Source organism: Callithrix jacchus, chromosome 16 (genome assembly GCF_049354715.1).
Source record: "Callithrix jacchus isolate 240 chromosome 16, calJac240_pri, whole genome shotgun sequence".
NCBI lineage: Eukaryota > Metazoa > Chordata > Mammalia > Primates > Cebidae > Callithrix > Callithrix jacchus.
The window spans coordinates 54,990,924-55,112,819 of record NC_133517.1 but is presented as its reverse complement, the minus strand read 5'-3'; the positions used below and the strand labels follow the sequence as shown (position 1 = coordinate 55,112,819).

Below are 121,896 nucleotides of genomic sequence, written 5' to 3'. Positions count from 1 at the left end.
TCCTGCCCATCCCCCACCCAGTCCGCCCTCACCTCCACCCATGCATGGTCCTTGCCCCTGCACAGCCCCTAGCCAAGCAGCCCTCCACAAGGTGCCGCCCATCCACTTACCCACCTATCCTGTGCATCCTTGCGGGGCTCTTCCCTCCATCCTTCCACCCCACCCGTCCTCAGCCAGTCTCCCCAGTCATCTGTCCATCCATCCGTACACCCCACTTCCATCTACACCCACCTACCTCATCCGTCCACCGACCATCCACCCACGCACCTGCATTGTCTAGGCACAGCCCCTAACTTCCTTCCCTCCATTCATCTGTGTCCGTACTGCCGTCCACCCTCCGTCATCCAGCCAGCCAGTGGGGCCACTCCCCTGCTCCTGGAGGAGGCCGAGAGCAGGGACCCAACTCTTGGCTTGTCTGCTGCACGGGGCAGGCGCCGGGCTCTCCTAGGTGTGCGCGCGTGTGTGCATTTATCCGCCCCCCACCTTATCTCGCTCCCCTCCCCCCGCGCCCCCGCCCCCCGCTCGCGCTCCCCCTCTAATGTGTGATCTGGAAGCTCTATAAAGCCTGATGTAATCCGTAATGCAGTCTCTGGCTCCCGATTCGGGATCCAGTTTCAGAGAGCGAGAGATTGGGGAGCGCCGGCAGCCGGGTGGGGGGAAGCAGCTCTCGCCTCTCTCCTCCTCCTTCTCCTCGTCCTCGGCCTCCTCCTCCTCCCCGCGCCGCCCCGCCCCCGGCTCGGCTCGGCTCGCCCCCCCCCCCCCAGGAAGGGGAAAAAAGGCGAGAAGAGCCGGGCAGGCGAGAGGAGCGGAGCGGCAGCGGCGGCGGCCGGAGAGGGAGCGGTGGCGGCGGGCGCGGCGTTGGCGGCGGCCCCGGCGGAGCGAGCGCGGAGCCGGTGAGCCCGGAGCACAGGCGGCAGCGCAGCGTCCTGGCCCGGCTCGGGCCCGCGCGCCCAGCGTCGTCCGCAGCGTCGACATCCCGACCCTCCGGGCGCCCGGGGGGCTCCTGCAGCGGGGAGGAAGGGGAGGCTGCCTGCGTGCGCCGGCGGGTGCGCTCCAGGGGGCGTCCCGGCGAGGCCCGGAGCCGGCCGGGGGCGGCGGCGGCTGGAGGAGCCCCCCCTCCGGTCGGGCGCCCGGCTCGGCCGCGGGCGACGCGAGGCACTCGCGGGGATTTGCAACTCGCCGGATCGAGTCCTCGCCGGCGGGCGGCTGCTGCTGGGGAAGGTAAGGAAGGCTCCGGCGGGGGGCTGGGGGCGCGGCGAGTAGGGGCGCAGCGAGGGTGGAAGGGGGCCGGGGGAGGGGCGGGCGCCCCGACTTCCTAACTTCGCCGTCTGGGGCTTCGCAGCTCCGAGGTTCTGCGCTCAGAGCTCGGGAGTTTGGACCCCCACCCCCTACCCGCTCAGCCCCTGCCTCCTCCAGCTGCGGGGATGGGATGTGGCAGGTCCCCGCGCGCCCGCATTGGGCAGGCTGAGGAGGGGGCGACCCTGGACGCAGGAGAGGCTCCTCGGCGCTGCTCACCTCCTCCCCATCCACACAACACGGCCTGGCATCCCTCCTCATCACATGCATAGGGCAGGCTAGGGAGGGCGTTCCCGCTGTACCCCCTGCACACACAGACGCTGGCGGGGGTCTAAGGGAGTCCCCCGTGGCCCCAACAGTCACACATAGACCCAGCAAGCTCGGGAGAGGCCCCCGAGCGTGTCCCTCTCCACCTAATCACGTCCAGAGCTCCCTACAGACACTGTAGGGGCCCTAGACGTCCTCCCCCCACGCACAGAGCCCGGAGCAGGCAGGAGAAACCCCCAGACTCCTTCAGGAAGCCCTCTCCGGGAGACCTGGCACTGCTGGTGGAGACTCCCGGAGGTTCTCTCTCCCCCACTTCGGGCGGAGGGCTATTTTTGCGCCCCCCACCCCCACGCGAACGCCCTCGCTCTTCCCTCGGTGTCTACCTTTCCACTGGGGTCGGACAGGCCGTGCGGATAAGCCGCTCTGAACTTTGGGCCGGCCCTTTGCCCTCTCCGCTCCCAGGCCAAGCACTCCCGGGCGCCGAGCACTCCCGGGTCGGCGTCCCCGGTGAGCAGAGGCCGCCCGCTCTCCGCCGGCGCCCCGCTACCTAGGAGCCGCGCAGAGCTGCCTCGAGGAACCAGCCCGGCCCCCGCCCCCTCCTGGGGGAGGCCTGGGGGCTCTGGACCCGGCCAGGAGCCCTCTCCCCTGGTCCCCGCGGCCCCCTGGGCAGGGTAGAGAGCGTCTCCGGCTTCGGGAGGGGGCGGCGGAGCTGAGAATCGCAGCTAAGTGATGCGGCCGGGAGGGCTTGTCGGAGGCTGCGGCTCCGAGCCCGGGTCCCTCCTCTTGGCCGCGGCGGCTCCGGCTTGGCCACTCCCCGGCAGCCTGGAGAAAGCGCCTAGCCTGGCACCCCAGCCCCAGGCCGCTGGGCACCTTACCTCTTTACACTTTTATTTTGGGCTTCTAAGTTTCTTGGAGCGCAGGCACCCAGGCCGGGGCTCGAAAAGCCCTAAGCCAGCCCTCAATTAGCACCCGTCCCCGCCGCGACCTCCCCATTCTTCCTCCGGGTCCGGGGCGCAGATTCCCGGCTGCTACTCTGGAATAGTTGAAAGGCAGGAAGGCGTGTGGGTGGGGTGGGGAGGGGGCCTGCACTCCCGCCCTGGGAGACCGCTTGGCCTTTGTGTGGCGAGGGGCTGGGAGGTCGGCTCTCCGGCTCCACCTTGGGAATCCTAGGAGACCCTCAGTGCTCTCCCCGATCCCCAGAAACAAACACACGCCCCCTCGTAGCGAGAGCCGCGGCAGGGAACAGCAGAGGCCGCGCAGGCGGAGGCGGGGGAACCGCGAGCTGGGTCCCTTTTTGTATCTGGGAGAGAGGTGGTGTACGGTGTGTGCGGTCTGGGGAGGCGACCATCACTTCTCCTAGAGCCCTCATGCCTTCCATCTCTGTGACCCCGGCTGCCGAGGAGGCAACGAGGGAGGTCGAGCCGCTGCCTCCCGTGGGCGGCAGCGAAACTCCTCACCCGCAAGCCGGGGTGCCGCCGAGTCTGGCTTTGAGTACCCAGCAAGGTCAAGCAGGCGAAGCAGGGTACGGGGGTTCCTGGGCGCGCCCCCGTCCGCGCACGGTCCGGGCCTTGGAAGGGGGTGTGGGAAGCCCGCCGAGTCAGTCCCGCGTGCCCGCCGCCCGCGCCCGGTCCCCGGAGGCGGACGTTGCGCGCGTTCCGGGATCCCGGAGCGCCAGGCGCCCCACGCCCTCCCTCTCGGCTAGCTAGCAGCTCCGCGGCGCTGCTTTCAGACTTGTTGCGCCTGGCAGAAGCCTTCTGGGGGGCAGAAGGCTGGCGCGGGAGCCCGGGCGGCTGGGGTCCGGCCCGGAAGCCCAGGGATGCGCCAGAGAGGCGCGCGGCTCCGCGGGCGAGCGCTGCGCTGGGAGATCCAGCCCGGAGTTTGCCGCCTCCTATCCCAGGGAAGGGCGCTTGATCCTGCCTGGGTCCCGCGCGGGGGCGGAGAGGGGGCGATCCGTCGCCTAGGCGCCAGGCACGCTTCTACGGATCTTGGGCTAAAGAGGGGGTGCAGCCAAGTTGAGGCGCCCTCAGGGCCCTTCCCTTGCCCAGCGGCTCCAGCCCCTCTCGGACCTCGGCGGCCGCGTCCGTGAAATGGGGGCGCGGGCTCTACTCTCGGATCCCTCCCAGCCCCGACCCTCCGCTCCAGCGTGCTGGATCCGCGGCGTCTGGGCGACCCGAGTCCCGAACCTTCCGCGCCTGCAGACACAGCCGCGGGGCCGGGCGGGAATAGCCCGGGCAGGGTCCAGAGAGCGCCCGGGGTCCGGGCAGCCTCCCGCCGCACCCTCCGCCCCTGGCCGGCCCGGCTCCGCGTCTGGGAGTGGGTCGTGGGGCCCGGAGCCCGTCCTCCCGGGGCGCCTTGGGGATCCAGGCCCAGGCGGCCGGCGCGGGGCCGCAGTGGCGGAGGGCGGAGGGCGGAGGGCCTGCGCGCTGCCGCTGGCTACCGGGAGAGGGCGCCCGCACCGCGCTCGCGCGGCCCTACCCGCCCCTTCCGTCTCCTCGGCGCCCGGCCCGCGGCTCCGGCCCCATCTTGGGCCGCCCCATCTTGGGCCGCCCCGGCCGCCCCCGCCCGCCTGGCCGCGCGCAGTTCGCTCCCGCCGCCGGGTCCCGTGACGCTCGCGTTTCGTCCAGAGCCCCCCTCGCCGGCCCGGCCAGTCCCCGCGCGCGGTGCGCTGGCGCGAGCGCGCGTGTGCGTGCATGTTCCCTGTGCGCCGCGCATGCACGTGCGCGCCCGTCCGGGAGGCTGGGGCACGTGTGTACAGGCATGCAGATCGCACATGTGTGTGCGTGGCCCGGGTGGCAGGATTCCCTCAGACTCCGTATTACCGTCGGCTCTGGCTCGGGGCTGCCCCCGAGTCCGCGCTGTGTGCCAGGGACCGACCCCTGGGCGGAAAGCTCCAACACCCGACTCCCAGCAAAGACCCCGAACCTGGCGGGTATTGTAACCCCTCCGGGCCCGCCAGCCCACGCCCTCCCTTTGTCTTCTGGAAGCCTCTGGCCTCCCTGGCTGCAGCTGCGCCATCGGCAGAGCTGTGACTTCTGGGTAAACACGCACAGGCCCGGGATCCCCCTGTGACAGCCCACGTGCACACGGGAAGAAGAGCTCACTAGACAACCCAAGTGCACACGGGAAGAAGCGCTCACTAGACAGCCCAAGTGCACACGGGAAGAAGCGCTCACTAGACAGCCCAAGTGCACACGGAAAGAAGCGCTCACTAGACAGCCCAAGTGCACACGGGAAGAAGCACTCACTAGACAGCCCACGTGCACACCCTCGCACTGGGAGCAGGACAGTCAGCAAGGGGGAGGACGTGGTCCCAGACAATCCCCTCCCAAGTGTTAAGGCGGGAACATGCAGGAAAGAACCCCAGACAAGCTCTGCCAGGGAGGCTCTGGGGAGTGCAAGAAGGCAGCCTGCAGATGCCCAGAATGGGGCTCACCTAGGAGGCGTCCCACGGAACGGCAGGTGGGTGGGTGATAAAGGGGTCAGAGGTCCGGGCAGAGGGAAGTGCCGGCTGTGCAAAGGCCCTGGGGCAGGGCATAGTGCAGGTGTTGAGAAATAGACCAGAGCTGGAGAGGAGGGTGGAGGCAGGACAGGGGCTGCACAGGGGTTGGGGGCAGACCTGAGCTGGTCCACGTCCTGGGAGCTGCTTTCAGGAGCTACAGGAGAGTCTTGAGCAGGATTGGTGGCTTGGCCTGATGGGGATGCCAAAGAGATGACGTGCCCTGGTGGGCCATAAGTCACAGGCCTTCAGGAGGCTGAGTGCACAGCCTGCTGAATGCCACTGCCATGCCCACCGCCGCACTGCACAAGATGCACGCCACATCCGTCTCAGCAGGCGGCAGCCAGCCCTGACACCACCCAAGACCAGCACACATCCCGCTGTGAGGCACGGGCAGACACCCAGAGCTGGCACGCGTGTCCCCACAAAGGCAAGAGACATGGAACGCTGGGGTGCCACCACCTGAAAACCTGTGCCCAGTTGAGAGCTCACGAGGACGCGGGTCAGCACAAGCACACTATGGTGCACACGGCACCTGCCCTGTGATGTTCACCTGTCCACATGTGCAGAGAGGAAGGAGGGGAGGCTTAGACCTACAGGCTGCATGATCTGGGGGATGCAGCCCGGATGTTCATGTCCAGGGATGGGCAGGAGGCCCCCTGCAGACTGGAACTGGCAGGAGGACCCAGGGGGTGCTGGCTCTGCATTCTGCTCCGTGACCTTCATCAGGCCCCAGCCTTCTTCCTCATCTGTGCCCCACGGGGTTAAGGCGAGTATCTCCCCTGCCCTGCAGACAGAGCACACGCCACTGAGGAGGGGCTCTGGACATCTCCACTCCTGCCCCACCCTCCCTCTCTCTTCTTTTTTCATATTAACTCATGTCTTTTAATTGCAGAAGCAACCAAAATGAGGATCAGTGCCAAAGGACTAGCCCCCTTCCTCCACAGAGCCCTGGCCCCTGGCCCCCAGCACCCCTGTTACTGGTTCTGTTGTCCAGGGCTGCCCTGCCTGGATGGACCTGTGGGGACCTCTGCCCCTCCTCCCTCCTTCCCTGCAGGGGTTTCACAAACACGCACATACCCAGCCCTCCTGCGCCTAGTCTGCTCATTCGCAGCCGCAGTTCCCTCAGTTTGACGGCAGCACCCCGACTGCCCCTACCATCTCACCTCACCCCGTCACCCCCACAACCATTGCCTCCCAGGCCCCCTCAGCTGCACCCTGCCACCAGCACTGCACTGTGTCTGACCCCACCTCCATCCCAGCAACAGCACCCTCCCCCATCACCCCACCCTCCTCAGCAGCACCTCGGCACCCCTCATAGCCACCTCCCTCAGCACAATCACTGTCGCCTTGGCCCCTACCTTAGGCTCCTGAGTCCTTCACTGGCCCCCACGGCGGTCCTCCTGCTCCTGGTGTTCTGCTCCGTCTCAGGCGTCCCTCTTGGGCTTGGTTCAGAGGGGCACGGGGGAAGTCCTGTCAGGCCCCAGCCACTTGCGTTCCTGGGAGAGGAGCATGCAGCAGGCCGGTCCCCACAGCGCACCAGTCCACTGAGCTGTCCCGGCCCAGTGCAGCTGAGGTCAGGAGGACTCGGGGATTACTGGGAGCTCAGATGGGTGGACCTTGAGATGAGACAGTCCCTGTGTCCTAGTGCCTGTCCCCCACTCCTCACTCATTCCTGGGCCAGTTTTTTGGGTGCCGATTCTTGAGTGAGATTCGGGGTTGAGAGGTCCTTGAAGTGAAAAACACAGAGGAGTGGCCAGGAGGCTGGGAACATAGCACTGGCCTGGGTGCCAGGTGGAGAGGGAGCCTTGCAAAGCCCACACCCCACTACTGACACCATGAATCCTGGCCCACCCTCCCGGGCCCTGGCAGCACACCGTTGGAATTGCACTCCTGCCTACTGGCAGGCCAACTCTGGGCCAGCACCTCTCTGAGGCTATGCTGGCATCTCTGTGACAGGAGGGTGGGGGGGCCCTACCTGCCTGTCCTGGAGAGTGCCAGATCATCCAGGGTGGCGCCGGTGAGGTGCCAGGGAGTGGTAGGTAGGACCATCCAGGCAAGTCTTGGTGAGACCCCATTTCCACCGTGGGGTGTTGGCTGCCCCAGAGGAATGCATTTAAATGGGATTTCAGAGCCACAGGGAAAAGGAACAGGATTCAGGGAGGAAGAAGGGCCCCTGCAGTCTGCACCCCATCTCTGTTCCCCTGCCCCAGAGGCCTGTCCCTGTGCCCCACCGAGACCTCAAGGAGCTCCTCCGGGAAGACTTCCTCTCCACCATGGCGCACCCAGATGCTTCACCTCTCGCAAAACTGCAAGATGTGTGCAGACCCGCATGCTGGCAGTTCACTCTGCACACAGTTGCTCACACACGCCTGCACACATGCATGTGCACAGCCCTGGAATGGTGCGTTGCAACACACTTGTCGCTCACAAAAGGAACATGCACACACCCTGCACCTGCACACACTTCCTTACACACACGCCTGCCAGCACACATGCCACATGTGCACACAGATGGAACACACTGTTCCCACACTCACACACCACTCACACCCACACACCTTCCACTCGCACTCACCACAAGCACACACGCATACATATGTGCTGCATGCTCAGCCACCCATGTGTCCTCCAGCCCGTTCTCGAGATGCAGCTGCTCACCTGCAGGACACACTACTTACTCTCTCCTAGAAGCTGGCCCTGGCTGCAGCTGTTCCTCCCCACTGCCAAACTGCCTGCCCACTATGGCGAGGTGGAGGCCTGGGTTGGGGCCTGCTCCCAGGGTACAACCTCCGCTCAGGGGTCCTCAAGCCGGGAGACCAGCCAGTGTGGAGTCCAGGCTGCATGCAGCCTCCTCCTCAGGTCCCCATGCTGCTGCTGGGGGCTCCCACTGCTGCCCATGCATGTGTGTGCCTGTCCCCGGAGGGCACCTGGAGACCGCCTGGCTGGGCAGCCCTGCCCTCGGGGGCCCCTTCTGTGCAAAGCAGCCCTCCTCACTCTGGCCTTGACCTGCCCCAGGATGTGCCTGGGGCTCAGTGCCGCAGGGCAGGGACAGAGGCCCAGGAGCTTTAGGATAGGGAGCATTGTTAAGGCCTGCAGGTGGCTTGGGGTGCGGAGCCCTAGAGTAGGGCAGGTGCAGTGGGGCCTGGAACCCAAGGGCTGATGGAAAGCTGGCCACCAACACTGGCTCAGGGTGTTCCGGGATGGTGTGCTGGGACAAGAGCTAACAGCTCCTGCCATGCCCGGACTCGCTAGCGGTCGGTCGGTGCCTCCGGACCTGTATCCAGGTCTGCTCAACTGCAGGCTGTGATCACCCTGCCCTCTGCCAGTGGTGGGGGTGTCGAATGAAGGTCTGTGCCAGGGCAGAGCATAGGGCTGGCCTGAGCAGAGCTGTGATAACCCTGCCCTCTGCCAGTGGCGGGGGTGTCGAGTGAAGGTCTGTGGCAGCGCAGAGCGAGCAGAGCTTGGCACAGGACAGGCCCCCTCTGCCTCAGCCCCAGCAGTGATCTCTGTAAGAAGAGCCTTTCTCTCCCCGCCAGTGGCTCTGGCCAGATTCTTTGGGCCCCCCTGTGCCCAGGCAGGTGGGTGGGGCTGGGCCTGGCAGGCCCTGTGAACATGGTGGGCTCCCATGCCCTTGGGGGTCCAGCCCCAGGGATCTGACCCTGCTGGCAGCCCTGCCCACCCTTAAGAGGAAATTCCGGGCCCCCATCCACTTTGGGCAGCGTATGACCTGGTCTCCCCAAGGGCAGACCTAGCTACCCTGCAGGTTGGCCCATGGGGATATGGTTGGCACAAGCTGGTGCAGGGCAGGTGGCAGCCAGGGGTCACCCTCAGGGGGGGCAGGCTAGTTCCTGACACTCTGGCCCCATTCTTGTGGCTCTGAACCCCTGAGACGTGCAGATAAGTTGTCCTGGGCCCATGTCAGGGGCCCTGCCAGGACCTCACGGGCGGGGGATGGTGCTGCCTCTGCTTCCGGTGACCAGGCCGCCTGAGTGGGGGCCATGGGCTCTGAGCGGAGAAGGCCAGCGGTCTGCCTCCCAGCCCCCGGGCAGTCGGTGCCGAGGACGCCTACCCCGCCCCCTCCCCCGTGCAGCCTTTTCTCAGGACACACAGGCGGGCACTGTTCAGAGGCCCGAAAGACAACAGAGTGCCTTTTGTGGCTGGCGTCTGGGGATGCCATTGGTGGCCTGGGGTGGGCGGGGAAGGGACGCTGGAGGCCTGAGCCCCGGGTCGGGTCTGTCCGGTGTGGACTGGCCCCGGAGCGGGCGTGGAGTGCCGAGCCTCGTGGAGAAGCCCCAGTGCCCCTGAGAGAAGGGCTTTGGACAGCCTCCGCCACCCCGGGTTGGATGGTGGGGAGACCAAGGTGCTGGGTGTGATGGAAACCCAGGCCTGGCGGCACGGTGGGCTGTGTGTGTGCAGTCTGCATGGGCGAGGGATGGCGGTGGGAGGCGATGGGGGTCACTGCCTTGGCCACCCCATGCAGAAGCCTGAGATTGAAGGAGGTGCTCCTGTATCATCTCAGGCCCGTTGCTGGCCCGCCGTCAGTGCGTAGTGAACATGGGTGCCCTCTGTCCCTCACTATGGCTCCCAGCTCTTCATCCCTAGCCCAGTGTGGCTGGGTTCTGTTGCCCTACCTCTCTGGGTCCCCCGTCTGCCAGCCGCCGCCCTCACCCTGTCACCTCTGCCCAGAGACCCGCAGCACTCCCCACCTCGTCCTGAGGCCACCTCGCAGAAGCTGGCCAGCCTCCTCTGTGGCAGGAAGGATGGGGGCTAGACACCAGGAGGAACTTCCTGGTCACAAGGGCAGTTTGACCCTGGAGAAGGTGACGGGAAAGGCAGGAACCTGTGAGGGCTTTGCCGCTAACTGGTCACTGTTCCTGTGACACGGGGGGCAGTGGGTAGTGGGAGCTGCAGCACCCAGGCCGGGATGTGGAAACCAGTGAGTGGAGAAGTGGCCTGTGGTTTGGGGACCAAGAGAGTTGTCCACTTCTCTGCAAGAGAGTTGATGACAGTTTTGCCATTAAATTGTGAACTTGAAGGCAGGAGTAACCAGCGCCAGCACTGGGGCAGCCGCAGAGCCCCTCCTACCCTGTCAGCTGTGGCCTGAAGGCCGGGAGGTTTCTATCCTCACAGTGGAGGCCTGACATGGGGTGGGCTCAGGAGTCATCAGGACTCAACCTTTAGGGCCCCTGACCACCGCATGGAGCAGGCCTGTGGAGGATGAGGCTGCCAAGGCTCCTGGGGAAATCAAGGCACCTGCCAGAGAAGCGCAGAGCATAGATTTTGAGGGGCTAGGAATTTGTCTAGTCCACCCCCTGGGGCCCCCGGGCATCCTCCCCACCGAGGGGACCTGGGAGCTGGTATGGCTGAGGGAAGGAGGGTGAACCAGCCCAGGGGAGCCGAGGTCACAGATGCGCTCTGCAGATGCCCCAGCAGCTGCCCCAGGGCGGAGCCATTGTTAGCCTCGGGCCTGGACCTCTCTGTCCGAGGCTGTGGCTGTGGTTTCCGCTAGAGGCACCCTCTGGGGCATGCCCCCCCTCCCAGCCCCCGCTCTGCCTGCCCTCACATCCCAGCAAGCACAGCTCTGAGCCGAGGCTCTCCCACTGTCATGTGGCCTTGTATAATGTCCCACATGTGAGTGTGTGTCCATGCTCACATATGCACACTCACATGCATACAGGCATACGTGTGCACACACACATGCACTTGGGCACACACAGACACGTGCACACACACACACGTGCACACACACACATGCACATCTGCTTCTCCCTTCCTGTCTCAGCAGGGGCCACCGGCTGTCTCCATGTGCCCACAGGAAGTCTCCTGTGACCCTCTGAATTGACGTTCCTCCTGGCCCAGACACCACACTGGCCTGCCCCTGCCCCTGGCAGGCAGAGGGACTCACTCATCCTGAGGGCGCCATTCAGGTGCTGCCCCCTCCAGGATGCCACCCTGGTGGCCAGGCAGGATCAGTAGCCTCCCCGCCCTGTCTCAGCTGGACTGCAGCCCTGTGACATGGGCTTGGCATGGGGGGACAGGAGCCTGAGGAGGGGGTCCCTGGTTGCCCCCTAGCCTTGGCCAGCTCTCTGCCTGCCTGGGCCTGCCTTGGTGTGAGAAGGCTCCCCAGTAGCTCCGTTGAAGGGTGGCGGCCAGGCGGGGTGCAGGGGACCTCAGCTGGCTGAGGGATGGGTGAGTGTGGCAGGTGGGGGGCCCGTGCCCACTGGTTGGCTCAGGCCATCAGCCAAGACAACAGCCTGGGTCCTCCCCTGAATTGCTCAGTGGCTCAGCCAGAAAAGGCAGGATCAGGCCTGCTCTGTGGGTCTCAAATTCATGTCAGCTGGGCCGGCCTTCCAGCCAACAGGGCCTCTCCCAAGGCCTGGGTGGGGATGGCTCAGTACAGATGTTCTAGGGGACGCTGGGGAGCCAGTAAGTGACCTGAGTCCCCCTGCCCCCACACCACCTGACTTGCTGATGGCACTGCGGTCCCTCCGTTGGAGCCCTGGGGCTTCATGGCTTAAGAATCCCAGGGACAGGCACTTCTGGGCCATCTTCTGGTCCCGAGACAGTCTGCCAAGGCTCCAGGTCCCTGCCAGGCATTGGGCATTGCCCTGCCCCTGGCCCTACCCCTTCCTCCCTGCAGGCACCTCCCACTCCTCACTATCCAGGCCAGAAGTGGGCCTGCACAGCCTCCGTGCCGGCCGGTGCTGGGGCCTCCCCCTTCCACCTCCTGACCACCCTCCTTCCCCATGGCCGCTCCGGCCCTCATGCCCCTCCCTCATCCTCACCCCCAGGGTGCCCCCAGCACTGCCAGGGTGGGCCTTCTAAGTGGCCGTTCTGATGGGGACACCAGCCTGCTTCTGACCCCCACTGCCACTTCTTGCCTACAGATGGACCTCACAACCCTAAGAGGACTCAAGGCATGGAGTGAGCTGGTGACAGTGAGGGTGACCAGTGATGCCAGGACCCTGGGGGATGCCAGGAGGCCTCCACTCGGCTCAGCTCTCAAGGGCCTGGGGACAGTGGCAGGGATAGGGCCTGGTCCACCTGCTCTGGGGCCATGCCAGGCCGTGCTGTGCAGAGAGCACTGGTGGCAACCTGCAGGCCTGGGCTGGAATCCAGGCTCAGGCGCCTGGTACAGGCTGTGAGCCTTCAGTGAGGCATGGCCCCTCTGTGGACTTCAGCATGCCCATCTGTAAAATGGATCTGTAACGGTGCCTCAGCAACGGTGTGCCTGGCATGCGTCCTGTCTCGCTGTGAGCGTGGGATGCACTGCTCTGTGTTTTCTCACGAGCCGGAGCGTGTCCTCGGACACCCCTCGTGGCCTGCACCGTTCACACAGCACTGTGGACACCAGCTCCATCATGGCCAGCTGGGCTTATGAGGCTGCGCTTCCCTTCCAGGTGCCAGGCTGTGCCCATTTCCATATGGGATGACCGAGGCCCTAAAGACCGTGTGCTCAGCGGCCAGTGCTTGTGCACCCAGGCTCCTATGCCCACTCCTGGCACCGCAGGCCCCCAGAACCTGCCCCGCCCTGGGAAGGCTGTGGGCTGGAGCTGCCAGGGCCTGAGATGAGGAGGGGAGAGGCAGGCCCCAGCATCTTGAGCTGTGAGGGTTCCTCTGGGGGAAGGTGGTGAAACCAACCCCAGGGTCATGGCTAACAGGATTGCCTGGGGCCTCCTTGGCACTTTGAGGGGCATATGGAGCAGTGAAGCTGGCTGGCCTGTGGAGGGGTCAAGGCCACATGGGGTCAGCACCAGATGGGCTTGGCACTCTGCCAGGCTCTGCCAGACTATGCCAATACTCATCCAGGACTGGGCTCACCCTGAGACTGTAGTGTGAGGTGAAGCTAGGGAGGCCTGGCTGTGGGACCTGCCCATGGTGCTCCCACTCCATGAGATGGAGGGGGCACCCAGGACCGCCTCACTCTTCCATGCCTTGTCCAAGCCTACCCAGCCAAGCATGTCTGGGGGCAGACTGGAGGAGGGCTTCCAAGAGGCAGGGGGTGTGGCGGCATCTTCCCAGGTCTGCTGCAGAGGTGCCAAGATGGGAAGATAGCATTGTAGGTTTGCTCTTTTTTATTTTTATTTTCATTATTTATTTATTTATTTTTGAGATGGAGTTTTGCTCTTGTTACCCAGGCTGGAGTGCAATGGCGCTATCTTGGCTCACCGCAACCTCTGCCTCCTGGGTTCAGGCAATTCTGCCTCAGCCTCCTGAGTAGCTGGGATTCCAGGCACACGCCACCATGCCCAGCTAATTTTTTGTATTTTTAGTAGAGATGGGGTTTCACCATGTTGACCAGGATGGTCTCGATCTCTTGACCTCATGATCCACCTGCCTTGGCCTCCCAAAGAGCTGGGATTACAAAGCTTGAGCCACCACACCCGGCCGATTTGCCCTTTTTAAAAACACTTTCCTCCTGGGAGCCTGGAATGTTTGTCAGGAAGGAGACCACAGAGGGCTGGACTGAGCCATGTCCGTCCCCGGATCCAAAAGCCCCAGCCAGCTTCCCTTGGGGAGCACTTCTGCACCCCCGGCTATGATTCCCCACCCAGCTCTTAACATCTTATTGAGAGCAGTGGGGCACCCACCCCACTTTACAGATGGGGAAACTGAGGCTCTGTGGTACAAGACTTGTCTGGGCCCACGCCTCAGCCTTCTGGTTCCTCTGGGCTCAGAGACCGGGGTCAGGCCTCGAGGCTGCCTGGGTCCAGCTCCCTGCTCTGCCTACAAGGCTGTGCAGGAAGGGCGCCAGGAGGGAACTGCAGAGCAGTGACAGACCTTGTGTCGCCGGCCAGCTGGGCCTGGGCAGCAGGAAGCGGTGGGTCCCGTGGGCGGGCGATGGGCATTTGTGCGGTCAGCAGAGCGGAGGCACCCGCACCCGGAGGCCGGGTGGACTGGGGGAGGGGGACTGCCTGCCGCTCCCCTCCCTCCCCCACTGGCTCGGCTGCTGGGTGGGATGGGTAGCCCAGCCAGAGGCCTTGGGGGTGGCAGGGAGACAGAGTTCTGTGGATAGGAGGAGCTTGCCAAGGTCCACAGCGAGGTGGGTGCCCGCTGGACTCAGAGCAGCTCCTGATCCGGGACCTTCCCTGTGCCTCTGCTCACCTGTGCTGGTGTGAGTAGATCGTCACTCAAGCTGGGCCCCCCCCTGGAGCTGGGAGGTGTCTCCTGGTGGCACAAATTTGGGGTCAGCCTGGGGTTCGTGTATGGGTTCTCCCACCCACTCCCTGACGGGGATAAATCATTGACTCTCTCTGCACCTGTTTTTCTATGATTCATGATGGGAGGTAACGCCTTGCAGAGGTAGGACGGAGGTGAGGTGGCTCCTGGTGGCTCCCTCCCTCCTCTGTCCCTCCCCAGACCCTCTGCCTGGAGCTTTAGGGCACAAGGGGTACACGGAAGGGCCGGAAGGGAGCTTCCTGCCAGGAGTGCCAGCTGGGCACATGCCACTGGAGGCTGCAGAGGGCAGTCCTGAGGGTCACCAAATCTGAACCCCACCTCACCCCAAAGGTTCAGCTGCTGTTGAGGCTCTGCACTTCCTGCACCCCAAGCCTTTAGAAGAGGCTGGGGAATGGCAGAGTAAAGTTTCTCCCATGCTCTCCAGGGCCGCTTCCCCACCACAGCGTTTTCAGAATTTTCCCAGGAAGGAGGAAGGTTAGAGAGGAGGGACCAAGGTCAGCAGGGGAGAGAGCCTGAGAGAACTGCACCCTCCACTCTCAGAGGGGCAGCCCTGCAGAGCGTGGTGAGCGGCCAGGACCCCTGGGGAGCCACACCAGGCTGTCCAGCCAAAGGGCACCCCCGGGAGGCCCAGGTGGAGTGCCCAGCCCTCCCTGCTCAGGCCTGGGTTGGGTGGAAGTGGAGGCACTAGTTCTCCTAGCTAGGCCGCTGCCCTACAGGTGATCATGCCGGTGGGTGGCAGACAGACAGGTGGACGGAGCAGGTGCCTTGGATGGTGCCAGGGCCTTTGTCTGCGGCCCAAAGTCCTCCTGCCCTCACTGGGAGCAGGCTGAGCTTCCTCCTCTGAGAGAGTGCACCCCCATACCCAGAGCCTGTGTGTCCCCAGGGGCTCACTCTGACCATCTGCTCTTTCTCTTCCAGCTGCTGCTGGTGGTCACAGGCAGGCACCAGGGCCCTGGACTTTAGAAGCCGTTGTTGCCTTCTCTGTCACCGGAAGCGGGGCCCTCTCCCATCCCACCCTTGCCCCACACCCCTGCCCCCGCCGGGCCGGCCCTGCCCACCGCCGGACCCTGGCATGTCAAGGCCTGGCCCGCGCCTGCCTGCCCAGCCCGCGGAACCCCGGCGGCCCCGCGAGCTAGGATGAGGGGCCAGGCCGCCGCCCCCCGCCCCGTGTGGATCCTCGCCCCGCTGCTGTTGCTGCTGCTGCTGCTGCTGCTGGGGCGCTGTGTACGGGCGGCCACTGGGGCCGACGCAGGGCCGGTGCCCGAGCCGTGCGCCACGCTGGTGCAGGGAAAGTTCTTCGGCTACTTCTCAGCGGCCGCGGTGTTCCCGGCCCACGCCTCGCGCTGCTCCTGGACGCTGCGCAACCCGGACCCGCGGCGCTACACGCTCTACATGAAGGTGGCCAAGGCGCCTGTGCCCTGCGCCGGCCCCGGCCACGTCCGCACCTACCAGTTCGACTCCTTCCTTGAGTCCACGCGCACCTACCTGGGCGTGGAGAGCTTCGACGACGTGCTGAGGCTCTGCGATTCCTCGGCGCCCCTGGCCTTCCTGCAGGCCAGCAAGCAGTTCCTGCAGATGCGGCGCCAGCAGCCACCCCAGGACCACGACCTCGGGCCCCGACCCGCTCCGGCGAGCCCCGGCGACGACTTCTCCGTGGAGTACCTGGTGGTGGGGAACCGCAACCCCAGCCGCGCCGCCTGCCAGATGCTATGCCGCTGGCTGGATGCGTGTCTGGCCGGAAGCCGTAGCTCGCACCCCTGCGGCATCATGCAGAGCCCCTGCGCCTGCCTGGGTGGCGAGGCGGGAGGCCCTGCCGCGGGCCCCCTGGCCCCCAACGGGGATGTCTGCTTGAGAGATGCGGTGGCCGGTGGCCCTGAAAACTGCCTGACCAGCCTGACCCAGGACCGGGGTGGGCACGGTACCACAGGTGAGTGACTGGTGGGGAAACCTGCCGATGGGGGGTGAGGGGTGGGCGGATACGGGGAGGTGGGTGAGGGTCTTCTCTGGCAGGGCTGCCCCAGCCAGCACTGCTGTCTGGGGAGTGTGCACGTGGCACCCTCCGAGGCACCTGCTCCATCCACCTGTGCACAGAGTAAGAGTGAGGATTCCTGCAGGTGTGCGGGACCAGCCTGGCACAGTGGGTGCTCACTGAGCTTTGGAGGATGGAATGGACAGTGAGGCCTGATTTCCTCCAGGATGGGGTAGGGTCATTCTCCTGTCTGGGAGAAAGCCCACCCTTTCTGGCAGGACTTTAATGGGCCAGAGGCTGTAGGAGCTGGGGCTGGGGGCTGCAGGCGTCTCTGGGGCTGTGTGGACAGGGGGGCAGATGGGCTCTTTAGCTATGTGGTCAGGAGATGAGGCTTCAGGCTCAGTGCGGTCTGGGTGGACGGATTGCATCGCAGTGCGCTCCAGGTGCTGGGGTCACAGCAGTGAAAACCTGGGAGAGCCCTGCTCTCAGGGAGCTGCCTAAGGGAGGGAAGAAGGCTCCAGGCAAGAAGACATGAGCAGCCATGCAGCGGGCATCGAGGAGAGCCTTATACAAGAACCAGGGAGGCCAGCCCTCACCCCAGGGCGGCCGTTGTACGTGGAGGTCAGGGAGGCTGCTGGGACCAGGGACCTTGTTCAAAGCTCTGGGAGATGTGGGTAATCTCATACCACGAAGAGGGAAGTGGCTTTGTGCCCGGCGAGCACCGAGGGGCAGGGGCCAGTCCTGTGGGGCTGCCGGCCTCTGGGACACTGGCTTTTCCTCCTGATGAGACAGGAAGCCTCCCTAGGAACAGGGTCCTCGGGGTCAAACCTTGTGGGGTGCAGTGGGCCTCAGTGCAGAAGCTGGGTCCCGTACACACCTGGGACATGGTGACCCCTTGCTGATGGGTGACATGTGAGAAAAAGAAGGAGGCCCAGCATTTTGGTTGGAGCATCTGGGAGGATTGGGGAATGGGAGGGTTTTGAGTTATCAGCACCAGGCAAAGGCTGACAGCACGAATCGGGTGTTTGGGGTCGAGGCCAGAGGGCCGTCCTGGGGCAGTGGGACCCTCAGGGGTGTCCAGGGGCCTTGAACTCAGGGGCCAGTGAGACCTACGGACTCCTCAGAATTTTGCTTTTAAAGGCATGAAATAGGCCACGCAGAGCTACGAAGAAAGCTAGTTACGCTGCTGCTGCCTGGTTCTACACACGACCCGGGGCCATGGGCCCCAGATGAGAAGCCTCTGTGAGGCTGGCAGTGGGGCTAGAGAGGCCAGGGGACAGGAGGGATGGGTGAGGCGTGGCCAACTCCTCCAGTGGCCCAAAGAGGAGGCAGGCAGCACCCCTGGGCAGTGGGGAGCCCGGGAACCCAAGTGGTCGTCCTGTGTCCGGACAGGTGGGCACATCAGCTGCGTCAGGTGCCACAGCAGCTGCGTGGGAGGGGCTGAGGACCAACCTCCCACTGGGCAGGGTGGAGGTCACTGGCCTTGGCAAGGACGGCTTCCATGGTTTAGCAGGGACGAGGGTCTGAGGGGGACTGGGAGAGAACCAAGCAGAGTCTGGAGGGCCGTTTCAGGGAGCAGAGATGGGACATCTGGCGGTTTGGAGGTGGGAGGCTGCAGGAGGACTTGCCCAGCGGCCACTGCCACACCCAGCGGCGCGTGTCGCGCTGCCACTCCTGGTCACTTCACCCCCTGGGCCGTGGTTCCTTCCTCGGCAGAATACCAACTCCCTTGCAGGGTGCTTCCCTCCGATTGGATATGATGGGAATCAGGCCCAGCCCAAGATCACTCCCAACACCGAAGAGCTGCTCGTTAGCAGCATTGGGGGTAGTGGCCCTGCCATTCTCAATAGTGCTGGGAGCAGCGTGGAGCCTGCTGGAAAGAGCTGGTGGGACACACGAGTGTGAGTGTGACGCAGGTGTTGGAGGGAACACCATGCTTCTCTCCTCACTGGGTACCTACTGAGCATGGGCACCCTGTGGTGTAAGGTGGTCGGGCCTCCCGTGGGAGATCTCTTGTTATCTTGGGAACCCAAGGGCCTTAGCAGGGCTTTAGGCAGAAGGGCCAGACGATTGAGGTGTGAGTGTGGAACAGATGTCAGCTCCGAGGGAAACCTGGGACAGGCTGGCGGCTGGTGCAGGATTCAGGAAGGGGCTGCCGCTGGCCTGGTCAGGATGCAGCAGCAGCAGCGGGAGGGAAGAGGAGGGCCTGGGGTGCTGCTGATGATCGACTAACTGATGGAACGATGTGGACATGGGCAGGGAACCCCTCCCAGGTGTCCCACCAGGAATGAGAATACCAGCCGAGTTGGGGAAGTGGGGCTGGGGGTTGCAGGGGAGAAGAGCTGGAGCTCTGAGCGTGAGCTGCCCGTGAGGCAGCCAGCTGGCAGTGTCATATGAATGGGCAGCCCTGATACCTGGAGCACCAGCACAGGGCCAGCATGGGGCAACGGATGCTTGAAAATAGCTTGTGAGCCACATATGCAGAGCCCCGGGGCCTGGGTCCAAATCCCAGCCTGACCCGGCTCTCCATGTGTCCCTGAGCCAATTCTATCAGCTCTCTCATCCCCTCAGGCCCCTCATCTTTAAAACAGGAAGAGTAAAAATACCTTCTTTCCTAGATTGCCCTGAGGAATGAGAACTGGGGTGAAGTGTTTCTAAGTAGAAGCGCTGTTGAAGATGAAATATCGATATCCTAGCGTATTCTTAGGCAGGGGGACTCTAGAGGGCTCAGGGAGCAGAGAGGGAGGCAGGGATGTTTCAGCAGCTCAGGGGGTGCCGGCGATCCTGAGAAAGGGCATGTTTGGAAGCAGCGCTTGGAAGTGGGAAGATGTGTGTTCACACATGCATTCAGGCAAGTATGTTGTGTGTGTGTGAGCGTGGCATGTGTATGTGTCCGTATGCATGGCATACGTGTGTTGCATATGTGCTTGTGCATATGTGTGGTGTGTGTGCCCCCCTGTACCTGTGGGTGCCTGGTACGTGTGTGTGCGCAGATGTGCAGTAATTACGCATGTGCTGTGAGCGACACATGCATATCGAGGCTGGGCTCCGTGCAGCGACTCTGATGGAACACAGGTAAAGGCTGTGGGGCAGGGGCCACTGATCTTGTGGGAGGACGGCTGGAGGGCACCTCGACTCGGCTGCCGGCAACGTGAAGCAGGGAGCTTGTCACCTTGCACAGGATGGGGTGGATCATGGTCATCCGGGCCCAGAGACAGTTCAGACTCTAGTGCCCATGCTCTGTGCCCAGAAGGCCCTGTTGCTTCCAGGACCACAGGAGCAAAAAAAGCTCAGTAGGAGAAATAACCGTGTATTGTTTACTTTGTGCTGGCGGCACCCGAATTTCAACAGCCCTTGAGATAGTTCCCTTGGAAGCCCCCCTGCTTCAGGGCCTCCGCACAGCTGATCCCCCTGCCAGGAACAGTCTTCCCCAGAGACCCTCGGGGTTCCCGCTGTCCGATCCTCACACAGATGTGACCTTTCAGTGCAGGCTACCCCGACTGTCCTGTTTAAAATGGCAGCAGCTCCGGCCCCGCTCCCTGACCCTTTATCCTGCCTCTGTGTCTGCACGAGTGTTCACCTCTCAACACTGCATAATTCCCCTTATTTGTTGTGTCCATTTCTGATTGTTCATGCCAGGACGTCAGCAGCACAAAGCAGGCATTGCCAGTTCCCTGACATGCCCCCAGCATGTAGAACAGTACCGGGGCACAGCAGGCACTCAGCCAACGCTTGCTGGAGAAAGCCAGGCACAGATGTGCTAAGGCAGTGGCCAGGGTCACAGCTTGTAAGTGGCAGGCTGACGGCAGAGCCACTTAACACTACCACTGGGTGGCACCACTGGGGCTTTTGCAGCGAGCTCTGCTCAGAGCTGTGCGTGTGTGCGCGCATGCATGCATGTATGTGTGTGAATGTGAGTGCATGTGTGTGCACGCATGCATGTGTGTGTACATGTGCATGTGTGTACATGTGCATGTGTGTGTGAATGTGAGTGTGTGTATGAATGTGAACATCTGCATGTGTGTGCATGTGTGAATACAAGTGCTTGTGTGCATGTGTGAATGTGGGGGGTGTATGTGCGACTGCATGTGTGTGCATGTGAGTGCACGTATGTGAATGAGTGTGCATGTGTGACTGAGTGTGTATGTGTGAATGTGTGTGTGCATGAGTGCAGGTGTGCGAATGTTAGTGTACGTGTGAATGTGTGTGCACATGTGCATGAGTGAATGTGTGCACATGCATGTGTACGTGCATGTGGATGAATAAGTGCATGTATGCATGTGTATGTGTGAATGAGTGTGTGCATGTGTGAACATATATGCTCACACTTGAATGTGAATGTGCATGTGCATGCACGTGTGAATGTGTGCACGTGTATGTATGTGAATGTGTGCATGTGCATATGTGAATGTGTGCATGTGTGAATGAGTGTGCATGTGTGCATGCACGTTTATGTGTGTGCACATGTGCATGTGTGTGAATGAGTGCATGTGTGCAAATGAGTGCGTGTGTGCATACATGTATTTGAATGAGTGTGTGCACATGTTCGTGTGAGAATGTGTGAGTGCACGTGCATGTATGTGTGTGAATGAGTGCACATGCATGTGTGTGAGGGTGAATGTGTGTGTTAGTGTATGTGCGTGTGCATGTGGAGGATAGGGTGGCATGAGGTCCGGAGAGGCAGGTGACCATTCAGAAGGCACACAGCTGAGCAGAGGCAGGCCCAACCCCCAGATCCTGCCGGCTGAGCCATGTGCCCAGGGAGCTTCGTGCCCTCACTGTGGGCACAGGGACACTGGGACGGGCTTGTCCATCCATCCCTGTCCCTAGCAGGCAGTGCATGGCCAAGTGCGGGAGCAAGCAGGCGGCCCAGGCCAGCTCGTGGCCCATTTTCAGCCCTGCCCCCTACGCAGCCTGTCCAAATGCCACATGGCCACGTCACGCGTCAGACTCTGCAAACACTCCTCAGGCCAAGCAACTGTTCCCCTCCACCCCACGCCACCACACATCCCACCGCCCCTCAGGCTGCCAGGCCCTGCTCTTCCTGGCTCTCTCCAGCCCTCATCTCTGCCTCACCACTGCCTCCCTCTGCATTTTTCCGCGTTGGGTGAGATGGGGCCGTTTCTCTCAAGGGTTGTTTTAAATATTCATGTTTTAATTAAAGAATTTTATTGCAGAAATGACATGGAAGATAATGAAAAAGCAGCGTCCTGCGGGTTGGGAGCAAGCGTGTGTGTCCCTGTGTGTGTCCCTGTGTGCGTGTCCTTATGTGTCCCTGCATGTCCCTGTGTGTGTCCCTGTGTGTATCCCTGCATGTCCCTGTGTGTGTGACCCTGTGTGTATCCTTGTGTGTCCCTGTGTGTCCATGTCCCTGGGTCCTTGTGTGTGTCCCTGTGTGTGTCGCTGCATGTGTGTCCCTGTGTCCCTCTGTGTGTGTCCCTATGTGTATGTACGTATGTTCCTGTGTCCTTGTGTGTGTCCCTGTGTGTATCCATGTGTGTGTCCCTGTGTGGTGTCTGTGCTGTGTGTACCTGTGTGTGTGTACCTGTGTCCCTGTGTGTGTCCATGTGTGTCACTGTGTGTGTCCCTGTGTGTGGTGTGTTCCTGTGTGTGTCCTTGCATGTCCCTGTGTGTGTGTGTCCTTTTGTTTCCCTGTGTGTCTCTGCATGTCCCTGTGTGTGTCCCTGCATGTCCCTGTGTGTGTTCCTGTGTGTCTGTGTGTGTCCCTGTGTGTATCCTTGCATGTCCCTGTGTGTCCCTGTGTGTATCCCTATGTGTCCCTGTGTGTCCATGTCCCTGTGTCCTTGTGTGTGTCCCTGTGTCTCTGTGTGTGTGTGTCCCTGTGTCCCTGTGTGTGCACCCCTGTGTGGTGTGTGTCCCTGTGTGTGTCCGTGTGTGTGCCTGTGTGTGTCCCTGTGTGTGTCCTCCGTGTGCCCTCAGGGAGTGGGTGCTGGAGCTGATTGTGGAGTGTGAACCCACACATTCCGTTGGGTTCCTGGGTCCTGCAGGGGTGTGGGGTGTGGAAGGCTGTGGTGCTGGCCAAGGGGCTGTGACCAGCCACAGAGCTAGGTGACCTGTCCCTGCCCTGGCTCCTGGGTGAGTCAGGCTCAGCACAGGCCCACCTGTGCAGTGACCCCACACTCACTCCCGAGGCTCTTGGAGACAGAGTCAGGCTCAGCCCCAACCCTGGGAACCCTGGGAGCCCTGGGAGTCCTGGGAAGAGGCATCTGGAGACCTCTCTGGGGTGAGCATGGCAGAGGGAGAAGCAACAGCTGGGCTGGCATTTGCAGGGGAATCGGGACTGGAGTGGAGGTTGGAATTCCAGGTAGTCTCAGGGTGACGGGGAGCACCCAGGGGCTTGGGAAGGTGCCACAGCCGCCACTGTCAGGGTGTTTTGGCTTGGACAGGGGAGCCACTCTTTTTGCACAAGGGCCAATTTAGAAAAATCTAGAAAACAAGGAGGTCTCAGTCCCCATCGTAGACAACACCCATTTCAGATGGGGATGGCAGGACGGGCCCCACAGGAATGATGTGTTGGGCCCGCCATGCCCTCAGCCTGGCATCTCCTCTGCTCTGTGCCAGGACCATCCCACGCCTGCTCGGCTGCAGGAGAGGCTGAGAGTCAGGGCCTGTGTCAGATTCTGCTTCCGAGAAAGGTGGGAGAAGGGATGTGGAGCTGCAGCACACAGCCGGGGTCCAGCCCGGGCAGCCAGGACAGGCCCTGAGCCCTCAGGCTCGGAAACGGGCACTGTTCTCTGACCAGGGACCACCTGCCTGACTGAGAAAAGGAAGCAACAGGACCCAGCCAGCTCCGGGAGCCTCAATCCCAGAGAGTTGGAGCGGGGACAGTACCGGCTTGCAGGGCCTGCGTGCTGAGTGTAAAGGAGATGGCGCCTTGACAGGTTTAGGGGAGGCTCCTTGCCCTTCTTGGCTCACCGGGGAAGTGCCAGGTGGTGGGCTCGGCTTCTCAGCCCATCCTTAGATCCGCTGGTGCCTGCCTCTGTGGCTGGAGGAAGGGAGGCGGCCACTTGGGCCCCTCCTGTAGAGCTGCTAGCAGCAGGTGGGCTGAATTGGGCCACAGGGAGCCCCAGTTGCCCTCCAGGGCCCTCCCTTCCATGGCCCTCCCTTCCACATCCCTGCAGGGGAGCCTGGTCCAGGTCTCAGAGGAAGAGTCTGGGTGCCCCAGGACAGACCCTAACTGGGAGCCTGGGCTGGGGTGGGGCCGTCCCTGGAGCATGCTGTGGGTGCCCAGGATGCCCTAGCAGAGCAGGGCGGGAATGGCAGAACTGACCCTCCAGCCCAGTGCTGCCCAACCTGCTGGACTCGGGAGACCTCTGCCGGCGGTGGATGGAAGTGCACGGCTCCCCTCTGGAGGAGAGCCCGGAAGCTGAGGAGGCCCAGCTGGAGGGAGGGACACTGCCTGTGCCCCCATCCCAGCCAACTTGGGGTGCGGGATCTGGGGAGCTCACAGCCTTCAGTCTGGGGTGCCAGGGTGGGAAGGACACCAAGAGGCCCCTCATCAAGCACCCTCTCCCCTGGGTGGCCAGGCTGCCTGGGGCCGTTAATTGGCTCTATTCATCCCCTTAATGAGATGGAAATGAGGCTTCCAGACAGAGCCGGCATTGAGTGGGGGAAGAAAGGCGGCTTCTTTCCGGCCTTGGAGGGGCAGCCCACTCCCCCCGACCTGGCCACTGCTCCTCTGCTGCCCCTCACAGCCCACCGAGCTCAGGCACACTGTGGCCACCCAGCAAAGGGTGACTTGAACACCTCTGCACCCTGCACTGCAGACCCCACGGGCTCCATCCCGGCTAATTCCCTCTCTGGCACTGATGCCTTCATTGGACAAACAGTTATTGAGTGTCAGCTATATGAGGGGACACACATCAAAAACAAAACAAGAATAAAAATAGCAGCTACCATTTTCTTAGTATTCATTAGTAGCAAGAGTATGACCGAGACGGGGGATCAGTCTGCGGCTGGGATCGGGCTCTGTATATGACGGGATCAGGAATCCTCTGCCCAGGATCAGAGGTTAGTCTGTGTTGAGGATCAAGGCTCAGTATGTGACCAGGGTCAGGAATCAGTGTGTTGACTAAGATCAAGACTCAGTATGTGACCAGGGTCAGCTTGTGACCTGCATCAGGGCTCAGCACGGGTCCAAAGTCAGGGCTCAATATGTGAGCAGGTTCAGGGCTTGGCTTGTGGAGGCAGGGTGGTCCATCCTTTGGGCCAGTGTTCCTCTTCCACAGCCTCTCCTGATGTGCCCCCGCCCCTTCTCCCCCTACCACATCCTCACCACCTGGGTCACCAAGGTAACCAGCCCTGAAATGAGTGGGTGTTCTGGCAGCTGAGGCCTAACCTGGGTCTATCCTGAAAGGCTGCTCGCTGCAGTGGTTGTCATGGGAACCAAGTGGCATCCTCCGATGAGCCTGGCTTGGACACCCTCTCCCACCCACCGCCAGTTTCCACGTCACTCAGGGTTCCGCGTGGGGGCTGGGCTGGGATGGCGAGGGGGCGTCCTGGGACACACCACCTTGACCTGTTGCCAGGCCCGCCTCTCAGGGACTGTCTGCACTGTTGCCTCAGTCTCGGGGGTGGGATGCCTTCAGCAGGTGAGACCACTGAGGCCCGGAGTGCCTGGGCCCTGGTCAGTCAGTCCTGGCAGGAGGCCTTGGTCTGGTGGGGGGGGGGGATTTGGAATCTGACCACCAGTTCAAGTCCCGGTTCCTCTCCTTGTCCTGAGTTAGGGCATGTGACCAGGCAGCCACGAAGGGACCACCACCTGTTCCTGTGCTGTGGGCAGGTGCCACCCTGTCCCGCCCCTGCGTCCTGGAGGCTGTGCTTGGTCCCCCACACCCCCTGCGCTGTATGGCCAGGCACTGTGTGGAGGAGGAGGCAGCTCAGTTGCTGTGTGCCCTCAGCCAGGTGCTCTCCTCTCTGGGACCTGTGGGAGGGTGGCTGTGAGTGAAGGGAGAGGGTTCTGCAGCAGATGTGGGGGCCTGGAAGACCCCCCGCTCACCCTCTGGACCCCGTCAGGGAGAAGGAGGCGCCCACTCTGTTCACAGCTGTGGCGGGTCAAGCCCCTCCCCTTCGTCCCATCCCCTTGCCCCTGGCACCCCCTGCTGGCCATTCCTGGCATAGGCTGAGGGAAGCTTGAGAGGAGGATGGCCGGGATGGACTGGCCGGACGAGTCACCTGGACACTGTTTGCTGAAAATCAAAGTAGGGCCCCGGGAGTCAACTCTGACCCAAAGGACAATGTCCATGCACGGTCCTCCTCAAATCCTTTTTGGCTGTTTGCCTTCCCACTGGTCAGTCCTGGGAGGTCAGCTATTATCCTCGTGTTGTTAATGATGGGAGTGAGTCCAGGGAGGTCACAGAGGGACCATCGTCGGGGGGGCACCGAGGAATCCGGCGGCTGGTGCTCCCCTGGGGTCTCCTGCAGTCCACACTCCCACCAAGGGAGGTGGGGCCCCTTCCCTGAGGCTCCGAGAGGCCCGGGGGCCCTTTGGTGGGTGGGGGTGGCCTGCCCTTGTCCTGATTGCTGCCCCTGGGGCTTCCCTTGCTGTACCCGGGGTGGAACGACCAGATCCTCAGTGCTCCCCAGTGGCACCATGGGGCAGTGGCCCCGGCTCCATGGTGGGTACCTTCGTGGGGGCTGTCAGCTGTCTCCTTGCCACTTTGGCCATGCCAGGAGCAGGCACTTGGTGAGGGCTGCATGCCCTTTCCAAGTCACCCGACCCTGGTGCACTGGGTGTGCGTGAGCCCAGGCATCCGCCGACGGAAGGTGGAGGCCAGAGTGCTGGGCAGGAGGCCTGGACGAGGCAGCTCCTTCCCAGCCTCCTAGTGCTGCCGCCCCTCTGGCCCACAGACAGCAGTGGCCCTCTCCTGCTTCGCACACAGAAGCCACCCCTCCATGGCTACCCAGTGCTCCAGGACCACAGGCGGCCCAGGGTGTTCTTGGCCCTGGTGATGAGGATGGTGACCCTCCACTGAACCCATGTGGAAACAGGCTCTGATGAGCGGGGCCTGGCCAGAAACTGGATGGGACCTGGGGAGGGCTTCCAGGCACACGGGGAACAAGAGCCTTGGCGGCCAGGCCCCTCTATCCTCTGCCCATCAGCAGGATGCTGTGCTGTGAGGCAGCCCCGGGGTAGGCGAGGTCACCCCTTCTTCACGCAGGCAGCAAACCTGCCTGGCTGTAGCTGGCACACAGGGACCCTTCCAGCTCAGACATCACCTGAGCTCTCCAAAGGGAACCCGGGAGCTGGGGAGATTCCGGACCCCCAGGTCCTCCCAGGCCAGGCCTTCGACGCCACTGCGGCCCCTCCCCGGCCCGGCACGCCTCGGCTGTCTTCACACCCCACCACTTACCCTGTTCAGGCCACGAGCCCCTCTGCCCTGCCCTGATCCCTGCCCTCTGGTTTCCCAGCAGGTGGCTGGAAGCTGTGGTCCCTGTGGGGCGAATGCACGCGAGACTGCGGGGGAGGCCTGCAGACGCGGACGCGCACCTGCCTGCCCGCGCCGGGCGTGGAAGGCGGCAGCTGCGAGGGGGTGCTGGAGGAGGGCCGCCAGTGCAACCGCGAAGCCTGCGGCCGTGAGTGCGGGTGGGGAGGGGCGGGGCCGGAGCCCTGGGGAGGCGGGCCCTGTGAGGGAGGGGCGGGGACGGGGCCTGTGAGGGCGGGGCGGGCCAGAGCCTTGAAGAGGCGGGACCTGTGAGGGTGGGGCGGGGACGGAGCCCTGGAGAGGTGGGGGCCTATGAGGGAGGAGTGGGGGCGGAGCTCTGTATAGTCAGGGCCTATGAGGGAGGTGCAAGGGTGGGGCCCTGGAGAGGAGGGGTCTTTGAGGGCGGAGAGGGGGCGGGGCCCCGGAGAGGCTGGGCAAGTGGAGGCGGGGCCTAGAGCAGAAGGGGCCGGTGGAGGGAGGGGCCTAGGGGCGGTGCAAGGCCTGCGCGGGGCTTGAGGCGGAACCAGGGAGGGGCGGGGCCTGCAGTAAAAGGGAATAGGGTGGGTCTGGGCTCTGAGAAGCGGGACCAAAACTCAGGACTGGCCCGTTGGGGTGGGGACTAGCCAGAGGAGCAGTGGTTAGGACCCCGAAGCGGGTGGTGCTTGGGGCCCGTTGGGGTGGGGACTAGCCAGGGGAGCAGTGGTTAGGACCCCGAAGAGGGTGGTGCTTGGGGCCCTTTGGGGTGGGGACTAGCCAGAGGAGCAGTGGTTAGGACCCCGAAGAGGGTGGTGCTTGGGGCCCGTTGGGGTGGGGACTAGCCAGAGGAGCAGTGGTTAGGACCCCGAAGAGGGTGGTGCTTGGGGCTGCGTGGGACTAGATGGGGTATTTTTCCTGTCTGTGGATTGGGGTTTTGGGAGGGCATGCGGAAGGCTGCTTTGGGAGCCCTGGTCAAGCCAGTTTGCCTGCCCCAGCTGGGTGCTGCTTCCAGAATGTGTTTGTTTAATAAGGCCCTCTAATGGCCTCATGCATTTTTTAGCTGTTTTCATAAAGATAAATCACGTTGTAATGAGACTGTCATTATTTGGGTTGCTTTTTCCTTGGTGAACTTTTTGGGGGAGAAGAGCTCCTCTCAGGAGCCTGGGGAGGGCCCCAGGGCATCGGCTGGGCTGTGGGAGGGAGGCAGGGGCCCTGTTGGGTTGCCAGGCAGGGGAGAGCAGCTGCTCTGCAGGTGACCTCCGGCCTGTGGGTGATGGAGGCAGTGAAAAAGGGGTTACCGGGTGCGGGAGACAGAACCCACAGGAAGGGATCCCTGGCGGCCAGACGAGGACTGGTGCCACGCTGGGCGCTCTGGTCCCTGGCTTCCCAGCTGCCCAGTGGGGCCAGGTGGCCCAGTGCTGGAGGGCTCAGAGCACTGTGGCCACAGAGAGAGATGACGGGGGCAAAGTGTTGCTCTTTCGCTGACCTGAGCCCGTCCTGCAGCCGCTGGGCGCACCAGCTCCCGGAGCCAGTCCCTGAGGTCCACAGATGCCCGGCGGCGCGAGGAGCTGGGGGACGAGCTGCAGCACTTTGGGTTCCCGGCCCCCCAGACCGGTGAGCTGCCGGCAGGGGGTTGGGCAGGACTAGGGCTTTGGGAAAATACTGTAAGTTGACACCACTGCTAGTTATGAATAACGTGCCATAACTAGACTAACCCCTTAGGTGCAGGACTCTCGTTTCCTGGCTGCCTGGTGTTAGGGGAACTGGTGTGAGGTGAAGAGGCCTGTCCCTGGCCAGACCCCAGAGGCCCAGGGATGGCACAGGCTGGCCCTCAGAGCTCACAGCCTTATAGGGGAAAGGGCCAGTTCTTGAGATCAGCCTGCTTCGAAGGCCCGGGGGTTCTGCCCAGCCCCTCTGCCTGCTCCCCAGCAGGGTGGCCCTCCAGCTGTGGGGTCCGGCCGAGGTCTGACTGCAGCCCGATGGGCAGCAGGCCTGTGACACTGTAGTGGGGCCTGCAGGTGACCCAGCAGCTGAGGAGTGGTCCCCATGGAGCGTGTGCTCCAGCACCTGCGGCGAGGGCTGGCAGACCCGCACGCGCTTCTGCGTGTCCTCCTCCTACAGCACACAATGCAGCGGGCCCCTGCGCGAACAACGGCTGTGCAACAACTCCGCCGTGTGCCCAGGTGGGTGGGGCCTTGGGCTGGGGCAGCAGGGGGCCAGGGCAGTGGGGGGTCAGGGCAGTGAGGGGTCAGGGCAGTGGTAGACCAGGGCAGCGGGGAGCCAGGGCAGTGGGGGGCCAGGGCAGCGAGGGGCCAGGGCAGCAGAGGGCAGCAGTGCTTTCCATTTCTCTGCAGTGCATGGTGCCTGGGATGAATGGTCACCCTGGAGCCTCTGCTCCAGCACCTGTGGCCGTGGCTTTCGGGATCGCACGCGCACTTGTAGGCCCCCCCAGTTTGGGGGCAACCCCTGTGAGGGCCCAGAGAAGCAAACCAAGTTCTGCAACATTGCCCTGTGCCCTGGTAGGTGAGAGGGAGGGCGCAGGGGCTGGGAGGAAGGGAAGAAAGGGGAGGTCACAGCGGGTCTCTGGCCAGGCCCAGGATCCCAGCTTTGCCCACTCCAGACCCACCTCAGGGTGCTCAGAGGTTGGAATCTCAGACTGGGTTCAGGAAAGAGATGTGATTTTGGGGCATTCCCAGCCACGTTTCAGGCTGCGTGTGGGTGGTGGCCCCCAGGGTGTTCCCACCCATGTCACAGCCTGCGTGTGTGGGTGGTGGTCCCCAGAGTATTCCCACCCCTGTCACAGGCTGGGTGTGGGTGGTGGCCCCCAGGGTGTTCCCACCCCGTCACAGGCTGAGTGTGGGTGGTGGCCCCCAGGGTGTTCCCACCCATGTCACAGGCTGGGTGTGGGTGGTAGCCCCGGGGGTATTCCCACCCATGTCACAGGCTGGGTGTGGGTGGTGGCCCCCAGGGTATTCCCACCCATGTCACAGGCTGGTGTGGGTGTTGGTCCCCGGGGTGTTCCCACCCATGTCACAGGCCGGGTGTGGGTGGTGGCCCCCAGAGTATTCCCACCCCGTCACAGGCTGGGTGTGGGTGGTGGTCCCCGGGGTGTTCTCACCCCTGTCACAGGCTGGGTGTGGGTGTTGGTCCCCGGGGTGTTCCCACCCCTGTCACAGGCTGGGTGTGGGTGGTGGCCCCCAGAGTATTCCCACCCATGTCACAGGCTGGGTGTGGGTGGTGGTCCCCAGGGTATTCCCACTCCCGTCACAGGCTGGGTGTGGGTGGTGGTCCCCAGGGTGTTCCCACCCCTGTCACAGGCTGGGTGTGGGTGGTAGCCCCGGGGGTATTCCCACCCATGTCACAGGCTGGGTGTGGGTGGTGGTCCCCGGGGTGTTCCCACCCCTGTCACAGGCTGGGTGTGGGTGGTGGCCTCCAGTGTGTTCACACCTATGTCCCAGGCTGGGTGTGAGGCAGTAGCTCCCCGGGTGCTCATACCTACATACCAAGCCAGGCACTGGGGTCCTGGGTGTTCACGCCCACTTCGTGTCCCCTTCCTCCCCCGGGCCGGGCAGTGGATGGAAACTGGAATGAGTGGTCGAGCTGGAGCGCCTGCTCCGCTAGCTGCTCCCAGGGCCGACAGCAGCGCACGCGTGAGTGCAACGGGCCTTCCTACGGGGGCGCTGAGTGCCAGGGCCACTGGGTGGAGACCCGAGACTGCTTCCTACAGCAGTGCCCAGGTCAGGGGTGCGCCAGGCGGGGTTGGGGGGCACCTAACAAGCAGGACCCTTTAGGGAGGAGACAGGCCCCACCGTGGGGTGGGAGTGACCGTGGGCCCTGGCATGTGACTGAGAAGGGATTGGGGTGCACAGTGGGGTCTGGGTGTTTGTGGGGGAAGTAGAGTGTGGGGTATCCATGGAAGAAAGTGAAGTGTGGGGTGGCCTTGGGGTAGTGGGGTTCACAGAGGGACTTGGGGTGTCTGTGAGGGAAGTGGAGGGTGGGTGGCCATGGGGTAGCGGGGTGCATAGTAGAACTGTGGTGTCCATGGGAAAGTGGAGTGTGGGTGGCCATGGGGTAGTGGAGTGCACAGTGGGACTTGAGGTGTCTATGGGGAAGTGGAGTGTGGAGTGACCATGGGAATTGGGGTGTCTGTGGGGGAAGTAGGCTGTGGGTGGCAGTGGAGAAGTGCAATGTGGGGTGCACAGTGGAAACTGGGGTGCCCATGGGGGAAGTGGAGTGTGGGGTGTACAGTGGGAATTGGGGTGCCTGTGGGGGAAGTGGAGTGTGGGGTGCACAGTGGGAATTGGGGTGTCCGTGGGGGAAGTGGAGTGTGGGGTGCACAGTGGGAATTGGGGTGTCTGTGGGGGAAGTGGGGTGTGGGGTGGCCATGGGGTTGTGGGGTGCACAATAGGGCATGGGGGGTGGTGGGGTTGGCTGCACGTGGGTGTTTGCTTTATTTTGTATCCAGCTGATGACTGGTTTCTCCCCTTCTGGTCTGAAATGCCCTTCTCCTGCCTTTCTGCCCCACACCCTGGGTCCCTGCATCTCACTGCTGCATGGCTCTGTGTGGGTCCCTGTCTCTGTGTCCCCGTGTCACTGTGGCTCGTGGACTCTGCCCTCCTGGTCGCCCATGCCCCGCAGTGGACGGCAAGTGGCAGGCTTGGGCATCGTGGGGCAGCTGCAGTGTCACATGTGGGGCCGGCAGCCAGCGACGGGAGCGTGTCTGCTCTGGGCCCTTCTTCGGGGGAGCAGCCTGCCAGGGCCCCCATGATGAGTACCGGCAGTGCGGCACCCAGCGGTGTCCCGGTGAGGCCCCTTCCGCCTGGGCTGGGCTGGGCTGGGCTCTGGGCTGGGCTGGGCACTGCGGAGGGCTGGCAGTGGTCAGGTGGGCTTGGTCTCGGTTGTCACCCACATGGCATATGGGGGGGGTCCCATCCTGTCCTCATAGTGATGCCCACTCTTGGCACCCTGTGGGTCTGGGCCTTCCGGAGCCAGCTGCTGGCTCTCAGTGCCCCTTCCTGAACCCCTGTGCTGCGCCCCTTGTCAGAGCCCCATGAGATCTGTGATGAGGACAACTTTGGTGCCATGATCTGGAAGGAGACCCCAGCGGGAGAGGTGGCTGCTGTCCGGTGTCCCCGAAACGCCACAGGTGAGGGCTGGAGAGCACGTGGTGTGTGGGGCTCCCATCCTGTCCTCATGGTGATGCCACCTCTGAGGCACTGTCAGCACAGGGAGGCAGCCCAGACACGGAGCCCAGACGGCCTGCATGTGCTGGCGCGGGGCAGTGGGGCGGCAAGCCCAGGGCACCAGGTAGGAACTCTGCGGCAGCAGAGGTTCTGAGCACTCACTCCCTAGGGGCTGGCCCCATGCTCAGCCCTAACACAAGACATCCATGGAGCCTCAGCAGCCCAAGAAGTCACCACCACTTACAGCTGGGAAACTGAGGCACAGGGAAGTTAATGCATGTGCCCTGGGCCTGCAGGGACAAGAAGAGGAGGTCTCTATTGAATGCCAGCCCTAAGCAGGGAGACTCCTGAGGAAGGGGCTCCCGCACTATGGGTGGGCTCTTGGGGAAGGGACCAACTGTCCTGGGGCAGCCTCCTTCGCCCATCCTCCTGTTTATAGGAAGGAGTGCAGGTATTTTATGTCCAACAGGCCGAAGGCAGGGAGATTGGGAACCCAGGCTCAAACTCTGGCTCTGCCCTTGTTTGCTGTGTGACATTCAGAAATGGACTCATCCTTCCTGAGCCTCAGCATTCTCGTCTGCAGGATGAGGGCAGCCGGGGTTCCTCTGCTCGGAGGAGCTGCTGTGGGGAGGTGTGGGGTCGGCGATGGGGACCACGTGTTGCCAGCTGAGGCTGCCGCTCCTCCCTTGCTCTCCTGATGACAGAACAGGGAGTGTTCTTGGTAGCAGATTGCAAATGCTGAGAGACAGAATGCCCCGCGTGCACGTGGCACGGTGGCGCACCCCCCTGACCTTTGTCCTGTGTGTGTGGCTGGGTCTCCTGGCGCTGCTCATTTTTGGCATCCTCTGAACCGGGTTCTGCATCCAGGCCCATGGCTCTCATCAGGTGTCGGGGCCTCGACAGATCCCGGTAGCTGTTGACACGCTGTGTGCACTCAGCTATCCCTGTTTCTCTGATGTCCTGGGAGTGAGCTCTGCGTCACAGGGTGTGCTGTGTTTAAGGCTGTTGTTGCCTTAATGCCCATGGCACCCCGAGGCTGCCCCTGCGTCTCCGGGCCAGGCCATGGCCCCTGCAGCCCTGTGCTTGCAGCCAAGTGGGGGCTGGGGTTCTTGCTGTCTCCGGGACTCTGGGTTGGTTAGAAGGGGCTCTGAAGGAGTCCATGGCTGAACTCTGAAGCCCCTTCTTGGCCAAGAGCTCCACCTCCACGCAGTGGGGTCCCTGAAGGCTTAGCTCCCGCCAGGTCCTGAGTCCACGGGGCAGGTGGCGGCTCAAAATGTTTGAAGAGAATGAGGTCCCCGCATGTGCTCTGCTCTCGTGGGGCCACGGGCAAGTCCCTGCTTCTGGGGGCCAGAGGGTCAATCCAGAGGGTCTGCTGCCAGGGCCAAGGGTGGGATTCCTGGGCCAGTCAGTGGGTGTCTGCCTGAGAAGGGGGAGGTCTCCCCAGGACTCATCCTGCGACGCTGTGAGCTGGACGAGGAAGGCATCGCCTACTGGGAGCCCCCCACCTACATCCGCTGTGTTGCCACTGACTACAGAAACATTCAGATGATGGTGAGGCCCAGTGCCAGGGGTCCCCAGTCCCTCTCCAGCCACCCCGGGCACACGGGCTTGGACCCTGCAGAGAGCCCTCAGTGTGGGAGGTCCTGGGTGGCCGCCTGGATGTGTCCCACAGACACGAAGGCACACACCCACTGCGTCTTCCGCAGACGCGGGAGCACTTGGCCAAGGCCCAGCGGGGGCTGCCGGGGGAAGGGATCTCAGAGGTCATCCAGACGCTGGTGGAGATCTCCCAGGATGGGACCAGCTACAGCGGGGACCTGCTGTCCACCATTGACATCCTGAGGAACATGACGGAGATTTTCCGGAGGGCATACTACAGCCCCACACCTGGGGATGTACAGGTGGGCTCCCTGAGGATGGTCCTGGAAGAGGGTGTTGGGAAGGTGTCTGGGGAGCCCTCCTGGACCCCAGAGTCAGGTCTTGACTGGCCACAGCCCAGGCCCTAACCTGTGCCATAGGCTGAACCCTGACCTTCGTCTCACATCACACACTGACCAGGGTCAGGGCTTAATGGTCACACGCTAAGCCTTGAACCTGGTCACGCTGAGTCCTGACCCTGGACACAAGCTGAGCCCTGGTCCTGGACACATGCTGAGCCCTGACCCTGGTCACATGCTGAGCCCTGGTCCTGGACACACGCTGAGCCCTGATCCTGGTCACACTGAATTCTGACCCTGGTCACACGCTGAGCCCTGGTCCTGGTCACACTCTGAGCCCTGATCCTGGGCACACATAGAGCCCTGACCCTGGACACATGCCGAGCCCTGATCCTGGTCACATGCTGAGCCCTGACCCTGGTCTCACTGAATCCTGACCCTGGTCACTGAGCCGTGATTGTGTGCCCTGTTCTCTGTCACGGGCTCTTCTTCCTCTTGTTTCCAGAACTTTGTCCAGATCCTTAGCAACCTGCTGGCGGAGGAGAACCGGGAAAAGTGGGAGGAGGCCCAGCTGGTAGGACCTGGGGCCCCCACAGTCAGCAGCCTCAGGAGGGGTGCAGCCAGCTTGTGGCTCCTGGTCTCCAGCCAGCCTGGGGTGGGGCCCCGCTGGGTGCTCTGGGTTCACATCCTAGGATGGCCTCTTGGGCTGGTGTTGGCGGTACTGAGGAAGCTCAGCGTTCCCAGTCTGCTTCCTCATTTGTCTAAGGAGCTGTCATTTCATGGGGCTCAGCAAGGAGGTTCTGGAAAAAACTGAGCACATGGGCATGCCGAGGCGGCTGGGACGTGGAGCCTTCCTCATGGCGGGGAGTGGGCAGTGCTCACTGCCCCAGGCTGACCTCCAGCCAGCCACCACTCCTGTCCCCGGGCAGGACCTGGCATGGGAGCTGTGGGTATCTAGAGGCCCTTCCCCAGCCGGGGTCCCCCATGGGCAGGGCACAGCAGCCCTTCTGGGCATCTGTGTTCTCATTCCCAAAGTGGGTCCTCAGAGGTCACCAGCCCCGGTTCCTCAAAATGTTAGGAAATGGCTGATAAGAAAAGGAGGGATGGGGAAGGGAAGGAGGCAGGGGCTGAGGGGCAGTGCGGCAGGTCTCAGCTCACTGAGCTCTGGCTTGCGGCTTCCTCCCTGGGCTTCCTCCCTGCCCCCCAGGCGGGCCCCAACGCTAAGGAACTGTTCCGGCTGGTGGAGGACTTTGTGGACGTCATTGGCTTCCGCATGAAGGACTTGAGGGATGCGTACCAGGTGACAGACAACCTGGGTAAGCCTGCCCACCCTCTGCCATCCCCCATGCCTGGCTCTGAAGCCCTGGCCGGGCCTTCCGCCTCAGCGTCCTCATCTATAGAGAGGGAGTGACCAGATAGCCTCTGTGGGCCTTCCCGGCTGGCTTCTCAGATGGATGCTGTTTTCAGTCTCCTGAGGGCTGAGGACGTGACCTGGGCGAGGACTGGACACAGCCCAGGGACCACGGACCTGGGAGCTCCATTCTCCAGCCAGTGCCTCATGTGCACCCACTGGGGGCTGGGCTCACGCTGCCTGTCACTCCCGGTGCCTCCCTGTGGAGCGTTAGAATCGGGCTGTGCAGCTCACACTGTCCCTGCTTCTCAGCCTCAGCAGTGCCTTGGCAGAGGGGCCTACTCTCCACCCAGCTCCATGGTGTCAGTCCAGTCAGTTTCCTCATTTCTAAAATGAGATGGTAACAGTGCCCACCTCATAGGGAGGTAGAGACTGACGGGGTGAGTGAGCGCCTGAACCTCGGGCAAAAGCTGGCTGTCATTACCAATAAGCACAGGAATTCTATTTAATGACTGTCACCACGGTGCCCTCAAATACCTCTCAGAAGCCACATTTCCCAAACTTTCCCTGTCTTGATCAGAGACTCCCTTGAAGTAGAGGACCCAGGAGTGGGTGCTGGCCCCAGCTGTGATCCACAGAGCACCAAGGAGGGAGCGTGTCGCCTCCCCTGTGGGGATGCTTAACCTCTAGTGATATGACCAGGATCAGCTGAGCTGTGGCAGCACACACACTCATGCTCTTGTGGCAGCAGGCACAGAACTGCCCTGGGCTGGATAAACATCCCTGTGTTTCCTAAGCTGGGGGTCCTCAGTCCTGGCACTGCCTTCTGCCCTCAGAGCTCAGGATTCCAGAGGTCAGAGCTGGGTGCGCCTCTGAGGCTGGTGGGACCAGCTCTTCTCTCATAGGTGGGAAAACTCAGGCCCAGGTGCTGTGGGAGGTCACCAGTGAGTGGTGTCTGCATGGCTCCAGGCTGGCTATCCTTGGGTTCTGGCCCAGCATCACCCCTCTGGGGTGCTCCCCTTCCTTCCCTGGCCTCATATTCTGGGTGAGATACAAGTGGCCTGGAGAGGGGAGGGTGTCTGTGTGGCCACATGGGGAGTGGGTGTAGGATCGGCTCTCAGCCCTGCTGGCCCACGACATAATTGGTGGCTACCTCCCACAGTGCTCGGCATGGCCTGGGGCCTCAGAGTGGCGCACATACACTTCCAATCCTGAGCACCCTGGTGACCCTCCATGCTTCATAACGCTGTCTCACAGCGTTTCCTGGTGCTGTCACTGAGGGGTAATCTATAAAGATGAGAGGTTCTGGAAGCCAGGAAGTTCAAGATCACAGCTCCAGCTCCGAGTGAGCGCCCTCCTGCCTCAATCTCAGCATGGTGGAGGCAGCGCATGTGACACAGCTCTTCCCATGAAGCCATGAAAGCCATCCTGGGGGCCCACACTCATGACCTCCCAAAGGCCCCACCCCCAAGTACCATTAACAGATGAATTTGGGGATTCAGTTTCCAGCACATGAACTTTCACAGGACACATTCGAGCTGTAGCACGCCCCAGATGCCCTGCGCGTCCCGTACAGCCCACTCACCCGCGCTCAGCCTCACTCACTCCCAGGACCCTGCTTCTCGGCCCATACCCCACCCCTACATCCCTTCCTCACTGAGAGTCAGGAACTAGAAGCCAGTGAGAGTGCCTTCCCGTCGCACCTCCTTATACCTACTAGATGAAATAAATAAACCCTCCCGACCGGCGAGCTATGGGCCCCAATGACACCAAGGCTGCCAGTAGACCAACTATGAAGGCATGAACTCTGACCCCTCCAGCCAGCCTAAAACCCAGAGAACTGCCATGGCCAGGGTTGGTGACCCAGTGGCTTCACCAGTGGAAATACCCATTTCAGTATTAATCTCGTCAGAAGCCGCTTGGCACTCTTGAGGTGCCCCATCCCCAGGCCTAAAACAGACACAGTCCAAGGACATTTAAACAAAGCAGCCCCCACTTCCCTGCGACCAGGCCTGTGCCGCAGGCAGCATTCAGATGTGGCTGGTGGAAACCTATTGCGCGTGACCAAATCCCACTGCGGCACGTCCAACACAGATCGACGTCCCTGTTGTGACGTCACTGGGAGGCTAACTAGCACTCACCTTTTACGTTAAAGACTGAAGTTAGGTGCGGTGGCTCCTGCCTGTAATCCCAGCAATTTAGGAGGCTGAGGCAGGAGGATCACTTGAGCCCAGGAGTTTGAGACCAGCTTGGGCAGCGCAGTGAGACCCTGTTTCTGCAATTTTTTTTTTTTTTTGAGACGGAGTTTCGCTCCCGTTATCCAGGCTGGAGTGCAATGGCGCGATCTCGGCTCACCGCAACCTCCGCCTCCTGGGTTCAGGCAATTCTCCTGCCTCAGCCTCCTGAGTAGCTGGGATTACAGGCACGTGCCATCATGCCCAGCTAATTTTTTGTATTTTTAGTAGAGACGGGGTTTCACCATGTTGACCAGGATGGGCTCGATCTCTTGACCTTGTGATCCGCCCGCCTCGGCCTCCCAAAGTGCTGGGATTACAGGCGTGAGCCACAGTGCCTGGCTCGCAATTTTTTTTAATTAGGCAGGCATGGTGGTGTGCCTGTAGCCCCTGCTACTAGGGAAGCTGAGGCGGGAGGATCACTTGAGCCCAGGAGGTTGAGGCTGCAGTGAGCCACGGTCACAGCACTGCGCTCCAGCCTGTGTGATAGGCTGCCTCTTAAAAAAGAAAAAGGCAAACTTCCAATTTTTCCGCCGTGAAATGCCTCAACTAGAAGCATCAACATGACTTATTGGGATTATTTCAATAATTCTGCCACTTTTCATCCTGTTCCAATGAAAGATTTCAAAACTCGCCCCTTACCTGGGCACACCTGCCACAGCCCGTGCTGGCGCTCGTGACCAGCCCCTCAGTGACCCTGTGTCCGGCCTCCCAGCCCTTCGCATGCTGCAGCGTCTGTCTGCTGGGAAGCTGTGGTAGCGGGTGGGGGCAGACAGACGCTGACGCATGGACGGGTAGCCGGCACAGTTCCTTTGTCCTCACTCCTGGTTCTGTGCTGGTCCCTCCTGCACCCCCTCCCGAGTGCCCACCCAGTCCATATGCCCTCTGCCCTCCATTGGGGCTGCCAGTGACATCCACAGTGCAAACCCCTGTGCTCGGCCCTCCATGTCGCCGCTGCATTTGATGCTACTGATACTCCTGCCCCATCTTGGGCTGCCTTCTTGAGGCTCCACTGGGGCCTGTGAGGGCTGAGACCATGGCCCCAGGGCCACGATCCCACCAGAGCAGTGGTCCCTGCCAACAGTGGCTTCCACCCCAGTGGCACTTCCTCAAACTGTCTAGTTGCCCCCAAACCTGCTGCCTCGTTCCCATGATCCTCCACCCTGAGCTCAGGGCCCTTCCGCACCCCCAACGCCTTCCTTCCCAGAGTGGGAGGGAACACTGGGTCTCCTCTTCCACGGCAGCCTGTGCTGCCTTTTGCTGTCTGGGCCCTGAGGCAGGGCCGCCCCCGCCTGCCTTCTACAGAGAGAGGGGAGGTGGGATCAGCTCATAGAACTGGAGGGCAGCTGGGATCCCCTGTCCTGGGAGGGAGTGGGGGGTGCAGAGGTGGTGCCTGGTCCCTGTCCCCCAAGGACAGACCCCAGACTCTGCCTTGATCACCTTGTGGGCCATGGAGGATGAGAGGGACAGGCCCCCTTCCCACCACTGAGGCTCCAGCTCAGCAGGACCAGGCCCGGCCCAGGCCAGCCTCTGCCTGGTGCTCCTTGCTGTCCCTGCTCCTGGATCTCACCAGGGTCTGGGGACAAGGCTCACCTCAGGAGTGTGGAGCCTGCACAGGGGCCGGGGTGCAGGGAATTGGTGTCTGTACCTTGGGGGCTGGGGCAGATGGCCCCCACACGCCTCCCCAAGCCATGGGCACCCTGTGGCATCACGCTGCACTGCCAGCCTGCACCCCACTCCTGCAGCTGAGGCCCCGCCTCATTGGTGACTTTCCCTCCCTCTCTTTCTCTCTCTCTCACCCCTTTGCCCCTCTACCCGCAGTCCTCAGCATCCATAAGCTCCCAGCCAGCGGAGCCACTGACATCAGCTTCCCCATGAAGGGCTGGCGGGCCACGGGCGATTGGGCCAAGGTGCCGGAGGACAGGGTCACTGTGTCCAAGAGTGTCTTCTCCACGGGGCTGGCAGGTGAGGGGCTCTGGAAGTGGGGTAGGGGCCTTCATGAGAGATGAGTGTCCCAGAGTCAGATGGTCGCCACCTTTCTGGAGTCCAGCTGCTGCCTCAGAGTCGGGCAGTTCTCCAGGGGGTCCCCTTTTGCAGGAAGCCCTCCTTGCTCTCTCTGAGGCCAGGGCCTTCGGATCAACCCTGAGGTCCAGGCAGAGGAGTCAACATGACCTACCTCGATTCAGGGAGGGATGGGGAGCCACAGGTCCAGGAAGAGAGCCGTGTCCTGCCTGCTCTCAGGATGCCCCAGGGAACAGCTTGGTCTCCCTCTTCCCACCTGGGATTCAAGCTGTCCCCCCAGCTCCCTGGCTGCATCGCTATGTTCTTGGGTGGCGTGGGCCTCACCATCCTCCTGGATATGACCTTTAGGACGGATGGTGGAGCCAGGCCAGGCTGCCAAGTCTCGCCCTGGCTGTGGGGACGGTGGGCCGGGGGTGACAGTGCACTTTCTTCCAGAGGCTGATGAAGCATCAGTGTTTGTGGTGGGCACCGTGCTCTACCGGAACCTGGGCAGCTTCCTGGCCCTGCAGAGGTGGGCAGTGCAGGGCAGGTGGGGTAGGCAAGACCACAGCCCAGAAGGGGAGGCCAGGGGGCCTGGGGAAGTGTGGATGATGGGCTGCGTGGGGAGGATGGCGAGGCGTGCAGGGACCCTCCAGGGCACCTCGGGAAGGGCCGGGAGGAGCCTGGGCTGGGCGGCCTCCCCGATGCTGCTGCTCTGGCTGCACAGGAACACCACGGTCCTGAACTCCAAAGTGATCTCCGTGACTGTGAAGCCCCCGCCTCGCTCCCTGCGCACACCGTTGGAGATCGAGTTTGCCCACATGTACAATGTGAGTGTTGTCCGCGTGCACACTCCGGTGCCTGCAGAAATGCGTGTGCACAGATCCTGTCCCAGCCCTCAGCCACTGAGCCTCCGGGGCCTCCTCAGAACAGGTCTAACCTGCGAGAGCTGCTTTTACCCCTGAATTATAGGTGGGAAACAGGCTCAGAGGCGCGTGACTTGCCCAGGGTCACGTAGCAAGTTGACCTGGTGCTGAAACCCCATCCGTGCCTGACTCCCCACCTGGGCTACAGCCGCTCTACCCTCCAGCACCATTGGTCTGGTGGTTTCCCTTCTGAGAAACGGAGCCTGTCCCCTGCTGCCTGGCCCCCTAACACCTGGCCACCGAGAAGTTGGGGGTGCAAGTGCGCCCTCTGCCGGCACCGCCAGGGTGGACGCCAGACCTCGCCTGCAGGGCCCCGGATTTCAGCAGGAGAGCGTTCTCCCTCAACTCCCCAGGCCTTCAGGTCACCGCTGCTGTGTGGCCCCAGCCAGGTCCCAGCTCTGCTCCTTGGAGTTCTCCAGAGCTCTTCGTTGGGCCTCAGGGGAGGAGGGGCCGAAATGCCCTTTGGAGGGGCTGAGAGCCAGGGCCCCCAGGGCACATGTTGCCTGCATTACCACACCAGGACCAGGCAGTGCCAGGTCTTCAGGCTAGGGCTGTAGGAAGCCATGGGGGAACCCAGGCCCATCCTTTCCAGCTGCATGACCTTGGGAGAGTTGTTCAACCTCTCTGTGCCATAGTTCCCTTCCTTATCAATTGGGAACAGTAGGGCTGGGTGAGGACAGAGTCTCACAGCCGCTCGGAGCAGGCCGACACTGAGTACCACTCTCAGGAGCGCTGGCCCCCCACTCTGCTGTCACAGACCCATCTTGGCAATGCCTGTCAAGGCTGTGTCCCAGCAATGCTAGCAGGATGCCAGAGCAGCACAGGGTGCTTACAGAAGCCACTGGTGCCTGGCTGACCCTGCTCATTAGGCCCTGGGGAAAGGGTCTTCCCATCACCCTGCTTCATGCTGGGAGCCAGACTTCAGCCACTCTGCCCAGCCCAGCCACTGGACCTGGGCTCTCGGGGGGCAGGAGCTGCCCAAGGCCACAGGGGTGGTGGGGGCTTGAGCCAAGCCCAGGTGACCTTAGGCCACTGCCATCTTCACCCTTGACTCAGTTTCCCCTCTCAAAATGCAGTCTGTTAAGGGACGCTCACAGGCAGCACACTGTGTCTGGGTCCCAGGGTGACCTGAGGGTCGGGGCTGGTTTGGGCAGTCAGGGCCCTGACTCCTCTCCCGCCTCTCCCAGGGCACCACCAACCAGACCTGCATCGTGTGGGATGAGACGGATGTGTAAGTTCACTTGGGGGTCTGGGGTGGGGCTCGTGGGAGGCTGACCCAGTCGGGGAGGGGTGCAAGCTTTAGGATGCGACTGCCAAGCCCCTAGCTGTCTGTGTACCCTCATGGGACTCCCTGTCACCACCTGTCACTCACTGTCTGGCTCTGGAGCCCACCAGGCCACCTCCCACCCCCTCCCAGGGAGGTCCACAGTTTCAGGAGGAGCAGGCATGGGATTCCAACCCCAGGCCCAGTAACGGGCAGGCGTCTTGGCCTGACCCCACCCCAGCCCCATGCCTACCGCAGGGGGATATCCTGGTATTCAGGTCTGCAGGTGGGTGCCAAGCGCTGAGGGGCTGTGGGAACCGCGATGGCAGACCAGGGCAGCCTGGGGTGGGGCTGGAACTTCAGGTTCATGGGATGGGGGTGTGGCATGGGATCTTCAGGCTCGTGAGATGGGGGTATGGCCTTGGAGTCTTCAGTGGCCACATGTCCTGTGCCAGTTCCTGGCCAAGCACTTGTCGTGTGCCGGCTGACCAAGGAGCTGCGGGCAGATGAAGCAAGTTCCATGCCTCACGTGAGGTTCTGCATGGAGCAGTCGGGCCGTGAGGTGCCATCTCAGAGCCCTGGCGGTGTGCCAAAGTGGGGCCATCCTCCCGAACCGCGAGGCAGAGACAGCGATGGGAACCTCACCCGGTCAGAGGAAGAGTCTGTGTAAAGGCCCGGAAGTGCCGGCACCCAGGGCTGAGCTAGGCCAGAACATGGGAGATGGATGGAGCAACGGCAGCCGGGTCCCGACATGCGGCTCCAGCCTGAGGGACTGCCGTGCTTTGGGGAGAGTGTGGTCAGGGAGCTGGGTGTGTGGGACCCACCCCCATCTCCTCCAGAGTTGCTCCTCTGGCTCCCTCAACCCCAGTCCCCCTGGCTGCTCTGACATCACCAGCCCCAGGCCTCCCTGCACCACCTTCCTGGCTGAGTGTGTGTGGTCAGCGTGGCCACCAGGGTGCCAGTGGCATGGGCCACGGTTCCTTGCATGGTGGGTAGTGCAGTGACAAGTGTGTGTCCTGGGAGCAAGGGAAGGCTCTGCCAGGGGCTGGCATTGGAGAACAAGGCTGTCTGGCAGGGAGAGGGAGGCAGCCGGAGCAAGGGCAGGGAGGCTGAGGGCACAAGGAGTAGGGAGCTGGCCAGAAGGAGCGGGCAGAGGCAGACAGGGGCACAGGGGAGGCCGAGGCAGGGGAGGACAGTTAATGGGGGCTGGGTGTCATGACTCTCCACCTACCCATGACCCTCCCCCCACCACCCATCCACCCACTCCTCCTCCCCCCACCTGTTCTTTATACCCACTGCCCACCACCCATCACCGTCCACCCACCATCCATCACCCATCCACACACTCCACCCACTACCCATCCACCCATCGCTCATCCTCCCACTCCTCTGTTCGCCTGTTCTTTAATCTGTCCGCCACTGCCCACTGCCCACCCCTTCCTCCAGCAGTCACTGCCCTCTGACAGGCACTATTCTGGCAGGTCCCAGCCCTCAGCCTCCTCTCCCCAGTGAGGAGGGACGGGGAACAGTGTTGTGATGGCGGGCCATGCATGGACTGGGAAGGGAGGTCGGCAGGGACTGGAGGCAGGCGAGCAGGGGCCTTTGCCCGCCTCCCAGGGGAGGGGAGCTTCTGGCAGGGGCCTGGCCAGCTCGGCTCTGCACGTGAATGTCCAGAGACGATTGTCGCAGGGGAAGGAGCAGCAGTGCAAAGGCCTCAGGGTGGGATGGCAGGGTCACGCCGCGCCTCCCGCCTTCTCTGCGCCCCACACGAGACTCTGCTGTCTTTTCTGCCTGGGTCTGTGGTTGGCAGCTGGGCTGGGGAGAGCTGAGTAGCCTGCAGCCCTGGGAACCGAGCTCTCTAGCTCTTATAAGGGTGGAAAAAGAAAATGCAAGAAAAAAGCCCCCCTTGGCTTTGCATCTTCAGGGGTTGGAAGCGCGGGGGCTGCAGGTGGTTCCATCTCACCCCGGAAGCCGCAGCCCTGCCACCAGCACAGGCCCCTCCCTCAGTGCAGAAATGCTCCCTTTGGGCTATTCACTGGCTGCCGCAGCTCTGTGTGGGGGGAGGGGCGTGGTAGCGCCCTGGTCCACTCAACCAGCCGCTGCTGGTGGCCTTCGGGGGCCTTCCCTCTCTACCAACATAAATGCCAACGTGACCAGCGTCCTCGCGTGGACGGCTCCCCCCAGGCTGTCTGAAGCCTGTGCAGTCAATTGCTTTGCTTTTTTCTTCTTGTGCTTTGGGTTCTGGGGTGCATGCGCAGATCTTGCAGGGTTGGTACATAGGTACACACATGCCATGTGGTTTGCTGTCACCATCCCCTCGTCACCTACATCAGGCATTTCTCCCAATGTTATCCCTCCCCAACCTCCCCACCATCTGCCATGCCTCCCCTAGCCCTCCGCCCACCGACAGACCATAGTGTGATGCCCCCCCGTGCTCTCATTGTTCAGCACCCGCCTATGAGTGAGAACATACTGTGAGGAAAGCATCCCCTTTAGCCTTCAGGGTAGCAGACTGTGAGGGGACTGACCAGGGAGCTGGGACACGGACACTGCCCTGGGGACCCAGGCTGTGGCTAAAGAGGACATGCTGTGTGGCCTTTGGCAGACCTTGCCCTGGGACCCTCTGGCCAGCGTCTGCCTGCTTTTAGGTAGGGGCAGCAGGATGGTGGTGAAGTCCTCAGGGTGCTTGTCCACATGGCCTCCATCGGCCCTAAAAGTCACAGGTGTGGGGAATGCCTAGGACCCACCAGTCACGCCAGGAGCTCCACTCACCCCGTCATGGGCTGCATGCGCTGAGTGCTAAAGTCTTGGTGCCCGGGGCCAGGGCTTCGGGACAGGACGGGAGGTGGTGCCGCTGTGGCCCGAGCAGTGCCTGGCAGCGCTGTGCCGAGTCGCCTCTTGGGCCCTTAACCCTACCCAGACCCTGCCCCAGGACCTGCGGCCTGTGCTGAGGCCCTGAGGAGCCGAAAGCACAGTAGAGTGAGGGAGGCCGTCCGCTCTGCACCTGGGCAGGCCATGGCTGGCAGGGAGGGATTGGAGCTGACCTTGGTCCCCGTCCTCCTGCCCCTCACTTCCGCTCCGCTCTCAGTTGGATGGCACCTCCCTTGACTGCTGCAGGGGCCACTCCTTGCCCTGTGAACTGTCTCAGAGGAGCTGAGTTTCCCAACTGACTTGAAGTGGAGACCATGGGCAGGGGCCCAGGTCTCTTCCCACCAGGGCACCAGGGGACCGGGTCCAGGCTGGTGTGGGCCTGCGTCCATGTGTTCTTGGATAAGAAAGAGTCCTATGCATCTGGAGAGGGGTTCTGTGTGTGGGGAATGCAGTGCCTTGTAGGGGGAGGGGAGTGGCAGCCATCAGTCACCATCAGCTGAAAAGCAGTGAACTCTTAGAGCCATACGATTATTCACAAGTGAACTATGATTCTAGTCACATGTAAAGCCCAGATCTGAAACTCAAACTGAGTTTCTACTCTGGTCACACACTGAGTTCTAATCCTACTCACTCACTGAGCCCTGATCTTGGTCACAGGCTGAGCCCTGAACCTAGTCACATACTGAGCCCTGATCCTGGTCACAGGCTGAGCCCTGAACCTGGTCACATGCTGAGCCCTGATCCTGGTCACAGGCTGAGCCCTGATCCTGGTCACATGCTGAGCCCTGATCCTGGTCACAGGCTGAGCCCTGAACCTAGTCAGTCACATGCTGAGCCCTGATCCTGGTCACAGGCTGAGCCCTGAACCTAGTCAGTCACATGCTGAGCCCTGATCCTGGTCACAGGCTGAGCCCTGATCCTGGTCACATGCTGAGCCCTGAACCTGGTCACATGCTGAGCCCTGATCCTGGTCACAGGCTGAGCCCTGAACCTGGTCACATGCTGAGCCCTGATCCTGGTCACAGGCTGAGCCCTGAACCTGGTCACATGCTGAGCCCTGATCCTGGTCACAGGCTGAGCCCTGAACCTGGTCACATGCTGAGCCCTGATCCTGGTCACAGGCTGAGCCCTGAACCTGGTCACATGCTGAGCCCTGATCCTGGTCACAGGCTGAGCCCTGAACCTGGTCACATGCTGAGCCCTGATCCTGGTCACAGGCTGAGCCCTGAACCTGGTCACATGCTGAGCCCTGATCCTGGTCACAGGCTGAGCCCTGAACCTGGTCACATGCTGAGCCCTGATCCTGGTCACAGGCTGAGCCCTGAACCTGGTCACATGCTGAGCCCTGATCCTGGTCACAGGCTGAGCCCTGAACCTGGTCACATGCTGAGCCCTGATCCTGGTCACAGGCTGAGCCCTGAACCTGGTCACATGCTGAGCCCTGATCCTGGTCACAGGCTGAGCCCTGAACCTGGTCACATGCTGAGCCCTGATCCTGGTCACAGCCTGAGCCTTGGTCCAGTTCGTATATTGAGCCCAGATCCTAGTCACACATAGTCCTGACTGTAGTCATACACTGAGCCCTGATCCTGGTCACAGCCTGAGCCTTGGTTCAGTTCGTATATTGAGCCCAGATCCTAGTCACACATAGTCCTGAATGTAGTCATACACTGAGCCCTGATCCTGGTCACATCCTGAGCCTTGGTCTAGTTCGTATATTGAGCCCAGATCCTAGTCACACATAGTCCTGACTGTAGTCATACACTGAGCCCTGATCCTGGTCACAAGCTGAGTCCTGCTCTGGTGTCTTAGCTGGAATGACTTGGTGTGTGTCACATGCTTGTAGGGCCGCCTCCTCTTGCAGCCACATACAGCAATTGGCCATGTGACCTGCTCAGCCTTCCACTGCGGCACAGTTCATCTGCCTGCCTGGCCCCGGTTGTGCACACACACTTGCACCCATAGCTCAACACCCACACCCATGATGTCTGCTCCTGCTCTGTAAACCCTGAGCCCTAGAAGCACCTAGTGTCCCTGCACCCCAGCATCCAGATCTGTAACCAAACCCCACCCTCCCAGGCCCAGACACCCTGGATCATCCCATCCTGAATGATGGCCTGGCAGCATGGCTCAAGGGCTCCTCCTCCCCCATAACCCTGCACCAGCCCGGCTTGTGGTGGTGAGGGCCTGGGGCCTGGAGATCCTGGGAGGAAAATGGGGAATAGGGTGGGGGTCTTTCAGAGTTTTCAAATGTTCCAAGCCTTAGATACTGCCCCTACCATAGTCTACCCCCATATATTCCTCCACCACATGTGTCTCTGCTGGAGTGGGGCAGGGGGGGACAGTGGCAGCTGTGTCAAAGCCATGTCTGTACCCCTAGAATCGAGTGATTGACCCAGTGCTGATCAACAGTGGCTCATGAGCGAAGCAGTGATTTCATGGCTGGATACAGAAATGGATGTGTGAGGGGGTTCTTGATAGGCAGTGTGGACAAGCGGGGGTGTGGGTGATCTGCGGGAGCCGGCTGTTTCCCAGAGAGATGCACCAGGAGTGCAGCTGTGGGCTGCTGGGTGATGGGGAGGCAGCGGAAGAACAGTCGTATGGCTGGGCGAGTGATCAGTGTTGGATGGTGAGGGAGAGGGTGGGTGGCTGGGCTGTGGATGAGAGCATGTGTGGAAGGCCAGAGACAGGGGTGGAAGGGTGGGTGACTGAGAGAAGAAAAAAGATGGGAGGTGGCTGGGGGGGGTCGAGAATCTGTCTCCCAGAGCTGCCCTGACAAACTGCCGGGATCACCACAAACCAGGTAATTTAAAACAGCAGAAGTCTATTCTTTCCCAGTTCTGGAAGCCAGCATTTTGCAATCCAAGTGTTAGTAGGGCCATGTTCCTTCCGAAGACTCTGAAAAGATGTCTTCCTTGCCTCTCCAGCTTCTGGTGGCTGTAGGCAGTCCGTGGTGTTCCTTGGCTGTGGTGACATCATTCCCGTCTCTGCTGCTGCCTTTTCCTGGCCTTCTATTTTGTGTATCTCTGTCCTTTTCTCTTCTTATAAGGACACCAGTCATGGATCTGTGGCCCGCCCTAAACCCAGTGTGGTATCAGTCAAGATATCTAACTCAATTACATCTTCAAAAACCATATTTCCAAATAAAATCACATTCATAGGTTCTGGGGTTTAGGACTTGGACATATATTGGGGAGAAGTGGGTGATGGATGGATGGATGAGTAGATGGGTGGGTGGATGAATGCATGAGTGGGTGGGTGGGTGGATGGATGGATAGGTGGATGGGATGGATAAGTGGGTGGGTGGATGGGTGGGTGGGTGGATGGATGGATGGATGGATGGATGGATGGATAGGCGGGTGAGTGGATGGATGGCTAGGTGGGTGGGATGGATAGGTGGGTAGGTGGATGGGTGGGTGAGTGGATGGATGGATGGGTGGGCGGGATGGATAGATGGGTGGGTGAGTGGATGGATGGATAGGTGGGTGGGATGGATAGGTGGGTAGGTGGATGGCTGGGTGAGTGGATGGATGGATGGATGGATGGATGGATGGATGGATGGATGGATGGGCGGGCGAGTGGATGGATGGATAGGTGGATGGAATGGATAGGTGGGTGGGTGGACGGACTGGTGAGTGGATGGATGGATGGGTGGGTGGGATGGATAGGTGGGTAGGTGGATGCGTGGGTGGGATGGATGGATGGGCGGGTGAGTGGATGGATGGATAGGTGGGTGGGTGGGTGGCTGGATGTGTAGATGGATGGATGAGTGAATAGGTGAATGGGCAGATGGGTGGGTGGATGTGTGAATGACTGGATGTGTGGATGGAGGCATGGATGGGCGTGTGGGTGGCTGGATATGTAGATGGTAGATGGGTGGATGGGTGTGTGGGTGACTGGATGTGTGGACAGAGGTATAGATGGGTGGGTGGGTGCCTAGCTGGTTATGTAGATGGAGATGGGTGGATGGGTGAACATGTGGTGGGTGGGTGTGTGGGTGACTGGATCTGTGGATGGAGGTATGGGTGAGTGGATGGGTGGGTGGGTGGCTGGATGGCTGAATATGTAGATGGTAGATGGGTGGATGGGTGAATAGGTGGGTGGGAGGGTGAATAGGTGTATGGGTGACTGGATGTGTGGATGGAGGCATGGATGGGCATGTGTGTGGCTGGATGTTTAGGTGGTAGATGGGTGGTTGGGTGATTAGGTGGGTGGAGGGTGGATAGGTATGTGGGTGACTGGATGTGTGGATGGAGGCATGGATGGGCGTGTGTGTGGCTGGATGTGTAGGTGGTAGATGGGTGGATGGGTGAATAGGTGGGTGGAGGGCAGATAGGTGTATGGGTGACTGGATATGTGGATGGAGGCATAGATGGGTGGGTGGGTGGCTGGATGTGTAGGTAGTAGATGGGTGGTTGGGTGAATATGTGGTGGGTGGGTGGACGGGTGTGTAGGTGGTAGATGGGTGGATGGGTGAATAGGTGGGTGGAGGGTGGATAGGTGCGTGGGTGACTGGATGTGTGGATGGAGGCATGGATGAGTGGGTGTGTGGGTAGCTAGGTACATGAGTGAATGATGGGTGGAGAAAGGATGGGCTGGTGGGTGACAGGAAGTTGATGGAGGCCAGTAGCACATATTGGGAGTTAGGTTCTGTGGTCCTGAAATGACAGCTCCCTGGGTGTTTCACACATGAGAAGTTGCAAATATCTTGCAGTCTTTTAAAACTCCTTTAAAACAAGTAAATAACCTAGAGTTTCACGGAGCATGAATGTCAGAGTTAGCAGGATGCTGAGAGATGATATGCACCGTCTTCACTTGAAAAGTGGTTCAGTGGAGTCCCAGAGTAGGAACGTTAGTATCAGGCCAAGCCCTTACCACATTCCCCTGGTATTTTTGGAGGTTCTGCCAGAAGCCAGCCCATCCTCACGGCTCTAGGAAGGGCAGAGTTCCATGTGCTCCCAGTTCCGTATTGACCAGAGAAGTCCTGCAGGAGGCTCCTGTTCAACTGGGTTGGGAGTGTCCCTACTTTTCGGGCTCCTAGAACCCTTGTTCTTCCAGACATGGTCCCCTCCTGGCAGGCATGTGTGGAAGGAGGACGGACATGTGAGAGGGACATTTGCTGGGCTCCTTTCCTGAAGCTCAGCCCAGGCCAGGTACCATGAGAGCTGCCTCAGTCAGTGGCACACGTCCTTCCCTATTCACAGATTTTACCGCTGTGGAGACTGAGGCCCAGGGTGCTCACTGGCAGGCCCAGGGCCACCTGGTGGGTTGTTCCCATCTGGCCTGGGTGGACCTCCAGCCCCACCTCCCATGGGGCACCTGCCAGGCTCGGCTGTCCTGGCTGGGGACCCAGACCCTGGCTCCCCACTGGGGGCCCTGACCAAGTGAGCATCCTGGTCCCTTTAAGAGCCTCTCCCTCACCCACCCCTTTCCTGGTTTCCTTGGAGAGGGCAGTGAGGGGGCAGGCCAAGGGGGGAGAAGCGGAAGGAAGACTTGGCAGGGTCCCCCGGTCGCTGTCAGCAGCCGGTTCCCTGCTCAGTCTCTCCCACGCCAGCCGGTTCCTGATGGGGGCAGAGGAGGCTGGGGGAGGGGCGCAGGGGGAGGGGATGCGCCCAACACAGAGGCCTCTTTGGTGGCCTGGGAAGAGCCTCAGTATCTGCACCATGGAGGAGGGAGGAGGGAGGAGGGAAGATGTGCCTCCCCTGACTTAGGTGGGGGTCTGGGGATGGGGGAGGGGTGGACTGCCACTCTCAGAGGTGAGCCCACCCTACTTAGCTTCTGCCCCAGCAGCAGTCCTGGGCCCTGCACCAGTCCTTTCCCGAGTGCCCCTTTTCTAAATGTCCTCTTGCTTGGTCCTTGGGTAGGGGCAGCAGGGGCTGGCAGAGGCCTGCATGGGCCTGTTCTTTCTGGGCTCAGGGTCCTCGCCAGTGCAGGGGCTCGTGGCAGTTTTCAGAGCTGGAGGGAATGGACCAGGTCTTGAGGTCACAGCAGTGGGCAAACACCTATGGCCTGAACTTGGAGTGGGCCAGCCTCCTCCCAGTCCAGGACAGACCCTTGGGCCTGCCCAAGGGCTCCAAAGCTGGCAGTGGACCCAGATCTTCTGCCTGGCCCAGGTGCCTCTCAGCTGAGCTTCCCGGGGCCCTCTTACTCCCACAGGGTCTGCTCTGGAACTCTGGGACTCCCATCTGTTCCTGCCCGGTGCCCTCTTCTCCACCTGCTCCAGGCCCCTCCACCCACTGCCTTGCGACCCCACCCTGTCTCTTTCTTCCTAGCAGCGGCCCCCATCTGCAGCGAGTCCCGGGATCTGTGTTTGTGTTCTGTCTGCCGAGGGCAGGCCTGGGTCTCTGCCATGGCTCTGGGCTCACAGCAGCCCTCAGGTGTTTGTTTGGGGAGTCCGAGTGTGCCCCATCTTAACAGGTCACTCCCTGTCCACCTTCATTGGCTCACGCGCTCATTCCTTGAACACATCTGACCCCTGCAGCAAGGGCTCACTGTCAAGGTGCCACACCGCATACCCAACTGGACCTCTGCCAGGGATGCCTGGCCCTGGGAAGTCCACTGCTCCTGACTCCATGAGATGTGGGGAGGGGCCCTCTGAGGAGGGAGGTTTGGAGCCGGGCTACTCAGGACATGGCTGTGAGTTTCCCTGGATGCCTGCTAGGGCCCCTGTGTCCTGAGGGCGGGGGGTCTGCAGGTCTTACAGTGGGGGTTGGCATTCAGGAAGGCCCCTCCCTCAACCACAGAATTCTTGGATCTGGCCACACTGGCTGTGCACACCCAGGCCTCAGCTTCCTGAACTGTGCAATGGGACAGGAGATGCAGGGCTGCTACAGTGAGAGTCTCTGCCCTCCTCCCGGTCCAGGGAGCTTCCTGGGCAACTGGAGGCCACCAGCCACCAGTAAGGACCCGGCTGCTGCACCACCCCTGCCCGCGCCTTGCCTGCCTACGCTGCCCCTCCTGCCTCCATTCTTTTTCTTCTAGAGAAAGTCTGCCGGATGCATGGCCTGTGGCAGCCCCCATGAGGCATGGCTGGAATAGGTTTCTGCAGTGGAGGAGGGGACCAGTGGGCATAACAGAGCCTCCAGTCTGCCTGCCAGGCCCCTAGTGCCACTGTCTCCCCAGGGGCCATCTCCTTCTCCCTCTCTTGGAGCTTGGATGTGGCTCCTGGGCCTGCCCCAGCCACAGGCCGCCAGGCCTTTGCCCAGCCTATTCCTGCTGGGCAGTGCCATCTGTCTCCCACCCACCCCAGCTGTGCCAAGTGGGCTGGGAGTGCCCACTCCAGGCAGGCCAGCACACACACAGGATAGCTTGGCAGTTGGGAGGGGCAGGGCTGCAGCGCCGGCATGCTCCTTACTGCAGGGGTGGGGGCATGGGGAGGTTCACCTCCTCCAGTCTCGGCCTCCATGTCTGTGAGGTGGGCCCACTGTGAGTTAAGGAATGGGAGCGGGGCTGTGCAGCAGGTGGGCATTGTCCTATCCCAGAAGTCCAGCATGGCTTCCCAGAGGACAGCAAGCAGGCACTGAACAGAGCGCCATCCTTGGGGGCCGGAGACTTGGGGTGCAGCCACCCTGTGTGCTGGTATCCGGGGCCAACTCTGGGAGTGGGCTTCCTAGAGGAAGGGAACTTGCGCTGGCTGTCAAGAGGGAGCTGGAGCCAGGCCCCAAGAGCCTCAGAGGCCCAGAGGCTGCCTCAGTGTCAGCGAGAGTGGGGTTGGGAGCGGCTGGGGTAGATGAGGCTGCTCAGGCCTCCGGGGCCCCTTGCCTGCATCCCATGCTGCTTTTTAGAAGCAGATGGGGAGCTCTCTGGCCCTGGAGGTGACAGAGGTGGAATTGTGGGGGTGGCGGGGGTGTGCAAGGAGAGGGCTGCCACCTCCTGGGTGCCTGCTCGGTGCCAGGCCTTCTGCCGGGAGCTTGGACAAGCCAGACGGGCCCAGATCTTGATCAGAAGCTGGCGCTCAGAATGCGGTCACAGCAGGCTTATGGGTTTGGGCCCACATGGATCGACCCCTCAATGCCCACTTGGCTCCTTGACACCCAGATGGCTCCCAGCAGCCATCTTGGTGGGCCCTAGGCCTGATACCCTGCCTGTAGGGCTGGCTTCTGTGCCTCTCACAGTGCTGCTCGGTCTGAGCCTCCTCAGCACCGACAGGTCTGCCACCAAAGCCCTCAGGGCTTCTCATGTTCCTCGAAATGCAAGATGCCAGCCTCATGGCCTCTGCCTGGCGCTGCTCAGGTTTGGGACAGGTGGGCTGGACATTTGTATTCCGCCCCCCCGTGCCACTCCTCCACTGTGGGAGCCCTCTCAGCCATGCCTCATGGGGGTGAGGGCAGGTAGAGGGAGGCTGCAGCCTCCTCCCCTCAGAGCCCGTGTCCCTCCGTCCCTCACCCAGGAGCACAGTGGCTCATTTACGGAAGCAGAAAAGGCTTCATCAAAGCCCCCCTTCCCAGGCCACTCAGTGTTACCCTGAGGTCAGGAAGGGAGGTGGCGACTTGACTATTCCCAAGGATGTGGGAAGGCAGAGGAAGAGCTTCCTCTGTTAGTGGGGATGGGACAGTGGCCATGAGTGTCCATTCTCTTGGCCTTGGTGCAGAGGTGCCTGGAAGCAGGGGGGTGGTGGAATGACCTGGAGGTCACCAGAGGTGACCGTAGCTTTGGGAGCTGGGTCAGCAGAGAGATTTCTAGAGGGCAGGGCTGTCGGGTGTGACAGGCAGTGGTGATGGTGTGGCTGCCTGAGTTCACACTTCGCCTGTTGCCAGCAATGGTGATGGCAGCCATTTCTCCTCCTAGCCTGGTTTGCTCGCACTGTGTCTTGGAGGTGGTGAGCATAGGATAAGCGCTTGCTATCGAATGTTGGTGACTGTTGTGACCAGGCTGGGGTCAGTCCCAGGGACAGTCATGGGGCTGGTTCTGATGAGGCGAATGGCAGTGTGGGTGATGAGAGCATGGTGCTGTGCTTATAGTGGAGGTGATGCTGGTGGCCGTGGGTGACCAGTGCTAATTGTGGTGACTGCAAAGGGACAGTAATGGCGATGGCTGCAGTGACAGCGATGGTAATGACTGTGCTGTTAATGTGGTGGTGGTGGTAGTGATGCAACTATCGCTGGTTTTGATGATGACAGTGGTGGTGGTGATGGTTGTGTGGTTTTGATGATGGTGGTGGTGATGGTGATGATGGGGTGGTGATGCTGATAATGGGGTGGTAACGGTGATGATGGGGTTGTGGTCGTGATGATGGGGTGGTGGTGGTGATGATGAGGTGGTGATGGTGATGATGGTGGTGGTGATGGTGATGATGGTGGTGGTGATGACGGGGTGGCGGTGGTGATGACGGTACTGGCGGTGGTGATGACGGGGCAGGAGCGGTGATGACGGGGCGGGGGCGGTGATGACGGGGCGGCGGCGGTGATGACGGGGCGGCGGCGGTGATGATGGACTGGTGGTGGTGATGACGGGGTGGCGGTGGTGATGATGGGGTGGCGGTGGTGATGATGGCGGTGGCGGTGGTGATGATGGGGTAGTGGTGGTGATGGGGTGGTGGTGATGGGTTGGTGGTGATGGGTTGGTGGTGGTGATGATGGGGTGGTGGTGGTGATGGTTTGTGGTTTTGATGATGGGATGGTGGTGGTAGTGATGATGGTGGTGGTGATGGTGATGATGGGCTGGTGATGGTAGTGATGATGAGGTGGTGATGGTGATGGTGGTGGTGATGGTGATGATGGTGGTGATGGTGGTGGTGATGGGGTGGTGGTGGTGATGATGGGGTGGTGGTGGTGATGGGGTGGTGATGGGGGGTGGTGGTGGTGATGGGGTGGTGATGGGGTGGTGGTGGTGGTGATGGTGGTGGTGATGGTGATGATGGGGTGGTGATGCTGATTATGGGGTGGTAACGGTGATGATGCGGTCGTGGTCGTGATGATGGGGTGGTGGTGGTGATGGTTGTGTGGTTTTGATGATGGGATGGTGGTGGTAGTGATGATGGTGGTGGTGATGGTGATGATGGGCTGGCGATGGTAGTGATGATGGGGTGGTGATGGTGATGATGGGGTGGTGATGGTGATGATGAGGTGGTGGTGGTGATGGTTGTGTGGTTTTGATGATGGTGGTAGTGATGGTGGTGGTCGTGGTGATGTTGGGGTGGTGGTGGTAGTGATGATGGGCTGGCAGTAGTGATGATGGGGTGGTGATGGTGATGATGGGGTAGTGGTGGTAGTGATGATGGGGTGGTGATGGTGATGATGGGCTGGTGGTGGTGATTGTGTGGTTTTGATGATGGGATGGTGGTGGTAGTGATCATGGTGATGGTGATGATGGGCTGGTGATGGTGATGATGGGCTGGTGGTGATGATGGGGTGGTGATGGTGATGACGGGCTGGTGGTGGCGATTATGTGGTTTTGATGATGGGATGGTGCTGGTAGTGATCATGTTGGTGGTGATGGTGATGATGGGGTGGTGATGGTGATCATGGTGGTGGTGATGGTGATGATGGGGTGGTGGTGGTGATTGTGTGGTTTTGATGACGGGATGGTGGTGATGGTGATGATGGGCTGGTGATGGTGATGATGGGCTGGTGGTGGTGATTGTGTGGTTTTGATGATGGGAAGGTGGTGGTAGTGATGATGGGGTAGTGGTGGTGGTGACGGTTGTGTGGTTTTGATGTTGGGATGGTGGTGATGGTGATGGTGGTGGTGATGGTGGTGATGGGGTGGTGGTGGTGATGATGGGCTGGTGGTAGTGATGATGGGGTAGTGGTGGTGGTGACGGTTGTGTGGTTTTGATGTTGGGATGGTGGTGATGGTGATGATGGTGGTGGTGATGATGATGATGGGGTGGTGGTGGTGATGGGCTGGTGGTAGTGATGATGGGGTAGTGTTGGTGGTAATGGTTGTGTGGTTTTGATGTTGGGATGGTGGTGATGGTGATGATGAACTGGTGGTGGTGATGATTGTGTGGTTTTGATGATGGGGTGGCAGTGGTAGTGATGATGGGGTGGTGATGGTAGTGATAGTGAGATGGTGATGCTGGGGCTGGTGGTAGTGAGGATGGCATTGTTGGTAGTGTATGGTGTTGGCGCTAATGGTGGGGATGCTAGTGGTGGCAGAGAGAGTGGTATTTATGGTGCTGGTGGCATCGATGGTAAAGACATGGTAGCAATGGTTGTGTCACTGATGATGATGGAGCGGGTGTTGCTGCTGTTGGCGGTAGTGACAGCATTGCTGATGGCGTGATGCCGGTGACCGTGTCTGCAGGTAATGACTATGGTGTGTTGATGGCTGATGGTATTGTTGGTAGTGGTGGTGGCCCAATGGTCATGATGGTGTTGATAACACAATGTGGTGATGGTGGGATGGCGACAGTGGTGGTTCTGGTTGTACTGTAGATGGTGTTGATGGTGATTGGCCTCAGTGGTAGCTCTGAGGGTGGAGGCTGTGGTGACAAGTTGTGGTGGTAGTACGCCCAGCTCTTAGGTGAATTTGCAGCCCAAGGCCCCCAAGGGAAGTGAGACCCACCCGTGACACAGTTAAGGAGCCAGAGCCCAGCAGCTGTGCAGACGGCAGCCCCAGTGGGCGATGAAATGGGCGGGAGAGCCAAGGCAGTGCTTCTGAGGTCATGGCGGTCTGGGAGGAGATGAGGCTGGGCTGGCTGTCATCAGGGGAAGGTCTGGGATCTGCTAGAGCCAGGGCAGTGCTCGTGGGGGTGCCCAGTGCCCAGCACAGGGCCTGGCACAGGCCAGACCAAGGAGGCACTTGCTGAGAGAGTGAGGGACCGTGCTTGCCTTTGACCTGCTCACTGGGAACCAATGGCAGGAGCGTAAGAGGTTGTGAGTTCTGGGCAGTAGCCCCCTCTGGCAAGGGTAGGTGACAGGCCAGGCAGAGCAGGGCTGCAGGTGCAGCAGGGGTGGTGGGTCTACATGAGGGGAGAGGGCTTGGGGCAGGCTTCTGAGTGCCAGCCTCCCACTGGGGTGGGGCAGCAGGCTGAGCAGCCCCACAGGACCCCAGCCCTCCTGGGCCAGGTCACTTCTCTGCCAGGCTGGGCAGCTTGCACCCTTCCCTCTTCAGGAGCCCCATTCTGCCTGGCAGACAGCCTGGGGCCTCTCTGCCTCTGCCCAGGTGGGTAAATAGGTCAGGAGAAGAGCTGCTGGACCCTGGGGAGGGCTGGGTTTCCAGCCCAGGGGCAGGCCTGTGGCCAGGAGCCCTGCCTCAGTGTGGTGGCGCCGGGTGGGAGCCAGGAGACTGGCATCTTGCATCGTAAGGAACACGAGAAGCCCTGAAAGCCCTGATCACACACCTGTTGGTGCTGAGGGAGGCTCAGACTGAGCATCTCCGGGAGAAGTCCAGGAGCCAGCCCCATAGGCAGGGCACCAGGCCTGAGCAGGCTCCAGCAACGTCTGGCAGCTGGGTTCAGCGAGCGAGACCCAGGTCAAGCAGGTGTTCAAACGCCAGGGTCGGTGGGTCACAGTGATCAGAGTCCCCTCAGGATCCCAGGCATTGCCCCAGGCCCTGAGCTGGGAGGGGCCAGAGCCGACCCAGGTCTGCCCTGGAGATCCTCATAGACCAGCAGCCAGATAGGGCCTGGGCATGGAGCGGGTGTCAAGGAGGCTTCTTGGGGGAGGCAGTGGCTCAGGGAGCCCTGGAGGGAGGGGCTGAGTCACAGAGGACTCGAGACCAGGGACCAACCAGAACCGGGGCCTGGAGGCAGCAGAGGGCATGTGCTTGCTGGGTTTCCCGCCAGCCTGGCCTGTGCCACCAGGGCAAGCAGCTGCAGCAGCCAGGGGCACAGGTGGTGGCCATGGAATGTGGGCATGGTGGGACTCTCCGTGCATTTTCAGATAAAGGTCGTGGGGAGCTCTGGCTGCTGGGCAAGGCAGAATACAGGGAGGGGACCCCAGCATAGCAGTGGAGAAGGGTCTTGCTGAGGGTCAGGAGCAATGCCCAGGAGCTCATGGAAGGGCAGGGGAAGTCTGGTTATCCAGGTAGACTTCCCGGAGGAGGACACAATGCCAGCTTCATCTATGGCCAAGAAGTCAATAGGCAGAGGAGGGAGGCAGGCACTCCTGATGGATGAAGCATGACTGAGGGGCTTGTACCCAGGTGTGGCGGAGCTGCATGTTGGTTTAACATGCAGCTGGGGAGGCCAGCCAGTTAAGGGTCCTGAGGGCCAGGCCTGGAAGCCGAAGCCCCTGCCTGCAGAGACGGCATTTCCATTCCCTGCCCCGTGCCTGAGCTCCCCCACTGCAGTGTGCTGTGCCCACTCCTGGCTTCTTTCTGTTATGTGGGAGGATGCCCTGTGAGTCATTCACACTAGAGTGTGAATTAGCCCATCAAATCCGAGGGGACCCCGACGGTGCACAGTCCCATAATAGCACCTGCTTCGTGGGCCGGCAGGAGGCATCGTGAATGCAGTGAAGGCTCTGGCTCGGTGGGTGGGTGGGTGGGTGGGATCTTGTGCGCCCTCCCCATCACTGTCCCCTGATGTCCCATGAGCCTGTGGGCCCTGTGCAGGCACCGTGCCTCTGCCGTCCCGTGGACAGGTGCGGGGTGAGGATCTGGGCGTGCTTCACAGGAGCGGCAGCTGAGCTCCGAGGGTGGGATTGGCCTGGCTGCTGGATCCCCCGCTGGGGTGGACTGGACAAGCATCGTCCGGGCACTTGTGGGGGGGAGCGGGGCAGAGCAGGGGCCCACAGAGCAGAGGAGCCATGGTGGGCTCTCCCAAGGCCTCCCACCTGCCCCAGGCCCAGCAGAGACATCTGTGGGGGCTTTCCGAGCAGGGCTGAGCCCAGGCCCTTCCCCCCTAGCCAGCTGGGGAGGCCTTCTCTGAGCCACCCTCCCCTGGGACGTGGGGACAAAGTTGTAGCCCTGCACTGATGCTGAGGGCAACATGAGGTGGGGATCCACCCTGGCCTGGGGGCTGCCGGGGAGCTGCAGCCATCACTGGTTTGGAGGGGGCTGCTGGGAGCCGGGGTTCCTGACAGGACTGTGGCAAAGGGGTGAGTCAGGAGGTTGGGTCAGGGAGGTTGGGGCCAGTCCCTGCGCACCCTGGGAGCACTTGGCCTTTGCTGTGAGTGAAGAGGGAACCGCTGCAGGGCGCTAAGCTGGGCCATGTAGCCTGACATATTTCAAGTGACTGATGCCCTGAGTGGCCGCAGTAGCCGGGGGCATGAGTGGTGGCCATGGAGGGTGGGCACTGTGGGGTTCTCCAAGCATTTTCAGATAAAGGCTGATGTGACTTGTTGGTGGGCAGCTAACGGAGGAGGTGGGGAGGAGGTGGGGACCCAAGGCTCCAGGTGAGCAATGGCGGGCTGACCGTGCCCTCCCCATTCATTGATGCACAGGTGTCCTGGTTGTGCGCCCTGCCCTGGTGTGCAGCCGTGGACGCCTGCAGGGCTGTCATGTACCGAATGTGCCCCTGGGGCCACATGTGCAAACCGGGTGCTGACTGAGCACCTGGCCACCCCGAGGTGGAGCGAACAGAACAGGAATTTGTCCCTTGGGTTTCTGGACGTGGAGGTCCTTGGTGACCTGGGGAGGAACCGAGTGGGAAGAGTCCCGATGGTGGTGATCACTCGTCCAGTGCTTAGTCCAGTGGTCACTTAGTCCAGTGCTATAGCGGCTAGACTTGTCGTGGGGCCCTGTCTAGCGGGGAGGCACAGACCTACCCTGGGATTCCCATCTGAGGGTCCCAGGTCCCTCTAGGTCCCCACTCCTTGGGCAGGAAGGGGAACTTCTCTAGCCAGGCCCCTGCTTGGCTGGTCCTGACTGGTGTCACTGCCCCAACTCCTGCTCTCACCCTGGACCCATGGGGGTGGGGAGCAGGTGTGACTGACCCAGATTCCTCAGGCCTGGGCACAGGAGGGGACCTTGCTCTGTGACTCAGATATTCCAGGTTTCTATAGCTTAGATGAGAGGTGGCAGAAGGTCTCCCATGTGCAGGGAGGTTGCTGTGTGCCAGGGAAGGGGAAGACTTGCCTGTCTGCAGAGACGGGAACAGTGCCCCCGTAGCAGGAAGGATTTCAGTCAGACATCTTAGGGAACTTCCGGATGTTGTAAGTCAGGATCTGGTACAAGAGGCTTTGCTACCTTTCCCAAGCCGACATGCATCTAAGCTGTCCATGAGGGTCTCAGGGCCCACCCCATCTGTCGTGCTAAAAGCCAGTCCTCAGCTGAGGTCTAGTGCAGCCAGAGGCTCGGGTCACTCCCAGGAAACCTGCATGACTGAGTTTACTTCCCAGCTTGCGATGGGTCTCAGGCTGTCCCTTGCAGACCTGCAGTTCTGTCAAGGTAGGCCATGGGTGGGCGGGGCATGCAGCCAGGCAGATCAAACCAGGTTCTAGGCCTGCTGCTGTCTTGCTGTGAGGCTCTGGACAATCGCTGCCTCTCTGAGCCTTGGTTTCTTTATCTACAAAGCTGACCTAAGGGTTCCTGCAGAAATCAAATGAGAAACTGGCAGAAAGCTCTTGGCACAGCATAGAAGCCATTAACGTGGAAGTGCAGGGAAGGGAGAGGAGAGGGTCCCTGTCCCTGGGCTGCATGTTGGGAGGCTGCTCCCCGACACACGTTGCCAAGGCCGGGGGAGACAGGAGGATGTTGGAGGAGGTAGAGAGGCTGAGGCCCGGGCATCTGCATTGTAAGCCTGCAGGTCCCAGTGAGCCCCACCCCAGGATCCAGGCCCTTACAGAATGGCCGGGAGCTGCCTGCTTCCAGAGCTGCCAGCCTGACCAGTCGGGTCTCTGGACCACCGGCAGGTGACTCCTTGGGATCTCCGTGGCCTAAGGCAGTAGGGGTGGGCCCTGGCCTGACCCTCAGCAGAGTGGGCAGCAGCCCCTCTCTCTTCCTGCCCCTGAGGCTGATAAGCAAATCAGCACCCACAGCGGGAGCCCTGGGGCCCGGGCGCTGGCTTCCAGCCCAGCCTTCTCCCAGGCAGTGGCCGGCAGCTGTAGGCCTGGCGTCCTACAGACTGGCCAGTGCAGCTGGGAACCTGCCAGGCTGCTGGCCCTAGCCAGCCCAGCTCCCTGAACCCTCCAAATTCTCCCAGCAACCCTCAGGCAGGTGGGCAGCTGGGTTCCGGGCCCCTCTGCTCAGAACAGAGGGCTGAGGTAGTGCTGTGCCTGGCCCATGAGAAGCAGAGCTGGGACTGGAACCCAGGGCCAGCTGCACAGAGAGAAGCCATCTGCAGGACTCTTCGGGGTGCCCTCTGGCCTGTACTGTGTTGGTCATCCTGGTGTCTGGTCAGAGGCTGGCAGGCGTAGACCACAGCTGCACACCCACCCCTGGGCATGCGGACGGGCCCTCTCGGTGGGAGACGGAGGCTCAGAGAGGCAGCGATTGTCCAGAGCCTCACAGCCAGAGAGCAGTAGCCTGAACTGCAGTTTTTATGTGTCTGGCTGCTTGCTCCTCTCCCACCCTGGGCCTACATCTGAACCTTTACTTCAACTGCAGGTCTGCAAGGGACTGTCAGGGATAACCTGAGACCTATCCTAAGCCGGGAAATAAGCTCAGTTAGTGCAGGTTTCCTGGGAGTTACCTGAGCCTCCCTTGCTGCATGGCCACCAGCTAGGGCTTAGTGGCTCTGTGCCCGGGGTGGGTCTCAGGCTTCTGTCCCACCTGTTCCTCTGCAGCGTGGGGACAGTGGCTTGTGCCCTGGAAAGTGTGGGGCATGGAGGCAGGTGGAGAGTGGGGTGTGCCTGGTGCACCTGAGTAAGGCTGTGGAAAACCCTCTGGCCAACATATAGGATCTAGGGTGTCACTTAGAGCCCCAGGACTTTCAAGGGACCCCACACCCCCTTTCCTGTTCCCTCCATAGCCCCAGAGCCTGCCTGAGCCCTGGATTCTATCTGTGGTTACCAGGATCTACACTTGGCTAAGGGAGAGGCTGAAGGGGTCCCTACCCAAGGTCTGTGACTTCTGGGCCATCGCAGGGCAGCCTGGGTCCCTGCCACCTGGTGGGTGGCTGCCCTTTGGAGCCTGTGAGGTTCACATGGACAGGGGCAGCAGGCTTAGGCAGAGGCATCCTCTGGAGCCAAGGAGCCTGATGGTGCAGGTCCCTTCCAGGGTTCCCACATGCCTCTGCAGCCTCTTTTTTCTGACGGTCCCAGAGATAGGTGAGCCTTGGGCTTCTAAACCCTGGCTCCCTGAAATAAGAACCTGGAATCACACTGTACTTGCAAGGGGAGGGGACTTCCCAGGGCGACACAGCCCAGAGCCAGCCCTGCAGAGCCTGAGGCCGGCTCCCCGGTCTCCTCCCAGCTTTGCCTTGTCTGTGATCTCTACTGAAGTTTCCTCCTCTGTAAAACAGAAGCAGGTCCTCCCCTAGGAGGTAGAGAAGACCCGAGAGATAATAGCAGACGCCAAGGGCATGGTCAGGGCGGCCTCGGCAGCTCACAGAATGTCCCTTCTCCCCTGGGCCCGAATTTCAGGATGTGCTGCTGCTGAAGGAGACTGGGCAACATCCCCAATTCGGTAGAGATTGCTCGGCGCTGGTGACCCGCCCGTGCATGCTCTGAGTTCGCCCACCCCATTTTAAAGATGAAGAGACTGAAGCAAGAGGTGGTGTAGGTGGCTCTCCAAGGTCACAGAGCTAGGGCACAGCTGAGGCACAGTTCAAAGCCAGATGTCTGATCAGAGGCTGCTCGCCCAGGCTTTTTGAGCAGGGTGAGGGCTGCGTGTGGGCGGATCTCCAGACTCCTCTGGGGATGGCAGGCTGGAGAGAGCACCAGCCCAGAGGGCAAGGGGGCAGGTCCCTTCTGGCTCCCAGCCTCAGCTCCCGTGGGTACAGTGGGGGCGGGATGGAAGAGGTGAGCTGAAGACTGCAAGGCACCTGGCCATCCTCATCCCCGGGTGGGAATAGGGTGAAACAGCAAGCAGCATGAAGGCTCTAGGGTAGACCATAGGCAGACCCTCCACTTGGGCTTTTCTCCCAAAGTCCGGGGATAGGGACTGGGTCCCAGCTACTTAGGGAGGGGTGAGGGCTTTTCAGCTGACAGTAGAAGGGAGACCAGCAGCTGGGGCTCCGCAGCTGCAGAGCTGCATGGCAGCTCTTGGGGCTCATCCCTTGAGGAGGTCTGGAGCCCCTCCTCCACCAGGCAGGCCCAGGACCCTGGGTGGGGCTGGGGAGTCAGCCCCTGAGAGGACCCCCTGGGCACTTTCCGCCAGCCAAGCCCCAGCAGGCAGGAAGGCAGGCCTAGCTCCAGGGCCAGGTCTGTGAAGGAGGGACACGGTGGCTTCCGGACAGGAGGGCTGCCTTGAAAGGTGGGGGAATTAGGCTCCAAAGCAGCAGGAGGAGGAGGAAGAGGAGGAGGTGGTGGAGGAGGAAGAACAGGAGGAGGTTGGGGTGGAGAGGAGGAGGAGGGGTTTGCAGAACAGGTCAGTCCCTGGTGCACAGAGTTACAAGTCCTGTGCTTAAATGCGTGCTTAGATGGAAACCGGGGCAGCAGCGGCCCGTAGACAGCGGGCGGCTGGGTCAGACCGCAGAGGGAAGTTTCCAGCGGCAGGCCTCCCCGCGGGGAAGGCTCTGTCTGTCCCAGGAGATGAGCCGCAGGCAGCAGGGGTGACGAGGCCCGGGGGAGGTGGGGGTGGGGGATGGAGCGGGCCCAAGGTCACCCGTTCTCAGCCGGCGCCCTGGGCCGCGGGGCGGACAGCTTCGGAGCGGCCCCTCGCCGCGCTCCGAGCCCGCCCCGCGCCCCCCGGCCACACCCGGCTCTCACCCGCCCTCCCCACTCCACGTGCGCCCACGCGCCCCTGCGGGCCTGCCCTCCCTCCCGCGCGGGCCGGGGGCGCGGGCCCGGGAGGCGCTGGGGGCGGCGGGGGCGCGGGCGGGCCGCTGCCGGGCCGCGGGCCAGCTCTCGCCCCCTGCCCCGCCCCCGCTCGCTTTGCGCCCCCGCCCGGCTCTCCCTCGGGCGGCGCTCGGCGGCGGCGGCGGCGGGCGCAAAGCGCGGCATGGGCGCCCGGGCCGCGGGGCCTGGCGGCGGCTGGCGGACGGGCGGGCGCGCGGCCGCGGGTGCAGGTGCGGGGCCGGGGCCGGGGCCGGGGCGCGGAGCCGCTGCTCGGGGGCCGGAGCGCCCGCGTCCCCGCCGCCGCTGACGCTCCGCCTGTCTCCCTCCCGTGTCCCGCCCGCCCCCAGACCCTCCTCCTCCTCCGCCCCCCCGCAGCTCGGGCCCTGGTCGTGGCGCGGCTGCCGCACGGTGCCCCTCGACGCCCTCCGGACGCGCTGCCTCTGTGACCGGCTCTCCACCTTCGCCATCTTAGCCCAGCTCAGCGCCGACGCGGTGAGACCCCGGCCGGGCCGGCGGGAGGGGCATGGGTGGGGGCGCGGGCGGGGCTGCCAGGGGCCTGCGGGGGGGGGGGCCGTACCCGTCCTGTCCCGGAGGGGTCGCTGCGCCCCACAGCCGCCTTGGCCTGGCCCAGCCTGCGGGGTCCCTGAGCCTCTGGAGAGGGTGGGTGGGCGCCGAGCGGGTGGCAGCGTGGAGTTGGGGACGGGCCTGGGAGGAACCGGGACCCCCGGAAAGTGACTGATGGGTGGGTCCCATCTCCCCTGGCCTTGGAGGCCCGGGAGCTCAGGGAGCTCGGAAGGAGCCTGGGCCTGAGGAGAGACTGGGTCCTGAGCTGGGGGCTGGGAAGCGTCGCCAGTGGAGGGGCTACCCCTATCCCTGGTCCTCCTGCCTGCCAGGGAGAGGGAAGAGGAGGAGTTGCCGCCTTGGCAGAGCCCTTCAACCCACCCCAAGTAGAGCCTGGTCCGTGGAAGTGGCCCCAAGCAGGGACCCTGGCCCAGATCCACCCCCACCCGACAAGCCTCAGCACCTCGGGGCCTCCTTTTTGTTCTGTGATTCTTGTGGGGGCTGCTGGTTTCTATGACTACGGCATCTAGGGCCAGCCGCTGGCAGGGTACCTGGGTGCTGGGCACAGCCCGCTGGGGCAGGTGGGCCCTCTTGCTTCCGGCCGGCCATGCTGCACACCTGGGCCTGAGGTGAGCCACAGCCCCTTGCCGGGACCCAGGACCAGGCCACCACAGCCCACCGAGCAGGAAAGGGCCTGGGCTGTGTGCTCACCCTGTACCTCTGCCCCGACCTCAAGTGGAAGCCTGGGGGGCAGTGAGGGTGGAAGGGGCACTTGGAGGGGCCTCGCCTTCCTGGGTGTTGGAGGTGGCATTCCTCGCCCTCGTGGGACCCTGGATTCCATGTGGGAGGTAGTCTGGCCTCTCAGAGGACTCTCTGGCCTCCCGGCGGTGTTGTCTGGAGAGTGGGGAGCAGGTGATATTGTCAGCTGGGGTCTCCCACAGTGCTAGAGCCAGATGGAACCTTCCAGGCCATTGCCAGTAAAATCCTCCGTTGACAGGCAGGGAAACTGAGGCCCAGAGAGAGAAAGCCTTGCTCAAGGTCTTGGGTGAGTGGGCTGGGCAGGGGTCTGTGTCTGGCCCCCAATCCCAGTGCACCCCTGCTTGGGCTGTCCCCTCAGGTGAGGCTCTGGATGTTGCTGGTTCTGCAGACAGAGCCCTGCAGGCAGCAGTCGGCAGGGCCATCCCAGTGGCTCCCGGGAAGAGGTGGCCTTCTACACAGAAGGCTTTCGATGCATGGCCTTTCTGGGCCCCTTCAAGGCTGGACCAGGCAGGACAGGGCCCAGCCTCTGGTCTCTGGGTGCTGCTCTTCCTGTAGGTGCTTGAGGAGGACCTGGGCAGGAGAGAACCCGGTGGGTGGGGTGTGCTCTGTCTGCCCCTCCTCCCAGCCCAGTGTCAGGCCTGAAGCAGTTCAGTGTTGGGGTGTTGAAACACAGGCTTGTCTCTGACACACTGTGACCCTGGACTGGCCCTGCCTTAAGCCCCTCTGAGCCTCAGTTTCCCCACCTGTGAAAGGGAGGGGACCTGTACTACCCAGGGGAGGCTGTGAGGAGAGAAACCGATGACTTGGAAAGAGCCCAAGAATGGGGCAGTCCTGGTGGGTGGCATCCCAATTGGTCATGGACTGAACTCCAGAGTGGGCCTGGCTGAGGGAACTTGTTCAGAGGGGGGCGGCGGGGAGCTTGATGCCGAGGGGCTGTTCCAGGAGGAGCCCCCTACCTGTGTGTCGCAGTGCACAAGTGGGGGTAAGCGGCTGCTCTGCAGCGTGGCAGGCGGGGGTGGAGGCAGCCAGATGCACAGTCCTGGACCTTTTTTGTTGGGGGGTGGGTTCTAGAGTTAGCCCAGCCCACCCACACTAGGGTTGACAGGGCAGGATGCCAGCAGGCATGGTGGGTGCCCTGTCCCCCTCTCCCAGACAGGGCATTGAGGCTGGGGCATGGGCTGCCAGTGTCTGCAGAGCCACGGCACTGAGGGCAGGCTGCCTGGACCCCGGGGGCCTCAGTGTCCTCATCTGTGAGATGGGAGGGTGTTTGGCTCCATCACAAGGTCAGACCACCTGTGGCTCGGTTTGGGCTCTGGGCACTAGCAGGGGGGTGAGCTGACAGCCAGAGTGCCAGGAAGAAGCCAGGGTGGGCGCAGCCTCTAGCAGGCGCTCGCCGGCCCCAGAGCCCCTTGGGGTCTTCCTCTGCTTTCCACAGTACCTCTCCCTCCCCAGCAAAGGCTGGCCCTAGATGCTGGGGGGAGGGCCCGAGACTGAAGGGAGACTGCTGTTGCGTAGTCTGCCACTGGCATGTTCCTTTGTCCACCGTGCCAGTCCCTCTGAGGGCCTTGGGCTAGGCTGCAGGGGCTGATGTGGGAGGCAGGTGTGTGCACATACAGGTCTGCAGCCATCCTGGGGAAATGAGGGCTCTGGGTGCGTGGCCACAGCCACTTCCCCTCCTGAGTGTGGCGTGGGGAGATGTGCACGGGGCCGAGGTTTGGAGGAGGGTCCTGAGGGGTGTGCAGGAGTTCACCAGCCAAGCATTGTGGGGTGTGTCGCAGCCACCGCAGGGTGAGGAAGACTCGAAGCTGTGGGGAAGTAAGCACAGGCAGCAGGAGAAGCAGAGAGCCCAGCGGCCAGAATGGACTGGTGGGAGGCTGGGAGGTGAGGGGAGAGCAGTGGGGCCTGGGTGCCCAGGGGTCCCAGCAAGAGTGAGGAGCGTGAGCCCAGTGGGCCAGTGGAGAGGCATCCCCAGTGAGCTGGGCTGGACAGGGAGAGAGAGGGGTGCTGCCCAGCTCGGGCTGGCTGGGGTTGGATGGACACGCTGGGCATGGGGACTCTGGTCTGAGTGGGCAGAGGCTGTGTCATTGGGGGTTCAGAGTGGCTGCAGGGGCTGCTGACCAGGACAGGGCCTGAGGTGCTGGTAGAGGCTGGTCTGTGGACACCCCGGGAGACAGGGTGGGATGAGATCCGGGCAGGGTGGTGGAGCGAGGGGAGTTGAGAGCCAGGAGCCCCCTCCAGAGCTGGCCTGGAGCCAGGGTGTTGGTGCAGATGCCGGCTCTGCCACTGCAGGCCTGTGACAGCCAGAAGGTTGAGTAACCACTCTGAGTCACACCTGTCAGGCGGATGATGCCACCTGCCTCAGCGTGGTGGGGACTGAACTATTTAGGTGATGTATTTATGGCACTTGACACAGCCTGGTGTGTAGTAAACGGTCTGAAAAGCCAGTTCTTGGTGGTATTGCTGATGTGCCTCAGACTATCAGAAGGTTGTGACCTGGGTCAGAGTTCATTTGCCATCAGGATCAGGGCTCAGTGTGTGACCAGGATCAGGGCTCACTGTGTGACCAGGATCAGGGCTCAGTGTGTGGCCAGGGTCAGGGCTCAGTGTGTAGCCAGGGTCAGGGTTCAGGGTGTGATCATGATCAGGGCTCAGTGTGTGGCCAGGGTCAGGGTTCAGGGTGTGATCATGGTCAGGGCTCAGTGTGTGCACAAGAGCAACACTCACAGCCTGACTGGGATCAAGGCTCAGAGTGTCTCTGGGCTCAGGGCTCAGGATATGACCAGCATCAGGGCTTAGAGTATGACTGAGATCCAGGGTCAGAATATACTTGGGTCAGCGTTTAGTGTGTGTCTGGATTCAGGGACCAGGGTGTGATGGGCATTGGGGCAGCTTGGGTATGATCCAGGTCAGGATTCAGTGTATGATGGGCTCACGGCTTAGTCTATGGTTAGAGTCAGGAATTAGCATGTGGGAGCCATAGATGGTGTTGGGTGGTGACAGGACGAAGGTGCTGTGGGTAGAAATGAGTCCTTAGGGGGCATAGGGTGGATACAGTGTTCAGGAGAAGATTGGGAGTCAGGAGTTCGTGGGGTGGAAATTGGCAGTCACTCTGTCATCAACCAGAAAAAGCCACTGGTGGGGGCAGCAGTCGGTACCCTGGAGAGGGTTAAGTGAAGGTGATGGGGCAGAGAGCCAAGGGCTGGTTCAGGCCAAGGGTGCAGGGAGGGCTTCTGTGAGGAGGCGACTTCTGCACTGAGAGGAGAGCCAGGCGCCTGAAGGTCAGGGAAAGTGTGCAGGGCAGAGGCCTGGTGTGTGCAGGGCCCTGGGCGGCTGCGCCTGACTGGAACCGTCTCCGGCAGGGGCCAGCCTGGCTCTGCCTCCGCTCAGTGTGAGTTGAGGCTGGTCTCAGCCTAGCCCTCCTAGTGGAGCCTGCAGTTCTGGAACCCCTGCGCCCGCCCAGGCCACTGCCCATCCCTTGTCTGTCGCCTGGGACAGAACCTGCTGAGCAAGGGCCGTGGGGAGTGGCTGATGAGCCAGGAGGGCAGGAGAGGGTTCAGGCAGGCGGTGGGAGAGCTGGCGGGCTCTCGGCTGCCAGGCCTAAGGAGGGCAGGCGGAAGCAGATGGCCACAGAGGCCTGGGCCTGAGCCAGCCTCGGAGCAGGCGTGAGCCACTTACTCAGCCACCCGTGACCTTCGTGGCAGGCCGGCTTTGGGCCAGCCCAGTGTCTTGGAAACATTTACTGGGGTCACCCTGTCTCCCACCTGTCCCTATCCAGCTGGCTTCCTAGCCCTGGGCCTTCACTCTGCACTGGTGAAGTTACCAGGGGCTGACGAGCCAGGCGGGGAGGAGAGGGATCAGGAGGGCTGGTGGGAGAGCTGGCAGGTGCACTGGGATAGGACTTCAATCCCAGCGGGCCACCAGTGGGAGGCCTGAGCTCCAGGATGTGGTAGGCAGGAGAGGTGCTGAGCAGGCTTTCCTGTGGGGCTCAGTATTGCTGTTCCCAGCTTGCCCTCCCAGAGCGTAGTGTGGGCAGCGGAGGTGAGTAGGGCCACCTGGGGTGGCTCGAGGGGGCCTATGTGCAGGCAGCGGCTTTTGAAAGCCTGGTGGCGGGCAGGGCTTCTGTGCACGAAGGGAAGGCGAGCCTCGTTCCAGAGAGGCACAGCTGGAGCTGCGGCACCTGGCGTGCTTAGGCAGGACAGCCTGGCCTGGGAGGCGAGTGCCAGGTGTGGGGGTGTCAGTCGTGTGTCTGTGTGGGACCCGCATCTGTGCATCTGTGCCGTGGTTGTGTGTCTGTGTGGGCCCCAGGTGTGTGCATCCGTGTGGGCCCCGGGTCCCTGGGTGTGTGTGTCCGTGTGGGCCCCGAGTGTGTCTGTGTGGCCCTGGGTGTGTGTGTCCGTGTGGGCCCCGAGTGTGTCTGTGTGGCCCTGGGTGCGTGCATCCGTGTGGGCCCCAGGTGTGTGCATGTGTGTGTCTGTGTGGGCCCTGGGTACCTGTGTGTGTGGGCCCCAAGTGTGTCTGTGTGGCCCTGGGTGCGTGCGTCCGTGTGGGCCCCAGGTGTGTGCATGTGTGTGTCTGTGTGGGCCCTGGGTACCTGTGTGTGTGGGCCCTGAGTGTGTCTGTGTGGCCCTGGGTGCCTGCGTGTGTGGGACCCAGGTGTGTTTGTGTGGGACCCAGGTGTGTGTATCTGTGTGGGACCCAGGTGTGTGTGTCTGTGTGGGCCCCAGGTGCCTGCGTGTGGGAGTCAGGTGTGTGCGTCTGTGTGGGCCCCGCGAGTGTGTGTGGGCCCCAGGCATATCTGTGTGGCCCTGGGTGTGCATGTGGGGAGGGGGCCCGGGTGTGTGTGTGTGGCCCCAGGTGCCTGTGTGTGTGGGCCCTGGGTATGTGTGTCTGTGTGGGCCCTGGGTGTGTGTGTGTTGGGGGGGCCCGGGTGTGTGTGTCTGTGTGGCCCCGGGTGTGTGTGTCTGTGTGGGTCCCAGGTGTGTGCGTCTGTGTGGGCCCCGGGCATATCTGTGTGGCCCCGGGTATGTCTGTGTGGGCCCTGAGTGTGTCTGGCCCCGGGTGCCTGCGTGTGTGGGCCCCAGGTGTGTGTGTCTGTGTGGCCCCAGGTGTGTGTGTCTGTGTGGGCCCAGGCGTATCTGTGTGGCCCCGGGTATGTCTGTGTGGGCCCTGAGTGTGTCTGGCCCCGGGTGCCTGTGTATGTGGGCCCCAGGTGTGTATGTCCGTGTGGCCCCGGGTGTATGTGTCCATGTGGGCCCCGGGTGTGTGCATGTGTGTGTCTGTGTGGGCCCTGGGTGTGTGCATGTGTGTAGGGGGAGGGCCCGGGTGTGTGTGTGTGGCCCTGGGTGCCTGCGTGTGTAGGCCCCGGGTGCGTGTGTCTGTGTGGGCCACAGGTGTGTGTGTGTGGGCCCTGGGTGTGTGTGTGTGGCCCTGGGTGTGTGTGTCTGTGTGGGCCCCAAGTGTGTCTGTGTGGCCCCGGGTGCCTGCATGTGTGGGCCCCGGGTGTGTGTGTCTGTGTGGGCCGTGGGTGTGTCTGTGTGGGCCCCGGGTGTGTGTGTGTGGCCCTGGGTGTGTGTGTCTGTGTGGGCCCCGAGTGTGTCTGTGTGGCCCCGGGTGCCTGCGTGTGTGGGCCCCGGGTGCGTGTGTCTGTGTGGGCCGCGGGTGTGTGTGTCTGTGTGGGCCCTGGGTGTGAGTGTATGGCCCTGGGTGTGTGTGTCTGTGTGGGCCCCGAGTGTGTCTGTGTGGCCCCGGGTGCCTGCGTGTGTGGGCTGTGGGTGTGTGTGTCTGTGTGGGCCCTGGGTGTGTGTGTCTGTGTGGGCCCTGGGTGTGTGTGTGTGGCCCTGGGTGTGTGTGTCTGTGTGGGCCCCGAGTGTGTCTGTGTGGCCCCGGGTGCCTGCGTGTGTGGGCCCCGGGTGCGTGTGTCTGTGTGGGCCGCAGGTGTGTGTGTCTGTGTGGGCCCTGGGTGTGAGTGTGTGGCCCTGGGTGTGTGTGTCTGTGTGTGCCCCGAGTGTGTCTGTGTGGCCCCGGGTGCCTGCGTGTGTGGGCCCCGGGTGCGTGTGTCTGTGTGGGCCGCGGGTGTGTGTGTCTGTGTGGGCCTTGAGTCTGTCTGTGTGGCCCTGGGTGCCTGCCTGTGTGGGCCCCAGGTGTGTGTGTCTGTGCACATCAAGGTTGTGGCCTGCATCACCTCTAACTTCAAGTGTGTGCCTTCAGGCCTCATTTGAGCCTGGAGTGGAGTTGGGAGAAGCTGAGGAGAGAGGAGCAAGGGGGTGTGGGGGGTGGGGGATCCTCGATGGCCAAGGCCCTCACCAAGCCGGAGCTTCAGATGGCACTCCCCAGGGCTCCACCGGCACACGCTGATTCAGGTGCGGCTGCCGGCTTCATGGAGGCCAAAGTTCAGACTGCTGTGAGCCGGGCAGGCCCAGGAGGGTAGGAGGATGGGGGTGGCCCCGGGAGGTGGCAGCGAGGCAGCCCACACTGAACAGGACCGCGACAGGTGGGGGCCCTGAGGTTACCCAGCCAGGGCAGAGGCCAGCAAGGCTGAGCCGGGAGTCAAACCTCTGTGTTGGAGCGGGACCCTCTGCTGTGCCGTCTTGTGACCTTGAACCAGCTCCTTCGATTTTCTGGATTCTGCCTCTCCACCTTCATTCAACTGGCTCATGACATTGACTGAGCATCCCTGCTGGGCGGGGCCCTCTGGGGCACAGAGACATGGAGGATACTCAGCTGTGGGCCTAGCAGCCACCCACAGCAGGGGCTCTGAACTGGATCAGGGGGACACCAGCAGGACCTGGGAAGCAGGGGAGGCTGCCTGGAGGAGGTGGTGAAGGGAAGAGCAGTCCAGGCACAGGAGCAGTATATTGCTGGTGGAGGGCACAGAGCACCACCGTCAGGCATGGCTGAGGGGAAAGGGGGCCCAGGCTGGGTTGGGTGGGGCTGCAGGCAACCGGGCAGGCTCAGGGGATGCCGAGTACCCGGTGACAGGGGCAAGAAGGACTGACCGGGGCTTTAGGTGACACAGCAGCATGCCAGAGTCAGCAGACTTGGGGCGGGGTCTAGGAAGGCGTCAGCTTCAGGGTGGGGGTGCCCTGAGCACCCCCTGCTCCCCAGGCCTCGCCTTCCTGACTCCCGATCACCTCTGCCTCCTTTCGAGGGCCTGAAGAGGGCCTGCAGACTCATTCTCCTGAATGCCTCCAGCCATCTTGAAGCTGTATGTGCAGGGGTCTTTGTCCATGCCCCCACACGCATACGCCCACCTACTGTGTGCCCGTGAGCCCCGTGACAGCAGTTCAGCCTGGCTCACGACTTGGGTGATGGGCTGTGCCGTGGCTCAGGGTGAACTCATCCATAGAGAAGTGATGCGCCTCAGTCCCCTCCGCAGCCGTGCACGCCCCTTCAGCCACCTGACTTCCGGTCTGTCCTCAGGCCTGGTGTGCCAGGGCTCTGTGGGGCACGGGGTCAGGAAGAGTGGGGTCTGTTTCTGGACCAGGTCCTTTTGAGGAGGGGATGAGCCGAGTGCAGTGGTCCGAGACGCAGCCATGTGAAGTGGGAAGGGTCTTCTGGGGGCATCGCTAGGGAAGAACCCTGAGGGGGAACGAGGAGGCCTTGGGGGCTAGAGGCAGTCTTGTCAGGAGAGGGAGGCTGGCCAGAGGCAAGGCCAGCCCGGTGGCCTTTGCAGAGCCAGGTGTGGCATTCGCACAACTCCCAGGGTAGAAGAGTCAGGGAGGAGTGGGGGCCCTCCCTAGGGAGGGGCAGTCACCTCAACTAAGTACCTCCCAGGTGGTGAGGAGGAAGCACCCAGTTTATTCAGGACAGCCCCGCATCCAGATGATACCCAGCTATCACACTCTTGGCCTCTGAGCAGGCAGAGGTGCCCTCCTGTGCATTGGTAAACCACTCCCACCCCCCCAACACCTGCAGAGGCGCTTGCAGGGGGCAGGGCTGGAGGTGGGGTGGGTGACTGGTGCCAGGCTGGCGGCTGGGCCTGGAGGCTACAGGGGACTGAGAGGCTGTGGAGGTGACACAGAGGCACCTGCAGTGCCAAGAAGGAGGGGGGCTTTGGTGCAGGGAGGCTGGCGGGGATGTGTCAGAGCTGTGGAGGACGGGTGGGCGTGGGGTGTCCGCCTGGCTGGATGGCATCTTGGATGGGGGTGGGCTGGAGCCAAAGCTGCTGCACCCTCCCACCCCCGGTGTCTCAAAGCCTGGGCCAGAGAGGACAGTGCGAGCCAGTGGGCCTGGACCTTCCTGGCCCCATCTGCAGTGTGGGGGTGGCGCCTGCCTGGAATTGGTGGGGGTCCGTGGCAGATGGAGGCAAAGGCTCATCTGCCGTCAGGCTTGGCGTGTGACTGGGGCACGGGCAAAGGGCTCATCCTCATAGGGCCCAGGCCCGAAAGGAAGTTCTGGAGGGCCTGGGCTGGGGGCCTCTGCAGGGGGCAGGCCAGGAGGTGGAGGAGGGGCTGGGCTGGACGCTGAGGGTGTGACCTGGGGCTGAGGCCTCTTGGGCCTCAGTCTTCAGGTCTGCAGAGTGGGCATGCGGGCACATCACTCCCCGAGGTCTCTCCCCGGTTTTCACAGAACATGGAAAAGGCCACCCTGCCGTCCGTGACGCTCATCGTGGGCTGTGGCGTGTCCTCACTCACCCTGCTCATGCTGGTCATCATCTATGTTTCTGTTTGGAGGTGGGTGCCCCCCAGGTGCTGGGCATGGGCGGCCTTGGCACCTGTATCCCACACCTCTTCCCCTTGAGGGGACGGGAGGGGTCTGGGTGCCCTTCCCTCCCTCTGTTCTCACCTTCGCCTTTGCCACAGACCCAGGTGGGCTGTGGCCCCAAGGGTGCCCCACATACTCAGCCGTGTCCATGCTGCACAAATGCAGGGGCGGGTCCGGGTGCTGCTGTCCTCCCTGAACATGTCCCCTGGCGATGCCAGCCTGCGTTCCCTCCCTCTCTGCCTGCACTTTCTCACTGCCCTGTCTGTCCTCAGACCAACAGGCCAGGCCACAGCCTTCCCCGGAGCCCCAGTCAGGCCTCAGGGCCCAAAGCCTCTGCTCACTCCCCACAGCTGCTGTCTGTCCCGAGTGTGCTGGGCGGGTGTTTGGGGCCACACTGCGGCCTGGGCAGGTGTGGAGATGTGGAGGAGAGCTCGTGTTTGAGCAGTAACAAGCCTGGGTGGGTGATGGGCACAGGCCCAGCGGCCACTGATGCCTGTGAGCATGTGGATGCACCTCCAGGCACTCGGTCCCATCACCCTGAATCCTGTTCATGTCTCACTGAGGACAAGTGTGGGACAGGGAGCAAGAACTCAAGGTCACTGCCCGTGGGGCCAAGTGGGGACTCCCAATGTGTCCAGAGGACACACGGCTCCAGCTCCCCAGCAGCACGATGTAGCCGATAATCGGAACTGACTGCTTGGCTGCTGCCCAAGGTCGGGCACCGAGAGGTCGATGTGGCTGGCGGGGAGGGTGGCGGAGCTTTCCCGCAGACAGTGACCGGGTCGTGGTCCTGCCTGAGGGCACAGCATCCACTGGGCTCTAGGGGAACCATGGTGTTTCCTCTCTCCTGGACCTGCCTTTCCCCGGGGCCTCAATTTCACAAAACATCTGGGGATTGGGATTCAGGGGCTCTGAACTCAGCTCTGATGTGCCAAGTTCTGAGGAGGTTTTCTGCCTACAATTTTCAAAGCATCTCCCTTGGTGAGCTTGCCTGGCCATCCCTGTGCCCCAGGAGCTGCCAGCAGGGGCAGTTCTACAGTCCCCCAAGAGGAAGTGAGAGCCCAGAGACAGAACGTGACCTGTCCAAGGTCATGCAGCACATCAGGGCCATGTCAGAGCCCCTGAGGCTCAGCCCTGTGCCCTCAGCTCTCCATCTGGGTGGACCTCAGTCCCTAAGGGCTGGTGGTGGTGGTGGTGGTTGTGATGCTGTTGATGAGGGTGGTGGTGGTGGTGGTGGTGATGGTGTTGATGAGGATGGTGGTGGTGGTGGTGGTTGTGATGGTGGTCATGGTGGTGCTGGTGCTGGTGATTGTGGTGTTGATAGTGATGCTGATGGTGATGCGAGTGATGGTGATGGTGCTGGTGCTGGTGATTGGGGGGATGGCATTGGTGGTGGTGGTGGTGGTGTGGTGGTAGTGGCAGTGATGGTGATGGTGCTAATAGTGGTGATGGTGTGGTGGTGGTGATGGTTTGGTGGTGGTGATGGTGATGGTGGTGATGGTGTGGTGGTGGTGATGGTGTGGTGGTGGTGATGGTGATGGTGGTGATGGTGGTGATGGTGATGGTGTGGTGGTGGTGTGGTGGTGGTGATGGTGTGGTAGTGATGGTGTGGTGGTGGTGATGGTGGTGATGGTGGTGATGGTGTGGTGGTGGTGGTGATGGTGTGGTAGTGGTGATGGTGATGGTGGTGATGGTGTGGCGGTGGTGATGGTGATGGTGGTGGTGGTGATGGTGGTGGTGGTGGTGGTGATGGTGGTGGTGGTGGTGATAGTGATGGTGGTGATGGTTGTGTTGGTAATGGTGATGGTGGTGATGACTATGTGATGGTGGCATGGTGGTGGTGGCAGTCATTGTGAGGGTCGTGAGGGTTGCATTCATAATGGTGATGGTGGTAATGACTGTATGAGGTGGTGGTGGTGGTAGTGATAGTGATGGTGGTGATGGTTGTTTTGGTAATGGTGATGGTGGTAATGACTGCGTGATGATGGTGGTGATGGTGATGGTGGTGGTGGTGGTAGTGATAGTGATGGTGGTGATGGTTGTTTTGGTAATGGTGATGGTGGTAATGACTGCGTGATGATGGTGGCGATGGTGATGGTGGTGGTGGTGCTGTTGGTGGCAATGACTGCAGGAAGTGGGGTGGGATGGACCCTGGCCTTGCTGCAGGCCACAGGACCACAGTTCATATGCAGATGGGGTTCTGTTGGGTGGTGACTCTGGGCCCCCACACTCTCCTACAGGTACATCCGCTCGGAACGGTCTGTCATCCTCATCAACTTCTGCCTGTCCATCATCTCCTCCAATGCCCTCATCCTCATTGGGCAGACCCAGACCCGCAACAAGGTAGGGAGCCTGGCGTCCTGCCATGCACCTCCCAGGATGCTCGGGTGGAGTGAGGATGGACCCTAGGAGGGTCCTGAGCCATGGGATCCCTGGGAAACCCAGGCAGGCAGAGGGCTTGGAGGGGTTGCAGGAGGAGGCTGCCCCAGCTGCAGGGAGTGCCCCGCCCTCCGCTGCGGCTGCAGGGGCCTGTGGGAGGCTGGTCAGCTGGCGGAGAAGGGCAGCTTGTGTCCCAGCATCTCTGCTGGACTGGCCCTTCAGGATGAACCTGCTCAAGACCCACCTAGGCCCTTGGGGACAGTGGATTCGGCCTCAGCTCATGCTGCCTCAGGACTGGGGAGTGGCACCAAAGACAAGTGACACTGTGGTGACAGAGGCTCCCACGGTCCACCCTCTTACCCCCACCCTTGCCAGGCTTGAAGCTGATAGCTCATGGTTGGCTCCTGCCTGCCCTCCCCGGACTCCCCATCCCACTAAATGTGGCAGGTGCAGCCTTCGGGTGGGGGCCCCTGCTTCCTCAAGGGGCCACCCTGAAAACATAGGGGAGAGGATAAAGCCAGCAGGCCTGCAGTGAGACAGAGGAGGCCTGGCCCCAGGGCCTGTGAGTGCTACAGCAAAGCTCAGGTCTGCGGGGTGGGTGAGGTTGTCTGTAACTTGCTGGGTGTCTTTGGGGTGTGACATGCCCTCCCTGGGCCTTGGGCTCACCCCCTCCTGAACGCATGGGCAGGCACCTGGACTTGTGAGACGGCCTCTGGCTTAGCATTTGACGTGGCTGTGAGTGGTGCTGAGGAAGACAGGGAGGGAGGGTCTGTTTGTCCCAGGGGGGCTTAGACAATCCATCTCAGGGCAGGGACCAGGGCAGGGACCTCTGCATTGCCTTCTGCCTGGGGATCTGTTCAGGTCCCAGCTAGGGTGCTGGGTGCTGGGCCTCCAGCTGCAGATGGGCAGTCAGTGGGGGCGGGCGTGGAGCCAGGGAGCACCTGCCCAGCCTGCCCCACCCTTGGCCCCTCGCAGGTGGTGTGCACGCTGGTGGCCGCCTTCCTGCACTTCTTCTTCCTGTCCTCCTTCTGCTGGGTGCTCACCGAGGCCTGGCAGTCCTACATGGCCGTGACGGGCCACCTCCGGAACCGCCTCATCCGCAAGCGCTTCCTCTGTCTGGGCTGGGGTGAGCGGTGGCCCCCCTGACCCTCCCGGACAGGCATCCTGCCTCCTGGCCCTGCTGCTTGTTCTGCCCTGGCAGCCCCTCCTCTCCCCGTCCCCTGTGGACCCCTGGGGCCTCGGCGGCTGCTTGGGTGGGCTTCTCCCTCTGGGCCCTCAATTCTCCATGGAGTTGCCAGATAAAGCGTGGGACACCCAGTTCCCTTTCATGTCTGGATAATGAAAACGTTTCTAGCACAAGTACATCCAGTGTACTGTTTGGGACATACATTCACAGAAAGACGATTCCTGGTTTTTCTGCAAGTCACCTGTGCCTGGCGCCCATGTGTTCCCTGCTCACTGGCCTGCCCTGCACCCAGCTCCGAGGGCCCTCACCTCGTTCACCTCTGTCCCAACTCATGCTCAGCCCCATCTTCTATTGGCTTCAGAAGTGCCTGCCTGGCCCCCAGCCTCCAAGGCAGGGCTGGGAGAAGGTGGAGTCTGGCCAGGGCTTGGGTGGGGCCAACGCCATTTCTCTGCTCCTTCTCCAGGGCTCCCCGCGCTGGTCGTGGCCATTTCCGTGGGATTCACCAAGGCCAAAGGGTACAGCACCATGAACTAGTGAGTTGGGGGTTAGGGGTGTGGTGGATGGCCACATGGACCCCCAGAGCCTTCCACTTCCCTGGAAGGCAAGGGCTGGCTGTGTCCTCCCCCTGTGTGGCGCTGACCATCTCACAGAGGCTCAGGGATGGTGGGGCCCCAGGGGCTGAAGGCTGAGCCCCTTTGGGCAGCCCCTCCCCGTTGGTCAGCCAGCTTCTCCCTGGCAGTGAGCAGTGGGCAGCAGCATTGAAAGAAATCGGGCCATCAGGATCTCCTCCTCTGTCAGTTGGGCAGGTCCATTAGCCACTCTGAGCCTCAGTTTCCCCATCTGCTCAGTGGGGAGCCCACCTCTGCACAGTGCTGGTGAGAGGGAGGGCTGTTTGAGATGCAAGAGCTCTGGGCACACCCCCACAGCAGGCTTGTGGCAGGGCAGAGGTCAGGGGCTTATGTCACAGATGAAGTCACAAGGCCCTGAAGGGTCAACTGGGCCAGGTTCTTGGGACCTTAAGTGCCAAGCCAGGAAGTTTGAGGTCATCCTAGAGGCAGTGTGGTTGCCAAGATAGGGAGAGACGGTCTGGGGCTTGGGATGGGCAGAAGAACTGGAGTGGGGGAGGGGAACTGAGACTTAGGGGGAGGGAGTGGCTGCAGGGAAGTAGGGGGAGGGGTGAGCAAGAGGCAGGAGGAGGTGATGGATGCCGGCTGAGTGGGAGGGTCAGAGCCGTCATGGCCCACTGTGGAGCCCCAGGGACAGGATGTGGCGGGGCCCTGGAGCACTACCCTGTCAGAGTGGCGGTAGGGAGTGGACAAAGCTGAGGGTTCAGGGGTGAGTGTTGTGAGGGAGATCCAAACAGTGTCTCCAGAGATGACAGGGGCAGATACCTAGCCTGCTGGAGTCAGGGAGTGATTAGGAGGGGATGGGGTTCTGAAGGAGGAAGAGGAGTTTGACAGATGACATAGGGTAGCTGCTTAGGATAGAGGGAACTGTCCTTACTGTGTTTGTGATGTCTGTGGGCACCATGGGTGGTGTCCAGAGAGCTGGGGAATGCAGGGCTGCTGCCTGGGTGGGTGGCGGGGAGGGCCCAGGGCAGATGTGTGAGCACAGGACCAGGTGCTGAGGCTGCAGGCCCTGAGCCTGTGGGCCCAGGACCCAGGCCAGCATTTGAGAGTCACGTCAGGAAGGGGAGTTGGCCAGAGACCTCAAGAGAAGGATAAGGAGGGACAGTCAGCTGACCTTTGTCCTGCCAGCCTGGTCTTCCCGCTGTGTGGCTCTAAGCAGGTGGGTCCCCCACTCTGGTCCCCATCTGTAAAATGGGGTGACAACGGCTGCCTGGGGGCTCCTAAGGCTTTTAGGGCTAACGAGTGGGTGTGATGTGCTCTTGCAGAAGGTGCTTAATGAGTGCTAGTTTCCTTCTGCCACTTCCCAGCTCACCTCCCCTACTCCTGAGAGGCCAGCAGCACCCCTCTGCACTAGGGGTGGCACTGATGGCCTGTCTCCTCCCCAGCTGCTGGCTCTCCCTGGAGGGGGGACTGCTCTATGCCTTCGTGGGACCGGCCGCCGCCGTCGTGCTGGTACTGACCTGCCCCGGCCCCCCTCCCTTGACCCCAGCTGGGCCCCCCACCTGCCTCCTGGGCCTCAGTGCTCTCTCTTGCCCTGGGCCGTGCACCCGCTGTCCCTTCAGGGGGGCCCTGATCACCAGGGGGTGGGGTGCCCATAGCCCCACTCTGACCTGCCCTCAGCGTGCAGTGCAGGCCTGGACCAGGGTAGTGAGCTTTCACACCTGTGAGTCTCAGCTGGCCTGATGATTGGGCACCAGCCGTGTACCTGCCAGGAGGTCCACACAGGTGTGGTGAGTGAGTGGCATGGGAGGAAGCTGGGGGCGGACGGACAGACAGAGGATGCAAGTAGCCGGGAGCTGCAGGCTGGACCTGGGTTGTGGGTGTCTGGCCCCAGAGCACCAGACATGAGGCTGGGGCTTCTTGCCCGCCTTGGGGTTGCCAGTGAGGACCTTCCCTGAGTGGGTCCTTGGACTTTCCTTCACTCTCTCCTCCCACCTTCATGTGGAGGAAAGCAAGACTGTGGCAAGTGGCAGGCAGGGTCACCGTCCCCAGGTCACAGGTGAGCTGTAGCAGCCTGAGGGACCTGCCTGGGGTCACTGGTCTCTACTGGGTCCAGCTCTGAGCCTGCTCAGCCAGCCCCTGCCCCTTTACTCAGGCAGAGCTCCAGGGCTCACACCCACCCTCCCTGCCCTCCTATCTTGCCCCGGTAGGGGTCGTCCATGTCCGGTCACTCCTGCCGCTTGACTGCTGTCTCCGCAGGACCACATGCCTCCTAGTGGGACTCGGGCACAGGCTGGTGGCAGGGAGAGCTAGCCCTGCAGAGAGCAGTTGGGGAGCCTAGTGAGGGCTGGACGCCATCCCTGGGCAGCCCCAGACCCCTCCCCACAATCCTGGCTGTGGAATCCCACCTCCTTTACTCCTTCCTCCAGGTGGGAGGCAGGAGGGGCAGGCGTGCCATACCTGTCCAGGGCTGGGCTCAGCGCCAGCAGGGCAGTGCCCCAGGGACCTGAGGATGGAGGTTGGGGGAAAGGGGACAGAGACAGGAGCCCCACCCCTGTACCTCTCTCCCCAGGATGTGTCAGGAAGAGGGCTGACCCTGAGGGCTGTGGGACCTGCATCCCAGTGGCCCCTCCTGTATTTGGGGGCCACATGGTGCAGTCTGGGCAGAGCCTGCAGCAGGCAGTGCCCGTTGCTGGCCCCCATCTTCTCTTCTCTGCTCCAGCCACATCAGAAAACTAGGCTGCCCAAGAAAGAGGCTGCTGCCCGTCAGGCTGGCCAGGGCTGTGGGCATCCGTGCACTCTGCATCCAGTGTGGAAGGCAGGCCGAGTGTGCAGTCGGGAGCCCTGGGCTGGGGGAAACGCCGTCCACCACCCTGGTCCTCTAGACATGGGATGCCTGGTCTAGGGGTCCGTGGAGTCCTGGGATCTCCAGACTCCCGCTGCTGGAACCTGGGCCTGAGGAAGTCAGGCCTTGCCCCTCAGGGTCTTGTCTACAGAGCAGGAATGCAGGAGGAGGGTCAGGGACCCTCTGGCAGTGAGGGAGTATGAGCTGAGACCCCTCCTTCCCCCCAGGAGAGGTGGCCAGGAGACAGGGAGACCCCAGGATGCTCAGGGCCGGTGGCTTACCGGAGGCACTCCGGGAGCAGCTCTTGTCTTGAGTGGCAGCCTGGACCTGGACAGTGGCAGGCATGGGAGACTTATGCTAGAGCCCAGGAAGAGTCCCCTGCGTGCAGGAGCCTGGCCAGGGCACTTCTGGGGCGGGCAGTTAGTCTGATGGGAATAGGAGGCAGAGATCAGGAAGGAAGTCTAGGGAGAGGAGGCGGCCTGCCCAGAGCAGACAGGCAGGAGGCATGTGGCCCAGGAGAGCTGGGATTCAGGGTGCTCCTTAGTTCCAGCTGCAGGCTAGCAAGGGCCTCCAGTCCCTGTGGGTGGGGAGCTCCCTGGTGGAAGGGATGCAAGGACCAGAGCGGAGGTGCTGACTGTGTGGTGACACGCGGGAGGGCTCTGCACAGTGGGCAGCTGGACTGGAGGTCACCTGACGTACATTGGGTGCTGGGGTTCCTATGATGACGGCATGGGAGGTGACCCCAGGTGGGGTAGAGGGTCGTGGTCAGCACAGCCAGTGTCTGTCCAGCCAAGGTCAGCCCGTGGGCCTGCGGCGGCCCCGCCCCCCACTCCCACCTTTCTCTGCCCGGCAGGTCAACATGGTCATTGGGATCCTGGTGTTCAACAAGCTGGTGTCCAAAGATGGCATCACGGACAAGAAGCTGAAGGAGCGGGCAGGGTAGGACCGGGCCACGTGGCTCCTCGCCCCCCTGGAGCACAAGACCCAGAGTCTACCCAGTTCCGGGCTCCCAGGGGATGGAGGATGCTCCACACCCAATCCGAGACTGCAGGGCCAGGGATCCCAGAGCTGGTGGGGAAATGGAGGTGCCGAGTGCAGAGGCCCCTCAGGCTCAGCCAGCCCCTGCATCTCACTGTGCCGCAGTGTCTCCATCTGACCTGGGGTAGGCAGGGCCCTGTAAAGTCCTCAAAAGCTGTGAAACTGATTGTGTAGGGACACTGCCTCTGCCGGGCTCGCAGGGTGTCAGGAGGACACCCCCAAGGCTGGCGCTGGGGGTCTCTGGCCTCCCACTTCCCGCCACAAGCCTTGCTGTGTGGCTGGGGGGAGGGTGTCACCTCTCCATGCCGGGACTCCCCGTCCTTGTGGGACCTCCATCGTGGGGAGGACAGTTCAGGCAAGAGGTGGAGCGCATGCTCCTCCCTCCGGGGAGTCCAAGCCCAGGGACTGCTCTCAGCACAGCCGATGGGCAGGGCATGGGAGCAGGGCAGAGGCGCTGGGGATGTGTGGCTGCGCCCACCTATCAGGGTCAGGGCCCTGGGCACAGAGGGGAAGCTGCAGAGCGTGGGGAGCTGACTAGGGTGGACAAGCCCCTCTGTCCTCCCGCCCCCTCCGGCCCCCACTCCTCACCTCTGCCTGCTGCTCTGTGTTGTCCAGCCCCAGCTGGTGTCTGCGTGCCCCCACCCCCACCGTGCCAGTCTTGCTTGGATGCTCGATCTTTCTCTCTCTCTTTCTCTCTGTTCCTGTCTCTTCCTGGCTCCTCCTGCTGTCCTCAGTGAAAGAAGCTTCAGGAAGCCTTCCCCTTGCGTGCCTGTGGGTTCTGATCCTGGTTAGGAACCAGCGGAGCTGGCCTTCAATGCTGAGTGCATGCATTGAAGACCCGCCCTGGGGTCTGTCATTCAGGGTGGGCGTCCTGATGCTTTGTCTCCGGGCCTGGGAAGTGGAGGCTGGAGCAGCCTTCTCTACAGCCTTGCCCCACCTGTCCCACACTGCTCCTGAGACAGCGGTCACACTCAGAAGAGGTCCCCAGGGCTACATTCGGGGTGTAAGCACGGAGAGCACCTGCCTCAACCTGACCGTTTCCACGATGCAGCCTCAATCTCGGTGCTTACTGGGTGCAGTTTTCTGTGCTTCTTGGAATAAGCACCGTGGCAAGTTCTGTGGTTACATTCGCATCTTACCACTGAGCAAATAGAGGTTAGGGATGGTGAGTCGCTGATGGAGCTGGGCTTGGGCACACGCTAGAGCCAAGCCCAGGCGGCCCGCAGTCTGTCTGTCCCCATTGCCTATGTGTGCAGGCCTGCTGCATTAGGTACACATGCCCAGGAGCTTGCCTGTGTGGTTGTGTAGGTTTCGCTGCCCACACAGGGAGGGAGGGGCTGGGGTGGGGGTGGAGGGGCACCAAGCACACTGGTCTGTGTGCACGCACCCACACACCTGGGCACACGTATGAGCGTATACATGCCACAAGGACCTGCATGAGGTCCCTGCCCAGGTCAGCTCCCTTGCAGACACACAGGAAAGGGTGAGGAAGGCACAGTGGCCTTCCCCTGGGAAGTCTGCTGCTTTGTGCAGATGGAGGCAGAGTCCACCCTCAGCCGAGCACAGCACAGGGGTCCGGTGCTGCCTTCCCCCATGTGCAGACCATGGCTCTGCCCGCCACAGTGCCCACACCCCAGGCCTGAGTTTGGAGGCGGCCGAGAGCCCCAGGACCATCCCTGTTGGGGCCCACGCTGAGTGCAGCCTGGTGTGTGTGCATGCATGTGAGTGCAGCCTGGTGTGTGTGTGTGCATGTGTGAGTGTAGCCTGGTGTGTGTGTGTGTGCATGTGTGAGTGCAGCCTGGTGTGTGTGTGCATGTTTGTGTGAGTGTAGCCTGGTGTGTGTGCATGCATGTGTGAGTGCAGCCTGGTGTGTGTGTGTGCATGTGTGTGTGAGTGCAGCCTGGTGTGTGTGCATGTGTGAGTGCAGCCTGGTGTGTGTGAATGCAGCCTGGTGTGTGTGCATGCATGTGTGAGTGCAGCCTGGTTGTGTGTGCATGCATGTGTGAGTGCAGCCTGGTGTGTGTACAAGTGTCTGCATGTGTATGAGTGCTCCCTGCTGTGTACGTGTGAGTGGAACCTGGCATGTGCATGCTTATGAGTGGGACCTGGTGTGTGTGTGTACGCACGTGTGCATGTGTGTGCAGCCTGGTGTGTGTGTACATGTGTGTGAGTGGATTCTGGTGTATATGTGTGTGAATTTGCTGTGTGTACATGAGTGTACATGTGTGAGTGCACCCTGGTGTGTGTGCATGTATGCATGTATGAGTGGAACTTGTATGTGTGTGTGCATTTGTGAGTACAATCTGGTATTTTGTGTGTGAACATGTGTGTATATGTATGACTGTGTATATACGACCAGGTGTGTGCAAGTGTGTGTGTAAGCATGTGAGCATTGTGTATGTGGGAGTGTATTTATAGGTGAGTGTGTGTGTGTATGCATGTGTGCCTGAGAGCAAGAGGCAGCCAGGGCCAAGGGAAAGCGCACAGGTTCAGGGTCAGGGGCTGCTCTGCTGACCTTGGGCAGCCTCAGGGACTGTGTGTAGGGCAGGGTGCTGTGGGCTCAGGTGGGTGGGGCCTGTTGGCCTAGAGTTCCCAGCCTGAGGGCTCATCTTGTCCATACCCTGCCTCTCTCAGCCCAAGGTGAGGGCTGTATCCCATCTCCTGCTTTGTTCTCTGAGCCAGGAACTAGGGGCTCAGAGTTTTAGGAGCCATGGGAGAAAGGGCTCTGGACCCTGGTGCTGTGAGACGCCGGTGGGGCGAGGCTAGCCTGGGTGGGAGGGGCGAGCCCGGAGCGGGGACAGTATCCACACTGGCCTGCCAGGCCCCTGGAAGTGCCAGTTCCTTGGTGCTAGCATTGCTCTTTCTTTATCTCAACAGCAGGGATGGGGAGTGCCACCCCAGGCATGGGACGGGAGCTGCGGGATATGCCCCATCTCGTTCCATCAGAGAGAAGTGGGGGCCAGAGGATGTTGCCTGGGGAGTCACTCAGCCTCTCCCCCCACCCCCGGGCATCTGCCTTCCAGGTGGGAGCAGGCGCGGTGCAGCTGGGCGCTCCCCGGCCTCCCCTCAGTGGCTTCCGAGCGTTCTGGTTCCTTCCCACCTCTCGCTGCAGCAGGATTTCCCAGCCGCAGAGGCCAAGCCGCGCTGTGGCAGGCATCTACTGGTCCCCAGGCCCTGGGCCATCTGCCCGCCATAGCAGACCAGGCTGTAAAGGTCAGGCCTGGAGACCCAGCACCCTTCCGGTCAGCAGCGGTGGTGACTGAGGCAGGCAGTGCGTCTCCATGGGGAGGGAGGGCCGGGCCTGCACCTCTGCCCTCAGAACTCGGGTGAGGAGAGGAGTCCAGGGTCCCAGCTCAAAGAAAACCTGCTTTGGAAGGGAGGAGAGACCCTCCAGCTTACTGCCATGGGGGAAACTGAGGCCCAAGCCAAGGGCTCCTGCTCCGTGTCAGAGTCATTCCTTGGCTATGTGAACATCAATGGTGGTCACAGGCTCTGTGCCAGGTGCAGGGACACAGTAGTGAGCGACAGCTGCGGTCCCTGCCTGCTGCTGCAGCCTGGATGGGGAGGGAGTGGCACCGTCATGGGCAAGGGAGGCCTCTTACCCACCTAAGTTCCCAGACGCGGTGGGGTGGGGAGCAGGGGCAGGCTCCTCAGGGCCAGGGAGGGCGAGGGAGGTTGGGGGCCTCTAGCAGACTCGAGTTGTACAGGAAGAGGGAGTCCTGTGATGCTGTTAGTGCCCACCCTATGTGCAAGAGCGGGAGGAGCGGCGCGTGGCTAGGGCCACTGTGCCCTGTGAGCTGGGAGGCACTAGCTGCGTGGAACCAGGAGCCTCCTCCCCCGTGCTGCTCCAGGCTCTGTGCCTGCCCGTGTCTCAGCCATGGCTAGATGGTAACGCCTGAGGCCGGGGCCAGGCAGATCACCCCTGGATGGCATTGCTGGAGAAAAGCAGGCCCAGGCCGGGAGTGAGGGCTGGGTGGGGGAGAGGAGGAGAGTCCAAGGTGGGCATGCCTGGCTGTGCCTGCTGAGAGGTCCTGGGAGATGAGGACAGAGGCGTCCCTTGGGGGTTGGGCCCTGCACAGGTGCCCCGAGCCAGGGCTGGGAGCAGCATTGCTGACTGAGCCACGCTGGAGAGGACTGAGGAGCACTGCTTGTGGATTTGGGGGTCCTTGTCCTGTAGCACTTCAGGTTCTTCTAGCGTCTCTCCTGCCAGCCCTGGCACGCCAGCTCCTGCCTGGCATTCCAACCCCATGCCTGGGTCCCCTGCTGCCTATTCTGTCCTCCAGCCCCAGCTCCCTGTGTGGTGACCCTGTGCAGGATGGGGGGAAGAGGGAAGCTGGCACCAGTCCCCACTGGTGGTGATGAGAGTCCTGCAGGCTGTGGGGTCCCTGTTGGCAGACACAGGACTCACCTCCCAAGCCCTCACCACTGCCGGGGCCCTGCTGGCTCTGTCTGTGTCCCGCAGCCCCGGGAAGCAGTTTAGTGTCCCCCCTGTGAGGACGAGAGCACAGGCTCAGAGTCCACACGTGGAACCCAGTGTGCAGGTGTAGGGAGGGGCCCAGGCCTTCACTGCTCCCAGGGGCAGGATGATGCCTGCGGTGGGACTCCTGGAGGACCCCCTGGGAAAGGGGGCAGCACTGGGGCAGAGGCAGCAGGACGGGTCCACAGGCAGGTGCCTGCTGGGGCTCAGGAGGCGGAGCGGAGCTGGCCCTGGAAGAGGAGGAAGCGCCCATCAGCCTGTCTGTTGCCATCTGTCTCTGTCTCTCTGATCCTCTCCTGCTGGCCTTGTCCGTCCGTCTGTCCTCTATCTCATTCCCCCAAGTTCCTCTCTCCCTTCAGGTTTCTGAGCCCTGGGCTCCACCTTCCCCTCCCCACCATGGCCATTTTGTTCTGTCCTTCAGGGCCTGGACCCCTTGCCTGGGGCCTGTGGCTGTCTGAGGGTGCTAGACCAGGGTGTCCTCCTTTCCCCACCCCACACCAGACAGCCCGCCCCCTCCAGCCTATCTCCCCTCCCCCATCACCTCCTAGACTGTCAGGAACCTGGGTCTTCCCCAAAGAGCTCTTCCCCATTGTCCAGCTTCTCAGGACCTTCCTCCTGGATTCCCTCAGAGCCCTAGGACTTGGGGAGGGGTGCTGGGACCTCAGTGTTGACTGCACTCCTCCTCAGCCTGAGGAAGGGCTCAAGAGAGAGGAGGGGCAGAGGGTGGGACAGGAGGGGGAGCCCTGGGGAGGAGAGGGCGCAGATGCAGCCTGGGCGGTGGGGGACTCACCCCAGAGAGGATGTGCTGCTTGGCCCTGGCCCCCAGAGACAGAGATGGCGACTTGGGGCTGGAAGGTCCCCAATGAGGCTTGGAGATGCAGGTTTGGGGCAGGGTGTCCCGGGGGCAGGGCAGGGCGGCAGCGCTGATGCCCTCCGTCCCCAGGGCCTCCCTGTGGAGCTCCTGCGTGGTGCTGCCGCTGCTGGCGCTGACCTGGATGTCGGCCGTGCTCGCTGTCACCGACCGCCGCTCCGCACTCTTCCAGATCCTCTTCGCCGTCTTCGACTCGCTGGAGGGCTTCGTCATCGTCATGGTGCACTGCATCCTCCGAAGAGAGGTGGGTGGGGCGGCCTCCATGGGCTGCGCTCCTGCAGGGCCCTCCTGCGGGGTCCTGGGGCTGTGGAGTGGCTGCCTCCTTCCCCAAGGACCTCGGGAGGGAGATTGTGGGGAGGCGCAGTGTCCACGGCCCCAACACATCTGCCGGCCACCGTGGTCACAGAGCAGGGCCTGCAGGTCAGCGTGTCCATCCCACTCTCGCTGGGAGCAGCCTGGCGGTGCAGCACCTTCCCAAGGATGCCCTGCGCTCGCTCAGTCCTGGCGGTGTGGGGGATGCAGGCATGAGGGGCTCCCATTCTCAAGGGGCCTACAGGATTGATGGAGCTGGCAGCTGAAGAAGACAGTTTCCAGGGCAGTGGAGACTCCTGCTTCCAGCATTTTCTGGACCTTTCCAGAAGGTGTCACTAGAAGGTTTTCACCAAACCACATCCCAGCTACCACCTGGCTGGTGGCCGGATGGGGATGACCTTGTGGAGGCTGGGATGGGGGAAGTATGCACAGCAACCTCGGTGGACTGGGACACCTTGGGGGAATGAGGAACTTGGGGGAATGAGATAGAGGACCTCCACATCAGTGCCAGGAGGGCGGAGGCCCAGGAGCAGGCAGCCACCTCCCTCTCCCTGATCCCCCTGGAGAGACGGCAGAGGGACTGTTGAAAACCACAAGCTTCCCAAGGATGAAGAACACGGGAGAAGCTGCCAGGAAGGGCACTGCAGGCTGGGCAGCAGGACGAGGCGGGCAGCCCCAGCTGACTGGAGACAGGCCTCGGCCAGAGGCAGGGAGCCAGGCAGAGGGTGGCAGGAGTGGGACCTGCTTCTCCCCGGGATCTCCAGCTGCCACAGGAGGCTGAGGCATGGGAGGCCTGGTTTTCCAGGCCCTACATGGTGATTTCCATCCCATTCTGGACTGATGAGGCTGCCCTGCTTAGCCTCCCCAGCCTGGGCTTCACTCTCTGGGCAGAGTGATCAGAGGGGCTCTTGTCTCAGGCAAATGGTGCAGCTGAAGATGGAGATGCCGCCTGGAAACAGGTGTGCTGAGCCGCGTCACGTGTCAGCCCAGGCCTCCCAGGCCCACAGCTCTTCAGGGAGGGGCGAGCACCCCTCTGGAGGCAACCTGACTACAAGGAAAGATAAGGGGAGGAAAAGCTGGAGTTCCCACGTTTGCCAGTGAAACAACTCCCACACTTGCCATCCACTAGTCAGGCAACGGCCCACACTTAAGTCCCAGCCGCTCCTGACGAGCTTCAACCCAACCAGACAGGCAGGAAAACAGCCCAACCCCAGGCAGTGTGGGGACCAAGGCAGCCCGGGGAGGAGAAACCTCACCAACCCCTCCTTATCCTCACCTGTGAGAGGTTGTTCACCCTGGTGAGCACCACGAGGGCCGGGCCCTGTCCAGCAATGGACTGGTGTTAGTGATTCTTGTGACTGCCCCTAAAGCAGGTGCCGTTCGCTCCGTTCCACAGACAGGACAGCTCCAGGGAGCTCATCATGGGAGCTCCTCACTGTGGCTGGAATTTAAGCCCAGGTGGTTCTTTAAGGCCACACTCGTGGCCCGCAGCGCCTGGCTTCTGTGAAAGAAGAACAGCAGCCTATGAAAAAGGAACATCCCCAAAACAGAGAGCCTCATGGAAAATGAAAGCCGTAGCAGCTCTAAGCTCAGTAGGAAGAAAACAGAGGCAATGTCTCACCAAACAGAAAAGACGGAACCTGGAGAGCTTTCTAAAACAATTAGGCGAATCCTCAACAGACAACGGAGCAGCAATGGGAGCTGCAAAGGAGGCAGTGGAGAGGAGGAGCTGTAGGGAGGCCGAGCCTGGCCGCCTGGAGCAGAGGCCAGCGCCAGGGGCCTCACATGTGCCGGAAGCCTCATGGTTGACACATGGGGTGGGGGAAGGAGGGGACCCGGTGTGCTCCCATGGCAGGTGGACACAGCGGACACCAGGGCCAGTCTTCCCCAAAGCCCCCCCTTGAGCTCCCAGCCCCTGTGTGTGGGCCCCGGGCTGCAGGGCCCTCAGGTTCCTGCCCGAGAGGGCTCCCGCCTGGGCCTGATAGCAAGGGGCCTCCAGCCCTACTCAGGCCCTCAGCCTCAGGGGTGGTAGCCAGGCCTGTAGGGCATGCTGAGGAGGCGGGGCGCAGGTGGAGGCCATGCCAGGCAGCCTGACCGGCCCTGTGACCTGGGACACTCCTGCAGGTGGGCAGGTCAGTCCCTTATCTGGCCATGAAGTCAGGGCCTCCTGGGCTGAGGCTGGCTTGGGCATTCCTGGAGAGGGTCCCGGAAGGCCGTGGGGAGCCCCAGCTCCTCTGCACACCCACAGAGCACTTCCCCACCTGCCCGCGGGGCCAGGCACACGGTAGGTGCTCAGCAGGTGTTTGTGGGGCAGGCCGGTGAGGAGAGGATGCAGGACAGCACACCTGCCAAGGAGGCCCGTAGTCCTTAGCTGGTGTCCATGGGTCAGAGGCCAGTGAGACCCTGGCTTCCAGGCGTGGCCTTGCCTCTGACTGGCTGTGTGGCCATAGACAGTTCTCTTGCTGTTTCTGGTCCTTGGTCCCCATCTGCCTGATGAGAGGGGTGGTGGGCTGGATGTGCTCAGCCCCCAGCAGCATGAAGCAGAGCACTGGGTGAGGGAACAGGGCTGCAGGTCCATGGGTGAGCGGATGGGTAGGCGGGTGCCTGGAAGCCAGGAGCCCCAGCTTATCTTCTTTCCACCTCTGCCAACTTCTGTTTGGACACCTCCTCCAGGAAGCCTTTGTGCTTTCACCACCACCCCCCACCAAGGATTCCCTTTATATACTGTTACCAGCGGAGTGTCAGTGCACTGCCCAGAGCAGCCAGCAGGTGGCTGCCAGCCTCAGGGGAGAGACAGCTGGTTCTGGGATGATGTCCCCGGATAACCGGTCTTACCTCCTTGAAGCTCACTGTCCATATGCTGTGTGCTGGCCGCTGAGTAGGTGTTCCCATACAGCCCCTCCTATGGAGCCCACTGCCATCGTCGCCACTGTCCCCCCGAAGAGTGGGTGGCTGTGTAGGGTGAAACCCTCCTTGACAGAGTATGTCACTCCCAGTGGGGTGGCTGCAGGGAGGGGCAGATCTCAGGGTCCCCTGGCACAGCACCCCACACCCCCGGTGGACACTCCCAGGGCAGGGCAGTGAGGGCCAGGCTTTCCACCTGCTCGGAGGAGGCAGCGACCTTGAGGCTGCCGGAGACACAGCCAGGCCCGGGACATCTTCAGTCTTGCGGGTCTGGGCAGCTGCTTGCTGGCAGACTGACCCAGGGCCTGCAGCCGTTCTCAGGGGCTGGGAGCTCTGTAGAGAGAATCTCAGACAGGAGATGGGTAGGCTCTTCCCCCTGCCAGGGTCTCGTTTCCCCTTCTCCACCCAGATGGTCATGACCCTGTAGACCACCGCCGAGGGACCTCTGCCCTTTCCCAAGACGCTCGTTCCTCCTCTGTATGCTGCTCATCTGATCTGGCGCTGGCACAGGGTGGGGGCGTGCAGGGAGGGGCGTGGCTGCCACTGAGGTGCTCGGCTCTCCCTCCCCAGGTCCAGGATGCTGTGAAATGCCGTGTGGTTGACCGGCAGGAGGAGGGCAACGGGGACTCAGGGGGCTCCTTCCAGAATGGCCACGCCCAGCTCATGGTAGGACTCGGGGCCTGGGGACTCAGGCTGCCCCACCCACCTTGTACCCCCCACCCCATGTGCCCTAGGCTCCCCTAGGCCCCAGCAGCCCCGTTGGGAGGAGCTCTGAACCCAGTGTGCAGTTGGGGAAACTGAGGTTCACCAAGTGGAACCCCTGGTCTAGGGTTTCCAGGTGGGAAGAGCTGAGCTGATGAGTTTGGGGGTCTCAGCAGAGGCTAGCGTCCACCCCACACTTAACCCTACTGGCAGCAGTGCCCGTCTGGTGGGACACCACCCTCTGAGCATCCCAGTCCTCGTCTCAAGGTGCCTCATGATTCCACGTCCCAGGCCCACCCTCAGTGCCCTCTGTCCCCCACCCAGGACCGCCTTGCTCAGCTGCCACCTGGGGTCCTGCTCAGCCTGCCCATCCCATGTCCCAGGCCCCTCCTCAGTGCCCTCTGTCCCCCACCCAGGACTTCCCTGCTCAGCTGCCACCTGGGGTCCTGCTCAGCCCATCCCCTGCTAGCACCCTGCGTATCTCCACCTTCTGCCTCCCTGGCACTCTCAGGTGCTGCCCAGGTCTCAGCCCCTGCAGGGGTGGTGAGCCTTCCCTTCCTGTAGCCACCGGCCATCCTCCCTACCTTCTTTCTGGGCTCTCTGCCCTCCTCCTGCCCATCCTGGTGTCCTCAGACCTGCGCTCTGCACACACCGCCTCCCCGCCTCTGCCCCCCGCCCTGTGCCCCCTGCCCCCCGCCCTGCCGCCTGTGCTTATGGCCTGTCCTCTATAGCACAGAGTTCCCAGGACATGCACAGGTCCGAGGGAGGGCGGCCTGAGGCTATGTAAGAGCCTCCACCTCCACGCCTCAGCCTCAGTTCCTTCTGTAGTCCGTGCCTTGGGGCTCAGCCAGGCCAAGGTGGGCTTCTTCTAGTCTCCAGCTCTGCCCCCATCCCTACCCGCCTCAGCACCCGGGGCTGGCACAGGGGGTAGAGCCAGGCCCCCTGTCCACCCTCCAGGCCTCAGGACAATATTCAAGCCCTGGCCTGGTCCTGAGCTGGACCTGCAGCTGTGCTGGTCTTGCTCCTGCTCCGGAGTCCTTCACACATGCCTCCACTCTGTGCATTCTCACATGTCCCCTCCAGGGAGTCCTCCTAGACCCTTGCCCCATTGGGCCACCCATTTGAGCCCAGGCCGAGCCCCAGTGAACTCTGCATGGTTGGTGCAGAGTTGGGTCCTCGGGATGCCCGGCCACCTCACGGCACTCTGGAGGCTCACAGGCAGGGGCTGGGCAGAAGGCGTGTCCCGCCCCGAGTGAGGGTGAGGTCCTTCGGGGTGAGAGATGGCCACCTTGGCTCTTGGCCCCTCAGTGCTCTGCGCCGCAGCGTCTCCATCAGGCAGGGAGCAGGTATCTGCCAGCTGCCACTTTGTCACTTTGGGACACAGCTTCCCCTCCCCCGGTGTTTCTCCTGGCCTGGCCTCTGACCCCAGAGGGAAGATTTTGTTGTCTTCAGCCAACCCGACTCCTGCATGTGCAGGGAAGGAACCTCCAGGTTTTCAGTGAAGGGCTGGCGTGTCCCTGGAGCCCCAGGGCCCCTGGAGAAGGATAGCCCCAGGCCTGGGCAGGTCCTGAGCTCCCTGAGGCAGGCCTGGGCCACCCACTCCTGCCTCCCCAGGTGCCAGCCTGGTGTGGCTGCTCGAGGGTGGTAGGTGCTGCCAGCCTTGGCCCCGAATTCCATGTTCAGTCACCCCCGACTGCCTCTCCCTCGGCAGGCCCTGGCATGGGGCCCCTTTTGAGGGATGCGGGGACCAATGGGGAGAGTTCTGGTGCCGCAGGCCGAAGGCCGTTCTGAGGCCTCAGGGAAGGGACCAGGTCAGAGGAGGCAGTAGGTCAGCGGCTCCCGGATGCCTTGGAGAGAGCGCACGTGTGTGTCACACAAATAGGCTCAACCACAGGAACATACGTGTGCAGAACACTCATGCAGTCTGTCACGTTTATAAACAAACACGAATCCACACGTAAACACAGGGACGCGAATTTACCCACTTACACAGAGACAGATCCATAACACGCATGCATCCTGACCCTCACACACATCCACCCAGAGATACAAACGCACGTACACAGGCAAGTGCGAGGGAGGCGCGGCCAGCATGGGCCCTGGGCTTTGGGTGTCGGCGGGGTTCCTCGGGGGCTCTCCTGAGTGCTCTGCGCACGCGCATGCACACCCCCCTCCCCCTGCCCCGCTTCCTGCTCCAAGGGAGGCGCTCACCGGGTCCTGCTTTCTCTGTCCTGCAGACCGACTTCGAGAAGGACGTGGACCTGGCCTGTAGATCAGGTGAGCGCCCGACAGGTGAGAGGACAGTGCCGGCCCGGACCCTGCACGTCCCCACGCCATGCCTCTGTTTCTGCATCACCCACATCACCCATCTGGTCCACCCACACCCACACCCAGCCTTCCTGTCAGGCCCACTGGGACCCAGAGGACCTGCTCTGGGGATCCAGCTGGGGCAGCGACCTTGGCCCCTGTGCCTCTCACCCCACCTACTCCCCGAGGCCAAAGGAGGGCCCATGGGGCATGAGCAGAAGCTTCCAGGACTCTCCTGCTCAGGTGCCCATGAAGCCCTGGCTGCCTCCCCTGCTCACCTGGCATCTCCTCTCCCTCCGTCCTGGCCCCAGCGAGGAGCACAGCCCCACCCTTACTGTCCCTCCCCTCCCCACCTTCTGCCCACTCTCTCCTGCCTGCCCCCCTCCAGCACATGTGTTCTGTGCCACCTTCATTTCCTCATTGCCAGTCCCAGCAGGGGCAGAAGTGGGTGGAGCTTTCAAGCTAGGGGGACAATGGGCAGCAAGAGGAAGGCAGGGAGAAGGACCTGCCATGGAGCTCAAGGCCAGTGCTGAGCTTCCTGGAACCAAGTGCAAAAAGAGAATGCCCAGTAAAGGAAGCTCTAACACCCAGCCCCAAGCATCAGACAGCAAGGGTCTGTTTCTGTCCCCGTCACTGTTCTGTGAACCAGGTCCTGAGGCAGTGCCAGGCAGTGGCTTTCTGGGCTGTGGCGAGGCCAATGGACCGTGCTTCCTCTGGTCATTTAGATATTTGAGGAGCACCTTCTCTAGAGACAGCCCTGGCAGAGGAACTGGAATAGCCCCAGGTGGGGAGTGTGTGCTGCTGCCAGTTGGGCCCCTGGAGGGCTTCCCGGAGGGGGTGACATCAGGTCTGGGCTGAATGGGAGCTGGACAAAAAGTGCCTTCTGCCCCCTTAAGGTTTCCTGTATCCAGCCCCACAACCTCCCCTAAAGGTGACCCCAGTGCTTGGGACCTCAGTGGTTTTGGTGTGTGTGTGGGCCTCTCCAGGCCCCCGATTCCTTCGCATTCCTGCCCTGTCTGCAGCACCTTCTGGATCGCATGCAGCTAGTGCATGCACCATGAGCAGCTGGTGCTGAGTGCCCAGAGCTGCTTCGGAGGGGGAGGGTGGGCAGGGCGCCAGTGCGGGGCCTGGGCCTGGGGGGAGCTTGGCTTTTATTCTGCCCCAAGCTGGGCACATGGAGGGAGGTGCACAGACTCCTCATGTGCCGGGCCCTCGTTCTGCCTTGTGGGGAGCAAAGCAGGAGGTGTGCGGGAGGTTGGGAGCCTCGGGGTCTGTGTGGGGTGGGGCAGCCTTGGGGGCATGTGTCCTGAGAACACCAGGGCCCTCTGGGTGGGGCATGGGAGCTGGTGGGGATGATTATGGGCCGCTCTTGGGTGGGGACGAGGGGAGGGGTGGGGCTGAAGGTGGGTACAGGGCGTTGCTGTTAGAGGTGGCGAACAGGACAGCCCCAGGAGCGTGGCCCGATGGGCTCTGAGGGGAATGGGAGGGATGTGTTTGGCAGAGTAAGTGACCCCTGGCTAGGCAGCTCAGGGGGTGTGGGTGACCCTAGGGCCAGTGGCTGGCGAGGTGGCTGACGGGAGCAGCTGGTGAACACAGGCACCCAGGGCTGCTAGTGGTGGGGGCACCCATCTGCCAGCCTGCACGGGGCAGGGCACAGGAGGCAGGCCAGGCTTCCCAGGAAGGGCCCCAGGGTCTGGATGTTTGGAGAGAGAAGGTATGTGGAGGGCAGGCACCCCTCTGTAGGGGGCAGGCGGCTGGGCCGGGGTCACCTTGGGGCTCTCAGCCAGCAAGTGGGGGCTAGATTCACTGGCAGGAGGTCAGGGGCAAACTGGAGATCAGGCTGGCTGGGCTGCTGCAGCTGAGCAGACATAGAAGCAAGAGGTGTCTGGGTGTGGGGTCTTTCCAGGGACGAGGAGGCCCCCAGGATGGAGTGGGGAGCAGGCAAAGGCCCATGGCCTTGGGGCAGTGATGCAGGAAGGGCTGTGAGGGAGGCCAGGGCCTCACAGCTGCACTCAGTACCGCTGGGACCCCCACTCGGCCCCTGATCACACCAGGCCCAGGGCTGTGGGTGTTGGGAGCACTGCAGGGCCGGCTGGGCTGTCACAAGTACAGGCCATTCTGCCATGTCCCCATGCTTCTGGGCTCCAGGCCGCCCTCTCCTGCTCTTTTCAGCGCTGGGGAGGGCAGTGTGGGTGACAACCGTTTTTCTTCTTGGGGGCCGGCAGAGAGGGCCACCCTGCCTGGCAGCCTCATCTGAGGACATAGGAACCCTAGGGACCATAGCGCCAGGCATGGGTAGGTGGCACCTACAGTTGACCCTCAGATCAGGACCCAGTGGGACCTGGCTGGGGTCTCCCAGGAGGTGGTGGCCTCGAAGGTCAGACTGGGGCCCCTCTCCCGCCGGAACCATCCCCCGCTGTCCTCGCACCCACACCTGTGTCCCCCACACCTGTCTCCCCGCTGCCCCTGCAGTGCTGAACAAGGACATCGCGGCCTGCCGCACCGCCACCATCACAGGCACACTGAAGCGGCCGTCCCTGCCAGAGGAGGAGAAGCTGAAGCTGGCCCACGCCAAGGGGCCACCCACCAACTTCAACAGCCTGCCGGCCAACGTGTCCAAGCTGCACCTCCACGGCTCGCCCCGCTACCCCGGCGGGCCCCTACCCGACTTCCCCAACCACTCGCTGACCCTCAAGAGGGACAAGGCGCCCAAGTCCTCCTTCATTGGTGATGGGGACATCTTCAAGAAGCTGGACTCGGAGCTGAGCCGGGCCCAGGAGAAGGCTCTGGACACGAGCTACGTGATCCTGCCCACGGCCACGGCCACGGCCACGGCCACGCTGAGGCCCAAGCCCAAGGAGGAGACCAAGTACAGCATCCACATCGACCAGATGCCGCAGACTCGCCTCATCCACCTCAGCACGGCGCCCGACGCCACCCTCCCTGCCCGAAGCCCGCCCTCACGCCAGCCCCCCAGCGGCGGGCCCCCCGAGGCACCCACTATCCAGCCCCCGCCACCTCCACCCCCACCGCCCCCGCCTCCCCAGCAGCCCCTGCCCCCGCCACCCAGTCTGGAGCCGGCACCCCCCAGCCTAGGGGAGCCCGGGGAGCCTGCGGCCCATCCGGGACCCAGTGCAGGTCCCAGCACCAAGAACGAGAATGTCACCACCTTGTCCGTGAGCTCGCTGGAGGTGAGGGGGGAAGGGATGGGCCGCACGCCAACCAGCGAGGACGGGCTGCAGCAGCCAGGATGCCCCTGCTGGGTGGGACCCCAGGCCATCAGCGGGCTGGGCTGTGCCAGCTCCACCTCCCAGTGGCACCCCCACCCCCACCCCTAACCCTGCTGGGCCCCTGTGACCGTGAGCTTCAGCACAAGTGCTGGGTATGACCGTCATGTGGCCCCCACTCTAGGCCTGGCAGGGTGGTCTCACCCCATTTCAAAGGGGCTCAGGGACCCACAGTCTGGACCTACGGGAGCGGGGCCTGCACCTAGCAGTCACTAATCCAGCCTGGGACAGGCTGGCTGCACGCCCCTGCCTTGGTCTGCCTGGAGCCTGCCGCTAAGCCGGGCTCCCTCGACCTGCAGGATGTGGTTTCAGAGGCAGCCCTCCCACGGGATATGCTCCCACCACCTGGCTCCTGGTCTCTGGCGATGCTGCCCTGAGTCCTTGAGTTCTCTGTCAGCGGACCCAACCATGTGGCCCCGAGTTCTGGTCTCCTTGACCCTGGGGAGTGTCTCCCAGGCAGGCGAGCTGCACACCCCAGCCCAGTCCTGGTGCTGCCCCCTGACGCCAAGCGCATGGCTGAGGGAGCTGCCTTTAGTCAGGGACAGCCCTGTGGGCAGGCAGGCCCATCTGAGCGGGGAGAGCCGGAGGGCCAGGGCTTCTGCAGGTTCACTTGGCTCTCAGAGACCTCACACTCATGCAGGAAGGGAGTGGCCTGGGACACTGCAGCCCTCCAGCCCACCACTGTCATTGGGGCCGGGGCTGCTGACTTGCTCTGTGGCCCTGGCAGCCTCACCCTCTGTCCTGACCTCCCACCTGGGTCCTCAGTGTCTCCACGGAAGGGGCAGCCTACATGGGAAGCAGCAGGCACCCACTGCACCCCCAGGCATGTCCCCCAGGTCCGGCCTGGTCCCTGAAGGCAGGCCTGGGGTGAGCGGGTCCCTGATGCCCTCAGTCTCAGGCAGGGAGAAGCGTGAACCTGTCAGATTTTAGGGTCCCTCAGCGAATGGTCACGAACTCCTTCTCCCTGCAGCGGCGGAAGTCACGCTATGCAGAGCTGGACTTTGAGGTGAGTCCTGGTGTCCCCTCGCCAGAGACTTGGGGCTGGACATGCTCTGAGCCCCCCACATGGCCAGAGGCTCCCCAGGAGCCAGGGGTGGGGGTGGTGGGGGCTGTGGCCTCCTCCTGGCCCAGGACTCACCACCCAGGCCCCTGCAGAAGATCATGCACACCCGGAAGCGGCACCAGGACATGTTCCAGGACCTGAACCGGAAGCTGCAGCACGCGGTGGAGAAGGACAAGGAGGTGCTGGGCACGGAGAGCAAGGTCTGGAGGGCCGGGGGGCAGGGCGGGGAGAGCCCTGAGGCCAGGCCACTGTCTCCCTTTCTCCCTGGTTCCGCCCACTCATCCTCTCAGTCACCACTCATTCATTCATTCCTTCAGAGGCTGGCCTGACCCTGCCATGCCGGACTCTGGAGGCCGTGGCCATGCTGGAGCTGAGCAGTCACAAGCCTGCTCCTTAGGCCGTGGGTCCGGATTGGGGTGGCGCCTTCAGGCTGCCCTCCTGGCAGGGACCTCTTAGCCTGACCCCATCATGGGGGTTGCAGCCTCTGCCAAGGCTGGGGAGAGTCTGCCCCTGCTGTGACCCCGCTGTGTTCTGGGCCCTTCCCCTGCCAGCCTCCCCTGTCCCCTGTCCCCTGCCCCCTGCCCCCCGCCTCCCGTCCCTTCCTCACTGATTCGTGTCTGCCTGCTCCTGGCTCTCCCTCCGGTCCCATCCCTCCTGCACCACCGGGCCACCCAGCAGCCAGAAAAGCAGCAGACACCCAACAAGCGGCCCTGGGAGAGCCTCCGGAAAGCCCACGGGACGCCCACGTGGGTGAAGAAGGAGCTGGAGCCTCTGCAGCCCTCACCGCTGGAGCTTCGCAGCGTGGAGTGGGAGCGGTCAGGCGCCACGATCCCGCTGGTGGGCCAGGACATCATCGACCTCCAGACCGAGGTCTGAGCGGGTGGGCGGCGGCCACACACTGGGCATGGAGGAGGGATGCCGCTCCACCTGCTCCTGCCGCAGACGGGCACAGACACGCTCGCGGGCGGCGGGCCAGGCCCGCGCCCCGGCCTCAGGGCGCTCGGACAGCGGCCAGGCACAGGGCCCGCAGTGCTGGAACCAGAGCCAGATGCAGGACAGGAGGCAGCCCGGCCGGCGGGCACAGGGCATCGGAGGCCAAAGGTGCCTCGGACTCTGCTCTCCTCGGGCGAGGCCCGGTGGGCAGGTGGGCGGGCACCTGTGGGCAGTGGACAGGCCCGGTGCAGCCAGCGTCCCAGGATGCCCGCCTGAACTCCTGCTGTGGAGGACCAGCCTGCTTGGCCCAGCCGGCCTGGCACCGTTTTTTAAACATCCCCATCCCTTGGGAAGCAGCCAGCCCCCCACCCCTTCCAGGGCCCTAGGCCCCTCCTAGACCAGGTGGAGAGCGCAGCCCTCCTCCCTTGAGGCCCCCGGGGCAGGACTGAGCCCCTCCCGGAAGAAGCAGGGGGATCTATTTTTTCTCTCCTTGTCTTTTCTTCAATAAAAAGAATTAAAAACCCACATCCTGTCTGTGTGCCCTTCCTCTGTGCAGCCCCGTGCCCTGGCCCAGCCCTGGCTGCTGAAGTCTTGCATGAGACCCGGTGCCCTGAGTGGTAGGATGAAGTCCTGTGTGGCATGGCCCAGCCCTGGCTGTTGGGGTGAAATTCCCTGCCTGGCCCTGGTGTCCCCTTATTCCCGGGCCAGGAGGCCAGGTGGGCCCTGCAGCTTCTGCCTTGCCCTGGGCCTCCCAAGGCTAGCGGTGTGGCTCCCAAGACGTCCCCTCTCCCTGGGGCTCTGGGGACATTCAGGGAACCCCAAGTGCTGGTGCTCCCAGCTCCCTCCCAAAGCTTCTCAGCACATGAGCCTCGTATTTGTCTTGGCCTCCTTGGTGGGAACATGTTGGACTCCCCTTGTACCTTGAGAACACACCGATTCTTTCACACGGTCTGACAGTGGAAATGCCTGTGGGGGACGGGACTCCCAGGGATGGAGGGACCCTCCCTCTCGGTGCCCCCACCTTCTTCCTGCCAACCAGGGGCCCTGCCCTCCTCTGCTCCTGCCTCTGCCCTGGGGTAGGCACAGTTCTGGGTCCCCTCTTCATTGCTGGGGCACTTCCTGTCCCCAGGCCTGGGTTTCATCTGTCAGGTGGGGGGCTTGGGTGGCACCTGTGAATACGCCTAGGCCCTTCCCACTGGCCCAGAAGGGGACCCCTCCTCCCCCCACGCCCCTCCTCCCCTCACGCCCCTCCTCCCCTGGGAGCTTTGAGATGCACGTCTTGCCTCTCTCTGTGTCTCCAGCAGGGGGCAGCCTGAGCCCCCGCAGGGAGCCTGGCTGGGGGAAGCCACCAAGCTGGCAGGAAGGTAATAGGGAAGGAGGGCCCCTCAGACTGTGTGCTCCACCCTGGAGAGCCCCAAGGCCAGGAGCAAACGCCACACAGAGCCTGGGCCTGGACAGCAGTGCTTTGCCACGCTGCAGAGGGGGCGACAGCCTGGCATCCCCCGCGGCCCCCCGCAGCCTCAACTGTGCCCTGTCACTCCTGATCCCTGAGTCCTCACCAGCAGAGAGGGCGGGACAGAGAAGATGCTTGATGGGTGCTGTGACTTCTGTGATCGTGGTGATCCCAGATGGTCACATGTGACCACGGCTGACTGCTTCGAGTGGGTGGACACGTGGATGACCAGGAGTGGGGCGGTGTGTCTACATTGGCCGAGGAGATGGTGCAGAGTCCCCGGGTCCTGATAGTTGGCAAGCACAGTCCCTGAGCCGCAGATCTGAGCATCCCAGAAGACCAGAATGTTTTGGCGAGACTGGACAACAGAACCTGGTGAGAACCTCGTCGAGCTATGTAAAGCTCCTTGGAACCGCCACGTGCACTCATGCTTAGCTCTGTGGCAGGGGTGCTGATGCATTTTATGATGCCTCTCCTAGGACCTAAGTGAAATATCACACACACGTCACACCAGCCTCCTTCACCCAGACAGATCCCCTTTGGCACCAAGGTTTCAGATGAGAGGCTGTGGGCCGTGGTACCTTCTTCATTCTGAGTTATGGAAGAGGCCCCTGGGAGCAGGTGGAGAAAGCGCTGAGCCCCCAGCTCCCCTCCACAGAAGGCAGCACAGAGCATGGGGCAGGTTCTGGAGGTGGGGCTTCCACTCAGCTCCCCCTGTCCTTGTGGAGGGGCCCGAGCGGGTTCTTGGCCAGCTCCCTGACCTCCCGGCCCCACGCTCACACCCAGTGACAGGAGAAGCTGCAGCAAAACAAAACAACAAATAACAAGAAGGGACCCAAGGCACACATCCCTGCACACAGTGGGAGCAACTCACTTCAGCATGAGCCACGGGGCCAGACACACAGTGACCGGGAGCAAGAGCAACTCAGGTCAGCGTGAGCCACGGGGCCAGACACACACAGTGACCAGGAGCAAGAGCAACTCAGGTCAGCCTGAGCCACGGGGCCAGACACACACAGTGACCGGGAGCAAGAGCAACTCAGGTCAGCGTGAGCCACGGGGCCAGACACACACACAGTGACCAGGAGCAAGAGGCACTCAGGTCAGCCTGAGCCACGGGGCCAGACACACAGAGTGACCAGGAGCAAGAGCAACTCAGGTCAGCATGAGCCACGGGGCCAGACACACACAGTGACCGGGAGCAAGAGCAACTCAGGTCAGCGTGAGCCACGGGGCCAGACACACACAGTGACCAGGAGCAAGAGCAACTCAGGTCAGCCTGAGCCACGGGGCCAGACACACAGTGACCGGGAGCAAGAGCAACTCAGGTCAGCCTGAGCCACGGGGACAGACACACACAGTGACCAGGAGCAAGAGCAACTCAGGTCAGCATGAGCCACGGGGCCAGACACACACAGTGACCGGGAGCAAGAGCAACTCAGGTCAGCGTGAGCCACGGGGCCAGACACACACACAGTGACCAGGAGCAAGAGGCACTCAGGTCAGCCTGAGCCACGGGGCCAGACACACAGAGTGACCGGGAGCAAGAGCAACTCAGGTCAGCATGAGCCACGGGGCCAGACACACACAGTGACCGGGAGCAAGAGCAACTCAGGTCAGCGTGAGCCACGGGGCCAGACACACACAGTGACCGGGAGCAAGAGCAACTCAGGTCAGCATGAGCCACGGGGCCAGACACACACAGTGACCGGGAGCAAGAGCAACTCAGGTCAGCGTGAGCCACGGGGCCAGACACACACAGTGACCGGGAGCAAGAGCAACTCAGGTCAGCATGAGCCACGGGGCCAGACACACACAGTGACCGGGAGCAAGAGCAACTCAGGTCAGCATGAGCCACGGGGCCAGACACACACACAGTGACCAGGAGCAAGAGGCACTCAGGTCAGCCTGAGCCACGGGACCAGACACACACGCAGAGTGACCAGGAGCAAGAGTAACTCAGGTCAGCCTGAGCCACGGGACCAGACACACACACAGAGTGACCAGGAGCAAGAGTAACTCAGGTCAGCCTGAGCCACGGGGCCAGACACACACACAGTGACCAGGAGCAAGAGCAACTCAGGTCAGCATGAGCCACGGGGCCAGACACACACACAGAGTGACCAGGAGCAAGAGCAACTAAGGTAAGCCTGAGCCATGGGGCCAGACACACACACAGTGACTAGAAGCAAGAGCAACTCACGTCAGTGTGAGCCACGGGGCCAGACACACACACAGTTACCAGGAGCAAGAGCAACTCAGGTCAGTGAGAGCCACGGGGGCTGGACACACACACAGTGACCAGGAGTAAAAGGAACGCAGGACAGCCTGAGCCACGGGGCCGGACACACACAGAGTGACCAGGAGCAAGAGTAACTCAGGTCAGCCTGAGCCACGGGGCCGGACACATACACAGTGACCAGAAGCAAGAGCAACTCAGGTCAGCCTGAGCCACGGGGCCAGACACACACAGTGACCAGGAGCAAGAGTAACTCAGGTCAGCCTGAGCCACGGGGCCAGACACACACACACAGTGACCAGGAGCAAGAATAACTCAGGTCAGCCTGAGCCATGGGGCCAGACACACAGTGACCAGGAGCAAGAGTAACTCAGGTCAGCCTGAGCCACGGGGCCAGACACACACACACAGTGACCAGGAGCAAGAATAACTCAGGTCAGCCTGAGCCATGGGGCCAGACACACACACACAGTGACCAGGAGCAAGAATAACTCAGGTCAGCCTGAGCCACGGGGCCAGACACACAGTGACCAGGAGCAAGAGTAACTCAGGTCAGCCTGAGCCATGGGGCCAGACACACACACAGTGACCAGGAGCAAGAGTAACTCAGGTCAGCCTGAGCCATGGGGCCAGACACACACACAGTGACCAGGAGCAAGAGTAACTCAGGTCAGCCTGAGCCACGGGGCCAGACACACAGTGACCAGGAGCAAGAGTAACTCAGGTCAGCCTGAGCCACGGGGCCAGACACACAGTGACCAGAAGCAAGAGCAACTCAGGTCAGCCTGAGCCACGGGGCCAGACACACACACACAGTGACTAGGAGCAAGAGGAACTCAGGCCAGCCTGAGCTACAGAGCCAGACACACACAGAGTGACCAGGAGCAAGAGTAACTCAGGTCAGGCTGAGCCACGGGACCAGACACACACACAGTGACCAGGAGCAAGAGTAACTCAGGTCAGCCTGAGCCACGGGACCAGACACACACACAGAGTGACCAGGAGCAAGAGTAACTCAGGTCAGCCTGAGCCACGGGACCAGACACACACACAGAGTGACCAGGAGCAAGAGTAACTCAGGTCAGCCTGAGCCACGGGGCCAGACACACAGTGACCAGAAGCAAGAGCAACTCAGGTCAGCCTGAGCCACGGGGCCAGACGCACACACACAGTGACTAGGAGCAAGAGGAACTCAGGCCAGCCTGAGCTACAGAGCCAGACACACACACAGTGACCAGGAACAAGAGTAACTCAGGTCAGCCTGAGCCACGGGGCTAGACACACAGTGACCAGAAGCAAGAGCAACTCAGGTCAGGCTGAGCCACGGGGCCAGACACACACACAGTGACCAGGAGCAAGAGGAACTCAGGTCAGCCTGAGCCACGGGGCCTGACACACAGTGACCAGAAGCAAGAGCAACTCAGGTCAGGCTGAGCCACGGGGCCTGACACACAGTGACCAGAAGCAAGAGCAACTCAGGTCAGGCTGAGCCACGGGGCCAGACACACACACAGTGACCAGGAGCAAGAGTAACTCAGGTCAGCCTGAGCCACGGGGCCGGACACACACACAGTGACCGGGAGCAAGAGCAACTCAGGTCAGCCTGAGCCACGGGGCCAGACACACACACAGTGACCAGGAGCAAGAGTAACTCAGGTCAGCCTGAGCCACGGGGCCAGACACACACACAGTGACCAGGAGCAAGAGGAACTCAGGTCAGCCTGAGCCACGGGGCCTGACACACAATGACCAGAAGCAAGAGCAACTCAGGTCAGGCTGAGCCACGGGGCCAGACACACACACAGTGACCAGGAGCAAGAGTAACTCAGGTCAGCCTGAGCCACGGGTCCGGACACACACACAGTGACCAGGAGAAAGAGTAACTCAGGTCAGCCTGAGCCACGGGGCCAGACACACACACAGTGACCAGGAGAAAGAGGAACTCAGGTCAGCCTGAGCCACGGGGCCTGACACACGGTGACCAGAAGCAAGAGCAACTCAGGTCAGCCTGAGCCACGGGGCCAGACACACATACAGTGACCAGGAGCAAGAGTAACTCAGGTCAGCCTGAGCCATGGGGCCGGACACACACACAGTGACCAGGAGCAAGAGTAACTCAGGTCAGCCTGAGCCACGGGGCCAGACACACACACAGTGACCAGGAGCAAGAGGAACTCAGGTCAGCCTGAGCCACGGGGCCTGACACACAGTGACCAGAAGCAAGAGCAACTCAGGTCAGGCTGAGCCACGGGGCCAGACACACACACAGTGACCAGGAGCAAGAGTAACTCAGGTCAGCCTGAGCCACGGGGCCAGACACACACACAGTGACCAGGAGCAAGAGTAACTCAGGTCAGCCTGAGCCATGGGGCCGGACACACAGTGACCAGAAGCAAGAGCAACTCAGGTCAGGCTGAGCCACGGGGCCAGACACACACACAGTGACCAGGAGCAAGAGTAACTCAGGTCAGCCTGAGCCACGGGGCCAGACACACACACAGTGACCAGGAGAAAGAGTAACTCAGGTCAGCCTGAGCCACGGGGCCTGACACACAGTGACCAGAAGCAAGAGCAACTCAGGTCAGCCTGAGCCGCAGGGCCAGACACACATACAGTGACCAGGAGCAAGAGTAACTCAGGTCAGCCTGAGCCATGGGGCCGGACACACACAGTGACCAGGAGAAAGAGTAACTCAGGTCAGCCTGAGCCACAGGGCCAGACACACACAGTGACCAGGAGCAAGAGGAACTCAGGTCAGCCTGAGCCATGGGGCCAGACACACACAGTGTCCAGGAGCGAGAGTAACTCAGGTCAGCCGGAGCCATGGGGCCAGACACACACAGTGACCAGGAGCAAGAGGAACTCAGGTCAGCCTGAGCCACGGGGCCAGACACACAGTGACCAGTGGAAGGGCTCAGTGTGTGGTCAGGGGCAGGGATTAGCCTGTGACAGGAATAAGGGTTTAGCTAGCAGCGAGAATCAGGGCTCAGAGTGTGGCCAGGGGCAGGGCTCAGCACAGTGTCCCCATGGCCAAGACTAAGTCTTCAGGGAAGTCTCATTTCTCCTTCACTGTGGTCCTTCCCTCCCAGAAGGCCATGTCTGTGCCAGGAGAGGCCATATCCCACGTCCTGCCCAGCCCGTGTTTGCAGCTGTTGAGTACCCCATGACCTCTCACAGTAACATGTCACATAAATTGCTCTTTCCGAGCAGGAAGCTGCATCCCAGCAGAGTCAGCAAACCTTGAGCCCTGCTTGGGTCTGCCCCAGGCACCTTCTTGTGGGGAGCCCTGTGCTGGGCAGTGCTTTGGGCCAGAGGTCATGGAGATGCTCCAAGCCAGAACAGGGGCCTCTTCCCAGACTTCTGCTGGTTTCCCTCTCTGCTTCATCCAGCTGCTCAGAGTGGTGTGCTCTCGACACTGAGCAAGGCAGGGACCATGACTGTGTCTGCAGGTGAGGACACCCAGACTCAGGGTGACTGGTGTCCCACAGGCAGTGAGAGCGAGGCTGCCCCCAGAACCCAGCTCTCCTACTTCAAATTCTCTGACCCTCCCCACAGTGGGTTGTCTTCCTGAGGGCAGCAGTGGTACGTCCATCTGCCACTTCATCCAAAGCCACGTCTTTCCTGTGGAGTGCAGGGCTGACCACTTCACCAGAAAGGTCTTCCTGGATCTGTGTGCACTCCATTGTCTTGGCCTCCTCGTACAAGTGGCGTCCTCCTCAGCAAATTGTCACTGGTGAGGCTGAGACCACCTCCTCTGCCACACTCCACCTGCCACCATTAGGTGGCAGTTCCAAGGGAGAACTGTGGGGCTGCCACTGGTGGAGGTCACTGTGATTGGCAGGAGCACTGTGGTGGTCAAAGGTGGTGGTGACAGTTTGTGATCAGATGTGGGGCTGAAGATACTGGTGGTTGTAATGATGATGATGATAATGGTGGTAGCAGTGCTGACGGCGATGACGGTTGGGATGATGATCATGGTGATGGTGATAATGATTATGATGGTGGTGATGGTGACAGAGGTAATGATGGTGGTGGTGATTGTGAAAGAGGTAATGATGGTGGTGATGGTGATAATGATTATGGTGGTGGTGATGGTGACAGAGGTAATGGTGGTTATGGTGATAATGATGATGGTGGTGGTGATGATGACAGAGGTAATGATGGTGATGGTGACAGAGGTAATGATGGTGATGGTGATGGTGATGATGACAGAGGTAATGATGGTGGTGATGGTGATAATGATTATGATGGTGGTGGTGATGGTGACAGAGGTAATTATGGTGACAGAGGTAATGATGGTGATGGTGATGGTGACAGAGGTAATGATGGTGGTGGTGATGGTGACAGAGGTAATGATGGTGGTGGTGATGGTGACAGAGGTAATGATGGTGGTGGTGATGGTGACAGAGGTAATGATGGTGGTGGTGATGGTGACAGAGGTAATGATGGTGATGGTGATGGTGACAGAGGTAATGATGGTGGTGATGGTGATAATGATTATGATGGTGGTGGTGATGGTGACAGAGGTAATGATGGTGGTTATGGTGATGATGATGGTGGTGGTGATGATGACAGAGGTAATGATGGTGATGGTGATGGTGACAGAGGTAATGATGGTGATGGTGATGGTGATGGTGATGATGACAGAGGTAATGACAGTGATGGTGATGGTGATAATGATTATGATGGTGATGGTGATGGTGACAGGTAATGATGGTGGTGATGGTGATAATGATTATGATGGTGGTGGTGATGGTGACAGAGGTAATGATGGTGATGGTGATGGTGACAGAGGTAATGATGGTGATGATGGTGACAGAGGTAATGATGGTGGTGATGGTGACAGAGGTAATGATGGTGGTGGTGATGGTGATAATGATTATGATGGTGGTGATGGTGACAGAGGTAATGATGGTGATGGTGATGGTGACAGAGGTAATGATGGTGATGATGGTGACAGAGGTAATGATGGTGGTGATGGTGACAGAGGTAATGATGGTGGTGGTGATGGTGACAGAGGTAATGATGGTGGTGGTGATGGTGATAATGATTATGATGGTGGTGGTGATGGTGACAGAGGTAATGATGGTGATGGTGATGGTGACAGAGGTAATGATGGTGGTGGTGGTGATGGTGACAGAGGTAATGGTGGTGGTGGTGATGGTGACAGAGGTAATGATGGTGGTGGTGGTGATGGTGACAGAGGTAATGGTGGTGGTGGTGATGGTGACAGAGGTAATGATGGTGGTGGTGATGGTGACAGAGGTAATGGTGGTGGTGATGGTGACACAGGTAATGATGGTGATGGTGGTGGTGACAAAGGTAATGGTGGTGGTGGTGATGGTGACAGAGGTGATGGTGATGGTGACAGAGGTAATAATGGTGGTGGTGATGGTGACAGAGGTAATGGTGGTGGTGATGGTGACAGAGGTTATGATGGTGGTGATGGTGACAGAGGTAATGATGGTGGTGGTGATGATGACAGAGGTAATGATGGTGATGGTGATAATGTTATGATGGTGGTGGTGATGGTGACAGAGGTAATGATGGTGATGGTGATGGTGACAGAGGTAATGATGGTGGTGATGGTGACAGAGGTAATGATGGTGCTGATGGTGACAGAGGTAATGGTGGTGGTGATGGTGACAGAGGTAATGATGGTGGTGGTGATGGTGACAGAGGTAATGGTGGTGATGGTGATGGTGATGGTGACAGAGGTAATGATGGTGGTGATGGTGACAGAGGTAATGATGGTGCTGATGGTGACAGAGGTAATGGTGGTGGTGATGGTGACAGAGGTAATGATGGTGGTGGTGATGGTGACAGAGGTAATGGTGGTGATGGTGATGGTGATGGTGACAGAGGTAATGATGGTGGTGATGGTGACAGAGGTAATGATGGTGGTGGTGATGGTGACAGAGGTAATGGTGGTGGTGATGGTGACAGAGGTAATGGTGGTGGTGATGGTGACAGAGGTAATGATGGTGGTGATGTTGATGGTGACAGAGGTAATGATGGTGGTGATGATGACAGAGGTAATGGTGGTGATGGTGATGGTGACAGAAGTAATGGTGGTGATGGTGACAGAGGTAATGTTGGTGATGGTGATGGTGACAGAGGTTATGATGGTGGTGGTGATGATGGTGAATAGTGATTGTGGGCGCTAGTGATGGCCAACACAGCAGCCATCACAATCTCTGTTTTGATGACGGTGCTTATAGGTTTGGAAATTATTATCTTACCAGCTTAATCTGGTCCTCACCCCTATAAACTGGAAGCATCTGAAGGATGGATTCGTGGATAAATGGAAGGATGGATGGGTGAAAAGTTGGGTGGGTGCATAGACGGATAGATTGATGAATGCATGGATAAATGGGGGATGGATGGATGGGTGATGAATGGATGGATAGGTAGATGTGTGGATGGATGAATGGGTAGATGAGTGGATGGATGGGTGGATGAATGGATGGATGGGGGATGGATGGGTAGATAGAAGAAAGGATACATAAGGACAATGACTAGAGTCTCTGAGTCACCTGGAGGTGGAGCAGACAGGAGTGGCAGCCACCCAGGCGCTGTGCGTCTCGTCAGCACCCACGCTCCTGGGATGTGGAGGAAGCTCCTTCGCACCTAACTCCTGTCTTCTCATTCCCCTTCCTGTCACCGACACAAACAGTGCCAGAAGAGGAAGGAGGCCTAAGAGGCTTTCCCCACCCCCACACCAAGTGTCTTTGTCTCTAGGCAGGCCGGGGCTCTTTCTGGCAAGGCTCTTCACAGCCACCTCTCACCCCACTTCCCTGGCCCTGATCCAGCATACTAGACCTTGCCATCAGTAAGTCCTTCCTTGAGTCTGACCTGCATTCCTTGTGCTGCAATGTGAGGGCCCCTGCTCCCCTCAGCAGACTCTGCCCTTCCGTTCTCCCTCTTCCCCTTCCTACATCCTGACCACCCCGTCCACTGTCTGGGCTGCGCCATAAACATTTAGTGTGCCTGTCCCCTACTCTCTTGTGGTCTCATTCAGAATGAAGGCCAGATCCTCCCGCTGGGCCCACCCACCTCCACAGGCCCTGCTTCCAACGGGGCTTGGCTCCAGAGGAGCAATGACATAGTGTGTGTCCTGCTCCAGGACTTGTTCCAGAACCTTCCATCAGTCGGGAGTTCCCTTTTCAGCCCTGCTGCCCGCCCCACTCCAGCTTCCTAGATCTGTTCTGAAACAGGAGGCAGGGGAGGCATCTGGGTGGGAGCACAGGGCCTGGAGGTGCTATGTCTGGAGCGCAGGGCCTGGAGGGTCCTGAGGTGAGAGAGCAGCTGGTGTCTCACACAGGCACTGTCCCACCCCTCCAGCTGCTCACTGCCCTGGGAGGTGAGCAGGGTGCAGAGGGACCAGGCAGCTCTCTTCTGACCGGCGCCATCTCCCCTGCCCTGCTAGAGCCCCACAGGCTTCTAGGCTCTGAGGCATGACCCTGGGGAGGGCTGAGCACCTGCCTGGAGGCCCAGACCTGGGAGAACAGGTGTGAGAGGGGCCGCGACCTCCATCACAGCCCTGCTCTGCAGCCTGCTCCCTGAAGCCCGGGGGCTCTCAGACCTTCACAGTGATGATGCAGGCCCCTCTGAAGACCCCGAGCGCCACGCCGCAGCCGGTCTGGCATCCTGTGCCTTTGGCAGGGTCAGCTCAGAGCAGCCCCTGGAGGGACCCAAAGACAGGGGAGGCTCCTCCTAGGGTGCCTGGCCACCCAGGCCCGCTCCTGGCCCTGCCTCGGACCCTCCCTGCTTGGACCTCAGTTTCCCCACTGGTGCCAGCTGAGAGCCCTTCCAGGGCCAGCAGTCTGTGACTTGGCACTTGCTTCTCAAGGTGTCGGAAGCAGCGGGCTTGGGAGTATCTTGTCAGGTCCTAAAAATAATCGGGAGGAGGAACATCTCCGAATAGCTGGCAAACGTGAGAGCCACCCGCCCCACGCGCCGCGGAAACTCCTCCAAATAAGGCCTTGGCAGAGCCGGAAGCCTGCACCATCACCACTCATGTTAGCGGTGCTCCAGAATGTTCCCTCCCAGCGCCAAGGGGTCTCCCCCAGAGGACCAGTGGCCGGATTGGAGGCCTGGGAAGCTGGGCTCCTTCTAAACCCCTGGAGGCCACTGAGGGACGGCAGCCCTTCCCGTGAGAGGTCCTGGAATTTATAATTATGAAAGTTAAGTATTTCCTAGCCTAGAAACTTGTATTCAAAGTTACAGAATCTTAGAATAATCAAATTCAGACTCTTCCCCAAATCGCAGAGAACACTGGCACCAAAAGGCAGTGCCCCAGCCCGGCCCCCAGGAGAAGCAGGGACTCCACCTGAGGCCAGGAAGCAGCCTGGAACCCTCCAGGCCAGCCTCTGGGGGAACGAGAGATGGCTCCCAGCTGTCCCAGGAAGGCAGAGGAGGTGTCGCTGGGCTCAATATGGCTTTCTGGGAACGCCATATGGACCCTGCCCGGGAAGGAGAGGCGGGGGGAAGCAGCAGGCAGCACCCCCATCAGCAACCTCCTCAGCCCTTCCCAGAGTTCCGGGGTGGGGGCGGCCTTCAGGAGCCCGTCCCTCCTGCCTTGTGGAGTGCACAGGGGTGGGGTGCCCCTTCTCTGCCCACCCTCTGCTTCTCCTCCATGTCCTTCCTCATCTTTCCCTGCCCCTGCAGAACCCGAGGGGAAGCTTCTCATGGACTCCATCTAGTTCCTCCCCCAGGCCATGCTTAACCTCCCAGAAGGACAGGGAAGAAGAGGGAGGGACAGGTCTGGAGGGAGCGAGGAGCAGTCACAGTCTTGTGACAGGACCTTGAGAGTAGGCAGGGAGGGGTACAGAGCAGGGACATGAACTCCCATCCTTGAAGGCTTCCTGGAGAGGGGACCTGGCTGAGTCTGGAGGTGGTGGAGGTGGGTGGTAGTTGGCACCCATGTAGGGCCAGCCTTGGAGGCTACTGACGACACCAGTGGTCGCTGAGCCAAGGCTGGTGGCGTGGGCAGTGTTGGTGGCATGGGTGGCATGGGCAGCGTGGGACGGGGCTTGTATGCCTTGGAGGTTTGGGAGATTCAGGCTTGAAGCCAGAGACCCCCGCCTGCTAGCATGGAGACCCCCAGTGCTCAGGCCCCACCCCGGGGCTGCTACGGCGGATTTCTCTCCAGCCCACTCCAGGTCACTAACAGGTTACTACGACAGGGTATGGCCAGGGTCATACAGCTGGGGCCTGGACCACTGCTTGGCCAACCCTAGAAGAGTCTGGTCCCGGCCCCCACCCGACTCTTGCCATCCTGCAGGCAGTCTGCGCCTGTGGCTGCCAGAAGCACTCCCCACCCCAAACCTTAGGTGCTGCCTCCCTCTACTGTCCCATCCTCGCCCCTCCCTGCCGCTGAGTCTCTTCATAGCCATGTGCCTTGCGGCAGGCTTTGGTGGGGCCAGGCAGTTTCCTGCAGGACAGGGGTCCCCTGAACCTGGCATGCACATGGGGTGTGCTCCAAGGAGACTTTTGTCAGCATCTGACAGCGGAGAAGTCTGGGAGGGCCTCTGGAAAAGAGGCCACAGAGTATCCTGGGAAGGAGCCACAGACCACCTGCCCCTGCCTCCGGGTGCGCGTCTGCAATGCGCCAGGAACAGGCAGCCATTGGAGGAGAAGAGGGCAGATCTAGATGAGCAGGCCTGGTGAGGAGAGGCAAGGTGGAGGCCAGGCCACAGGGCCAGGCTGAGGAATGACAGCCATGTGCGGAGGCAGCAGCTGCTCGCATCTCCTGGGTGCCGTTGGTCTCCATGGCCCACAGGTCTCGATGCAACACGTCTTGCGTATGCGCTAGGCTTGCAGAGACCCTGCTGGAGGCTCACGGACCCCAAGTGCAAGCTCCCAGAGAAGGGGACCCCAGCGTAGACCAGAGAAAGCACAGAATGGTTTGTGTCCTTACCCATGGCCCTGATGAAGGGGACGAGGGACAGTGATGCAGGCCTTGGTAACAACCACCCAGCACAGAAGAGGAAACTGAGGCACAGAGAGAGTAGGTGACTTGCTCGGAGTCACAGAGCTAAGCCTGTGGTGAGATTCGAACCCAGGTGTCCAGGTTGTGCTGGCTGTGCACTTAGGCATCAGGTCAAAACGTCTCTGAGACAGGTTCTAACAGCTCAGAGGTTTATTTTGCCAAGGTCAGGGGTTAGGTTAGGGGTTAGCTTGATTTTGTACGTTTTAGGGAGACTTAAGACTTCAATCAATACACATGACATATGCGCTGGTTCTGGAAAGGTGCGACATCTCAAAACAGGAGCTTCCCCTGGATTTAAAGGTGGATTTAAAGATCTTCGGATTCACAATTGGTTGAAAGAAGTATTATCTAAAGAACTGGAATCAACAGAAAGGAGTGTTTAGGTTAAGACAAGGGTTTGTGCAGAGGAAAGTTATTATGTAGATGAAGTCTCTTGGGTGGCCGCTCTCAGAGGCAGTGGAAGACAAATGTTTCCTATTTTACCTTTCAAAGATGCCGGGCTGGACTCTCAGCTCATCTCTTCAAAGTCAGAAAAAGACCTGGAGAGGGAAGAGAATTCTCTACGGAATGTAAGTTTACCCCCCGAGAGACAGCCTTGCAGGGCCATCTCAAATATGTCAAGGAAATATACTTTGGGGTAAAACCCTTTGATTTCTTCCAGGACCTATTGTCATGTGATGCTATACTACAGTCAGGTTGGAATTTGGTGTCTTATTTCCGCAGAGTCTGTTTGGTCTGTCTTAAGATTTCTGTTTAATGTGAATGCTGATGAGTTTTGTGCCTGAATTCCGATGAGAGGAGAGTATAATGAGCCATGTCTAGTCCCTCCTTCTCATCATAACCCAAACTCGTTTCCTAGGTTTCTTTGAAATCCCATTGGCTAAGAGGAGGGTCCGCTTAGTCAGTTGAAGGGCTTAGAATTTTATTTTTGGTCCACACTGGGCATCTGTGCAGGAGGTATTTGTAATGCTAGAGTATTCTCAGGGAAAATAATAGAGCAATTTCCATTTCCAAAAACCAAACAACAAGTAAGACCTCACGTAGATGTATTATTGTCCAGGCCTGACTATTTTAAGTGCTGGCCAAATGAATTTTGAGTGCAGGCTGGGTCCTGACACGGATGTCAGGTGGGAGGCACCCAAAGCCTCCTCAAAGCCACGCTGGCTCCACATGTCCCGGCCCGCTCATTTCCCTGAGCTTGCAGTGGAGAGGCTGTGCTCTCCATCTCTGCTGGATCCAGCACCTGCAGCCCTGGCCTGCCTCTCTCCCCATCAGCTCCTCGCAGGGTCTTTTACAGCAGGCCTGTCCCTCTTTCTACACTCTCCAGCCTTTCTCCTTAAGAGTCCCTCTCATCAGCAACTAACTACAGAGCTATTCAGGATTTTTATTTCTTTTTGAGTCACTTCTAGTGCATTCTGCTTTTCTGAAATCCAGCTGTTTCAACTAAGTTTTCAAATGTGTTGGACTCACACTGCTCCTAAGACGCTGTGATTTCTGATGTGTCTGTACTGGGGTCCCTTCTGTTCCCTCTCACACGGCGTGAATTGTGCCTTCTCTCTTTTATGCTATTCAACATGCTTGTTTCATCGTTTGCTTCAAAGAACAAACTTTTGCCTTTGTGGCTCCCAGAGCCAAACCCCCTAGTTCACTCAGTCCTTTATTACCTCCTTCTTTCTTCTTTGGGTTTCTTAGGAATGAAAATAACTTTTTATGCTGAATGCTGAGCACATTAATGTTTCGCCTTTGTTGTTATCTAATATAAGCATTTTAGGCTACAAATTTCCTTCAAAGTGTTACTTCAGGTCCTCTCTGAAAGCTTCTGTAGTTACCATTTCCATTACCCATCCGTTGTGTTGGTTTTCAAATTTCCATTATGATTGCTTTCTTGGCTATATGTTGTTTTATTTGTGTGTGTTTTTTTTTTTTTTTTTGAGACGGAGTTTCGCTCTTGTTACCCAGGCTGGAGTGCAATGGCGCTATCTCGGCTCACCGCAACCTCCACCGCCTGGGTTCAGGCAATTATCCTGCCTCAGCCTCCCGAGTAGCTGGGATTACAGGCACGCGCCACCACGCCCAGCTAATTTTTTGTATTTTTAGTAGAGACGGGGTTTCATCACATTGACCAGGATGGTCTCGATCTCTTGACCTTGTGATCCACCCGCCTCGGCCTCCCAAAGTGCTGGGATTACAGGCGTGAGCCACCGCGCCCGGCCTGATTTGTGGTTTTACAGTTCCAAACCATGGGGTTTAAGAGATCTACACTTTGGTGATTTCTAAGTTAACTGTATTGTTGTAAAATATCATCCATATGTGAACTGCTTTGCTGCATAGTATGTGACCAGTTTTTATAACTATTTCGTACCTCGTCCACAGTTGCTGAGTGCATGGTCATGTGCATGTGAGTTAAACCCAGCCGGTCGGTTGTGTTGCTTGAATCCTCTGTATCCTTGCTGATGGAGGGCAGGTGAGCCTCCAGAAGTGGGGCTTAGCCTGGGAGCGATCTTGGCTTTGTTCAGCATGTAATTAGAAGGCAAGCCGGTGGTGTTAGAAGCAACTCTGACTGAAGGGGCCGTGCACAGCAGCAGCAGAGGGCTCCTCGCAGAACAGGGCTACCCCACAGGCAGTGAGCCCAGAAAAGCAGCTCAGAGGCACTTTCGCAGTCATAGTTATAATTAAGGGGCAGATTATGCAGAAATTTCAAGAAAAAGAGTGGTGAGTTCCAGGTGGGCGGGCTGCTGCCGCGGAAAGGGGCAATAACTTCTGGGTTGCCATGGCAATGGTAAACCAATAGGCACACGGGTGGGCATGGGTTCTGAAAAGGTCTTCCCTCCCTGTCCCTCTTTTAGCTAGTCCTCAATTTGGTCCACTATCTGAGCCCTGTAGGAACTGAGTCCTGTCTCCCACCTCACTGTGATACTGTGAAATATACATTTAGTCTTCATCCTTGTCTCCTGACATACAGCTCCTGGAAGTCTTGGAATCTTCAGAGTGACAAGTGTGTCTTTTGTATGTTAATGAGATGACTGGTGGCCCTGAAGTAGCTTCAAGATGGGGCTGGCCACTGGAAAGAACAAGAAGGATTAGAGCGTTGAGACTTGCAGCTCCACCCCCACCTCCAGGCAGGGAGAGAGGCTGAAGGTTGTGTTCATCACCAATGGCCAATGTTGTAATCAGTCATGCATATCTAATAAAGCTTCCATAAAACCTCAAAAGGACAGGTTCAGGGAGCTCCCAGTAGCTGAACACACGCAGGTGCCCAGAGGTAGCGCCAGGAGGGCCTGGGAGCTCTGCGCCCTCCACGTGCCTGTCCCCCAGGTCTCCTCCCGCTGCTGTGCCTCCGAACCTTCCTCACAGCCTGGGTCATAAATGGGTAAACTCAGCTTGGTGTGCCCCTGCGTCCTGTGAGCCGCTCCAGAAAGTCATCAAACCCGGGAGGGGGTCGTGGGAACCCAGAGTCATGGCAGGTGGGTCACAAGCACAGGCCACACCCGGGCTTGCAACTGGCATCAGAAGCGGGGCCATCTCTTGGGACTGAGCCCTTGACCTGCGCAATCTGATGCCACCTCCAGGTGGATGGGGTGGGAATTGAATTGAGGACACCCAACAGGTGTCCACCGCAGAGTGACTGGGTGTGTGGGAAGCGCTCCCACGGCTGGCCACGGAAGCGTCCTGTGCTGCGTGGAGAATGTGAGTAAGAAAAGAGCTGCAGTTTGGATTTCCCGTTGCTCATAACTTTCAATTATTTTGAGTCCGCTTGACCTGTCAAGGATTGGGAAAAAATACTGAAATTTCCCACCGTGATAGTAGATTGTCTCTTTTTTCTTTGTAATTCTACCAAATTTTGCTTTGTATGTTTTGAGGAGAACGAGTTTTGAATCATTATAGTTCCTGGAGATTTGAATTTTTATCACTTTGAAGTAACCAGTTCTTTCTATAATTTTTTTTACTTAAAGTCTATCTCGTTTGATATTAATGTAAACACCCTCATCATCCTTTGTTAAATAACATTTTTGTGGGTATATTCTCAAATTCTAGGTATGTCTCATGTAAGAGTGTACAACTGAACTTTTAAAATGCAGTCGGAGAATGTGGCTTTTAACCTTTTCCTTCCCATCTTTGGGTGGTGACTGCTGTGTTTGCATCTGGCACTCTGTCTCAGCGCACCGTCATGCCCTGGTTTTACTACGCTTTAAAAAAAATCTCGTTTCTCACCGGGTCACAGCGGCTCAGACCTGTCATCTCAGGACTTTGGGAGCCTGAGGTGGGAGGATTACTTGAGGCCAGAAGTGTGAGACCAGACAAAGCAACAAAGTGAGATTCTGTTTGTCTCAAAAAAAAAAAAGAACCACAAAACTCCTTTCTTGATTGTTCAAAGTGACTGCATTTTGAAAGTAATTCTTTCTTTCTTTATTTCAGAGACAGGATGTCACTCTGTTACCCACGCTGGAGTGCTGGAGTGCAGTGGCACAATCACAGTTCACTGCAGCCTCAGACTACTGGGCTCCAGTGATCCTCCTGCCTCGGCCTCCTGAGGAGGCACCACCACACCTGGCTAATTTATTTATTTGTTTATTAGTAGAGGTGGGGTCTCACTATGTTGCCCAGGCTGGTCTTGAACTCCTGGGTTCAAGTGATCCTCCTGCCTCGGCCTCCCAGCGTGTTGGGATTGCAGGCATGAGCCACTGTGCCTGGCCTAAAGTATTTATTTTTAACGCAGTTTTACCTTTTATGCATATGGAAATCTTACAGATCCCTTCTGTTCCTTTTCAGCTTACCTTTGAAATTCTGTCCATTACTTAACCAGGTCTAAAATGCAGGGAGACGTGAGTACCCTTTCAAACAGTGCAGGGACCTCAGGAGACTCCAGTCATTCTTTTCTGGCTTCCATGGTGGCTCTGTCTGTCTTTTCAGCTCCATACGTATAACCTTATGAATGACACATGGTTATCATCGACAGTAGACAGCCCTGGTTATATGGACGTACATGTTTAGCCATTTTTTTGGTCACTATTCCTTGTAAGATTTCATGCGTTGCTTTTTCCTGGAGCACTGGCTTTCAGTCCTGCTGGCGAACACCTGTTGACTGTAAGTCTGCGGTCCACGTGGAGAAGGCTGAGTTAAGCGCACTCGTGGCCGGACGTCACCCTGGACCATGTGACACCTGTTCTTGCTTATTTATCCTCTTGAACTCCATGACGTGCCCCCAACCGATATGCAACAACTCTAATTTAGTTAACATGTCCCTTTTTTTTAACAAGTGTTCTTTTCATTTGATAATAATTTTAGGCAACAGAAAGGTGCAAAGATTGTGTAGAAAGTGTCGCTCTGCCCCACAAGCTTCCCTGCGTTAACAGCCTACGTAACCATGGCACGGGGATCAGGGCGTCTGTTTATCTCAACGATATTGTTACGGATCTCAGTCTGCTTTTGACTTTTCTCCGTAAGCACTTTTTAAAAAGATCCATCTGGGTTGCTATGCGTGCATCTCGCCTGTTCTTTTTTTCTTGACATGGTTTATTTTAATATAAAATACAGCCAAACATATACCACAGCCGAGACGGAGCCATATGTAATGGCATTCTCCGTGCCTGGCACTGATACCGGCGTGTGCACTTGATTCTTCGTTTTTGGTTTAACTTGGAGGTATAACCGAAATATACTAAGATTCATCCATCTAAGTGTTGGATGGGTTTGGCCGTATGTACACATTGTCAGCCACTGCCACAATCAGATGGTGCACGGCTCTGTCAGACCTGTGCAACTGTCACCGTGAGTGGGGCAGTGCCACCAGCCCCGGCATCCCCTCAGGAGATCCCTTTCTAGTAAAAGCCTTTCCCATCCTCCGCCCGGGCCAACCACCGCCCTGTTCTCCCTCCTTGTACTGTCAGGAGTCGCTTCACGAGGAGGATGCATTCTGAGAAACGTGTCTGTACGTGAACATCACAGAGTCTACTCACACCGGCCTAGGTGGCAGAGCCTACATGCCTGGGCCATGTGCTACAGCCTGTTGCCCTGGGCTACTAACCTGGTCTGCCTGTGACTGTACTGAATACTGCGGGCAACTGTGCACAGTGGCAGGAATCTGTGTATCCAAACTGGGTGCTGTGCTTGCGCCCGTAGTCTCAGCTACTTGGGAGGATCACTGGGGCCTGGGAGTTCAAGACCAGTTTGGGCAACATAGTGAGACCCAATCTCAAAAAAAACCAACACCCCACAGAATCTGTAGATATAAACACAGAAAAGGTACAGTGAGAATACAGTGTAAAAGATTAGAAATGGTCCAGCTGTGTAGGGCACTTGCCACGCCCCACGTGGAGCTGGTAGGACGGGCAGTTACTCCTGCAAGTGCGTGGGAAGCCCTCGGACGTCCCTGTGCGCGACGGGAGACTTTGCAAACACTGTACGTGTGGGCTTTGCTGAGTGTGTTAAAAATGCTTTCATTCTTCAGTATCTCACTGTAACGTTTTTACTTTATAAACTTTTTAATTTTTATAACTTTGACTTTTAGATTAATAACATTTGGCTTAAAACGCAAACATGTACAGCTGTACAAAAATATTTTCCTTCATGTCCTTATCCTATAAGCTTTATTCTATTTTAAAATTTATTTTTACTTTATTTTTTAAACTTTTTTTCTTAAAAACCAGCACACACACACACACAGTAGCCCAGGCCTACACAGGGTGGAATCGCCCCTCACTGCCTTCCACCCTCACGTCCTCCGGGCGGCCGTATGCATGGAGCTGTCCCCTCCTGGTGCAGCAATACCTTCGTCTGGACCCTACCGAAGGCCCTGCCTGGGGCTGTTTTGCAGTTCACTTTTTGCTTTATGCGTAAAAGGAGGACACTCTAAAATCACAAAAGCGCCGTGCATAAACACATAAACCAGTGACGGTCGTTGGTGATTAAGTATTATGCAATGTACACAACCGGGGAGCTCAGCTTTCATAAGGCTGGCAGCGCAGTAGGTGTGCCTACCCCGGCATCGCCGCACAGGAAGAAATGACTGCTAGGATGTCACCGGGTGGCAGAAACTTTCAGCTCCACTAGAATCTTGTGAGACCACCGTTGTACGTGGGGTCCATCACTGGCTAACAGACAGAGACAGCACACGACCATACCATACTTCTCCTTTTTCCAGAGTGCCGAGTCCATGGAGTCACGCAGGATTCAGCCTCTTGGGATCGGCCCCCCTCCCTCAGCGTTAACCCTGCTCAGATCCATCCCGGTGGCTGTGCACCAATCCTTCCTTTTTTTTTTTTTTTTGAGACAGGGTCTCGTTCTGTTGCCTAGGCTGGAGTGCAGTGGTGCCATCACAGCTCACTGAAGCCTCAGTCTCCCAGGCACAAGTGAGTCTCCCACTTGGGCCTCCTGAGTAGCTGGGACTATAGACAGACACACACCACCCTGCCCAACTAATTCTTTAAGGTTTTCATAGAGGCAAGGTCTCACTGTATTGCCCAGGCTGGTCTCAAACTCCTGGGCCCAAGCAGTCCTCCCACCTCAGCCTCCTAAAGTGCTGGGATCATAGGGATGAGCCACTCTGCCCAGTCTGGATTTGGGGTTTTTTTTTGTTTGTTGTTGTTTGAGACTTGGTCTGGCTATGTTGCCCAGGCTGGTCTCAAACACCCGGGCTTGGGTCCTCCTGCCTTGGCCTCCCACAGTGCTGGGACTGCAGCCGTGAGGCACCATGGCCAGCCCACTTCCTTCTGATTCTCGAGTAGAATTCCATTGTACGGGTGCACCGTAGTTCATCTCTTCTCCCATGGAAGGACGTTCGGGCTGTTTCCAGTTTTTGACAGATACGAGAAAAGCTGATGCAAACGTTTGTGCTTGCGTTTGTATGGGAGTTCTTCACGTCTCTGGGACACATGCCGAGGAGTGGAACTGCCAGGGCATACGCGAGTGTATGTTTAACTCTGTGAGAAAACCACACACGATCTTCCAGAGCGGCCCCCCTGTTTCGCACTCTCACCGACAACGGTTCAAGAATTCCTGGCTGGCTATTGTCATAGCTCTTCTAATTCTTTCAAGAATGTCTTTTGCAGATAAAGTCGTTTTTCCCACTGACTGAGCTTTTGGTGCCCTATGTAAAACCTCTTCGCCAGGTCACCAAGATTTTTCTCCTATTCTAAGTGTTACAGCTTTGTGTTTTACGTTTAGATCTAGTTTGAGCTAGCTTTTATGTAAGGTGTAAGAATTATATCAGTCTCCCTGATGTCATTCAGAGCAAGGTCCAGGTGAGGCCCCGTGAGAATAAGAGCCGGGGCGGCAGCACACGGTCTCTGTGCCCCTGGCCCTGATGGCTCGGGGTTGGCCCCAGCCTGGTGTCAGCGTCAAGAGCCCTTGGTGATTTCTGGCTGGACCTGGGCTGGCTCCTGCTTCCTGTTCCTGCAGGAGGGTTGGGAGAGGCGGGCCATGGCAAGAGGCAGGACCAGGAGTGCCCGTGCAGGGCCCTCATCTCTTGACTTTGCCTGAGCTCCAAGCCCCTCCTGGCCCACACACTGCCAGTCTCCCTCGCCCTGGCTCAGCTTCTCCAGCTGGCGACCTTTGGCCTGGTCCTCACCCCAGCTCTCCAGGTGCCCTTCCCAGTGGCTGGCGCTTCTGCTTAGACTACCAGCTCTTGGTGGAGACCACCCCAGTCTTGCTGGCCTGTCCTGGCGCCTGGTTTCTGGTGTCCACTAGCAGCTGACAAGACGGACCCCCAAGGCCCTTCTGCAGGGTCGAGCTGAGAATGGCCGCTGAGCCCTGCCCCTTCCTCTTCCCTGAACGGTCTCTCCTCAGTCCAGTAGCCAATGAGCCCTGCCTCCTTTGTCCGTGGATGCCATGCAGCCTCCTGTGGCCCCTCCTGTGACCCCTCCTGTGGCCCCTCCCCTCGCCCCAGAGTCCTCTTTATTTTAATTCACTTTGTCTTTTTTTGAGACAGAGTCTGACTCTGTTGCCCAGGCTGGAGTGCAGTGGTGTGATCTCAGCTCACCGCAACCTCTGCATCCAGGGTTCAGGTGACTCCCCTGCCTCAGTCTCTTGAGTAGCTGGGATTACAGGCATGCGTCACCACACCAGGATAATTTTTGTATTTTTAGTAGAGATGGGGCTCTACTACGTTGGCCAGGCTAGTCTCAAACTCCTGACCTCAGGTGATCCACCCATCTTGGCCTTCCAAAGTGCTGGGATTACAGGTTTCACAATGCAGCCGCCCCTGTCCTGGGCCTGCTAGAGCCCCAGCCTCAATACCCTCAGCCCAGGACATCTCTGGGGACCCAGCTGGCCCTGATTCTGGACTCTGGGAAGGAGGGCTAAGGCTGGGGGGAGCTCTCAGGCACGTCTGCCTTCCACGACTGGAGCCGAGGGTGCATCCAGGCAGCTTCTCTGCCCTGGGAGGGGGATTGGAGGATGGACCACAGATGTCCTCCTTTGGGTTCATGGCAGGGGGAGGGACCCATCTCTCCGCAGGGTGGCACAAGGACAGGACCACCTCGATGACCTTCTGGGCGTGCTGGGTCCCCAGAGTTGTCACAACCTTCACCATAGTGTGCTGTATGCTCTTGAGGGTGACGCCTGGCAGCTCCTGGAACAGGCCGTGCAGGATCTCGGTCACCTGTGCAGAGAAGGGCGGGGCGAGAACAGCCTCAGAGAGGGCCCTGCTCGGGCTGGGGCTGCCTCCTCCAGGAGGCCCCCACTGGTCTCTTCAGCCCACCCTCGAGAGACACCTGTGGGAATCACTGGCTGGGAGCAGCGGCTAGGGGCCGAGGCGCCCCTAGTTTGCACACCCTCACGCCCTTGCCTTTCCATGGTGCCCATGGTGCCTACACAGATGGGAGCAAGAAGCTGTGGGGTCAGTGCAGTTGACCCGAGGGGCCCCTGCCTGCCCCGCAGCAGCTCTGGATGGTGCTGAACCAAGCTGGCAGAGCCAGGCTGAAGCAGGGGCGGGAACGCTTCGCTCTCTCCCACCTTCTGTGTGTGAACAAGGCAGTGAGTCCCTCTGGTTGCTGCAGCAGGGCCTGCAACCTTGAGATAAGCCATGAATCTGTGGGCATCACTGGACCTGGGCCCTGTTCCCCCAGCCTGTGCTGCCCCATGTGGACTGGCAAAGCTAGAGGCTGGGCCACCAGGGAGTCAGGGAGCCCAAGGCGGTCTCCATCAGGAGG

The 121,896-nt window shown here is 60.8% G+C and overlaps 1 protein-coding gene across 26 annotated transcripts; it reads left to right on the top strand.

Annotated features, from left to right (window-relative positions):
- Positions 1-306: 306 nt before the first annotated feature.
- ADGRB1 (adhesion G protein-coupled receptor B1) lies at positions 307-98,587 on the top strand. Of its 26 annotated transcripts, none has more exons than XM_078353012.1 (31): positions 307-448; positions 15,161-16,169; positions 26,646-26,807; positions 28,136-28,246; positions 28,651-28,815; positions 28,987-29,151; positions 30,205-30,369; positions 31,271-31,435; positions 31,677-31,778; positions 33,260-33,366; positions 33,522-33,716; positions 34,258-34,326; positions 34,960-35,068; positions 39,159-39,302; positions 39,795-39,870; positions 40,066-40,168; positions 41,452-41,495; positions 63,514-63,658; positions 73,055-73,158; positions 75,430-75,532; positions 76,544-76,694; positions 77,218-77,287; positions 78,769-78,835; positions 81,022-81,107; positions 86,627-86,798; positions 90,341-90,436; positions 92,710-92,764; positions 95,252-95,970; positions 97,037-97,072; positions 97,222-97,329; positions 97,805-98,587. In XM_078353012.1, the coding sequence occupies exons 2-31, from the start codon at positions 15,380-15,382 to the stop codon at positions 98,003-98,005; spliced, it is 4,785 nt and encodes a 1,594-aa protein (XP_078209138.1). In that variant the 5' UTR covers positions 307-448; positions 15,161-15,379; the 3' UTR covers positions 98,006-98,587. The 26 variants fall into 26 exon arrangements, with proteins under 26 accessions (XP_078209138.1, XP_078209132.1, XP_078209148.1 ...); XM_078353006.1 differs by having other exon boundaries at positions 28,987-29,152; positions 30,197-30,369; XM_078353022.1 differs by lacking the exon at positions 307-448 and adding an exon at positions 799-893 and having other exon boundaries at positions 92,710-92,749; positions 97,808-98,587.
- The last annotated feature ends 23,309 nt before the right edge of the window (positions 98,588-121,896 follow it).

What these genes read in the sequence shown, in the direction of transcription:
- ADGRB1 (XM_054246567.2), top strand. Translation starts at nt 15,380, where the DNA reads ATGAGGGGCCAGGCCGCCGCCCCCCGCCCCGTGTGGATCCTCGCCCCG. An exon ending in GGGTGGGCACGGTACCACAG is followed by an intron (nt 16,170 to 26,642) that starts GTGAGTGACTGG and finishes CTGGTTTCCCAG; the next exon opens with CAGGTGGCTGGAAGCTGTGG. An exon ending in CGGCACCCAGCGGTGTCCCG is followed by an intron (nt 31,436 to 31,676) that starts GTGAGGCCCCTT and finishes GCCCCTTGTCAG; the next exon opens with AGCCCCATGAGATCTGTGAT.